Source organism: Opisthocomus hoazin, chromosome 14 (assembly GCF_030867145.1).
Source record: "Opisthocomus hoazin isolate bOpiHoa1 chromosome 14, bOpiHoa1.hap1, whole genome shotgun sequence".
Lineage (NCBI taxonomy): Eukaryota > Metazoa > Chordata > Aves > Opisthocomiformes > Opisthocomidae > Opisthocomus > Opisthocomus hoazin.
In genome coordinates, this window is record NC_134427.1 from 1,775,661 (window position 1) to 1,915,310 (window position 139,650).

The 139,650-nt window shown below is 50.6% G+C and overlaps 5 protein-coding genes across 7 annotated transcripts; 1 reads left to right on the plus strand and 4 right to left on the minus strand.

The window, feature by feature from the left end:
• Positions 1-332: 332 nt before the first annotated feature.
• Positions 333-3,560, minus strand: PDZD11 (PDZ domain containing 11). Its single transcript, XM_075435483.1, has 6 exons — positions 3,441-3,560; positions 3,259-3,342; positions 3,060-3,116; positions 2,681-2,779; positions 2,051-2,111; positions 333-1,274 (listed from the first exon to the last, which is right to left on the minus strand). The coding sequence occupies exons 1-6, from the start codon at positions 3,525-3,527 to the stop codon at positions 1,240-1,242; spliced, it is 423 nt and encodes a 140-aa protein (XP_075291598.1). The 5' UTR covers positions 3,528-3,560; the 3' UTR covers positions 333-1,239.
• Positions 3,561-3,832: 272 nt separating this feature from the next.
• Positions 3,833-26,488, plus strand: KIF4A (kinesin family member 4A). Its single transcript, XM_075435797.1, has 31 exons — positions 3,833-3,914; positions 4,125-4,261; positions 4,352-4,466; positions 5,793-5,983; positions 6,280-6,372; positions 7,497-7,663; positions 7,915-8,009; positions 8,210-8,329; positions 9,534-9,709; positions 10,971-11,032; positions 11,728-11,863; positions 12,334-12,392; positions 12,584-12,689; positions 13,393-13,452; positions 13,767-13,952; positions 14,568-14,671; positions 14,961-15,105; positions 15,594-15,704; positions 16,439-16,522; positions 17,127-17,240; positions 17,478-17,633; positions 18,038-18,132; positions 18,589-18,718; positions 19,591-19,761; positions 20,165-20,272; positions 20,956-21,033; positions 21,130-21,231; positions 21,945-22,106; positions 23,288-23,407; positions 24,904-25,026; positions 25,749-26,488. Exons 2-31 carry the CDS (start codon positions 4,139-4,141, stop codon positions 25,932-25,934), a joined length of 3,678 nt encoding a protein of 1,225 aa, XP_075291912.1. The 5' UTR covers positions 3,833-3,914; positions 4,125-4,138; the 3' UTR covers positions 25,935-26,488.
• Positions 26,489-30,968: 4,480 nt separating this feature from the next.
• Positions 30,969-35,601, minus strand: TAF9B (TATA-box binding protein associated factor 9b). Its single transcript, XM_075435795.1, has 7 exons — positions 35,518-35,601; positions 35,351-35,432; positions 34,273-34,409; positions 34,064-34,198; positions 32,946-33,027; positions 32,295-32,408; positions 30,969-31,934 (listed from the first exon to the last, which is right to left on the minus strand). The coding sequence occupies exons 1-7, from the start codon at positions 35,566-35,568 to the stop codon at positions 31,768-31,770; spliced, it is 768 nt and encodes a 255-aa protein (XP_075291910.1). The 5' UTR covers positions 35,569-35,601; the 3' UTR covers positions 30,969-31,767.
• Positions 35,602-40,580: 4,979 nt separating this feature from the next.
• Positions 40,581-91,499, minus strand: LOC104327969 (fibronectin type-III domain-containing protein 3a). 2 transcript variants are annotated; one of them, XM_075435180.1, is made up of 27 exons: positions 91,422-91,499; positions 86,011-86,104; positions 72,738-72,873; positions 68,076-68,151; positions 66,798-66,874; positions 61,495-61,729; positions 59,709-59,981; positions 58,275-58,330; positions 56,954-57,108; positions 56,660-56,719; positions 54,993-55,131; positions 53,937-53,990; positions 53,139-53,260; positions 52,879-53,053; positions 52,581-52,667; positions 52,125-52,263; positions 51,495-51,563; positions 51,125-51,243; positions 50,912-51,017; positions 50,139-50,314; positions 49,379-49,492; positions 47,878-48,027; positions 47,076-47,356; positions 45,909-46,121; positions 45,041-45,207; positions 43,932-44,053; positions 40,581-43,178 (listed from the first exon to the last, which is right to left on the minus strand). In XM_075435180.1, exons 3-27 carry the CDS (start codon positions 72,831-72,833, stop codon positions 42,861-42,863), a joined length of 3,579 nt encoding a protein of 1,192 aa, XP_075291295.1. In that variant the 5' UTR covers positions 72,834-72,873; positions 86,011-86,104; positions 91,422-91,499; the 3' UTR covers positions 40,581-42,860. The 2 variants fall into 2 exon arrangements, with proteins under 2 accessions (XP_075291295.1, XP_075291294.1); XM_075435179.1 differs by having other exon boundaries at positions 72,738-72,876.
• Positions 91,500-97,028: 5,529 nt separating this feature from the next.
• CYSLTR1 (cysteinyl leukotriene receptor 1) lies at positions 97,029-117,775 on the minus strand. 2 transcript variants are annotated; one of them, XR_012765501.1, is made up of 6 exons: positions 117,735-117,775; positions 104,093-104,179; positions 101,492-101,785; positions 99,393-100,054; positions 98,594-98,732; positions 97,029-97,937 (listed from the first exon to the last, which is right to left on the minus strand). XR_012765501.1 is itself a non-coding variant. In XM_075435505.1 (2 exons), the coding sequence occupies exon 2, from the start codon at positions 113,355-113,357 to the stop codon at positions 112,320-112,322; it is 1,038 nt and encodes a 345-aa protein (XP_075291620.1). In that variant the 5' UTR covers positions 113,358-113,403; positions 117,735-117,761; the 3' UTR covers positions 110,248-112,319. The 2 variants fall into 2 exon arrangements, 1 of the variants encoding a protein (XP_075291620.1); XM_075435505.1 differs by lacking the exons at positions 97,029-97,937; positions 98,594-98,732; positions 99,393-100,054; positions 101,492-101,785; positions 104,093-104,179 and adding an exon at positions 110,248-113,403 and having other exon boundaries at positions 117,735-117,761.
• Positions 117,776-139,650: the final 21,875 nt, after the last annotated feature.

Consider the following 139,650-nt stretch of genomic DNA (forward strand, 5'->3'; position numbering starts at 1 on the left):
GTCTTTTTCCCAGTGTGTTTTATCTTGCCCCAGCCTGGCTGAGCTCCGTGCCCGGCGGCTGAGCTGCGAGCAGCCTGGCTGGCGGTGCTGGGGGCTGCTGCTCTCCACCTTCCCACACCGGCACCCGCAGCATCCTCCACTGCCGCCCTTCCTCCCGCCGGCGCTGACACGCTGCGCCGGGGTAACCACGGGCCGACGTCCATCGCGGCCGGTGGAAAACCACCCCTAGATGGGAGCGGGGCTGCGGTGCCAGCTGTGCCCCCGGCTGAGGCGGGTGGCCAGCGTCCCTCCGCGGAGGCTTCCCGACGGGGAGCAAGACCAATTCTGGTTGCCGTGCTCGTTTTATTACTTCAGTCGCTACAGATAAGCAGAAAATACCCCACAGAAGGCCAGAGGGAGGGCCCGATGCCATTCACAGTGCGGCACCACCACGGCTCCGCACCCGGGTTTGCCGAGAACCGGCGTGTTCTCACCACCCTCCGTCCCCCTTCTCCGGGAACAGGGAAGGGGAGAAGCTTCCCCCGAAGCGGTGGGGGGTTCTGAGGGGACGGGGCTGCGCCGAGGGAAGGAAGCGGGGTCCAGCGGGTCCCGCGCCCGAGGGAAGCCGGCCAAGCGCCCGTGGCCGTGCAGTTTCCGAGCATGGCGGGGGTCGTTGGGCAGCCCAGAGGTACAAACGTGCCTCGGCGGACCAGCGCGGCGAGCGACGCGCCGAGTTGAAGCGGATTTTACTCCTCTTCCTCGAGTCCCGAGCACAGCCAGCAGCGCGGAGCGGAGGCAGGGCAGCGGGGAAGGAAAGGGTTTCATCTCGCCGGAGAAGCGAAGAGGTTGGTCCCTTTGAGGACGAAGGCCGTGCTCTGCTCAAGCACGCTGAGACCCCCCAACAACCACTGCTGAGCCCCCCCAACAACCACCAGCGAAGCCATCCTTTGAACCGAGCCCTGCCAGAAGAGAAGCCCGGATCTCGCCGGAGAAGCCGCCCTCCGCTCCCCACTCCCGCACCAGCACCACCAGCTCGCTTCAGCACCCAGTTCAAGGAGCACAGACCACAGCCCCGTCCTTCTTCCAGCTAAACAAGACCCCGCTGGCGTCCCTCCACGCGGGAAGCCGAGCTGGCGCCTGTGCTGCCGACGGGACGGTCGTACCTCCGGTGGAGGCTCAACTCGACGCGTCGGTGAGGAAAAGCGGGGGGGAGTTTTTCTGCGGGACGGCGGCTCGGGAGACCCGGCAGACGGCCGCCTGCTAGTGAACAGTTCTCTCCTTCTGCCTCTGGTAATCTGGAAGGGAAAGAGAAGGCGAGGCTGAAAGGGCAGGACCGGCGAGGGGGAAGGAGCCGAAACGTTGAAGGGAAACACGTATTCTGCTTGCACCTCCTAAGCAGGGGCAGCGTCGCTACCCTCCTGGGCAGCACCTGGCTTCCAACACAGCACGCTCGCACCCCGGCCCCGTCATTTCAAGTCATCTCAGGGCACTTAGAACAAGAGCCTGCTTAAAGCCGTCTCTTCCCCCGCTCCGTAGTTTCCTTCTTTCTTCACCTGAGGGTCAGTTTCCATTTTACGAGGAGCTCTGGCATGACTTGACTCGCCCTCTGTGTTTTTCCCCCCTTGTATCGACGCACTTTGCGGGTGCGGAAACCGAGAGCTGATACGGTCTTTTCCCTCCGTCACAATTTAAGCATCCTTCGGGAGAGATCAAAGGCACAAGCGGTGCCTGCCATGGGCACAGTGACAGAGCCAATTCCTGCCTCACTCCAGGACAAGCAGCTACAGCTCTCAGGTCATCACTCCCACCCAACCACCACCCCACCTGCGTCGCCAAGCTCTGCCCCACGCGTTTTTCCACGTGGGCAGCTGAAGCCAGCCTCTACTGTTGGGACTCGGTAGCTGCCCTGCTCCCCAAACCAAAGCCCAATGTTCTTCCTGCTCCAGCTCAGCGCCGTCCGTGACCCCAGACCCATCGCCGCTAAAGCCCCGGTGGAATCGGCAGGGACGCGCGGCTGCCCGAGGAGAAACGCTGCTGCTCGGTGACCGGACCCGGAGCTGGGGGCACTTACTGTAGGGGAAGTACCGCACGCGCATGGTGATTTCACGGGCTGTCTTCAGGATCTCCACGGCCTGAAAGGAAAAAAAAGAGTGGTTCAGTGACCGGCCTGGGCTGGGGGATAGGGAAGAGGAGTGCGTTGGTTACGCGCCTCCGGAGAAGGGCAGCGAGGCTGGGGAGGGGTCTGGAGAACAAATCTGATGAGGAGCGGCTGGGGGAGCTGGGGCTGTTCAGTCTGGAGAAGAGGAGGCTGAGGGGGGACCTTCTCGCTCTCTACAGCTCCCTGAAAGGAGGGTGTAGTGAGGCGGGGGTTGGTCTCTTCTCCCAGATAATCAGCCATAGGACGAGAGGCAATGGCCTCAAGCTGCATCAGGGGAGGTTTAGATTGGATATTGGGAAAAATTTCTTTACTGAAAGAGCGGTCAGACACTGGACCAGGCTGCCCAGGGCGGTGGGGAAGTCCCCAACCCTGGAGGGGTTCAAAAAGTGTGTGGATGTGGCACTTGGGGACACGGTTCGGCAGGCGTGGTGGGGACGGGTTGATGGTTGGACTGGATGATCTCAGAGGTCTCTTCCAACCTCAATGACTCTGTGATTCTAAGGAGATGGGTGTGCGCACGGATCTCCCCGGCCCGGGGCTCACCTTGCTGTGCTCGATGTCCTGGAAATCCACCTCGTTCACCGACAGCACCTGGTCCCCTTCCTGCAGCCCGGCTCTGTGCGCGTCCGAGTCAGGGATCACCTGCGGAGGGGTGACAGCGGCCGTCACCCCCGGTGCCACGGCTCCCTCCCCGCGGTGCCCACCCGGCGCGGGGCCGTGTTGGACCACCAACACTTCCAGGCGCTGGCGGGAGCTCCAGAAACGGCGCGGGAGCGTCCGATCGCCGCCGGGCGAGCGGCAAACCCCGGTCTGGCGACGCGCGTTGAGGCGTCGGACGGCGTCCCCGCGCAGCGGGCGGGCTCCGCAGCGCCCGGGGAGCGGGACGGGACCCCGGGGAGGACGGACAGAAGGACGGACGCACCTTGGAGATGAAGATCCCCAGCTGCGAGGCTTTTCCTCCGCGGATGTTGAAGCCCAGCTGCGAGAGAAGCCAGCGGTGGAGTCTCAGCCTTCGGCCTCACCGTGAGGGACCCCCCCCGCTTCCCGCACCCCCCCCTCCATCCCCGCAAGGCCTCGGCGGGGGGGGGTGGGGTGAACAGGGCAGCGATGCGGGGTCTCACCTGCGCTCCGGGCGGCTTCTTCAGGACGACGGTGCGGGGCAGGAACTGGGTGAGCTCGTTGTTGTAGTCGGGGTGATAAACCCTCTGCAAGGCAACGCAACGCGGCCCTCAGCCCGCGGGACGCCGCAGCCCCCCGCATCGCCCCCCCCCCCCTCCCGCCCCCGCTCAGAACCCCCCCTCACCTCGTGCGGCGGCACCCAGGCGGGAGGGCTCTCGTAGGGCGGCAGGAAAACCACCGGGAAGTCGTCGTAGGGCAGCCGGCCCTCCATGCTGCCGCCCCGCACCGCCCCGCGCCCCGCCCCGCAACGGGCGGCCGCGCCCCGCCCCCGCCTCGCCCACAGCGGGCAGCTGCGCCCTTTGGCCCCGCCCCCTGCGCGCCCCGCCCCTCTCCCCGCCCCGGACCGCCCCCCGCCGCGCCCAGCAGCGGGCAGCTGTGCCCTTTGGCCCCGCCCCCTGCGCGCCCCGCCCCTCTCCCCGCCCCGGACCGCCTCGCCCCGCCCCCTTCGCGCACTGCAACGCACCGCCTCGCCCCGCCCCTCTCCCCGCCCCGCGCGCCCTGAATCCCAGCCCCGCCATTGGCGGTCGCGCCGCGCGGCCTCGGTTTGAACGTTGGCGGTTGAGGCGCCGCCATTGTTAACGGGCGGCGGCGGGGCCGGGTGGGTCCCGGCGGGCGGGTCTGGTCCCCTCGGGGTGGGGATGGGGATGGGGATGGGATGGGGGTCGGCCCCGGCGCGGCCCCTATCGGCACGGGCTGGCGGCGGGGCCGGGTGGCCGGTAGCGGGGGCCGGGCCCCTGCCGGGCCTAGGCCGCGGCGCTGGGCCGCGCTCCCGGCGGCGAGGCCTGACCCGGCTCGGCTCCCCCCACAGGGCCGCGGCTGAGGATGGGGAGGGAAGACGAGAAGGGGATCCCGGTGCGGGTGGCGTTGCGCTGCCGCCCCTTGGTGCCGAAGGAGACCGGCGAAGGCTGCCAGACGTGCCTGTCCTTCGTCCCCGGGGAGCCGCAGGTACGGCAGCCGGCCCTCAGCCCCCCCCCCCACCGGGGTTCGCTGCGGCCTGCTCAGCCCCGGGTGTTCCCCCCCGCCCCGTCTCCGCAGGTGGTCGTGGGGAACGACAAGGCCTTCACGTACGACTACGTGTTCGACCCTTCCGTGGAGCAGGAGGAGGTCTTCAACACGGCCGTCGCCCCGCTCATCCGGGGCATCTTCAAAGGTCGGTGGTCGCGGGGTGGGGGGGCGAGATCCGTTGCGAAGGCCGGCGGGGTCCGGCGGGCTCGGCGGCGATGTTAATTCTCCATTCGAACCCGCTGCTGCGTGGGGCTTCTCAGAAAATTAAACCCCGCGCTGTGTGGTCGCTGGCTGCAGCCGCTGGTGAGAATCACAGAGCCGTTAAGGTTGGAGAAGGCCCCTGAGAGCATCCAGTCCAACCCTCACCCCAACCCCACCACGCCTGCCAAACCGTGTCCCCAGTGCCACATCCACACGCTTTTTGAACCCCTCCAGGGGTGGGGACTCCCCCACTGCCCTGGGCAGCCTGGTCCAACACCCGACCGCTCTTTCAGTGAAGGTAGATAAGGGGAGGCTGAGGGAGCTGGGCTTGTTCAGCCTGGAGAGGAGAAGGCTGAGAGGGGACCTTAGAAATGCCCATAAATATCTGCAGGGTGGGGGTCAGGAGGACGGGGCCAGACTCTTTCCAGTGGTGCCCAGCGACAGGACAAGGGGCAATGGGCACAAACTGAAGCAGAGGAAGCTCCAGCTGAACCCGAGGAAGAACTTCTTCCCTCTGAGGGTGCCGGAGCCCTGGCCCAGGCTGCCCAGGGAGGCTGTGGAGTCTCCTTCTCTGGAGATATTCAAGCCCTGGCTGGACGCGGTGCTGTGCAGCCTGCTCTGGGTGACCCTGCTTGGGCAGGGGGTTGGACTAGATGACCCACAGAGGTCCCTGCCAACCTTGACCATTCTGTGATTCTGTGAAGAATTTTTTCCCAATATCCAATCTAAACCTCCCCTGACGCAGCTTGAGGCCATCGCCTCTCGTCCTGTCGCTGGTTACTTGGGAGCAGAGACCAGCCCCCGCCTCACTACCCGTTTGCAGCCCATCGCACTCCCCAGGGCTGACAGAATGGTTTCTCTGTGTGTCCTTTGGCTCACCGTGGTTCCCGAAGCTGTTTGTGTAAGGCAAGAGAATTTTATCAAGGGTGATGTGATGGGTTGATCAGCATCCCACACCAGAAGCTGTTAGCAGCACTGGGGGGACGGAGGGCTTAGACTTTGTGTTTCTGCAAATAGCTCTAGTAAAGCAACAGCACAGGCTTAGAAAAGAGCTGGGATAATGTTTCTATCTGTGTTTTGGGGGGGCTTTTCATTGACTTTTCCCCCTTGATGTTGCTGACTGTGACCTGTGCGTGAAGCCCGTGTGAACGGGCAGCGCGGGGCGGTGCCCTCCTGGAAGGATGCTCTCTCCAGGATGCAGCTTTTGCTCGCCAGAGTCGCTGCGGGTCCCGGCGTGACGGTCTGACGCGGACCCGCTTTGCTCCCCCAGGGTACAACGCCACCGTCCTGGCCTACGGGCAGACCGGGTCTGGGAAAACTTACTCTATGGGAGGCACCTACACGGCCAGCCAGGAGCACGAGCCCAGCGTGGGGGTCATCCCTCGGGTGATCAGGCTGCTGTTTAAGGAGAAGGAGCAGAGGCAGGATTGGGAGTTCGTCCTCAAAGTTTCCTACCTCGAGGTAAAAGTTGGTTTGATTTTTCAAACTATTCTAAAGTTACAAATTACAGATAAAGTGAGGTTTCCATGAAGCTGCTTCTTTCAAGTAATACCTATTTATTAAATCAAGCTGTAAGATGACATAAGATCCCATCAGGAACTGGACTCTCTGAGTCCCAAGTGTCTTTCTCTAAAGGTGAGACGGATAGCGTGTCACGCTAAGTTAGCTGTGACTTCAGCCTCACTGTACACCCTTCCTTACGCGAATTGTTCTCCTGCGAGGCTGCCGGCTCTGAGCTGCCCTTCTGACGCTTTCAGATCTACAACGAGGATATTCTGGACCTGCTGTGCCCGTCACGAGAACGGTCTTCTCAAATCAGTATACGGGAGGATCCGAAAGAAGGCATCAAGGTCTGTTGCCCTGGTAGCCAGAGGTACAGAAGAGGGTGACGTGGCTAGGGACAAGCGTTCCGGTGAAACTGCTGCCTGACTCCTTGAGCGCTGCTTTATTTAAACTGGGCTATTGATGATCCTTAAGTTTACTCAAAGGGTGACACCAGCAGGGTTAGACGTTCGTGACAAAGCCACTTGCAAGTCCTGTTCTGACTTTTTTGGAAGGCTGGTGTAGGTGAATATCTGAGAACGTTGCGCTTCGGGTCCCCTCGCCAAATTTCAAACTCTGTTGCAGGGGTACTCCTCAGTTTGGCCAACGTGGTGGGCAACAAAGGGATCCCGAAGGGAAGCTGTTCAAGTGCTCAAGTTATTTTTCTTATGGGTGTGCACTACGAAAGGAAAACCTCGTGCTACTGCTCGCTCTGTGTACTTGCTCTGTAGCTCAGTGTCCATCCATCGGTAGTTCTTCGTCCATACGGGTTCAGTCTGCAGGGGTGGGTGGGTGCTCGGTTGTCGTGTGCACAGCTTAGGTGTGCCTGACCCCTGTAGCTTCTTCCGTTGATGGTTTTGTTGTGTGTAACCGTGTGCTGCTCGCTGCCCTCTCTGAAGTACCGGGGTGCGACTCATCCGCGTGTTAGCAGCGGCACTGCGCTCCGGGGAGACAGAGCCTTCGGGAAAGCACGCGCTTGCCAAGGAGCACGACCGGTCCCTACTACTCAGTCCCCTCTGTCCTTTGTGTCCCTGTTACCTGCCTCCCCACCGCTCTATTTGCCCGAGTCCCCGCTCCCACCAGCCGGTTTTCCCTTTCCTCTGCCTGAGACTGGCGCAACCCTCAGCTCCCAGCTTGCCTGGCGGTATCCGTGGATTTCTCCACCGAGCGCTGAGGAGCCCCGTCTGTCCTGTAGCCCCCTCTGATGAAAGAGAGGTGATCTGCCTTGACATTACCGACATGAACTTCAGAACAAATGTTTTCTGGGGGAATCCATCCCAACCCTCTCTCTTGAAGTGAGGCCGATTCTTGTGGATGTGTACTTACACAGAGACTTCACTTTGCTGTTGCCTGACACGGAGGGTAATTTTTCTGATGTAAGTCAGGGTGAAGAAGGAGGAGAGGATAAATAATGCTTTCTTCCTGGATACAGATTGTGGGGTTGACAGAAAGAAGTGTCACCTGTGCCCTGGATACTGTATCCTGCCTGGAGCAAGGGAACAATTCCAGAACGGTGGCCTCTACGGCGATGAATTCCCAGTCCTCGCGGTCCCATGCCATCTTCACCATTTGCATCGATCAGAAGAAGAAAAATGACAAGTAAGTGTGAGCACACAGCCGCTCCTAGCAGCTGTTAGGAGCCAGACTTCCTCAAGATTTCATAGTCTTGTTATTCTCTCTTAGTCTTGGATGAACTCTGCTGAGCTGCTCCTGAGGCAGTTCCTGTATTTGGCTGTCCCTGATATGAAGGGTGGTTTTCAGCCAGTAGCTCAGCTATAGTAACCACTGAACTGCTCCTGCCCTAACTATGTGTTTACTCGAGAGAGTAAAATAGTCTGTTTCTGCCATAGGAACAGCAGTTTTCACTCCAAGCTGCACCTGGTTGATCTTGCTGGCTCTGAGAGGCAAAAGAAGACCAAGGCTGAGGGAGACCGACTGAAAGAAGGTCTGTAGGAGAAGGACAGGTGGAACTTGGGTTTCTGACCACTTCCCCGTTAACAAATTAAGTCCTTGCCAGGAAAAGCAAAGCAGTTCTTTAACCTTTGCAATGTGCTTTTTTAACCTTAAATTTTGAGAAGAGGACGGGAAATGACCCGCTGCTAGCTGTGGAGGTAGCTCTGCTCACTCTCATCTGTTTGTATGCAGGCATCAACATAAACAGAGGCCTCCTCTGCCTGGGGAACGTAATTAGTGCGCTCGGTGATGAAAATAAAAAGGGCGGGTTTGTCCCCTACAGAGACTCAAAGTTAACGAGGCTGCTGCAAGGTAAGAGACGGGTGATGATAAAGCCTCAATCTACAGATGCATTTTAAATAACAAAGCAGCAAAAAACCTGCTGCTGTGCAACTACGGTTCAAAGCAGGAGCTGCTGCTGACAAAGAGATTGCTTTTACTGGCTTAGTTCCTCCTCTCACCGAAGCTAGGCCTTTTCTGTGCTCTTTATTTTTTAGGTCACTGGTGGCCTCATTACGAGTCCTGCTCTTTAGCAGTTCCTATGCAACGGGAGGAAGCTGGACAAATCCAGTGCATGGGGGGGGGGGAGGAGGAAGATGAGAAGTGAAGTCTGGCAGCAGAGGTCTGTTATTATACCCTGACTATAGCTGCTTCCTGGAGCATATCACAACCAGAGTAAAGCTCAGTCTGCGCCTTCACTGTGTGCATCATGTGTGCTTTGTTTCCTTAGTCTGAATATCTCGTCTTCCTGGTACTCATAGTCCAGTAGTTGTGATGGTATTGTAATACATTTTATCCAAATTAGCTTTTAATATGGGCATAGCTACAGTAATGCAATTTACTGGGAGGATTTTTGATAGTCAAGTAATTTGGTAGAAGTTAGGCTCTTCAATGTTTTCCACATCTGAAAATAGCTAATAAAAAGGAACTGGATTATGCAGAGCTGGATGTGGGGGCCTTTTTTTTTTCCCCGATCAAAAGTTTTATGTAGCCAATATGTGTTGGTGTAAAACCAAAGGCTAAAATGCCGTGCAGCTGGATGATCTGAACAGATGTGTTCTTAGCCAACAATTCTTTAAATTGGAAGATGATGTGAATTCTGATGTCTGGGATATCCATGGAGATCTGGAGTATTATTGTGCTGGAAAAGGGAGGGGAAAACCTGAAAGGGCTGTGCCAGAAATAGCAGATGGAAATCACAATAATTACAGACGTTGCTCAACAGGACAACAAGATTACTGGGGATTCTGATGTGAAGTCGTCAAAGCTTAGAGCCGAGACATTATTATGGGACTTTGGCTTTTAAAAAAAGCTCTTTAGTGCGTACTGACTGGGGCAGAGGAGAAGGCAGACGACAGTGGCACACAACTGCAGCTAGCTAGTCTCTACTTTCTGTATCTACAGCTGGATATCTTCTATGGAGATGCACTTGTGGTCTTAGATATCTTAGCAGGGATATCTTACTAGTCATCCTTGCCCTCTCTGAGCGTTGGTTATGCCTTGTTTTCCTTCTCAGATTCTCTGGGTGGTAACAGCCACACTCTCATGATTGCCTGCGTAAGCCCAGCGGATTCCAACCTGGAAGAAACTCTAAATACTTTGCGTTATGCTGACAGAGCAAGAAAAATAAAAAACAAGCCAATTGTCAACGTTGACCCCCAGGCGGCTGAGTTGCACCAGCTGAAGCAGCAGGTACTGGGTGCTCCCTTCGTGTGAGAGGAGTAGATCTAGCCCTTTGGAACTACGCTCAGTAAACGGCAAGGAAAGACATGGCATGCCTGGCTACACAAAATATGTAAAAGCTATTTAGTGTGTGTTTCTCTTGAGATGGCTGTGTGAGTGTAGTAAAGGGAGCACAGGTAATATTTCTTGTAATTCTACAGCAACTGTTGAATGCCATAGAAAAATGGTAGCAGTAGTGTGATTTACACTTCCCTGCCACTGAATAGATCGTCGCCTGCCCGTTAGGCTACAGGCAAAATAGAAATACAGTGCTGGTTGCCTTGCTGAGATCACCTGCCTGTGTCCAGTGCCGTGGGAGGAGCGCTGGACATAGCAGAGTGCTCCTGTGTGCTCAGCTTCAGAGGGAAATAAGCTGCATAAACTGGAACTGGTTAAACCCAAAGCTCGCAGTGCCCATGGCTTGTCTACCGATGACAGTTAGCCAGGCTTGCTGTGCTTACTCGGCACGACGCACGCGATACGGTCTTTCGTGCTACCTCACCAAAGAAAAACTCGGTAATCTGGTTCTTACAGAATCACAGAATAGTAGGGGTTGGAAGGGACCTCTTTGGGTCATCTAGTCCAACCCTCCTGCCGAAGCAGGGTCACCCAGAGCAGGCTGCACAGGACCTTGTCCAGGCGGGGCTGGAATATCTCCAGAGAAGGAGACTCCACAGCCTCCCTGGGCAGCCTGTTCCAGGGCTCCGTCACCCTCAGAGGGAAGAAGTTCTTCCTCATGTTCAGACGGAACTTCCTGTGCCTCAGTTTGTGCCCATTGCCCCTTGGTTCTGCAATGGAACAAGTGAGTGGTTTTGCTTATTGCGTAGGAGCGTTCACCAGAGCCTAGTGATAGTTTATTAACTAAATTCAAATCACCTATTCGAGTAGCTTAGGAAGGCAAGTGATCTGAGGCTGTCTCATGTGAAAGGTAGCAAGAGAGCATTGGTTCAGCGGAGCAGGAGACCTGCCCTGTCACCCTGCACAGAGTGGTACGTCGGCTGTCTGAGGGTGGCTTAACGTGCTCTGATCCGAGCATTCCCGATGAGGAGAAGGCAGCTTTTTTAGGAGTAAACTAGCTGAAATACTGTAGCAATGTGATTCCTTTCCACAGGCAATGGTAAAAGGACAGTTGTGGAGCAGGTGACTTAATACTAAGGATCCTAAGTGTTCCTTCAACCATCTAGTTACTGTGTGGGAGAGATTTATGAGTAGTAATTGTTTGTCTTTCTAGGTTCAGCAGCTACAGGTGCTACTGCTGCAGGCCCACGGAGGGGCCCTCCCCGTGTCTATCAAGTAAGATTTATAGATTAATGCTCGATGTATCTGATGGCCATCGCACACCAGCAAAGGCTCTAGATCTGCTTTGCTCCAGACAATGCTGTTGAGTGAGGGTGGAGCAAACTGGTTGCTTTCTAATAGCATTTGGATAATTTTTTTTTCTCCTTTTGTTCTTTTTGTCATGCTTATTGAAATTCCACGCCTGTGTGGGTCATTTAGTTTTGTAGCACACCCCTTAAGACTGCAAAAATGAATTGTAGGTATGAGAGGAACTAGGCCACGTCCCCATACTGAGTATTTGTTTCTCAGACCCATCCATCCCTCTCTTCCCCGCCCCTTCACCTCTAACCGCAGGGCACCTCCATCTCCATTGCTCTTAAACACAGAGAGTGCAGGGAAGGGTTGGATTGTGTAGGTGTTGTCTTCCGAGGATGTTCCAAAACCTGAGGACACACAGCTCAGACTTGCCATTGGTTAAACAACATTACTGTTTCAAAAGAGTGTTATCTTCTCTTAGAAATGTCTAACTTTTGGTATGCTGTGTTACTTAAATTTGTTAATTCAGATTAGTCTTCCTCCAGTTATTTCTGTTCATCTGCTACAACCTATATTTATTGTAAGCTATTTAGGAAACTTGGAGGTAATTTCAGTGCCGTTACAAACCTCTAGTGAGGTCGTGTTCACAAGCAAACTGGTCCTTGGTGTTTCAGTAGTATGGCACCTTCGGAGAATCTTCAGTCCCTGATGGAGAAGAACCAGTTGCTGACAGAGGAGAATCAAAAGCTGAGCCGAGGGCTGAGTGAGGCTGCTGGTCAGACAGCACAGATGTTGGAGAGGATCATCCTGGTAAGGTTCAGTTACCCAGGAAGAGCTTTAAGCTGTGTGACTTCCCCCTTCTGGCTCCAGGTTAATCAAGAGCAGCTCCTGTACTGTCAGCAAGTTAGGAATCTCGCTCTTTAATGTTCCTTTCACTTTTATTTCAAATCTCTAGCGATCAGTCAGAACCAAAAGTCTTCCAGAGACCTGAATCTTTCAGCTTTTCTGTTGCTTTAGTGTTTTAAATACCAGCACTTGCCCACACGCGCTCTCTTCCCTCTTCCCCACTTCACTGTGCTTTGTTTTTATTCACTGCAATTTATATTCCTGCAAAAAAGAGTGTGAAGTCAAAGGAACTAGTGGCAACGGTCATGCAAGATCTTTCAACACATTGATTTGCCACGGACTGATAACACATCTTTTGCTACAAATAAATTAGCTGTTTTCTGGCTGCTTATCTTGCTTTTCCTACAATTCACTGTAATTCTGACTTCTCTTAGACAGAACAAGAAAATGAGAAGATGAATGCCAAACTAGAACAACTTCAGCAACATGCTGTGTAAGTCTGTTTCCACGCCCTACTCGTGCTGAGGAAATGTCTTTCAGCATTAAACGTTTTTGGGATAAATTGGGTACAGCCAGTTCGTGTTTGTTCATCCGGACATCGTATGTAGGTTCAGTGGGGAAAGTTGTTCCCTGTTGGCAGGTGTACCACAAACGTGCCATATAATGCTCATGTCTGCATTGCAGGTGCAAGCTTGATCTGCAGAAGCTGGTAGAGACTGTGGAAGATGAGGAACTGAAGGAGAACGTAGAGGTGATTCGCAATCTGCAGCAAGTGTTGGTTCAGTTGCAGGTAAGGCTGAATCCAGGGAGAGAAGAGTGTATGCCAGGCGAGTTTACTAATGGGACCCGGGGTTCTTCTGCCCATCTGCAAAGCAGTGGGTTCCACTCTGCAGAAACCCTGCTTAAGGAGCCCGGGAATTACAAGTACTAAATGACTCTTGATATCCGCTTCAAAACCAGTTGTCCTGCTGTGCTTTTAGTGCTGCAGAAAGGCCACTTGTGCTTGAGGGTCTGCACGTGGTGGGGGAAAGGAAGAGTCTCCATAGAAGAATCTGACAGGGGGAGACTGGAATGGATTTACAAACCAAAAGTTGGAGAGTTGTAAATTTGGTAGTTTCAATGAGTGACCCAAACTGCAGGGACCTGAAACTGTTAAATAGGAGTTGCCACATCTTTGTCTAAGTGAGGAACTTCTGTTCTCCCTTGCTAGGCATTCCCCCTGTTCCCAGCCTCCTTACTCCTGTGAGGAGCTGGCTGCCGAGGCTGGAGCCCGGGGAAGACTGGAAAGCATGCCTTGTCCAGCTAGTCTAGGAGGAGTGTGCTCACTTTGCTAAAGGAGGAGGAGGACAATCGCATCCTCTTCCCAGAGACAGCTCTCTGCACAAGGAGAATAATGTCATGCTTTGTCATCGTAGGCCAACAGGCTGTTAATAGCTTCAATTTACTTCATCTTTCACTTTTTACCAAAATTGTCATCTCTTTCTCCTACATAGAGTGAAAATGCTGCCACAATGGAAGCTGCTGGGGAGATGGCAAACTCTGAACAGGATGCCGTAAGTGAGGGGAGTCCGACAGTGCCACCTTATCAGGCGCATGGTGTTGTCCCCTTGTCACTTTTATCTGTGTCCTTATGCTAGCTTTCTAATTCAAAAGTTTGGGAAATAGTGTGTCACTCTGGTACATGCTGACTCGCTACGCCCTTACTTGCTCTATGTGTTCAAGATCAATAACCTGTTCTCCTTTCTGAATATCTCATTTTTTGTGAGGGGAAAAAAAAAAAAGAACTTGAGGTGTTCTGCAAAAACCATGATCACATAGTTAAAGACTTTTGCCTGGCCTCTCTGGCTCACTGCTGTCTCTCCTCCAGGAAGCAGAAATGGGCCAGGACACCAAGAGATCCTCGGAGGACTTCACCACTCAACACGCCCTCCGTCAAGCTCAGATGTCCAAAGAGCTGCTTGAATTGAACAAAGCCCTGGCTCTGAAAGAGGCACTTGCCAAAAAAATGACACAGAATGATAGTCAGCTGGAGCCCATTCAGTCCCAATACCAGGTAAACTCTTCCAAAATAGTCCTTGTAAAGCTACATTCAGTTTCTTTTTCCCAATTAATGCAGCCAGTGCCTGCTGAGGTGGGAAGGGAGGAGATCTGTCCTCTCATGAGCATGTTCTTATTGGGTCTATCTGTTTCCTTAAGCTGGGTCACTGCTCCCTTGGGCATAGTGGGGCGTTAACTACAGGTGTCCACAGAGGAGGCAAGGGGACGACTATGCCCAGCTATCTAAAAATACCTCTGCCACCAGAAGATGCTCTTTTCCCTGAAATACTGTTAGCCACTAGCTGTTCTGTGTGAAATGGGCTCCTCTGCCTTTTACTCGGAGGCTTGCTTGGCCCCACCAAGCCAAGATGCAAGGAAGCCGTGCTGGGATGTCCCATCTCTGAAATTGTTCAGTCATCACTTTTACTCTGTTACAGTGGTTCTGTGGGCCAACTAAGCTTTCTTTTTGTGGTGGGCTAGCCCTTCTGACACTCATACTGCTTTTAGACAAGGTGGTTCACAGCCTGTTGGAAAGCAACGTGGTTTCTCGAGGCCTCCTGCCTTAAAGCTTTGTCTCGGGGTGTAGTTTCAAGGCTTTTATTTGGAGGCTTACTACTCTTGTCCTTTCTAGACTAATATCAAGGATCTGGAATTGGAGGTCAGCAATCTGCAAAAAGAAAAGGAGGAGCTGATCCTTGCTCTGCACATGGCAAAGAAGGATGTCAACCAAGCCAAGTAAGAGTGACTGTGCAAGCAGTGCGGCTTATAGCACTGAAAATTGTGTTAATGTGCCTGTAAAAATTCGTTGTCTTGCACTTAATTCTAGTTTTTGTAAAAGCTCTTACTTGGATGCAAATGGCTCCCTTTAACATGCCATGGGAGTTGTCAGAATTGCAGAGAAGCCTGACAGATGCTAATACACTGTTGCCTCATTTTCTCATAAGGTGTCTCTAAAGTTGGAGAATGCTTGTTGGAGAAGGACAGTCATTAGGGGGGTTGTTTTTAAAGTCTGATTTCTTTACAGGCTGAGTGAACGGCGCCGGAAGAGACTTCAGGAGTTGGAAGGGCAAATTAGTGAGCTGAAGAAAAAGCTGAACGAGCAATCGAAGCTCTTAAAGCTGAAGGAATCTACAGAACGCACAGTCTCCAAGCTGAACCAGGAGATCAGGGTAATCAGCCCCAGCGTGCAGTTCTCGGGCTTGCTCCGGTGTAGATGGAGCAGGTTCCAGACACATGGCACTCACTTTCTGTTTTGTTAGACTGAGAACGCCAGTTTTTGGCAAGACTGCTTTGATTACGTGACCACAGTTGCTGGCTTAATACAATGGGCAGATGACTACTGAGACTTGGAGGAATAAAAGAAGTCCAAAGTGTCTTCTAGCTAGTCTCATAGCTTATTGCCTCAGTTGAAGCCCTTCACTTTGATTTCTGTCCGTATACCGTGCGTGTGCTAGTCTTCCCTTTAGGCCTTCAGAGATGAATCCCTGGGTTTTAGCAGTTTGAGAGCGTCCTCAGGCAGGTACTCTGAGCGGGCAGCACACTGCAAGATTTCCCTTTCTGCTGCTCCCCACCCTGTCAGACACACTAGAGGAATGTAGGGTGAAACTACCCAGAACGCGAGTACTGGGCAATTCTTCCAGCCGTTTCTGTTTTTCAGGAAATGAAAACCCAGAGGGTACAGCTGATGCGCCAAATAAAAGATGATGCTGAGAAATTCAGGCAGTGGAAGCACCAGAAGGACAAGGAAGTGATCCAGCTGAAAGAACGGGTGAGCAACGATAAGCCCCCAGACTGTACCTCCCACCAAAGAGGGAAACAAATCATTAAAATGTTTGCTGCAGGCTTTGTTTAACGAGCAAGCACCTGAAAAACATCTGGGGAATGCTTTGAAGATAGTGTTAGTTCATATGGTGGCCACCTTTCAGCAGTTGTTGGAAATGGACACGCTTGCTTATGCCTGGAGATCTTAAAGCTGTTGTTGTGACTCGGCTCTAAAGCAGAAGGCAAAAATATTAAATATTTTTAAGTATTTGAAGTTGTAGGGTTTGACTACAGAATGGGAGGCATTTACACTTTGAAAGGAGTATTGAATCTGCGGGTAAACAGAATTGTTAATGAGATCCAGCTGCTTGTAGCACTGGAGTGTAATGGACAGCAAACACCTGTACCTCCGGAGTTCTGCTCTCCCAGGAATTCTGACTGCCAGAAGTTTGCTCCTCGGCGCTCTGGGATGCGAAGTCTGAAACTTGGCTTGCAGTCTCTTACAGCCTTCAGGCTTCTAAACAATTTTAATGGAAAGCGTGGAGTCGCTTTAAGCCTAACAGCCACTTGTTCTCGGAGGTGTCACAGGGCTGAAGCTTGTGATGCTCGGTGAAATCCTTATCATGGAGCACTTGTATGGCAGAACAGCAGATGTAGCTGTTCAAAGAAGTGTGAAACTGGCTGTAGGTGTTAATGACGTGACTGTTTTTTTCCATCTGTGTCAACATCACCTCCCTGCAGGATCGCAAGAGACAGTATGAGCTACTGAAGCTAGAGAGAGATTTCCAGAAGCAGGCCAACGTGCTTCGGCGCAAAACAGAAGAGGTAAGGAGCTGGTATCTGCTACAAACTCCTGCCCAGTTCCTGAAGGCCTGTGAAGTGTGGTTAGAGGTTGTAACAGGATACACAGAAACTTCTTAAAAGCAGTTTGGAAGTCTGGAAATAGGTGCTGTTATTATCTCTGTAGAAAAATACCATGCTTCTGGCTTGGAGCTGTTGAGGGATTTTAATTCAGTCTGCTCCTTAAAGATATGTTACCCTTTGAGCGTCGGGCTGCTATGGCAAACTTATTACAGAGACCCAAGCTTCAAAGTGTAAAATGAGCTTGAGTGGACATGCTAGACTGCAATTCCAAATTCTTTCAGGATGGCTGTATAAAAGAAATACATTTTGAAACCACCATTTTGGATGCTTTCTTCTACCTTTAGGCCTAGAACCAGATTCTGTTTAAACTGGGAATCTCTGCAAATGAGGTAGAGTCAAGGACTCTAGTCTCTGCTTCGTTCTAAACTTGTTCTGGTTTTATGAACCTTACGCTCTCTTCTCATTGTCTCAGTGTCTGGTTTGCATTGTGAATGCCTCAGGTTTTCAGCCGTTGCAGATGAAGTGAAGTAACCACTGTTCAGCTCCCGTGTGAAATATTTTACAGGCAGCAGCCGCTAACAAGCGCCTGAAGGATGCTCTGCAGAAACAGCGGGAGGCGGCGGATAAACGGAAAGAAAGTCAAAATCGGGGAATGGAAGGAGTTGCTGCACGAGTCAGGGTGGGTGACTGTCACGCATTACAGCAAACAGTGGGCAAACCTAGCTTTGACTGAGGAGGTGCTGCTGGGGCTGAAGGCTGGAGAGCAGAGGGGAGGAACGTGGAGGCACATGTTGAGGGAGGCCAAGTGATTGTTCAGTTTATCTATGAAAGTATTTTAGAGAAGGATTGGGTCCTGAAGCTGAGACTACAGTGAACCACTATACTGTTTTGGGGGGCTGGTTTTATTTTCCTCCAGAGCTGGCTTGCAAATGAAGTAGAGGTTCTCGTTAGTACGGAAGAGGCTCGACGGCACCTTGCGGACCTTCTGGAGGACAGAAAGATCTTGGCACAGGAGCTCTTTCAGCTTAAAGAAAAGAGAGAGGCTGGGGAAAACCTACCTCCAAAGCTCCGGGTAAGAGAGGAAATGCCACTTGCCCTGTCCCACACCCCACCTACTTCAACAAGTCCTGTAACTTGCTCTCACTCGCTCCTATTTGACCTTTTCCCTCAGAAGGTAGGGATGGAGATGGTTCCCTTTCTGGAAGAAAGGGTTAATGTTGTTACTGGCCTCTGGCATGTCAGGGAACAGTGCTGCTGAAGTTACCTGTTGGTGCAGTGCATCTGATGGACGTGAGCGCGTCACACCCCTTATCTTGATGCTTTGGGGAGGGAGCAATGGAATTTAAGCTGTGGAGAGATACTGGGAGGCTTTTATAATAGCATGGCTCCTCTTTGCTGAAATGTCTGTAAATGAAAGCCCAGTCTTGGGCATTCTTCACCTGTTGCTCACTTCTGTCTGTTACTGCAATTCTTTAGCGACGTACCTACTCCCTCGCGGACCTGCAGGCGTCGGAGGTGGACCTTTCCATATCAAAGCAGATAGAGAGCCTGGAAACTGAGATGGAGCTCAGGTGAGGCAGCACGACAAAGCTGATTTGCACAGCCTTGCCTCCAGTTGTTTTTTTTTCCTCATCTCTTATCTACAACACTTCTGTGAAACAGAAGAGGAAGTAAAAGAACTTATACACCGGCACTAAAAATTGTGAAAGGACACCATGTGGTTTTCCTGGTTTGAGTTTTTCCAGAGCGTGGGGATCTGAGGACACTACTCAGTCGCTAAGTTTGCTTTGTTCATAGCTGTTTGTGAGCATCTCCATATGAGGGGAAATACTGGACTTTTAATTGGAAGTGTGGAGGGGAGGAGAAACTCCATGGTACAGCACTGCAGACTCCAGCTGCCATGCTAAGCCCTCAAAACTTTAACTTGAGCTATTTTGTCTAATATTCTGGTAACAGGAAGTTTAGCCCAGACACTAGCCCAGGTTTTCTCCGGTGTTGTAACCTCAAATACCTGCGTTCTTCCAAAGGAGTGCCCAGATAGCGGATCTGCAGCAGAAGCTCTTGGATGCAGACAACAGCGATCGGGTGAAGCAGCGCTGGGACACTATTGCAACAATCCTAGAGGCTAAATGTGCTCTGAAGTATCTCCTCGGAGAGGTAAGTTCTGAACTTTCCTATTTTATCAGTAAAAAGAAAGGCTTTAAGTGCTTAGCCATGGATGAAAGGATGCAACTAACAGGCTGGTAGCAGAGATGAAGTCGAGTGAAGACCCGTTGTGCTGGATGAGGTTTATTTCCCTCTCAACGTCTGATTGAAGTATTCTCCTGTACTGTAGATTACTTTGTCGAGTGAAATGTGAAAAGAACAGGGAAGAGGGAAATGGATGTAGGTCTGGAGATACCAGCTAAAGCTGTGCTTATGGAAGGCTTGCGTGGGAATAGTGAAAGGGAAGAGACAAGTTTCAGAAGTGGAAGAGGAGAGGAAGTACCTAAAAATACTTACTGCACAAGTAGGCAATCTGCAGGGAAGCAAGGGGACCACTCTGAGGTCAGAGTGGAAGCAGTGGAATGGGTGTTGGGATGGGAGAACCTTGAACAAGCCTGGGGGTAGGAGAGAGTAGACATTGGACTAGTGTGGAGTGAAGGAAAGAGCAACCAAATGGCAGAATCGTGTATCAGTCCCTGGTGCTTGGGAATTAAAGGAAAAGGATGAAGGAGCTAATATGAGAGAGCATTCATTTTTGGGGTCCCCCCCCGTACTCAGATTTTAAGTGCTGCAGGAAAGGAGATTAATCTAGAACTGTTAACGAAACTTCCTACTATCTGTTTGCCCTTCCATACTGGCTGTCAGATGTCTACCTCCGCGGGTCTCGCTTGGCCTCCTCGCTGCTGGTGGCCAGTCCAGTTCTTCAGGCGGTTGGAAGCCAGGCAGAAGCGCTTTGCCTTCAGACCAGGGCACGTCTGCCCCAACAGACCTGAGGAAACGTGGAGCTCCCTGACCCGAGCAATCATCTTGCTCTTGTCTTGCAGCTGGTCTCCTCAAAAGTGCAGGAAAGCAAGTTGGAGAGCAGCCTGCAGCAGAGCAAAGCCAACTGTTCTGACGTGCAAAAGATGCTAAGTGAAGCGCAAAACCAAGTAACGGAGATGGAGGCTGAGTTCCAGAATCAGCTTGTGGTGCAGGAACAACACCACCAGGAGAAGGTACAGCAGAAGTGACAGAAGTCTCCCGAGCTCCTGTGTCTTGGGACTCTGATTCCCAGATCTGCTTGGGCATAAAGGCAGAGTGTTGTGCTGAGACCAATCTGTTGCTGCATATCTGATCAGGATTTGTTTGAGTGGTGCAGGATAGCAAGAAAAAAAAGCCCAAGAAATCTCCCTATTAATTTTCTGTCCTATGCGAGTTGTTTTATTCAACAACTTTCTGCAGTGCTTCAGGTGAGGACGTTACACCTGAGCACAAGACAACTTTTAAAGTAGATCAGGGCAGAATCAGGCTGGAAGTGGTGGAAAGAATCTTCCTGAAGTTGCCGAGGCCTTTGATGCCTGGGCTGCCAGGTGTCTCTTCCGGAATTCACGCCTGTTTGCTGTGTTAACTTGCTTTTAGGTTCTGTACCTGCTCAGCCAGTTTCAGCAGAAAGAAGCAGCAGAGAAGAAATTGGAAGATTCGCTAAGTGAGCAAGAGAAACAGCTGCAAGAGCGACTCAAGTTCCAGGTAGAGCGTCGGGATGTGGCTTGGCGGGGCTGCCTGTTGCTCGGAAGAGCAGCTTCGGAGCGCGGAAGGTGCAGAAGGGTTGAGAGCGTTTCCGTCTGTAGTGAAGATGGCTCGATTCGGCTGGTTACAGGGGGTAGTAGCTATGCAGGTTTGAAGAAGCCTGTGGGGCTTTTTCTCTTGTGTATCTTCTTCCATTAAAGAGAAGTGAATGGAGCAGCGAGGCCTGCCACAATCCGGCCAGCTCACACAAACTCCTCCCGTGCAGAGCACAGCTCCACTGTGCGACGGAAGAACTTTGGCCTGGTCTATGAAAGCCTTACAAAAGCTGCACCTTGGCTTGTCCCTGAGAGAATGGAGCAGGCTGCTGTGGAAGGGCACGTTCAGTGATGTGTTAAAGCAAAATCAGTCCTAGGTGCAGCTGATTTGGAGACAATCCTTAGAGGGAGGTTTAGATGTTAAATGGTCGCTCTGAGAGGATCGAATTCTCTGCTGTATCGGCAGTGTTATGCATAAAACAAACTGGCACTAATGATTTTTCCTGATTAGTCAGAGCTGATCTCCTGTTGGAGAACACAAAGAAGCCCTCTGATCTTGCAAGAAAGATCCAAACAAAGATCTGTCCTGGAGAACTCTTTGTGCTACCCCCACATAAGCCTACAGATTTCATCTTGTCTTGCAAACAGGAGGAAGAGCTGGAGAAAATGAGGGAGATCTGTGAGAAGAACCAAGAACTTCTCCAGGAAAACGACGTGCTTAAACAGGTAGAGATCTGTACAGACGTCGCTCGTCAGAGCTGCTTGGCAGTTGGGTTAGTGGATTTTTGCAAAGCTCACTTTTTTTTTTGTCCCTCTCAACAGAAACTGCTGCTCCTCCAAGTTGCCAGTGGACAGAAGCTCCGTCACATTCAGCAAATGCCATCTGAGTCCCCAGATTCTTCTTTCGATTATATTCCACCCAAAGTAAAGATTCTGTGTGCCAGTTCTCATGCTGTATTGTACCTGGGTTCTTCTCAGAAGTTCATGTTGGCTATTGATAATCTTGGTTTCTTTCTCCCGAGTTGCTTTTTACGCAGCAGCTTGTTCTGCTTCTTGAAATAGCCCTGTCCCCTCCTTCAGACAGTCCTTAAGATTTCTGCTTTCAGAAAATACTTCTGAAACTAGCCTGCACTACTTCTTAGGTCTAAAAAAACCCCAAACCCACAAAACACCCCACAAACACCCCAACCCAAACCTGTTTCCTCAGTGTCTCATTGTGCCTGACTCTGTATCCTCCTTAGCAATCCAGGTGTTTTCTCCATGGCATTTCCAGTCTCTGAATCGTGGAGCAAGAAATCTGGCATAGAAAATTGAATCATTGCCTTGTAAAAGAGCAGAATCTTAGTGCTGGGAGGAATAAATGATCTAAAACTACTTTGCCAAGGCAGTGACACAAATCTATTAATTTTCCAATGATTTATCAACTACGTATTTTTATGTACTATAGCAGTTTAAATTGACCAATTGAATCTTTAATCCCCGAAAACTTGCTCTTTTGCCTCCTCCCTAACCCTGCGTCCTTCTTGGCTGTCTGAGGGGCACAGCACTATGGGGGTGGGACTCTGAAGCGCCTTCCTGAAATGTAAGCCCGCTGTTCTCTCTTCTGGGGCCTCAACCTTTGTCATTTCTGTCTGTAGCCAAAGACTCGCCGGCAGACGACAGCAAAACCCCGTGCACTGACCCCAGAAATGGACGTGGAAGAGCTGTTCTCTGACTCGGGGGAGTCTGGAGCGGAGATGGAGGACGCGGACTGGGTGCCGGTGAAAGCGGTCAAAGGAGCAAAGAAAAGCGTGGTGGGGGTAAGACCCAGTTACCTTTCACTTCTTGTTGCCTCCAGGGGAGTCGCTTGCCTGGATCCCGAAGGATCCAGTACGCGTACAGCGAAACGGTGAGATTGCAGTGGCTCTGCTGTTGTTCTGATCAGCCTTAATACGCTCGCACTGCTGGCACTGGTCCTTCTGCCAGGAGGAGTGGAAGTTGCCTGTAGTCAGCAACAGATTCCTAAGGAGTTTTTCACTGGACAGATCATCTTCTACCACGAGATGCGTGTTCTGTCCCGCTGCCGGTGGCTGAACTGGCCTACGTGTTTCAGACAGCGGCAAAATAGTGAGCCCAGCAACTCCTTTATCCCTTCATGGAGCCAGTTTTGGGGGCAGAAAGGGATGGCCTGTCACCTGTCCCGATGCGCTGTCGCGCTGCGGCTCCCGGGCCTGCCGGAAGCCTCAGCTCCCGTCGGCCGTTCAAGTCTGCTGGGCTGGGAGCCGCTGGTGGAAGAGATGATCTGGACGTGCTGAACACGAGTCACTGTGAACCAGTGGCCTCTCTGGGCTGGAGCTGCTGTGAAGCTCAACCTCCCTTGAGACCTGTTCTTCCTCCCCTTCCACAAAGGCAGAAATTTTTACTTATTTCACTGAGTGATTGTGAAGATGGCAGCAGTTACCACAGAAAAGCTTAGGAGTTTCAAGGTCTAGCTGTAGTTCCTCTCGCTGGAGCTTGCCACCCTGATAAATTCTGAACTGCAGGACTGTCGATGTTTGGGTTTTGGGGGACTTCTCTTGGGCCGTGTGGTGGGAAGGAGGGACTGTGCTTGACACTCGGCTCTTCTGAGTTCATAGCCCAGTGGAGCTCCCGTGCCAGTCACTGCTCGGTGTGGAGCAGCTGGTCCGTGCAGGCTGCTGTGCGTACCCAGACTAGGGAAGAGGTTCTCTGCTCTGATACGGGGTGAAGTAGCTAAATTGGGTGGCCTCCGTCGCGATGGAGGGCCCTAGCTGCGGTGACTCGGGCTTGCCTGCTGGTGTACAACCGTTGGCGTGTCTGTCTGATGCCGAAACGGGCATCCTGTTGGGTAACCCGGACAGCGAAAGGCTCGTGGCAGCCTGGGGCTGGTCCTGTCCTGGAGGTTGCTTCAGGTGTTGGCAGTCTGGGTGCAGTCTGCAGACCGCCGCAGCTCTCCCTGCACGGACCTCTTCTCTTCGCTTAGTGCTCCTGCAAGGGCCGCTGCGGGAACCGGCAGTGTGGCTGCAGGAGGCAGAAGGCGAGCTGCACCGAAGGCTGCAGCTGCGACTCGGCGAAATGCAGGAACAGGGACCCCGGCCTCCCGGTGAGTAGCGTGGCACGGCCTGCGCCCCGCGTCCGGGCGACCCGGTGCGCGTCAGCAGAGCCGGCTGGGTGGACACGCGGCTACGTTTATCAGGCTAAAGCATATGAGGAAGAACTTCTTCCCTCTGAGGGTGATGGAGCCCTGGAACAGGCTGCCCAGGGAGGCTGTGGAGTCTCCTTCTCTGGAGATACTCAAGACCCGCCTGGACAAGGTCCTGTGCAGCCTGGTGTAGGTGACCCTGCTTCGGCAGGGGGGTTGGACTAGATGACCCACAGAGGTGCCTTCCAACCCCTACTATTCTGTGATTCTGTGATATGGCCCCTGCTGAACCGTCTGTAAATCTCACCGTAGTTCAGTGTTTGTCCGTGGCAACCGGGTCCGAAGCTTCCCGCTGCGGTGCCAGGCTCTGGCACCAAAGTTAGAAACGCTCAGGGTGGCTCAAGTGGCGTGGGCTTCCCTGCCGCCCACTGGCAGCCCTGAGTCTGGAGACGAGCAGTTGAACTCTCCTTTTGCACTGGTAAATAAAAAATTGTGTCTTTAGATTCAGATGGCACAGAAACTTATCCCTTCCATTCGTTAAAAAAATCACAGAATCACAGAGTAGTAGGGGTTGGAAGGGACCTCTGTGGGTCATCTAGTCCAACCCCCCTGCCCAAGCAGGGTCACCCAGAGCAGGCTGCACAGCACGGCGGCCAGGTGGGGCTGGAATATCTCCAGAGAAGGAGACTCCACAGCCTCCCTGGGCAGCCTGGGCCAGGGCTCCGTCACCCTCAGAGGGAAGAAGTTCTTCCTCGGGTTCGGCTGGAGCTTCCTCTGCTCCAGTTTGTGCCCGTTGCCCCTTGTCCTGTCGCTGGGCACCACTGGAAAGAGTCTGGCCCCGTCCTCCTGACCCCCACCCTGCAGATATTTATGGGCATTTCTAAGGTCCCCTCTCAGCCTTCTCTTCTCCAGGCTGAACAAGCCCAGCTCCCTCAGCCTCTCCTCATAGGAGAGATGCTCCAGTCCTCTCCTCCCAGCCCTGCGCTGGACTCTCCCCAGTAGCTCCTCATCTTTCTTGAACTGGGGAGCCCAGAACTGGACACAGTACTCCAGATGAGGCCTCACCAGGGCAGTGTAGAGGGCAAGGAGAACCTCCCTCGTCCTGCTGGCCACACTCTTCTTGATGCACCCCAGGACTAACAATGAGTTAGTTTGGGGAGGGGGTTGTAGCACCAGGATGGTTCATGGGCGACTGGTGTTCACTGGGGCCCTTGCTGGGGGAGCCTGCCTTGCTCTGGGATTTCGGAGATGGGAAGCAGAGATTTCCCCCAGTAATTCTGGAATTAGCGACTGTTTTCATGGACCCAGTTGCCGGGCAGAGGCATCTGGCATCCGGGACTGCGAATCGCGGTGCGGCTGGAGAGGAGGGGGCTGGGGGCCCGCAGGACTCCCGCAGCTGCTGGTGGGAAGGGGGGGACGGGTGCTGTAAGTTGTGTCAAAGTGGTAGTGCCCCTCAGGACGCCACGCTGCCTGGGGACCAGACGAGGGACTCCGAAGGTTCCTTCAAGCTCGAAGACCCCACTGAAGTGACCGCGGGAGAGACCTTCTTCCAGCCGGTGTGCATCACGCCCAGCACCAAGGTACTGCCGCGCGCGGTGGGGACGAGCGGTGGTTCTGTGTGCGCACCTGGTTTGTGGCTAGGGACAGGCCCTGGAGAAGGGAGAGAGCCTCTAGGTGGTAAACTGCTGCTAGAGTCACAGAATTGTGACTGGAAGGGACCTCTGTGGGTCACCCAGCCCAGCCCCCTGCCCAAGCAGGGTCACCCACAGCAGGCTGCACAGCACCGCGTCCAGGTGGGGCTGGAATATCTCCAGAGAAGGAGACTCCACAGCCTCCCTGGGCAGCCTGGGCCAGGGCTCCGTCACCCTCAGAGTGAGAAGTCTGAGCAGACCACAGCTGTCAAACCAGCTCGAGTTTAAGTTTTGGACCTGCTGAACTCCTAAGCTTTCATGCTAAGGCTTTGCCACGCAGGCTTTGCCGCGCTTCCCCGCTGCCCCTTCCAGCCGTGAGACTCGTAGGACAGAGCCATCTGCGTCCACGCGTACTGTCCTGCAGGCACTGCTTACGCTGCCGGCGCTGAACGGATTCCCTTCCCTGTGCACCCTCTGCACGCTGTTCCAAACGCTGCCTCGTCCTCCTCAGCCCATGAATTTGTCCTTGAGAGTTTTGACTTAAGAAATGAAGCAACTCCTGAGGTCGGCCTGCCAGCTTCTGCGGTGCTGCCCCGGGCTCCAGCACGAGCTGGCTGGCTTCCTCAGGGCAGGGACCAGCTCCACAATTGTCCTCCTTGCTTTCCTGCTAGGTCCTGAAAGAGATCACAGGCCAAGATGTGTTCGGAAAGAAGCCCGACACCGCTGCTTCCCTGCTGGTGAGAGACGAGGAGTCCCAGGAGAACCAGATACCATTTGTGAAGAGAAAGAAGAGGATGCTGAGTAACAACACCAGCTTCTTCTCGGGGTGCACCCCGATCAAAGAGGAGCTCAACTGAGCGGCCTGGACGGTGCCCCATGCCCGGGCTGCGCTGGGTTGCTTCAGACCATGTTGCTGGGGACTTTTTTAAAAAGCACTGGGCTCTCTTGCCTGGTGCCTGACGGCTTCTGGCAGCAGCAGGGGCGTCAAACACGAGTTCTTGCTAGATTGTGTCCAACTCCTTGTAAATACTTGTGTGTGGGGGTCTGGGGCAGTGGTAGGAGGCCCTTTCCTCTGGAATTTCTCTAGTGCCTGGAGGTGACTTATCCGGGTTCCTCATTCCGGCTGCCTTCCCCCTCCTGAGCTGTGAACATGCTGGGTACAGTTTAATCCATGATCTTGAAGGAACTTTGCCTTTGCACTGGAAATCTGGGCGCTACCTCTTCCAGTACAGCCCAGGAGCTGCTCCCGGCTGCCCCGTGAGAGCCGCTGGTGCCCGGTCCCGAGGAGGCACTGGCTGTAGTCTTAAATCTGTCTGCCGATACGAAGTGGTCGGTGTTTCTGTGCTGTCCTTGTTCGACAAAGTTAGAAACTTGCTTTCCCTATGTGAATATTGTAGTAATTTTAACTTGGTTTTGTAGCTTTAAATAAAGTAACTGTTGAAAAGCCTTGACTTTTAATTTTATGATCCCTGCAGTCCTGGGCTGGATCTTTCTCTGTCAAAAAGCAGGCAGAGCTGCGAGGGTGCTGCTGCTTCCCTTCCCCCTCCTTGCCATGGTGTCTTTGCCACTTTTTGGGTCACAGCACGAAGAAAAAGTGACATACGCTGTTTTTTTCTCCTCCCCTGGCAATAGTGGTAACCCAGACCTGTGCCTTGCCTTGCAGCTGGGTGCTGCGTGAGCACTGCGCCTTCCCCGAGCTCCGCGCCCTCGCTGTTGATCTGCTTACCCGCGTTCAGGGTTGCAGGGCTCCTGGTGCATGGTGAGCTGGGCGGGCTCTGCTGCACAGATTCGGTCCTGCCTTTGATGACTGTCAGAGGAAAACAGAGTGGTTTCCCCTGGGACGGGCAGGAGCCAGCGCTGTCCTGTTCCCGTTGCTCTCTTCCAAGCTGGTTCTGGTTCTGAGGAGCACTCGGAGCAGGGCTCTCTGCACCCCTCTGTGGTCCCTTAGCACAGAGCTGCTCCGGGGCTGCTCTTCCACCTCCGGTCGTCTCTGCTTTCCAAGCATATAGAAGTCCCTGATGGCTGTAAAATATTTATTTTAAAGCAATTCAAATAAGCACTGTGAGACCTTCACCCAGCGAGAGGGCATCTGCCTCGCCCTGCGAACCTTCCCGTCCCCGTGATCCATCAGGATCGTTTTGTACAGAGAGAACGAAGACGCAGCACGAAGGTGACAAATCTTTGCGCAGCGAAGCGCGAGGTGACCACCAACCAACCAAGCCCCGTGGTTTCAGCCAGAGCATCCTACTCGTGGGCAGGGTGGTGAAGCAGCCGGGCTGGGGAAGCCGACAGCCTCCCGGGCAGGTGCCAGAAAGGAGGAGAAAAGCTGCGAATCTGGGAAAATGGGGGGGGGGGGGGTTTTTGAAGCTTTGCCTCAGCCTCAGCATCTCGTAGCGCCCAGCCCCTCCAGTTTGGGCACTGGGTTTAGCGAGGGGGGGAGCCAAGGGGACCCCCCGGACACAGTAAATGTGATTTGTGTCACTGTGTCACTGCTTATACAGAAAAATGTGTGGCTGCGACTCGGGTGAGAACAGTGATTTATACAGCTGTAAAAACAGGCGGCTGGGCATTGGGTGTGGGTTTGTGTCTACAGGTTATAGGTACAATAAAGGTACAGTATGGATTATGTTTTAGCTCTCTGTGTCCTATAATTTATGTATAGAGAATATATAAATACAGCAGCCTAGACTCACTGAAGTTAGAAAAGACCCTGCACAGCATCGAGTCCAATCATTGTGGGTTTGGTGTTGTATTTTTTATATATACATATACACACACACACACACACACAAAAATGAGCAAATAAAAAAAAGAATATGTGTGTTTTATATACAAGCTATAGGCTATACAACCTTTACATAAGACAGTTATGTGTGCTCTAGTGGATGGCACAGGGTTTATGTTACAGTCTATATGGCATAGCGAATTTTTTTTTTTTATTATTATTGCACTTCCCACTACCCTCAGCACCTCCCTGTAAGGATGTCTGAGAATGTCTATGCATAAATATATATTTTTGTATATAAAAGAATTGGTTTCTGTGTGTTAGCTAGACTCTCTGTATATACACACACACACATATATATATGTCATAGAATCATAGAATGGTTTGGGTTGGAAGGGACCTTAAAGCTCACCTGGTTCCAGCCCCCTGCCATGAGCAGGGACATCTTCCACCAGCCCAGGGTGCTCAGAGCTCCATCCAACCTGGCCTTGAGCACTGCCAGGGAGGGGGCAGCCACAGCTTCTCTGGGCAGCCTGGGCCAGGGCCTCACCACCCTCATGGGGAAGAATTTCTTCCTAATATCTAAGTTAAATCTGCCCTCTTTTAGTTCAGAGCCGTCCCCCCCCTTGTCCTATCACTACACACCCTTGTGAAAGCCCCTCTCCATCCTTCCTGTCGGCCCCTCCAGGCACTGGCAGCTGCTCTAAGGTCACCCCGCAGCCTTCTCTTCTCCAGGCTGAACAGCCCCAGCTCCCTCAGCCTGTCCTCGTAGCAGAGGTGCTCCAGCCCTCAGATCATCTTCGTGGCCTCCTCTGGCCCCGCTCCAACACATCCACGTCCTTCTTACGTTGGGGGCTCCAGAGTTGGACGCAGGACTCCGGGTGGGGTCTGATGAGAGCGGAGCACAGGGGCAGCACCCCCTCCCTCGCCCTGCTGACCCCGCTGCTCCTGACGCAGCCCATAGCCCATCTCTTCCCACCCATGCTCAGCTGTGGCCTGGCCTCCATGACGGGCCGTGCCGTAGCTCATACATAAAACGGTTCCTGGAGGTGTCTGTGCGGCGTGGCCCAGCGCTGGAGCTGCAGCTACGAGACGACGGCCACGCAGCGCGAGGCGGTGCAGAACCGTTTTGCTGTCTTTACGCCTCTGTCACCGCGCGACACCGCAGGCGAGCGGGCGTCTGGCGGGGGAGGGGGACGCCCTGCAGGGTAACACGTAATACAGTGTAAGTGTCCGGTAGGATTCATACAGTGTTCTAATGTGTAAGTATATGTAATACACATCAAGGCATAATAACATCATTATTTATTATAGAATAGCAAATATAAATATGACAGACTACATGCTACGTAATACAGATGGCATAGAAAAATACAGATTATATTTTTTTATATTTTTATATATATTTTATATATATTTACATATATATTTATATATCTATATATAAATTTATATATTTATATAGGTATATATTTATATATTTTATATATTTATATTAAATATAAATATTTATATCTTTTTATATATAAAATATTTTTATATATAACGTATGTTTTTACATATTTGTATATATATTTGTATATATATTTTTATATATGTATTTGGGGGTTGGACTAGATGACCCACAGAGTTCCCTTCCAACACCGACCATTCTGTGATTTTTATATATATGTTTTTATATATTCATGTATAAAAATATATATTTCATATATATATATTTTATATATATTATCAGTATTTTACATGTCCATATACATGCCAGTCGTGTGTGTGCAATTATAAATACATGTAAGTATATAAAAATAGATGACTGCGAGTATGTGACCGTGTGTGTAAGCTAAAACTCAACGCATATCCATGGCTGCACACAGATGTATATTAAATATTTTATAAATACTTGTGTGAGAGAGGATATCACAGTTTTATTTATACATATATATTTGAATCTATAGGTGCAAGAATAGTGTCTGCGAGGGTTTTATTGATTTAATAATTAATAAAAACCGTATTGCATCTGCTACATACGTTGTATGCTGCATACGTTACACATCGATACAACAAGGGTGTCTGAGCCTCCGTAGAGTTTAAACACCTACACGTAGCTACACAGAGCACGTCTGTGTATGGCACTGCGCGTGCCATCCGTGTGCACACACACACATCTGTTCCCGGTAACGGCTGGCGGTGCCCATGCACACGTGTGTGCCACACGCGGTCTGTACACCCACACGGTGTGCACTGTGTGTGTATGCGTGTGAAAAAGAGGAGCGGGGAGGGTCTGAGTGTGTACAACACCATCACATACATATGTGTGTGCATGTGTGTGTATAAACACAGATCTCTATAAAAAGTTTATTAAAAAAGCTCTGTGTATATAACACACAGACACACACACGTGTCTCGTGTGCATGCCTATGTATACACATACATATGTGTGCATACATCAATCTATCTCTGTACACACACCTCGAAACCCAGCACAGGCGGGGTCCCTGGGAGCACCCCCTGCCCCTCAGCCCCAGAGCTGAGCCCCCTGCCCCGGCTCCCTGCCCCTCGCCCCCCGTGCTGCTGAGCCGCCCGTCTCCCCTCTTCTCCCCGCCGCGCTGATCCGGCGTTTCTTCGGCCAAGCAACAGCAGCGAACGGAACCCAGCGCGGCGGCTGCCCGGGGAGCAGCGCAGCCTCGGGGCCTCGGCGCGGGGCTGCGAGGGGACCTTAGAAATGCCTACAAACATCTGAAGGGTGGGGGTCAGGAGGATGGGGCCAAGCTCTTTCCAGTGGTGCCCAGTGACAGGACAAGGGGCAACGGGCACAAACTGGAGCAGAGGAAGCTCCAGCTGAACCTGAGGAAGAACTTCTTCCCTCTGAGGGTGATGGAGCCCTGGAACAGGCTGCCCAGGGAGGCTGTGGAGTCTCCTTCTCTGGAGATATTCAAGACCCGCCTGGACAAGGTCCTGTGCAGCCTGCTGTAGGTGACCCTGCTTCGGCAGGGGGGTTGGACTGGGTGACCCACAGAGGGCCCTGCCAACCCCTACTACTCTGTGATTCTGTGATTCTGTGAAGCGAGGGGCCAGCACCTCACGCCATGGGGACACGCATCTCGGTGTCACCATAACGCGTCTCTCGGCTGAAGTCTGGCCAAGAGGCACCAGGAACGGCTCCACAAGCTCAGGGCAGAGACCCTGCTAGAAAGACGCAGCACTTTATTGTTTCACGTACAAAAAGGCAGCGTTCGGCCCCTCGGCGGAGCGGACTGGGGCTCCCGGCGCAGCACAGAGCCCACTGCGGGCCCCCCGAGGCGCCGAGTCGGACGCTGCAGCCACGCTCGGGTGGTCTGTGCTGCGCCAGCTCCCCCCGCACGCTTCACGGAGCACGCACACATGCTTAAAGAAATGAGGGCTGAGAGGTGAAAAAAGAAGAAAAAAGAAGAAAATCTCGGCTGGGGTTTCACCTCCGCTCCGGCTGTGGAGCGCTGGGTACTGGTGGGGGAGCGCTGGAGGCCAGCCCTGGCGCTCTCCAGCAGCCCCCTCCCCCGCCACGGTGCCCCCGGGAACCACACACGGAGAAGGGCAAAGCGACCAACACGAGCCACAAACAGCAAATGTATTTTTTGGGGGAAAAAAACCAAAAAGAGGTCGCTATCGCCCAGCTCCGTCCCGCCTCGGCCGGGACTCGGGGTCCGACGAGCACCGAGGCCACGCCGCCCACGCGGGGCAGCACGGCGAGCGCCCGGCGCCCGAGACGTGGCCACGGGCACAGGCTGATCTCCGGGAGCGGTGCCCAGCGCTCGGCCCCGCTGCTGGGGTTCAGGGGGTGTTGGGAACAGCTTGGCCACGCTCTCCTCTCTCCGCAGGCCACGGGCTCTCTCTCGTCCCCGCACCCGGCCACACATTTACACGGAGCTCGCGGCGAAACCGGACTCGACACCGGTCGGCGAGGAAGGGAGCGAGGGGACGGGGAGGTCGCGTCACAAGTTGTCGTAGTCGTCGTCGTCTTCGTGCTTCCTCTTCAGGGGGTTGGAGTCGTTGGAGGCGTTCTGCGACGACACCATGTTTGTGGTGATCAGGATGTTCTTCGGCCCGATTAACGAAGGATTAATGAGCACGTTCTGAACCGTGGGAGTAGTCGGTGTGCCTGCGGGAAGGAAGGACGCCAGCGGATGAAGAGCCTCAAGGAACGGCAGCTGATGTGCCCACAACAGCACTCCGGGGCTGACGCGCCTGGCGCGCTCCCCAGGGAAGCGGTGAGGGCAGGGAAAGGCTGCGGGGCGAGCTCGGGGCGGCAGCGAGGGCGCAGGGGAAAGCCACCCGACACGCTCCGCGCTCCCGGCACCGCCGGGACCGGAACGGAAACGCGGCGGGGGAGCAGGGGGAGGGCGGCCCGGCTTCCGTACGCAGCCACGAACACGCGGCAGCGCCGAAAACCAGTGGAGGTGCCGGGATTCCCCGCGTGGTGACCACAGACTCTGTCCCGCGCCGCGGGGCTGCGTGTTACCCGACTTGACGGCCGCCTGCGAAGACGGGATCTGGACGGTGAACCTCTGGCCGGTCAGCGACACCGGGGTGCCGACCTTGGCGGAGATCGACACCGCCTGCGCCGACGGCGTACCTGAAATTCAAACCAGCTCAGTCAGAGGGTGAATTTATAAAAAATACACTTGCACTCGTAAATTTGCTTTCAAAGTGGATGGCACCAGGCTCCAAGGAGCGGGCAGACCCGGAGCGCAGCGGCACCGGACAGGCAGGCACCACGTTTCCAGGCCCAGCTGCTCGAGACGTGCACACCCGCGGGCGGCAGACACACGCTAAGGTGTGACAGCACGCGCCCCGCCGTAAATCTTGCCACCCTTTTAGACACGGATGTTCTTTAGCGCTGCTTGTAGTTCAGTGAAGGGCTTATGATGAGGAGAAAAACCTCAAACTTCAGTTTCTGGAATGGTCTCTTCAGGTACAGAAGTTGTCACAAAAACAGGAATAAAAGTACGGAATGGGAGCAACGTATCGGAGATCGCAGTTCTCTTTCTGAAATGAATCTCGTTTTTCCGGCGCTGGCACCCAGCCGTCGCCCACCTCGGCGGCTGACGCACGCTTTACATCACCCCTCCTCCTTTCCCCCTTCGTAACACCGACACGAGCCGCTTCCTACCCAAGGTGGGAGTGCTGGGCCTGCTGCCGACAGCGCCGACGCTCAGGCGAGGGACAGTGATCCTCCCCGCGGAGGCAGGGACCTGCCGGGAGAGCACAGCCCCGCCTCAGCCTCCCGGCACAGACTCCCGGGCGCGGACGTCGGAGGAAGCAACGCTCCTTCCGGCGAGGGCTGCACAACCCGCGGCTCAGCCCCGCGCCAGCGCCGGGAACCCGGCCCTCAGCTCAGCTTTCAACGTTCTTTGTTTAAAACAGGGGAAATAAAGGTGAAATCCTGCACGCCGAGACGCCTGGGATTCCCCAGCAAGCAAAGTGAAGCACAGACAACGAAGGTGTCAGCACAAAACACCCTTCAATATCTCTACTAAAGCCTCACTTCTATTTTTCACGACCTGATCCACAGCTCGACAACTTTGCTTTAATGCTAAAAAATTCACAGACGCATTTTTTCACACCCTTTGCATTTGAAACCAGCTGGCGTACGAGCACTCGGAAAGTCCTACAGGTGCACAGCACCGACCCCGTTTCAAACGTGGTTTTGATGTGCACGGGTCAGCATTTGCCCCTCACTACGAGCAGGACCTGGAGGGGCTGGAGCGTGTCCGGAGAAGGGCAACGGGGCTGGGGAGGGGTCTGGAGAACAAGTCTAACGGGGAGCGGCTGAGGGAGCTGGGGCTGTTCAGGCTGGAGAAGAGGAGGCTGAGGGGGGACCTTCTCGCTCTACAACTACCTGAAATGAGGGGGCAGTGAGGGGTGGTTGGTCTCTGCTCCCAAGTAATTAGTGATAGGACGAGAGGCGATGGCCTCAAGCTGCGTCAGGGGAGGCTCAGATTGGATACTGGGAAAAATTTCTTTACTGAAAGAGCGGTCAGACATTGGAACAGGCTGCCCAGGGAGGTGGTGGAGTCCCCATCCCTGGAGGGGTTCAAAAACCATGTGGATGTGGCACTTGGCGACACGATTTGGCAGGCGTGGTGGGGTTGGGGTGAGGGTTGCACTTGATCTCAGAGCCTTTTTCCAACCTTAATGACTCTGTGACTCCTCAGAGGTGGGAAAAACCCCTTAATTCTCAGATTATTCCCGACAACGCCCGCGAGCGCTGGGAGGCTCCCTCCCTACCTTCTTCTGCAGGGACTTCAGCCGGTAGTTGGGAGCTGTCAGGCAGTATCTGTCCGGCGGGAGCCGGGGCCCGGAGTACGGCTTTATCAACGGCAGCGGCGTCTGGTTCTTCTGCCTGGCGATATCCAACAAGAACTGGAGAGACGGGGTGACGCGCCCGCCCGCCGCCCCCCGAAGCCCCCCGTCCCCGCCCGCGCGGCTCCGCTCACGTCTCTGGGCGGCGGGGAGGTGAACGACTGGTCCGTCCGGCACTGGATCGCCAACCGCACGTCGTCCGCGTCCACCGTGGACTTCTTGGCGTGGCTCGAGTAGATCTTCGCGTCTTCCAGGATGGTGGTCACGTACCCTTGGGAAAACGGACACCCCCTCACCGAGGCTGGGTAACGGGGGGGGGGGAATCTCTCCCCTCACCATCCCACTCGCGTCCCCCATAGTTTATTTACAAAATAAAGGGGGAAGCCGTCAGGAAAGCCGGCTAAGGCAGCACTCCCCTGCCCCATGACGCCAGCACCGTGTCCCCCAGGGTTTATTTATAAAAAAAGGGGGAAACCCTCAGTAAAGCTGGCTAAGGCAGCACCCCCCTGCCCCAAGACGCCAGCGCCGCGTCCCCCGGGGTTTATTTATTAAAAAAGGGGGAAACCCTCAGTAAAGCCGGCTAAGGTGGCACACCCCTGCCCCACGACGCCAGCTCGGCATCCCCAGGGGTATATTTATAAAATAAAGGGGGGAAACCCTCAGGAAAGCTGGCTAAGGCAGCACCCCTCTACCCTTCTCTGCTGCCCGACGACGCCAGCGCTGCGTCCCCCAGGGTTTATTTATAAAATAAAGGGGGGAAAACCCTCAGGAAAGCCGGCTAATGGCGGCACCCCTCTGCCCCACGACACCAGCTCGGTGTCCCCAGAGGTATATTTATAAAGTAAAGGGGGAAATCCTCAGGAAAGCCAGCTAAGGCAGCACCCCCCTGCCCCTCTCCACAGCCCAGTGATGCCAGCGCTGCGTCCCCTGGCGTTTCTTTATAAAAAAAGGGGGAAGCCCTCAGGAAAGCTGGCTAAGGTGGCACCCCCCTGCCCCTCTCCGCTGCTCGATGACGCCAGCTCGGCTTCCCCCAGGTTTTATTTATAAAATAAAGGGGAAAACCCCCAGGAAATCCGGCTAAGGCAGCACCCCCTGCCCCTCTCCGCTGCCCGACGACGCCAGCGCCGCGTCCCCCGGGGCTTATTTATAAAATAAAGGGGGAAACCCTCAGGAAAGCCGGCTAAGGCGGCCCCCCCCGGCCCGGCCGCTCACTGTAGGCGAACTCCAGCATCTGGTTGATGACGCGCGGCTCGTACTCCGTGATGCCCATGTCCTTCAGGATCTGCGCCATCACCTGCGGGGCCGGGGGAGGGGGAGGCACCGCTGAGCCCCGCCGCGCCCCGGGCAGCCCCCCCCGGCCCCGCCGTGCCCCGCCGTACCTGCGCGTCTTTGGGCGCGCTCTTGGGAGACGCCATCTTGGCCGGCTCCATCGCTTCCCGTCGCCGCGGGAGGGGCCGCTTCCGGTCGCGTGACCCGGGAGCGCCGAGCGCGGCTACGGCGGCCGGGGAGGGCGCGGGGGTGGGGTTGCCATGGCGACGCGGCCTGGCCCGGCCTGGCGAGGCCCGGGGAGGCCGCCGGTCCCGGCCGCGGCCCGTTCAGCGCTGGCGGTGCCGTCTCTGCCTTCTCTGCCCGAGCGTGGGGGGCCTGGAGGCCTCCGGCAGCAGGCGGTGGCCCGCCGGGATGGAAAGCGGGGGGGGGGGGCAGGCCTCAGGGCGGGTGAGGCCTGCGCCCCCTCCCCAGCTCACAGCCGTGCTGCTGAGGGAGGGCTTGTATCCTCTTTTTTCTCTTTTTTTTTTTTTTTTAAACTGCATTTCTATCGTGCAGAAAATCTTTTTAATAAAGGTATTTGTGGAGGCAAAGCAATACCCGGGCTGGGGGGGTGAGGGAGGGGTCCCCTGCCCGCCGTGCAGACTGGCTGCTTGCCCGGTGAGGAGGCCGAAGGCTGTGCTGCTCCGCCAACGACCTCGGTGGCCGCTGCTCAAACGGCCGGCGTTCCCTGGGTTAAAGGAACACGAGAGCACTGGCAGCGGGGATTCTTGAAGCTTGTTTTCTGTGCACGCATTCCGTGCGAGTCTCGTCAGAAGTTTCGCTTTCTGAGAAGAAACAGAACCAAAAGAACCAAAAATTGTTTTCTTGGGATTTAGTGGCAGAGGGGGATTAGCAGCCTGCCGGAAGAGTTGCAGCAGTGGTGTCGTTAGCCGTGATGTCCAAACGAAGCAAGGGCTGGAGGAAGAGGCGGTGTCCGCACTGGAGCAGCTGGTACAACAGGGAGAAGCCAACCCCCTCCGAGAGCAAGGAGAAAGCAGCAGCTTCAACCTGTGACTGCGCTGACCCGCGCCTGCGCGACGCCCCAGCAGCAGCGAGACCCCCTCTCTGCTTCCCGGCCATACCGAGGGTGAGGTGTCACACTGGGAAGCCGCACACTCCGCCTGCCCAGCTGCAAACGCAGCCTTCAGACCCGTCTTGGCCCCGATGCCACAGCTTTGCCGGGGATGGGGGTGCTGGACTGGCATGGCGGGGGGCAGAGGCAGCCCCACGGCACTGGAGGAGCTGGAAAACCCGCGCCCAGCACGCACCGGCGCTGGAGGAGCTGGAAAACCCGTGCCCAGCACGCACCGGGGCTCGAGGAGCTGGAAAACCCGTGCCCAGCATGCACCGGGGCTGGAGGAGCTGGAAAACCCGTGCCCAGCACGCACCGGGGCTGGAGGAGCTGGAAGACCCGTGCCCAGCACGCACCAGGGCTGGAGAAGCTGGAAAACCCATGCCCAGCACGCACCGGGGCTGGAGGAGCTGGAAAACCCGCATCCAGCACACACCAGGGCTGGAGGAGCTGGAAGACCCGCATCCAGCACACACCAGGGCTGGAGGAGCTGGAAGACCCGCATCCAGCACACACCAGGGCTGGAGGAGCTGGAAGATCCGTGCCTAGCACGCACCGGGGCTGGAGGAGCTGGAAGATCCGTGCCCAGCACGCACCGGGGCTGGAGGAGCTGGAAAACCCGCGCCCAGCACACACCGGCGCTGGAGGAGCTGGAAGACCCACGCCCAGCACGCACCGGCGCTGGAGGAGCTGGAAGACCCGCGCGCAGCACGCACCGGGGCTGGAGGAGCTGGAAAACCCGCATCCAGCACACACCAGGGCTGGAGGAGCTGGAAGACCCGCGCCCAGCACGCTCTGGGGCTGGAGGAGCTGGAAAACCCGCATCCAGCACACACTGGCGCTGGAGGAGCTGGAAGACCCGTGCCCAGCACGCACCGGGGCTGGAGGAGCTGGAAGACCCGCGCCCAGCACGCACCGGGGCTGGAGGAGCTGGAAGACCCGCGCCCAGCACACACTGGGGCTGGAGGAGCCGGCAGCCGGAATGCCTCCGCTGCAGCTCCTCGGCTGGGAGCGCAGCAGCGTTGTGGTCCAAGTCATTTGACTTTCATGAGTCAGAGTTTATTACACAAAAACATCCTGCTAGGAGGGAAGGGAGGATGAATTCCAGACACTGACCTTAGACAACAAACAAAACCCAGGGTTTTTTCTCCCCTGGTTTTAGGGAAGGGGGGGGAGCTCTTCCACCTCGGGCTGGCGTTCAGGCTCAAACTTGGCATCGTTGGGCCGTCTGCCGTTTATTCCCAATGCAGTAAAAAACGCTTCGCACCGCTGATCTGGGTTTACCCCCAAGAGCAGGCAAAGACCCCTCCGTCCCCACCCCCCCTCTCCTGTCCGTGCTGTGATCGCCTTCCCCAGCGCTGGCAGCTCCGGGCTGAGCAGCACGACCCATCACAGCGGCTGCTCGAGGCCTTTCTGTGAGCCGGTTCCCACAGGGGAGATGTTTGTCCCCGAGGCCACAGACGCCTTCCGAGCGGGCCTGCCTGGCCATGAAGGCTTCCTCCCCACCGTGGACACCCAGAGCCGTCACCCTTCGGCTTTGCTCCCGCACTGGGGTTTTTTTCAGCGTTGGAAAACAGGAAACCGGGTCGTGGCCCGGCCAGGCCGAGCGCTGGCTCCTCCGTCTGCCGCCACCGGGGCCGTTCGTCCGAGGCAGCGTGTCGCAGCCGGGAGCGAGCTGCTCGAGGAGACGGGGACGGCAGCCGCACGCCACGCTGCCTGTGCCTGAGTGCATCGGCTGGGGCTTAGCTCTGCATCATTAAACCAACAAGTTAAGACTGGGGAATTTCTTCTCAGGTGGGTTTTGTTGAGGTGTTTACGGCCTTGGCATGCAGGCTGCTTTGCCTTTTTATTTTTTTTTTTGAGGTGCTCAGGTGCCAAAATCTCTTGAAGAAAACCCCAGAGCCAGCGCTTCTGCCTCTTGGATAGGGCAGCAGAGATCTCCCCAGCGTTACAACCGGGGCTCTGTCAGCACAGCACAGTGACTCTGCTCAGCCCTGACCTTTCGAGGCCAAATCCCACACGATTTGGCTCTACGAAACGCTGGCTTTTGAATTGTCCTTCAGAGCAGAAAAACCACAGAGAGCAGCACTGCGAGGAGAAGGGGGGAGGTTCATTTCGTAGCGGGTGCCCCGCTTGCTTCTGCCAGTGCCCCGCTTCCCGGGTTGGGGAGGCATTTCGGAGGACGCAGCCCGCTGCGGAGCTGAGCGGGGCACGGTGCCGAGTGCCCCACTCTCTGCCTCCGGCTGAGTGCGTTTAACCCCCAGCTTCCCGGTGCCCGCCTTCACGTTTTCCCTCACGCCGGCCCCTTTTCCCCTCGCCTCCCCCGCCCTGGCGCTCTCCAGCTCGTCATCTCTGCTCCGTTTCAGAAGTGGGAAGTAAATCAGGGCTGAGTGCCAGCCTGTCTCCTTTGCAAGAGTGATGTTCCAATAAAGGCTCTCCCATCCTAATAACGGCATTAAAGCACGGGCAGTAGAAATTTCTCACTCAGCGGCGTATGCTGGGGAGCCCTTAATTTAAGTACAGGCTTCTTTGCCCCAGGCTGGTTCGATTCCTTTATCCCCACTGGTCAACATGGGTGTAAGGGAGCCCTATTTTAATTGCAAACAATTAATTTTGCGTGCATCCTTAAGTCCTCGTTGGTTGCAGTTACCAGTAACCACAGCACGAAGCAGCTGGGCAAGGCAGGAGGTCTCATCTTTGCTAGTTTAAAACTTTGCAAGCTCTTGGTCCTTAAATGGTTTAAAGAGGCAGAATGAACTCCGCTGGAGGCGACTGAAGTGTGCTCTCTCCCTCTCCAGCCGCCGCAGTCTCGGCCTTCGTGCTGTGCTGGCTCCCGTTCCACGTCGGCCGAATCCTCTTCACCCAGAGCGAGATCCTCCCGTCTGACCTCACGCAGCACTTCAGCCTCGTCCCCCTGCTTCTCTCCTACCTCGGGGCTTCCATAAACCCCATGCCGTCGTGTCACACAAATACAGGAAAGCGATGGGCCAAATCCTGCACCACAAGCGAACGCGGCGCTGCAGGGGCCTGAGCGGGAGTGGAAAGGTTTCTTCCGAAGGTATGGAATTTGGTTCTTTGATGGCAGCTGTTCAGCACTGACACTGTCCTCGCGACCCAAGCGTTTTGCCAGCAGTGTTGTGGGTTAAAACCCAGGCGGGATGGTGCACACGGAGACTGGAACAAGTTTTAAGGCTGTCTTTTTGGCTACTGTACATTTCCTGAGATAGGTTTGGAGCCTTTTAGGAAGGCTGGAGTCAATCTGTGCTGTCCCTGCAGGCAGGGGCAGGCAGGGCTCTTCAGGGAGCGTGCCAGCCATGGTGCCAGGCTTCATTGTCCACGCAGCTCCTGTGAAGGATTTGTCTCTGGTTTTGAGGACCAGACGTTCTGTTCATCACAGACCCGCGAAACATAATTCCAGTTACTTTCTTCCCACAGAAGCCACGAGAGACAAAGCGGAGGCTAAAGCCAGGCCAGCTGCTTGCTCTCAGCAAGGAGTGTAAGAAATACAATCTGTAAGGTACTTCAAAGGCAAGGGCCAAGAAATTACTCATTTCATGGGGCCACAAAAGCATTGTGGGCTTCCTAAAGACCGATTCATTGCTCACCCCTCAGGTCTCTGGCGTCGCGTCCCTCATTTTCAGTCTCTTATCTTGTTCTTTATTCAAATTATGCCCAGACTTCCACAGAGTCAGAGCCCATCTCTGCGGGAAGAAACAGCCCTTGCCTTCCGAGCTCCTCCAGAGGGGCCAGGGGCAAGTGAGATGGGGGCGATGGCTGCGGGGGGAAGCAAGGGAGATGGCCAGGTGCCTCCTGCTCTTATCAAGGCTCCAGGAAAGGGCACTGCTCGGTGCCCAGGCTGACACGGCTCCTGGGAGAGACAGGGACAGCGCTGCACTGAGGTTCCTCAAATAAAACATCTTTCTGGAAGAAAAGTCAAGACAGCTGTTAATGATGTGCTATAACAACGCTAAACATGTTTCTTCAGCTCCAACTCACACAAATGACTGCTCCCCAGCAAGGTTAAAATCCACAATAAAAACCACACAACAACCTGTAGTCAAATTTGAATACATTTGTATTATTTATTGGCTGTATTAAATATATTATCTATTTGATAGTTACAATTTAGTAATACAATGCATGGCAGCTTTAACATAAGTTTGAGATACCTCAAAATTACAATACGAGAGAACTGAAGATACCTACTACATTAATGCCACGAGGGTACATGGTTCTGGAACGGGTGACAGCCGATGGACAATCTGTATTGCGGTAGGCTTTCACGGACAGCTTCGGGAAACGCAAATATTTTGTGGCAACTGCCAAAGAACTTTCACTTTTTAGGAGTCATCATGATTTGTTAGTATTTACTCTGCCATCCTAATTTATCTTTTAAAATTATCAGAAATATTATTGCCAAATAAACCTCTACAAACTTCGTTCTAAGAGTTAAAGAAATAACCCTTTGGCAATAGAGATTTGCTGAAGGCGGTCTTATTTGCTAAGAGTAGACTATGGAAAGAAATACAGACAGATTGTAAACTCTTCTGCAAACTAAAGCCTAGTATCTGTATAAAACTCTTTCCGACACCGGAGGGAGAGATTTCTATGATATAATAAATGATTAACTTAAAGTTCTGCTACAAGTAGAACAATACATTCAGACATACATTTTCCAGGACTTTTAATCAAAATAAATAGAGTACAAAATGAAGAGTACGTTTTGAAAAGATTAATTTCAGATTGCACCATAAACCTACTTTTAAGAGTATTAAGCGATACCATGTCATAATTTAGGTTTTCCACATCTGAAATACAACACAATGCCTCAAACTACAACGCAACATTATTCATCAACTGCCATAGGAGAAAGACCCTTAATAAAGTGATTCATTACTGGAAATACTTCGCCTGTAGCACTATCACATCCAACATTCCACGTACAAGTGCATCGCTCTGGTGTCTATAAAGCGGAGCCGTAGTCTTGGCAAAATGCGCTAAATCTACCTTTCTATGGCATGTTCCAAACGCCGTGAGGAAGACCCGCTCCGAAACGCGTTCGGCGTCCGCGAGTTCCAGCGTTCACAACATCTGAGACAACGCAGCCAGCCCGCAGGCTCATCGTCGGCTCTCCGCACGCAGACCGAACCTGAACTGTCATCTGTAGTGCACGCTGGCCACAGAAAATCCCCCCCAGCCAAACAGGACGAGTTTCCAAAAGCTCAGAGCAGGCTGAACATTCCCATCTAGAAAACCATGGAATGTGAGGCTGCTACCACTGGGATAGCAAGTCGTTTAAAACACCGTATAAACGTTATCTAAAAAGAGTTCTTTCACAAACAATTTGATAATTGGGATTAAGTTAGAAGGGCATCCAAAAGCAGTCTGAACTTTTTATTTTTAGGTTAATAATAGTACAAAAACATTTGCTCAGTTTGAGCCAAATAGTGTAACATTTATCATAAATGCACTCTTTCTCCTTAAAGACAATACCTGTGCTTTCCTGACACCGCCGCAAAGATTTAATCAGCGGCACAGGAAATTACTCTTCTCTCAGGCACTGAGAGTGAAATGTGGATTGGGCCGACAGCTGCGCACCGACAGCAGAAAGCATTTCATTCAGAAATGTACGATACCGAAGGGGCCTCTCCTGCAACGCGACGGGCGACCGCCTCCGCGGCGCGCGCACTGCGGCCTGCCCACGGCTGCTCTGGCGCTCGGATTAAAATTCTAAAACCGCTGGCACCCTCTGCTTTCAACACTTGAAATGATTACCGAGTCCGAAACGTTAAAATAACTGTAAAGTAGTAATATCACTAAGTCAATATTCTGCTCTCCTCCTACAGTATATGAAACGTGGTATGCTCTAGTAATGCCTCGCGATGCAGTACTGCTCTAAGCGTAAGCGTCTGTGCGGCTGCACGTCGCGTATGCCAGACTACAACGATACCCGACGAAACGCTGCGGGTCGGCTACCGCTGCTCAGCTGTACTTGAAAAGGACTTGTTCCCTCCAGGCCTCCTCTCTCGCGCCGGCCAAAGGGCCCCGCTTTGAATGCGGAGAGAGGAAGGGCGCGCGCGCACCAGCGTGCGCGGTAAGGCAGTTTGCTCGCTGTTTCGTTAACAGCTGACCCTGATTACAGAGGACCCAGGATTACCCTTTCTACAAGAAATCTGTGTTCAGTATTTGGAAAGGATCTGCCAACCCAGCCGCACTGTCAGCCAGCAGCAGAAGTGGAAACGCACGTAACTATACATTTCCAGCTAGGATTTTAACCAGAACTAACCATAAATACCCGAAATAGCTTCCGTACAAAAAGCTGAGTACTGACCAGGCTCCCGTCTACTTGATTACAAAGTACTGAATCACAACAGCAAATAAAATCGCAACCACCGCGAATCCGCAGAGAAGAACGATGGCGATGAAGCGCTCCTCCCGCAACGTCTTCTTCGTCTCCGCCAACTCCGTGGTCGGATCGGCGCACTGCGGAACCAGCTCCTGTTTCTGCGATGAGAACACCGTACTGGGACTGTAAGGTCCATACAGTTCTTGCGATCCAGCAGAGTCTTGGGACTGACGGCCAGCGCAGACTCTGATCCGATATTCACAGTTTGTCTGCAAGCTTGTGAGACGGAAGGAAGTCTCGGGTCCCTTGTACACCTAGTCAGAAGGAGAGAGAGCACCACTTTACGGGGGATTCGCCTCACAAACAGCACGCCACACTTTCCGTTCTGCAAGCCAGCTTAATAAAATCTCAGCTTTTGTTTCTGAAGAATTTATGGGTTGTTTTCTTGTGAATAATCCAGAGCTTCCTGCTACGCCCCACACGGACAGACCTGGATTGTGAAGCTCAGAAAAAAAAATTTAAACCAAAAAATCATTCTGCGCAACTGTTGTTTCACGTGGCTCCCCCACAAATGTGGGGCAAGAGCTGTCTGTAGCTGACACAGCAATGCCACAGACCGTGAGATTTAAGAATCAAAAGAGCAGAGGGCAATGCTGGGAGAACAGGATAAACCAGTGTTAACCCGCTTCCAGATCAGTAACCACCTCCCCGTGACCCGCCAGCCCGCCTTCGCGGTCATTTGCTTTTACAGGACAAGCAAAGGGTCAACAGGGAAATGAAACTTCACCATCTTTAACCCGAGGCACCTTCGATGCCACGAAGAGGCCGCACGGCAGGAGGCCGTACTGGAAGCTGTCCTCGCCCATCACAAACTCAACGTCGGACCGAGCCATGAAACGAAGCACCTCGGGAGTCAGGGCTGTAAATCGAGTCCCTGGCCGAAATGAAAAGCATCCCTGCCCCTAGCACCACCAAACAGAACCTGAACCTTCAAGTACAGACGCCTTTTTCTGCAGTATTTTTTCCAAGTAAAACCCCTCAGATTCATTACGTTAAATAAAAGGTACCTGGTCAAACTCTCTCCCAGCAGCGAGCTGAAGGATGTAAACAATGGCATCTCCCTTCATCGGCTGTAAAGGTTCCCATGTGATTTCGTAAGTGTTTTCTGCCAGCTGGTTTGCTTTGGGTGCTAGGAAAAAGAGATTTGTTGGCATTTCAGAAGGAGAGAACAATGGTCGCTATAAATGTTTTTTCAATCAGAAGGGCCAAAATCACCAATTATTGCAGTGACTCATTTTCACAGCTAATGTAGCAAATGGGCACCGGTTTCAGTGACAACAAGGAAGCTTTCTCGCTCTGGCTTAACACACCCTTTGCTTATGTACATTTTCCAGTTAAACTGTTTCACTTCTAGCACAAGTGACTGGGCAGCATAAACCTAAAAGCCTGAGGTTTTTCCAACGCATTTGCTAAGGACGCAGAGGTAACTGTCCTTAGCGGTAGCAGCCGTTCCACTCATTTTAAGCAGTTAAGATTTGTCTCATTCTACTTTCTTTGTCTTTGCTGTATTTCATGACGTAACCTCAAGAAATGATCCCTGTAATATTTGCAGGTTACACTTGTCTTTTCAAGCTGCCAAGATGAGCTTCTGACGTCTAATGCTTGTACAGATCAGCAAGCACTTTCAAATCGCCAGAGAAAACAGCATTTATGTCCAGCTATCTCCAGAGCTGAACTATGTGTTGTCAACATGGTTGAGTCAACCAATTTCCCTGCAGGTAACAAGCATTCTGATCTTCAGAATGACCTTCTCCAACGGCAATCTTTAATATTCATATTGGGAAGTGCAGATCAGAGGAATTGTTTGTGTTCTCATTTGCCTACGTGCTGTTGTAACTTGTATCACCTGAGAGATAACCCTGAAAAAATACTTTCCAGTTGGAAACGGATAAAGGAAATCCTCACTGTCAGGGGTGGGAAGAGCTATGGTGTAGGAGATGACCACGCGCTGGTCCTACACCAGTAGAGCCCTTCTTACACCAAGACAACGCCTACCACGGCTGCTCCCTGTCCCACAAAGGCCCTGGAAAGACGCTGTGCTGGGAAGGGTCAGGCTGTAGCATTTCACCCAGTACACAAACGGCCTGCAGAAGTTCCTAGTGCGGCGTAAGCTCACCTTTAAGAGATGCGGGTGGAGACTTGGTTGTAGTGAAAGCGTAAACTTCAGAAAACTCTCCCTCTCCAGCATCATTATATGCCTGGATTTTAAAATAGTATGTAGTGGATTCACTGAGCCGCTGTACCTTGTACGTATGACAAGGACCGTTATAAACGGTAACAAACCTGGAAGAAATCCACAGCGTACAAATGAGAATTATTCAGTGATCACAAATCTGTATGTCCACATCGTAAGCGGAACGCTTTCGTACCTCAGGCAGGTACAAACACGTGACAGTGTGTCTGGGTGCCCCCGCTTCCTACGCGCACGACGGACGTTAGGCAGCCTCAGCTCTGCTGTTGTCACCAACAGCTCCTGATGTGCATTCGACCAGCACACACCCCCTTCACACTGGTGCAAGTCCCGATTTACGTCCGTGAAGCGTCCATTCAGCCTGTCTCGGCACTCGGCCACAGCCATACGCAGGCTGCCACTGACCAACCCCTTGATCTGAATCAAGAGAATAACCCCAGTAGGTACCAGCTAAGTTGCAGTTTCAAGTTAAGCTGTCAATCCCATGTTTCGTACATGCAAACTGGACTTCATTTGAGAATTTCCAAAAAATAAAAAACCTGGCAACATAAGAGGATGGTAAGATATTGCTATTTAAATAGTATTTACAGTTTACCAGTAAATATTAGTGTGACAGCTATTAACAGCATTTCTGGTTGAAAGATGGGATGAAAAAATGCAAACTTGGGGGCAAGCTTCAGGATGCCCAAATGACTCACTAGTGCAAACAGAAGTGAGAATACTTAAAATTTGTCTTAAAAACTTGACACAAAGTTGTCAAGCGACGATATCCTTAATGCTCCGACTATCTCACCTGCCAAACCTGTCCTCCATCTGCAAGTTGAACTGTGTAGGGTTGGTAATTAAAGCTCTGCTGGGACCTTCACCCCATTTCAGTTTAAGGCTCTGGTAGCTGAAGACGACGCACTCGAGATGAGGAGGGTCAGGAGGTAGCGGTTTCGTTTTGGCTTTAATGGAATGACTGAAAGGACCAACTCCAAAGCTGTTTATGGCCTGTATTCTAATTCTGGGATTGTGAGAAAAGCAGCCACGTGGTTAGTTTACTGAGGTCCTGAAAAAATGCTAGGCAATGAAGCAAGAGTTACACCTCGTACAGAATATAACCGCAAACAATAAAGCGGTGAAAACGCAGTTAAAAATTAACTACAAAAATAATCTGCTTCAAAACACGTCACCATAATTACACTGCTTTCAACATAATGAAGCCTCCGTGTTTCTCAGTATTGTTCAGGTTTATTCTGCTCCGTGCACAAGCGCGCAGGTCCTCCTCGTTAACCTGACCATTTCCCTCCCCCCGGCACGGAAGATCCATCCACTGAACCAAGCTTTAGCCGGGCCTATCCTGCTCTTTTCTGTACAGGTGGCCTCCTTCGGTGGGATACCCAGCACCCATTATACGCACCGCTTCAGAATAAAAAATTCTAAACCCAGAAAAATGGGAATAAAGCCTTGGCTTTCACATAGGATGTTAATCTTAACACAGCCATCTTAACTCTGGCCGCTAAAACATCAGGGTTTAATAGGGTGGTGAGGCCCTGGCCTAGGCTGCCCAGAGAAGCTGCCCCTCCCTGGCAGTACTCAAGGCCAGGTTGGATGGAGCTCTGAGCACGCTGGGCTGGTGGAAGATGTCCCTGCTCATGGCGGGGGCGTTGGAACCAGACGATCTTTAAGGTCGCTTCCAAGCCTTTCCATTCTATGATTCTATGAATTCTGCATATGACAATTTTATGTTGTTTTTTCAGAGCCGCAGAGTGCATTAGGCAAATAGTCTGCAAGCTGATTGCTCTGAAATTTTAAAACACTGTCCTCAAAGCTATTGACTGGAAAGCCTACAAATACGGTTTCAGAATAAAACGAGCTTGCTGTAGGTGACCCTGCTTCGGCAGGAGGGTTGGACTAGATGACCCACAGAGGTCCCTTCCAACCCCTACTATTCTGTGATTCTGTGATTCATTATTACCTGTACAGAGTGTCGGGCAGCAGATTCTCAAGAACATGGCTTGTATTTCTTCCAACAGTTACAAGCTGCTTCTCGCCATATTCTATGTTATATCCAGTGATCTCTGACCCGTGACAACACGGTTCTTCCCACTGAACTGCAAGGCACGTTGATAAAGGAAGAGAAACTTCCATTTGATCTTCTTCAAGTAAATGCAGCAGGGCCACTGCGGCAGGCGCCGACGCAGGCGTTGTCACCACAGCAGTCTCGCCAAACAGCCCGGCTCCAGCGACGTTCACAGCCTGGAAGAGAGATCACGGAGCGTGGGCTGGATGCACGGCTTTCTGACCAGGCGGGCGCAGCCATCACGCTTCCTCTGGCATGTTAATAAAAGCCATTTGGAAGAGAATGGAAAATCTCCCAAATAAAATGTAAATATGGCAGAATGCCTGGTATTCAATGCAACGCTAGATCTGCATTTCAATTGTAGAAGCGTGTAGTTAGGAGGGACTGGGGGAGAAGGGAAAGCACCTTTACCAATGACCTTCTATACTGCGCCTGTAGGTGACAGTACGTAACTTTATGCGTCTCTAGCTGAAGTTTTTCTTCAAACCGTACCTACTTGTTCATTTCCCCAGTAACACGTAACAATTATCTCCTCATAACATCTCCTTCTCTGGAGATATTCCAGACCCTCCTGGACAAGGTCCTCTACAGCCTACTGTAGGCGACCCTGCTTCGGCAGGAGGGTTGGACTAGATGACCCACAGAGGTCCCTTCCAACCCCAACCATGCTGGGATTCTGTGAAAAGGCTTTTCATACCTGGACTCTGCAATAATACGTGGCTGCAGGTGTGAGGCCTCTTACTTCATAGCTCTGGCACGGGCCCGTGTAGATGATGTGCATCGACCCTTCCGCCTGGCCCCACTCCAGCCTGTATTCACTGATTTCTGCACCGTTGCACGCGGGACTCTGCGGGTTTAAGTGAGAAATTGCCCTTCAGCTATCGCACACACACACGTTCACCGTACGAGCGCGATCTCTCGTTACGCCGGACAGGCATTGGAACAGAAGCACCACAGCCAAGGGCATGATTTTAAGTTGAGCTTGTTAAAAGGTTTCCATCTAAACACTGTCTGTAACTCCACCACCGTTCAGACCGGGATTTGGAGTGACTCCCCATCTCTTACCACTTGGATGAACTAAATGTATTACATATGACACCAAACTGGGAGGGGTGGTAGATACACCAGCAGGCTGTGCTGCCATTCAGCGTGACCTGGATAGGCTGGAAAGCTGGGCAGAGAGGAATCTGATGAGGTTCAACAAAGCCAAATGCAGGGTCCTGCACCTGGGGAGGAACAACCTCATGCACCAGTACAGGCTTGGGGTGGACCTGCTGGAGAGCAGCTCTGCGGAGAGGGACTGGGACTGCTGGGGGATGACTGGTTAACCATAAGCCAGCAGCGTGCCCTGGGTGCCCAGAAGGCCAATGGGATTCTGGGGTGCATCAGGAGGAGTGTGGGCAGCAGGGCGAGGGAGGTTCCCCTTCCCCTCTGCTCTGCCCTAGTGAGGCCTCATCTGGAGTACTGTGTCCAGTGCTGGGCTCCCCAGTTCAAGAAAGATGAAGAGCTACTGGAGAGAGTCCAGCGGAGGGCTACGAGGATGAGGAGGGGACTGGAGCATCTGCACTAGGAGGAGAGGTTGAGGGAACTGGGCTTGTTCAGCCTGAAGAAGAGAAGGCTGAGAGGGGACCTTAGAAATGCTTACAAATATCTGCAGGGTGGGGATCAGGAGGATGGGGCCAAGCTCTTTCCAGTGGTGCCCAGTGACAGGACAAGGGGCAATGGGCACAAACTGAGGCACAGGAAGTTCCGTCTGAACATGAGGAAGAACTTCTTCCCTCTGAGGGTGACGGAGCCCTGGAACAGGCTGCCCAGGGAGGTTGTGGAGTCTCCTTCTCTGGAGATATTCAAGACCCGCCCGGACAAGGTCCTGTGCAGCCTGCTCTGGGTGACCCTGCTTGGGCAGGAGGGTTGGACTAGATGACCCACAGAGGGCTCTTCCAACCCCTACTATTCTGTGATTCTGTGATACCAGTTACCGTACCGCGAGGAGGATTAAATGTCACCCAGTTTATTCAGTTAAGATGGAAATTCATAGCTGACAGAATTTACAAAACCAGTGTAGACCTCTATAAAGCACTCAAACATTCCACCTCGACATTTGGTGTTTCTTCCATTTCTGTGTATCATACACGTGTCGCTACAATTCTAAAAGCCAAATATTAATTCGTGCGTTACTGAAAATCATGAAAACCTACCTCCCACGAAACCACAACGCAAGTTGCACTTTTACAAGTTATCAGGGGTTTGCCACACTGATCGGGGGGCCCCGGAGCCGTAGAGATCTCTGCTTTCTCAGAGTGAGGGCCGAACTGCAAGAGAACACAACTGCATGAGTGCAGAAACAGCGGCAGAGCGAGAACTGACGCGCAAGCGTACGAGCCGAAGAAAACAAATTATTTTTAACTTGACAGAGAAATAAACAGAAGCAGGCAGTGCTTAGTTTCACAGCACCATTTAAAATTCCTTGCAGGTAGTTTGCTCTCGAAACTGGCCCCGTGCCTGCAGGATCTCTGTAATCCTCCCACTAACCCCCAGCACTACGGTTTTGTAACTCCTCCTTCCCCTGCAGCCAGGATCTGGCTTCCAGCAGCAGCTGGGTACCGTTCCAGACAGACTTTTATGCAACCAACACTTACCCCAGCCTTTCCCAAAGCTGGCGTTATTTGAACACACCCCTCTACACGACACCATTCCCGCACCACCCACCTGCGGAGTCTGCGCTAGCTGTAAAACAGAACGCAGTCTCCTAAGGCACAAACATTAAGTGGTTACTCACAGCCAGAAATATAGGGTTCACACTGCAGTCAAAGAAATGAATAATAAGAAATTTTGCTCCTTCAACAGAACAGAACACAGAAGCTACAGAATATCATCAGGCTTGTAAGACAATAGCGTATTGCTATCTCTTATGTAAATAAAAAAAGAGAGATTTGCTCTCGCCAGCGCCGTGGTTACCCCGACTTTATTCGCAGCTCGTATCCAGAAGCAGTACGTTCTCCCTGGAAGCAGGCTGTTCACTGCACATTCAGCTGCTGGGCCCTGATACACTTGTCTGCGTTCCTCTTCTTCAGAGTCTGCCATCTCTACAATATATTCTGTAACGTCAGAACCTCCATCTACGGATGGTGGGCCTATGAAATAAAAAGAGATTTTTTTTTTTTCCCCTGATTCATTTCACAGAACACTTTTTCCTTTAAACAGTTTCTAATTAGCCTTCTCAAGCTAAAAGTTGCATCAGATGAATTCTAAAAGTCAGAGCGCAGGCTTTTATCATACATCTCAACACAAACACTTTATGAAGCTTGCTTTTCCCCCCCAAACACCAGTTAAAGACAGCTTTCATAATTTTTTTCAGCTATTTTCCATATATCTCCTTCAAAAAAGTGTATCTTCATGACTTTTTGATTATCAACTTCACCGAGATAAAAATGAGACAAGGAGGACCGACGTTCGAATTGCCAAACGCGTGTCAGTAACGAGGCAGTCGGCAAGCCTGCTCGCCAGAAGACATTTACATCTGCCCCAGGTCTCACCACGCGGCTGCACACGCGTGCATCACCAAATCAGCGGTGGGGAGCAAGCTTTGGTCTGCTTAACAAACAAAACTAAGAACACGGACTACATCTATATATGTTAATTTCTTTTCCTTGAAGAGTTCTACAGATTTTTCATTTTGTTACGACATTTTAAATCAGAAACATATTTTGCTCAGAAATACTGGAGCTTACCCCACTGTAAAGCGATTTCCTTGGGCTTAGCTTTGCCTGCCAGGCACGGAGCAGGACATGGGCCAGGAGGAACAGCCGCAGTCGTAACAGTCGTAACGTCAGAAGCCTAGCAGTAATACACGTTATATTTTAGAGTGGAAACACAAAACAACATTTCACTATAACATAAACAGAAATGGTTTTCAGAATCAAATTCACTCCCACGTTTCTCACCTGGCTTTCACCACCTTTACTGACACAATAAACTCTCATTCTGTACGAAGTGCCAGGCCTGAGGTGATCGCACACGTGTTCTCTCTGGAAACCGCTGTATACGGTGTCCCACTTACTTCCTGAGGAAAGAAAGAAAATAATTTATACTACAATGCTTCTGCAAAATTCAGCCTTGACAACTCTCTCACACAATTATTACCTGAGAGCTAATCAAGCCCCAGAATCTGACTGGAAAGACAATTATGCAAAGAACACGCACGGCACAACGCAGACACGTGAAAACAGGACAGTAACTGCTGGAGCGACGAGGAGTGAATCCGCGCACCGAACCAGCACACGAGCCCATCAGTACTTCGAGGCGGTTGCTTACCAACTGACGTGTCCCAGATTTCCAAAAAGTATTTAGAAATGTCTGCTCCTCCATTATCTTTGGGTGGTTCTGAAAGAAACCAAGATCTTAAAATAAGCTACAGAAGATTTAAAAGCAATGCATTATGTTGTTATCAGCTTTTCCAGCGAACAGACGCACTCATGGTAGAATACACCCAAGCGGAAAACTCAATTCAAACAGAAACAAAAAACAGCGCGCCTACATATTCACAATACATTTTCCAGAACAATAGTGGGTTTTTTCTAGTATTAATCATCATTATGCCAAGAAGAAGAGTAACTATGAAAATACTGCCAATTTCAGGTATCACCTCTTATTTTTTTAAAAGTGCAAGAAAGTTGTTTAAGCATGACCGTAGGTCTGGAGGCTGTTACAAGAGCATTGACCGCGTCACTAAAATGAAGAAAGAAAAACATTACTTTTGTGCTGCAACCCCAGAACAAACCAAGGTGCGATTTTTTGGTAGCGCTAAGTATTTCTCCTTGCAACAACGACAGCTGCAGAGGCAAATCACCAGCCCGAGCTGGCCTCTGGTTTTTAATCTGCGTTCCTGAGTGACCTCGCGTACGTAAGTGGCACTCCAGCACAGCGCTACCGAACGTCACCTACCCCACGTAACCTTCACACTGTGCGAGTGGATCTTGCCCTTTACGGTCGGTTTACTTGGTGGCCCGGGTTTGTCAGGACTGGTGCTGTGTTCCACCACCTCGCTAGGACTACTTTTTCCTTCACTGTTGTAGGCAAAGAGCTGTTGCGGGAATGAATCGAATATATAATAAATGCTTGATTTAATGACAAGTAATATGCTGCTGATTTCTAAAGTTCTTCCACGCAAAAACAACCACCAAAACCAACAGAAAATGCCACAATTTTAAAGAAAAACAACATTAGCTAGTGCAAAAAATCTGATTTGTATTATGACTCCGCCAAAACTATTACAACAACTGCAGGTACTGCAGGTAATCTGCTGCTGTCTCCACAGAAAGTGTCTTAGCTGTACGAAGACGCTCGAACTCCAGCAAAGCACACGGTCATAGTTAAACTGGAACCGAACACAGTACAAACCCTGAACTTATAGGCCGTACTCCTCCTAAGGTTTCTTAAAGTGCACGAGAGTTCGTCTCCGTTGTACTGCGGCTGGAAGCCGTAACCCTGTGAAGGATGGAAAAGAAGAACAAACGCAGTCACTATTTTCCACAATAAAACGGATCAGACTGATCACATTTTTTTTTTTCAGCTTGAATTTCATCTCCATTTCACGAATACACGAATTTTATTTGAAAGTAAAACGCGGAGTTGTTTTATTAATTTGAGCACTACTGCACACCAGACTTGGGCACACAGAGCAAAGCCCAGCACTCACCGAACCTTCTTCTTCCACGTCCAAGCTGTAAGTGAGAGCCTCGTCCGAAGAGACGCCGCTGGGCGGGCTCCACTTCACCGACAGCCAGCTCACTCCCGCGTCAACGAGCACCGGGGGCGGCGGGGCCGGGGGCACAATGCCGGCTGTGTAGTACGTCACGGGCTCGCTGAACCCACTGGGAAAGTATTTTTTTCAAAACGTTAGCAACAGCAGCTGTAGCTAATGAGAAAATAAATGCTAGGACACACTGCGCTCATTACCTCATTCCAATGTCATTTTTAGCAGCTAATCTGAGCGAGTATTTTGTAGAAGGAGAGAGTTTGGTAAGTTTATACTGCTTCAGGTGCCCGTAGTAGCATTCTTTGAAGGGTCCGTTCTTCCCCTTTGGAAAGCAAGAACAAGCTGAGTCACTTTTTGCATGAGGGCTGTATTCTCCCTGCTAAGGTCAACTTCATCACTCTACATTTCCCTAAATTTTATTTCACTAATTTAATAATAATTAAACAAAAAATAATCAGTAAGCCTACAGAATGTAAAAAGCCAACGGTGTCACAGCCATGCTGAGTATAACTGACAGTAATCCGGAGCCTTCTTGATAACGAAACTACATTTTGACTGAGATACCTGTTAACTTTTTGGCACTGTAGATTTGACAAAATGGCAATAAATGACTGCACACTTTGGAATTATTTTATCACTTCAGAATACATTTCAGTAGGAAGTTCCAAAGCTGAGCGGTATGTGTGACAGCTACCGGAGACACAAGCCGAACGCTCAGCCATTTGGACAGAGCATGGGAGTTAACGACGCTCTGCATGACGAGAGCCAAACGAGGGAGGTTCACACCATCCCCTCCGCGGATCCGAAAGGGCTGGCGCCTTGAATCGCTGCGAGCCTAGCCGTTTGAGTCAAGCTTTTTAATTGGCTTGGCCCTTTCAAACTGTCTGGACGGTTGCACTGAAAATAGCTGAGGTACCTAGGCAAAAAGTATTTTTAAGTATAATTGGTCTACAGATGTCATTATGACGGGGTTTTTTTTGCACTAGAAAAGGTCTTACCTCATCCCATTCTAAAAGAAAATTAGTTATTTTGGAACCATTGTCATTTGAGGACTGAAAATAAAGAGACAATGAAAAGAGTTAAAATCAAATAGTTGTACTTTTCTGAATAGTTTTGCACATTAAAAAACATTTTAACAATGGAATATAATATACTCCAACTGCCTTTTAAAACAAAATATTGAGTGTAGAACTAAAAGGAATCTGCAGTAGGTACAGGGAACAGCCCTCTTCTTCCACAAACACACTTGTTTTCACTCCGTGCAGTGAGCCAGAAAGGGTAAAAACTAGCAGGTATGTTAACTTGTTTAATTCCTCGTTCTTGATGGCTCTCCAGGCTGCTGTACTACTTCTGTTCATTCTCATAGTTTAGAAAATGAACTTATGAATAGCTTTATTTCATGAATAATGTAAATGATATTCTTACAGCTTTTTTCCCTTGTGTCCTTGCACTGTGTGTTCACCAACTGTCCGAGTAACACAAGCACTCAGACGAGCAGCATTTGTGCTTGCTATGACACATGAACTGGGAGCTTCCTTCACTTTCCAAGTACAGACTATACAAGTAATTTAACTAATTAATTTAAACTGGTTTCCAGGTATAAGCATAGTCATAAGAAAAACACAGAAAGGCAAGGAAACACAGTTACCAACAAGTCTTCACAGATACCGTATATATAGTCAAAAGTCAGATTAAAAAACTGAAATCTACAAACTAGCCAAAGAAACTTACTTTGAACGGGTCAGAATAACTCTAAGAACTCTGAATTATAATGTTAAGTCAGATCTATTTATCACCTAAGAACCCCAAGCAAAATACTTCACTGCTCTTAGCCTTTCCCGGGCTGCCAGTTCCGACCTTTCCTACTGACTACTCACACGCGGAGCGACCTCCTACCAACCCCAGCACACTAAAGCCCTTCGCAAGAACCTCAGTAAACGCTGAATGAAAGAGGAAGCCACAATCGTGACGTCGGTTACCAGTCTCACCTGAGCAGCTTAAGAGCCACCACCCACAGCACGCAGGGAATTCCCGGCGTCCAGCGGCCCGCTTACCTTCCACTGCACGCTCAGGCTGTTCTTGGTTCTGCTGACCAGCTTGGGCGCAGCCGGGCAGTCTGGCTCACAACTTTCCGTAGTGAAACTCACTAATTCCGAAATGGACTCTTTTATGGAACTGCTGGTTGCTGAAACTCTGAACAGAGGACAATTAATGATGAATTTAATATTACTGTAATAAGAAAAATATAATAATATCTAATTAATGATGCAATTAATATTGCCCTAGCACCTGACAATTTAAGGAAAGCATTGTCAGCTTTAGAAATGCGTTTAGTCACAAACAACAGCAACAAGACCGGCCTGCTCGTTACAGGAAATAAGCGCCCAGCTGCCCTTCTTCCAGACCACTGATTCTAAAGAAAACCATTTCATGCCTTTTCATTCAGGAAGAAACAGCAGAAAGCGAGTTTATGATGTCGCTCCAGGTTCCAGAAACTGATGCCCACGTGATGAGAAACACCGGTGTCCGTTCGACGCGTGGGGAGACAGCAGCGTGACGGAGCGCACGCGCTGATCCTGGAGACTCCACTTGGCATCCTTCACCGACTTCACAGTTACTGTCTATCACAGCGGAGGCATTTTAGTGATGAAGTACAGGTGGGAGGGATGAGGAAAACTGCAGCAAGTGGTTACCAAATGGTAACAGAACACCTGACTTGAAACTAACTTTTTGCTGAAAAGACCTGGAGGCTCCTAATGGACAGCACTTGTGCAAGAGCACGGATACGAACAGGAGCTAAGGCAGCTGCGCAGGCAGCAAAGCCACATTTAGCAGGGTAACTGCGCACAGTGGGCAGAATCTCTAGAAGAGTCATGCTCGTTTCTGTTTGTTTTTGAAGAGCAACGACTTGACTAATTGTTCAGAAACACTGTCTGTCTCATCAAAGGAATTTTGGTGAAATCCAGCTGGCCTGTATGGAAAGCAACAGCACGAACCTAACGCACGCTACGCTACCCGGGGCAAGCGGCGAGCGTTCAACACCCTCGGAGCTCTCTTGCAGGTTAAGAAGAGAAGTTTGCTTCAGTGAAGTATTAAAACCTGTCTCCTCCTGTGCCCGAGCACTGAGGCTCTCTGCTGCTGCTGGATCACAGCGTACCCCTGGCTTGTTTAACCAGCTTGTCATTTTCCTGCCCAGTTAAACACCTTCTCCAGTAACACCTATTTACTCAGCGTGGCGATTCCCCAATGGCACGTCCTGTTCCCTCGTAGCACAGCATCGCACTGCGCCCCATTTCAACCAGCTTCCACTTCCCTGCTCGCGCTGCTACAGAAGCTTGCAGTTCAGAGAAGCAACTGGACAAATCAAGTCAGACTTGCAAATCCATGGTAAAGTCTAAATGATTTTATTTGCCCCTGCCTTCAATCTCTTTCACTGAGTCCAGTCTTGGTGTTCTAAAAAAATACCAGAGGATCTCAAAGTTTGTATTGCAGATAAACAAGACAAGACAGAGAAGATAGCAGGGAAGAAAATGAGACAGCATTATTATGAAATTAGAAGATGGGAGGAGTTTAGATAGCAATAGTAATGTCCATAGCTGTGATATTTTATGCAGAATATTCCTCAAGTTGTTTGTGACCACACCTTTTTCATGAAGCCACAATAATTTTGTAATTAGCGTTATCAATAACAGCCTTAAGCACTTCCTTCCCAGCAACATACCTGGCATGGTAATCCGTTGCTGGTCTGAGATCAGGAAGTGTGATTGTTAATTCCTCCCCACTGTGAAAAGGGAAAAAAGAAATAATTCGTTACAGCTCTTCCTTATGCTTTAAAGGATAAAAGCTTATTGAAAAGCAAAACCATGTAGCGCACATTTAGCGATATTACTTAAAATTTATTTCATGTGAAGTAGGTAGGTCTGCAAGTCAACAAACAGCTCCTGACAGAGAGATTGCTGATTGGTTAATGGTTTTAAACATCGGTATTGTGCTTAAATGAAGAAACTAAACTTACACATAGACAGATTTAAATTTTCCATTTTTACCACTGTTGGATATTGCTACTTCAAATGTAAATGCTGCTGGACTATGACTATGGCTCTCTCCATTCTGTGAACTAACTGGGAGATTCCAGGACAGAACGGCTGATCTTGCTTGTATATCAGAAACCTATTAAAAGCATAAATAATGCAAGTAAGTTTGCTTTCTGTAAGAAAAGGTATATTAGTCAATAACATGGTGTCGCTAGTTTGCCTTATGAAGCTCCTCACTGGAGGAATTCTTTACCTTTGCAGTGGAAATACTGAGTCATCATCTGAATTTCAATTATTTCCTCTTTTCATTTCTAAAGTATCATATTAAAGGATTTCCCTTCGAGCCCTAAACAACCTGGGAGACACACTACATCGCCCGAGTGCACGAAGAGAAAGTTCCCGTTTCCCCTGCACTGTTTGCATCACTCGTTTGGAGCAAATTTTGCGATTTGGAGTCGTGACCGCTGACACCAGCTCTGTGTGAGGCAGAGTCAGACGGCCCAACGTTCTAACGCTGTTCCAGCTGCCTCGAGGGATCTCAGTATTTCACCACTCACGGCTAAAATTTTCAGTCTGAGTTTTCTGCTGCTTGATTCCCGCACTCCAAATCCTCTCTGACAAAGCCAACACAGCCTGCTGTTCGCATGAAGGGCGGATGTCAGCAGCAGCAATGAAAAACGCTGCCGTAAGGAAGGACAGCTAGAAAGCTGGAGCGAGAGAATACAACCCATGCTTGCCGTGTAGGTAATGCAAAGAAGAGTTCATTAAGCAGGCTCAAGATCTAAAATATTAGCGCGGTTTTAGCCTTCAGACATTTAAATTAACATCACCAGACTCCAACTTCCTATATAAGTCTATAAATACTCAAAGATTTGCTCCAATTTCTCAACATAATATAAAAAGATGATCTGCTTTTGTAAACTCTACTCCCCAAATTCCTAAATCCTCTAATGCTGAGCGAAGGACGCTTCCAAGAGCGGACAGGCTGCCGTTGGTCGGTAGCAGGCCCTTGGTGAGCAATAAAGCCCTCACACACACCAGGCAGCGGCAGCGTGGACACCCTCTCGGCTCACAGACTGGGAAACTGAGGCACACAGACCGGTTCAGAAAGTGGAGAAATAGTGGGTTTCTATAGCATGGTTGCCCTTTCCCAGCTATAAACTCTGACAACTAAAATACATTTTCTCTATTATAAAATTAAACCATTAAGAAAAAAAAGAAAAAAAAAAGAAACAACAAGCCACGTTATTTTATAGGAAGTACAGGCACAGAAAATAATAGTATTTTACGGATAATACTTACGACTGGTTTGCCAATGCTCAAGTGAATATCACATTTCTTGGAGTCTGTGTCAGATTCTGAAATTTCAAACACAAACCAGATTACTGAAAACCCCGAGAGTAAACCAGTCTGTCACAAAAATGCCACCACAAGATGGAGTTCACCTCATGAAGAGTTTAACAATAGCACTTCTTGTGCAAAGTTCATTTCCCCTGTTTGTTTTGGCTGCGTGAAGGGTAGAAACATGAACTATCCAAAACCAACAGTGTTACAAAAACCCTTCTAGTACATCCTGCACAAAGGGTATATTTTCCTAACGTGAGCATAAATGGCTTTTCTCTGACAACACCAAAACATTCCTCCAAAAATGAAAGGTGTTCAAACAATGACAATAGGATCTTATCTCTCTACTGTATGCGCCTTCCTTGAGTTTCTATTGCAAAACACTTGGTCTAGGCACAATGTGGAAGAAGCCTGATCAAAACTGCACACCAAAAATACCTCCAGGTACCCGAAGGGTCACATCTGCAAACTGAATCCTATCTTTAAAATTGTCCACACCAAACAATTGTGGATATTATTCTGCCCGCAAATAAAAACCTTTTTTTTTTTTTATTTCCCCCTCCTCCAATAAAGTTGCATTAAGAGAAATCTTTTACTGAAGCATATTTTTTTATCCTTGAAACAAGTTGGATAAAAGCTTCCTCCTCTCCTCACTTCCCGGGATACAAAGCCAGATTTCTCTTATTTCTCTGACCGAAGAGTTCAACACAACGGTGACGCAGATGAGGACCAGACCTTGCAGCCCGACACGGCCGCTCGATTTAAGACACGCACAAAACACTGGGAGTTGCACAAATCATTTCAGGCATCATGAGAAGAAACCGCCTGCCTTTCTGCGACGCTGGTTCAAACCAACAGGGAAGACAAAGCTACGGTACAGAAGGCTTTCCAGGGCATGCAAGGAAACAGCCGTGAGCTATTACAAAGCTCAAACGTTCCGTTGAGCAAAATGATGCGCTGAATGCCATTCCAACCGATCAGACAGCAACCTGCAGGGACCTTCCTGCTCCTCCAGGTCTGAAATAACTCCTAGTTATCTGAACAGTGCCACAAAGAGGGACACCGCAAGTCTTTTATGTGAGTACCCACAGGTCATCCTCACTCAGAATACTGATCAGTCCTGGGTCAGAGAAGGCAGAGAAGTAAACAGCAGATTTAAAATTAAATCTTCCTGAAGACCTTATTTGATAAATCTCAAATGAACAAATTTGACGTTACTACGATACCTAGAAGGGGAAAAAAAACTCCTAAACATAATGAAAAGCATTTCAGGCTTTCTTTAATCCTGAATAGCCAAAGAAATTTCCAAATTCAGTTTTTTCAGGAACTATCTTGCTATCTTCTGTTACAAATGAATCTAGAATTTTTTTTTACCCTTTCAATGCAACCTACCTCCCATCTCTGCATCTGGGCTGCCCTTTGTTTTTCCTATCTGCTTCTGCTTTAGTGGTCCTCCTGCCCCTTGCTGTCCCTTCCCATTTCCATTCTGAATTGTTGCAGCGGAAGAATTAACAACTTTATGTGGTGAAGAGGGAGGACTGTTAAGTTTATTGTTAGTGTGACCACTAGCTTGTCTGTCTTTTAGTCTTTTCTTCAGGTGTTCTTGCATTTTGAGACTCCTTTCGTCTCGCTGAATGAAGTTTGTCCTTCCATGCGAACGAGGTTCTACAAAGCAAGGAGAACGCATGTCATTATTCAGCACAATTTATTTGACACCTCTGGAAGTTGGAAGAGCAACTAGAGTCAAACCAGAACTTGAAAACCCGCGGAACTTCACTGTGCTCGCTGTCAGTCTGCAGACGCGCGGAGCTGCGTGGCTCACACCACGCCGGCTTGGTGCCTCTGTGCAGCCCCCAGGAGGCTGGGGGCTGCTACTCAGGGGGGTCTCTGGGCAGCGGAGCAGCAGACAAGGAACAGGCAGGTACCGCGCCGCTGACGGGCAGAGCTTCACTGGAACCTCACCTGCTAAAGCCTTTACGGATCGGGCTCACATCGGCGTACGAGCGTTACGACCAGTTAGTAGGGACCAAGGCGCCTGGAGGTTTAATTCTTGTTTTGAAATGTTGTCAATGTTAGTGAAATGCTACAGCAAGGCATACAAAATATCTGCAAGCCAATTTCCATTTTTCTTATTTAACCCATATCCAAATGGTTGATTCTTCCTTTTTTTCCTTTTCCTTAAACATTATTTTTCATCACTTGCTGAGTGTAGCGTTTGGGCTTTTTTTTCTTTTTTTTTTTTTTTTTTCCCAGTGTAATTCTTCAGGCCTTTCTCTTGTCAGCTGCTCAAGATCACGCCTTAAAGTCGCCTTTCTTCCCTGATGCAGCCGTACAGTCACATTTTCAAAAAAGCATAAGCAAATTTCGGACCCAAACTTACTTTTTACACCATAGCTTGGGTGCTACTGAATATTTACCTTAGACATGAGCCGATACAGCTTAATTACCAGTTTAAGCTTGAGAGAGAGAGAGAGATGGTGACTGGTCTTACGCAGTCTAATTTCTTTCTGTGCTAAATGCTTGTTTACACAGTAAGGCTTACAGCCTGGTTTAATTCAGCAGCGATCCCAGTCCTCCACTGAAGTACGGCTTCATCCAATTTTTAAATGCAGAGTGGACTTGCACTTCACCCTCCAACAGGGATTAATATGGGTTTTTGGTCTATGTATGTTATTTTTACTTTCTTGCCAGTTGTGTTTGGACTCTGTCTAGCCAAAAAAATACATTCATGGATCAAATGAAATGCATTTTCAAGAAAACTTCACGTCAAGGCTGTGACAAAACACAGCGGTTTTGGAGAGCACAGTTACTAGACAAAGGCAGAAGCAATGATTGTGGCACTTACAGTAACAAAAGTAAGCATCCATGAAAAACACACACAGTAGTAGAACACTTATAAGTTACTGCTTTGCATTAAATTCTCAAAAACAGAACAGCGGAAGATTTAAACTGTATACGCTCATCCTTTGCACACGCAGAGTGCCTGCAGACCAGGCTCCACGATGCACGGGTGTATTTTAAGATGCCCCCTAAACCCAGGTATGGCTCAGGGCGTCTCCTAACTAGCACCACCACCACGGAACGTGACACAGAGCTCCCGACAGACGTCGGCTGCCTCAGGGCGGATGCACCCAGCGAGCAGGCCCCCTCGGGTACGTCACCATCATCGCGCCCTCACCTTGCTCTTGAAAGACGTGTGGCGGTGGATGCTGGTGAATGAACTGCGGTGGCAGCTCTCCCGTCCCAGGCACCGGCGGGTACACTGGGTGAGGCGGGTGGGGAAGCAAAGCGTGGTGATGATGCATGTAATGTGGCACGTGGGGAGGAGGAGGAGGAGGAGGATGCATGGAAGGATGGAATTCAGCCGAGTGTGGCAACACCACCACTTTACGAACTCCGTTTTCTTCCACCACCTGTCATGCAACATAAGAAACGAAACATCAGTACGAAACCGATCTTGTAAATATTGTACATTTAATAAAGCATCTCTGTGCTTGAGGTTATACCCACAGTCTGACAGTCAGGGATGTACACACCACACTGAACCCCAGGGGAAGCCCAGCGCGTGTCACTGGAAGCAACCGGAGTTTGAGGCAGCCGGTTTTAAGAGGCTGAGCCTCACACACCAAAGTGCTAAGCAACCTATAATTTATGAATAACACATATCTTCTTTTAAACAAGTAACGTGAGTTGACCAGGGTGCAATTCCCCGTCTACCTGCAATTACAGTGTTAGACCCCATCACAGAATCACAGAATGGTCGGGGTTGGAAGGGACCTCTGTGGGTCACCCAGCCCAACCCCCTGCCCAAGCAGGGTCACCCAGAGCAGGCTGCACAGGACCTTGTCCAGGCGGGGCTGGAATATCTCCAGAGAAGGAGACTCCACAGCCTCCCTGGGCAGCCTGGGCCAGGGCTCCGTCACCCTCAGAGGGAAGAAGTTCTTCCTCGGGTTCAGATGGAACTTCCTCTGCTTCAGTTTGTGCCCATTGCCCCTTGTCCTGTCGCTGGGCACCACTGGAAAGAGTCTGGCCCCGTCCTCCTGACCCCCACCCTGCAGATATTTAGAGGCATTTCTAAGGTCCCCTCTCAGCCTTCTCTTCTCCAGGCTGAACAAGCCCAGCTCCCTCAGCCTCTCCTCGTAGGAGAGATGCCCCAGTCCCTTCATCATCCTCGTAGCCCTCCGCTGGACTCTCTCCAGTAGCTCCTCATCTTTCTTGAGCTGGGGAGCCCAGCACTGGACACAGCACTGCAGATGGGGCCTCCCCAGGGCATAGTAGAGGGGGAGGAGAACCTCCCTCGCCCTGCTGCCCACACTCCTCTAAATGCATCCCAGGATCCCACTGGCCTTCTTGGCACCCAGGGCACGCTGCTGGCTCATGGTCACCCTGTCGTCCACCGTCCTGACCAACCGCGCTGCCGTTCGCAGCAGCCGCTGCCGCCCGGTTCGTGGCACACGGCTGCGTACACACTCGCAGCCTATGGCAAGCCCAAAGCGTTACAAGTCGGCTCTGCCGTCTCCTGCTGCGATCCAACCCGAATGTCACGGTATTTCATGTTGGCCACAGGCTAAGAGAACTCGGACAAGGAACCTGTCTGTGCTCGGAGCTCTGGGAGAAAAAGATGCTGAGACAGTGCGTGCGTATGTACGTGCACGCACACTTTAAGCTTGTGTCCTACACTGGCGATGCACAGGCTCCTTCTGGAGTCTAATTCTGCCAACGTGGAATACATTAATATCTCAATGTATTGCTTCTCCTACAGTGAATTTAAAAAACATGAAGGTTTTATACAATAACACTTCTCTAAATCTGAAAACTGAGAAGAGGCTTTGGACAGGACACAGGTTGTAGAAGACAAGGTCAAGAAATAACACCAGAGCAGGATCCACAAGAAGACACATTAAACAACGATGACACTGAAGCAGAACCATGTCCAGTTCAGCCTCATCTTTACGACACCTGGAGCAGGCAACCCGAGGCCGAGGTTCCCCGGGTCGGGCGCGCGGTACAGACAGGGGACACGGGCACTGCCGCGCTGCCGCTCTGCGGTTACAGTCGGCTTCGCTTATCTGAGGGATGAAGTTTCCAGCACCTGGAGTTCTGCTGGGGCCAAAGGCTTCCGAGCTGGCCACCGGAGAAATCACCCGGTCACACTCCAGCTTGTTGCTTCTGCCACAATACAGACGTCCACTGGCATAAAATTCAGGGTGTATCTAACGTGAAGAATGACTCAGAAGCAAACTAGATTGTATTAAATTCTATTTCAAGGCAGACAACAAATCAATGGTTCTCTCCCCCACACAAAAAAAAAAACAAGAAGGTATGAGTAATGTAATTGGGAGAGAAAAAAAGCTGATGATAGAAAAAATGTTCAATATTAAAGGCAAACTGACACTTCAAAATTAACCAAGTCTCAGCAGGAAAACCAGGTATTTTTCTTAGACTGGTTTAAAATTAGTCTGCAGCTTTACGCTTCCTTCCTTCTACATCAGTCATCTCCTCCGAGCTGCATTTCAAAACGCAGATCATAAAGGCTGTTAGGCAGGGCCCTGCAGTGCTTTAGTGTACACAGAGCTGGATCACGTCGGCAGCAGAAAGTACCACCGGCGGGTGCAGGCGAGGGGCGCGTTCCAGCTGCGGGCTGGCACACCAAGCTGAGATGCAAAAAAATGCCTTTTTTTAATGCAATCTGTACAGTAAATTATACAAAACAAACTGCTCTTAGAAGATTTCAACTTATTTACACAGCCCTCTGTTTCTAAAAGTGTACACAACCGGTATCTTCAGGCATTTAAAGAAAGCACTTGCACAAAGCCAGGCCATATCTTTTATCCCGTTATTTCCTCCAAGATCCCCTCTCCAAGCGTGTTTAGTTTCGCTGTAAGAAATCACTGCAGCGTTTCCTAGTTGGCCAAGAAGGCATTACGGATGTTGAAATATTGCTTATGCCAAAAGTACATTTTGAAAAGCTCCCCAGCAAAAGACAGAGCGAACTAACAAGAAATTCTTCTTCTGCAGGGAAAGAGACTGCGTCCACTCACAAACTGCCACGACCAAGTTCAGCTGTGAGACCTCGGGGCCAGCTGCGTTATTAGCGATTCTGCACAGGCTTTAAATAGAAGAAAAAACTTGCAAGGAGAAGTTGCTTCAGACTGAGCTTACAGGGAATACACTTTGTTCTAGAAACAACGTGGGGGGCTTTTTGGTTCATCAACGGAACTAAATACACCACTTGAATCACCCTACGTTGCGTAATATAACACATGCTGTAAGATCCACAAGTCAAAACCCATGGCAAATTCTGACAGCTCTGTTAACTCTATTTTATGTACACATTAAGCAAGAACACATGGCAGAGTTTCGGGTGGAAGGGATACATTAACATAGTAAGACTTTGACATGATTTTACAGTCTGAAGTTGCTGCATCCCCACTATCCGCTGCTGAATCGCCCATTCCACTCGGGGAGACACCAGCAGAACTTGTCTCGGGGCTCTGCCAGACCGTTTTGGGCACCGCAAGTCCAAGTCTCACCTGCTGACAAGAACTGCGTACATAACTCAAGCTCTGATTTAAAGTTGGTTTCAAACTTGTCTATCCTGGTCATAATGACCGAGGGAAAACGAAACAAACCAACCCCCCCCAGCTTCCTGCGACAGCAAACACAGAGCAAATGTATTTTTCAGCTTGTACACCTCAGCGTTTGCCAGTGCTTTGCATACTGTTTGCCCTGAGCACTGGATTTCATACTGATGCCTAAATTATCTGGGTGATCTTTCCTCAGGCTCTGCATGAAAGTACCTCCTGACAACAGCAGGAGCACAAACTACAGAGGCAGCTGTATGCAAAAAGACAGCCGCCTGGGGAACTCAAGAACACACAGCTACAAGGTTTTCAAACCCACTCAGGAAACTCCTTATTTCGAACATCACTAGAAAACGACAAACCTCGTCTGTGCTGCTTAAACTTTGTCTTGTATTACTTCCTTTTAAAAATACACTAATTTAAAAGTAGATCAAACTGGTAATTTCAGCCATCTCTGGTAACAGCTCAGCTGCCACGCGCAGGTCCGATCTGCTCTGATGTAACACCGCCGAGGAGTGGAAAATCAGCGAGAATGGAAAAGCAAAGCTGGGAGAGAAGCCCAGAGTCCTGCTCGTCTCACAGGCTCAAGCACCAGCATTAACACTCCTCTTCGCTCTCCTGCTGAAACAGGAGAGTGTTTTGCTGGCTGTTAACGAGATCAGAGCTGGTAAACTTTGATAAACAGAGTTATGTTAGAATAGAAAAATTCCAATTATGAGAAAAGATTAAAGAGAAATATCTTATGTAGTCCAGGAAAAAATTAAAAAAAAGACCTAAGGGATGAAAGAGAGAATGCTGCTGGTACATGCCCTGTATAACCTCCATGTAAGAAACACGAGTCTCATATCCAGAGCACGCGTGAGACACGTTCCAGCGGGCTGCTGCCCCCACTCTGCTCCCACCAGCCTGTCCCCAGCAGAGCTAAGCACCGACTGTAGCCACCAGTCCTCTGACACGTGCCAGGCTGCACTCAACTGCCACCGCTTGCACGACCCAGGCGCCTACTCTCACCTTGAAAACAGAACTGAAGAAAAATCAAGATGTGGATCCTGTTAATGGAGCTCAGACAGCCAATTCAGAGCCATCTACTATCTTACTAAAAGTAATCTTTTACTGCCTAGTAGCATTATAAAAGAAAACCTGAAGACTACATCAAAGGGAGGTGATTCTGCCCCTTTACTCTGCTCTCGTGAGACCCCACCCGGAGTCCTGCATCCAGCTCTGGGGACCCAACATAAGAAGGACGTGGATGTGTTGGAGCGGAGCCAGAGGAGGCCACGAAGATGATCTGAGGGCTGGAGCACCTCTGCTACGAGGACAGGCTGAGGGAGTTGGGGCTGTTCAGCCTGGAGAAGAGAAGGCTCCAGGGTGACCTTAGAGCAGCTGCCAGTGCCTGAAGGGGCCGACAGGAAGGATGGAGAGGGGCTTTGCACAAGGGTGTGTAGGGATAGGACAAGGGGGAACGGCTCTGAACTAAAAGAGGGCAGATTGAGATGAGATATTAGGAAGAATTTCTTCCCCATGAGGGTGGTGAGGCCCTGGCCCAGGCTGCCCAGAGAAGCTGTGGCTGCCCCCTCCCTGGCAGTGCTCAAGGCCAGGTTGGATGGAGCTCTGAGCACCCTGGGCTGGTGGAAGATGCCCCTGCTCATGGCAGGGGGTTGGAGCCAGGTGAGCTTTAAGGTCGCTTCCAACCCTTTCCATTCTATGATTCTATGACTGTAAATTTTACCAAGCAAACAGAAGGTGATAGAGCCTACAAGAAAGTCAAAGAGTTGACAAGTTCAATGGAAAAAAATACAAGAAATGCTTTTACCAGCTGTTCCAGGTAAAATAATCCATCGCCTCACTGTTAAAATGCCACAAACATACTGAAATATAAGAGTAAATTAAAGTTTACCTGAGATACGTAACCGGGAGGCACAAATATAGGTGGCATAGACCCATTGGGGGACATCATGGGAACGTGGGCTGGACCTGTGGAGGAACAAGGCAGCGCTTTTCACCACAGCAGGCTGTCACTGACGCCGGGCACCTTTCGCAAACGCTTCGGTGCCCGAAAAGCCAGCAGCTGCATCCAACTCTGTATTTATGGAGCTACTTTCAGACAAGGATATTTAGAAGCAAGGCTTAAACTATCCAATTAAACAATCAGGACTGCGAGTTTAAAAAATGAGGAAGTGACTGTACAAAGTTTTCATCACGAAAAATAATACAATTTATGTCACTGATGGATAACTGATTTTCACATTCAAAATACACATTCAGTATGATTTAACAGCTTTCAGGAAGCATCCAGAATTGTAGGTAATATTGCTGAATGCAAGTATGGCTGTACCTTTGTTCTACAAAATGCACAGATTAGATTTATCTCAAACACTACACTTATACAGCCAGCAGTGTTTCTTTAATTGCACAAGAATTAGCACAGATAAATCTCAGTTCTTCTTTTGTAACAGAGTTAAGTCCGTAGCAAAGCATTGGCACTATAGTAATAATGACAGCTGGACCACCAACTTTTTTTTAAAACAAACAAACCCAATATATTATTTTTTTCACGTTGAGCTGACAGAAAGTATTCCTGTCCAGGATCTGATGACTGCAGAACGGACACATTTTATATAATATAATTTGAAATTGTGAAAAGTATTACAAAAACAGAAATAGTGATAAATTCAACTTGACTTACAGGCGGGATTTTGACCCAACTCAGCCGTGCAGTTCGGTCACCTACCCGGAGGGTGACGTGCAGTCTGCAGGCGCACAGGGAGGGCAGCGCTGCCCCCCCCCTGCCAGCTGCCTGCTATCGCCACCGCCTTACAGCAAAGCGAGGTCACACGGCGCCCACTGAAGTTGTTTAGCTAATGTGGACTAAATCCCACATCAACTCATGAGTTAAGATTCCGAGAAGGCAGTTACTCAAGGGTCACCACAAAAACAGCCGAGATGCCAGGCCTTTTTCAATTAGCAGCAAAGTCTGCAGAGATGCAGGGAATCTTGGCAATTATTCCCCGGTGCTGTCTCATTTGTGCTTTAAGTAAAAACTGAAAAATTTGATTTATTACCTTGTAGAACACAGGAAAACACACATGGCATTACAGAAACAACTGCTGGCAGTAATTCTGTGATATGTGCAGCATCAAAATATTTGGATTCAGTACTTCAGTCTTTCCTTTACCTTGGATACACTGAATGTGTCCATCTTCAGTTGTGATTGTGAATGTTTCACCTGGGTTCACCTGCACCAGAATAACCTGTAGAAAACAAAACACAAAAGAGGTTTGGGGGGATTTTTTTTTTTTTACTTTTAGAAATTCTGCATTTTGCAGTGAGATTCTACTGTATGGTGTAGACACGGGCCTAATTCTTCAGTAAAAGGGGGGGGTCTGGCTGTGTAAGAACCATGCTGTTACACAGTCCAAACTCCCCCCTAGCACATGAAGAAGGAAGGTCAATGTAAAAACTGAAATAAAATGTATTTGTAAAACTAGCTCTGCAACTCAAAAAGCGTAATTTTCATTCATTCAAATTTTATAAAATACTTTTACACTGCTCGTGGAATGACAACTGTATCAGGTAGATGGGTGCTGAAGCCATCACCTAGTCATCTAACTCACGGTACGACTTAATGACCTTAACGAATACGCCTGTCTGTTTTGTGCTGTGACACCTGCGGTGATGGAGCTCCATAAACTCCCCAGGCACCCGCACCACAGCTTCACTGGCCTCATCACCACAGCTTTTATCATCTAATTTCAACGTTCCCTGCTTCGGCCTGAACCCTTACTCCACGTCTTTGCCACCAAGGAAATAACGAATAAAGCACCAATAAAAGAAAACACTGTTCTCTGTGATTTAGATGCCATACCCTGTATATAAATCCTTTGGGGATTTTTATCTGCATTTTTTTGGAAACAGTGCCACGTTGATGACTTCCACTTGCAGTCTTTATCCATCCCTCGGCAGACCTTCTTCTAAAGGACCACTGCTAAACCAGTCATTCCTTACCATAAGCTGACTGCTTTGCCCAAACATACTACTTTGTACTTGCTGCTAATTTTCTACGTTACCTCTCTAGTAATCTAAATCATTTCAGGCTTCCAAGCTGCTTGCAATTCCTCCCATTTCACGTGAGCTGCAGATTTACTAAGCACACCTCAATTCTATTATATTGGTCATTAATAAAAAGATCACTGAAAAGAGTGAGACTTAAAAAAAATAAATTCTTGTAGTCCCTCATTCACCCTTTGCAGTGTGACCAACACCACTGACTACTCCTTTCCAAAGAGTCTGCCAAGCAGCTTACGCTGGCGTTAACCAACACACATTTCTCCAGCTAACGCATAAGAGAATAAGCTCAAACGCACCCGGGTTCCCTGAAGTCACAGCTTACGTCTCCCACTTTTCTCTCCCTCTACCAGCGTGCACAAAGAGACAGAGGCTTACACAGACCTGTTACACTTACACTGCTGTGAAGCAAGACTCAAAGGAGCAGCTTCTGCATACTGCCATATTGATCTCAGCTTTTATTTCAACTGGGGATGCAGAAGCATATCTGAACACTGACCTTGCACCACTGAGTTCACAGTACAGGAGAATTTTACTTTAGGTAGAGGAGTTGCTTCTGGACATCAGTAAAACACCACGAAGCCCTGAAAAGGCCATCTAGCCAGTCAGCAGTATTTATTAAGGTTCCATGAGAAGGACAGACAGACAATCCTTTTAAAAATGGTATAATTAAAATGCTGAAACCTCAGCAGATCTGTCATTTCAGTATATAAGTAAATTTACAGCTTAAACTCTACTGAATTTCTAGGAGTAAAGAGAGAGAAGCGATGTTAACTGTCTAAAGAAAACGGACAGTAATGGGCCGGGGATCGGCCAGAGCACAAAGAACCAGGACAGAGGAGGTCTGCTGCGAACGGCGGCTGCTGGGGACGGACGCTGGCAGGGGCCAGGACTCCACAGGCAGGTATTAAACCTCACAGCACATCTCCTCTTCGAGGGCAGGAGAGGGATCCTTTTAGAAATTCAGAGCCTCTGAACACGCCACATCCTCGCAACAGGTCTCCATTAACCGAAGTTCTCACAAAGAGTTCAGGAACCTATGAAGTGAGCTCGGGAGAAGGATCACGAGCCAGTGGTGGAATCGCAGGGCTGCAGAGCCGTTCAGAGACTGGAATTTCAGGAATGCACGGGGCAATGTCTTACAGGAATGACTCACTGTAATTAATGAAGCAAATGCAGTTCCAGCTACCTTCCACAAGCAAAATTTCCAGGAAGCTCGAGTGCTAATCTAAGCCAAGTTTGAGGACAGACCAGTGAGAGGAGTCACCCTAACGTCAGCACCTTCGGGTGTCCCACGTAACCCTTTCAGAACTGGTGGGAGCAAGCTATTCCAAGCCACTGGTCAGCGTTTTGCCTTTATCCTCACACACGTTCCATTGTTTTTTCAGAACAAGAAACCCTTCCAGAAAACTTCCACCTTCTACTTTATGTGAAATGAAACCAATGAACTGGATGCTGCATCTGACTGTTCGAAGTGACTGGCCAAACAGCACAAGTTTTATTCCTGAAAACAAAAACACTCTGCAATACTCTATCACTAGCCTATCCTCGACGGCACCAGCAGCAAAATAATTTAAAAAGCCATCTGCATTAATTAAGCTTCTAAGTTAATACCCTGTTTAAAAGCAAACTTTCCAATGCGAGACTGTGGCTCAGAAGCTTCTCCTCTCTTGGGAAAAGTGCCACAAACAAGAGCAGCAAGAGGATTTGTTCGGCAGCTGAAGGATGGCACCACGACACAGATACACTAGAACGAGGAATGCTGGCACATCAACACAAAATCACGTTCCCGGTCCCACAAAGATTTTCACTGGACAGACTTGTTCGTTACTTCCAATATAATTCACTTACAAGTCTTGGGGACTACCAGTCTCCAAAGTCTACTCTTCAAATGCCGTTCTCCCACGCATCGCCCAGATCCAACTCCTCTTTCTTTTTTAACCTCACCTGATTGCAAACAGTCTCTGCTACGTTCCAAAAATTTCAATGACTCTCACCTCCTTTTGGGCCATTCAAAACACACGAGCGTTCTATACACTGATCCATACCAAGACATGGTATGCAAATACAGCTATGCAGATTGTCACCAATTACATCTGCTTGATTGCTTTTCTCTGTGTAACATGAAACACTGCTTACTGAACAACCTCACAGCTGGTCAGTGTCTAAAATGTCACGCTGCTAAAGCCAGAACTTGAGAACTACCTTCGACACTCTATAGCTTCACCTATTTCAAAACACAGTCACTGGACTTATGTTTCCAAGGTTTGAGGGGGAAAAAAGCAGAGTAGACTTTTTTTGTTAAATAAAGGCTATTTTTACAAGCAAGCATACTACAATCCTTCCCCATTTCTAACAACTACAAAGTAAAGGATATTTCAGTTAAAACTTCCCAGCATTGATGGTCTATCAGACCCTCAACAATTCGTGATTATTTTGTTGTACCCTGTTTATCCACTGTACACTCAGACATGCCAAGGTCTTCACTGTTACCCTTCATAATCACTTCATACGACAGTTCTCCTCCGGAAACTTTTACACAACTTTTCCTTCTGGATTAACCCTTTACTTCCTATTTTAATTACTGTCAGCTATTTGAAGTTATATGCTGATCAGGTTCAAGCAATGGGCAGTTTTGTCCCTTGCTTCAATAAAATGATTATTTAACGCCAGGCACATAAAGCCCTCAAATTTATGTTTTGTTATCACGGAATCCTCGAACAGCCCAGGTTGGAAGGGACCTTGGGACATCATCTGATTCCAGCTTTCCCGGGAAAGCCTACAGGAGATTATCTAGCACCCTGTCCCATTGCAGCCAGCCAAAAACCAGTCACTTGGCTATTTGAAACAAACCAACCCACCTTTTCTCTCCGACCAGGATCTGTCACGTTTGTAGCTGCTAGGGCAAGGGGAAGATGCTTCTTCAATTCACATCCAGTGTTAAACCCTCAGGATGCTTACAATATTTCTGAGTGCACTGAAAGTCTACCTCCAAATGATGGGAAGACACCTCAGCATTTACAGTACACGGCACTCGGCTTCCACTGCCAAACAGTAAATTCACTTCAAGTTTACTGACAACTCATACAAGAAGTTTGTGCTTCAAAGTGTTTTGCTTTCACTTTTGTCTGTATTTCTAATCATATTAGGTCCTTCTGAAGCGTTGTGTCCAATAAAATTCTGAAGTTTCAACTAAATATACTCAGGTTTCACCACTGCACTGTAATTACTAATGAAGATACTTAATATCAGGAAGCCAAGGTCTTTCCTCTCATGTCCCTGCAACAGACTTCTTGGTTTAGAGCACTGCAACCACTTGCTAATATTGATTATTTCACCTGAGCTTTAAGCAGAGCTTTCAAAACCTTAGTGCTTTATTAAAACCACATATTGTACTTTTCCTTTTCTTCTTTCATTTTTTAGTTTAATTTTAAAGCACTTACATGCGTATAACAAACACCCCTTTTAATTCACAATATTTTCACATTTCTACTACGTTAACATTGAGTGATTTTCTCCCTCTCTGTACTTGCTTTTCCATTTTACTGATGGCATCAGCGCTGAGAACCACATGCTTTCCTAACTTTGCAAATCGGTATCATGGTTGCTTTATTTCAAGCCTCCTCCTCTTTCAGCCGTCGTACAAGTTGTACGACAAACAGCTTTTCCTGTCTGTTCTATTTTCCACAGCATGTCTGAATGTCAGCCTCCCTACTACCACCGCTGGCACGGTTCTACACGACGTGTACAGAAGTGCAACGGATTTACTTGCCTGTTGTATGCTGTCCCCATTAACCATATGAGGTAGAAGTGGCACTTCATTCAGGATAGGCGTAGCTTCTAACGGAGGCGGCTGGTCGGCCATCATGTCTGAAAACCTCTCATGGACAACTGCTCACACGAACCACCTGCTGCAACAAAAAGCAAGCGTCAGTATTAGGTGTCTCTCTCCTCTCCCCCAGAGAATTCTCTACTCCATTTGCCAAACTTGGTACCAATGGTTCAGAAGAAAAATACGGCAGTGCCTTCAGGACACTTTTTTTTTCTTCTCCACAAAACAATCACTTGCACCATGCTATTAATTGAATCCTTTAATGACAGCAAGTCGAGAATGTTTGAAAACCCAGTAGGAAAATATCATCAGACTTCAACACTCCACAACTCTCCCCAAAGATTTTCAAATAAATTGACTTTAATTGGAGACAAAAGTTACTGCAAACCACCCACTTCCAGCTTCATTGCACGCTTCAAACCTTGTGTAAATCGATGGTCTCAAAAGTATGGAGGGGATCACACCTCAGTACATACCTGAGGCCTTCCCAATGGAGTACACCCAAGGAGTCCGATGTACTACCCTACTTTTCAGCTTTTAAGCAATATATTTCCTTCTTCCAAAAATACGCTCTTTAAATACGTATCATGCATCTTCAACCTGACACGCCACAGATGATGACATCAGTACGGGATGCAATCAGACAGCAGCATAAATTACCCTTACGCAGCACTTTATTCTTAAATTTGTACTAAAATTTCTAAATTGTTTGTACTCCAGAATGTGAGTTTTAGGTCAAATTAGTCCCACCCTACTTGCACATTTCAGTCCCTGTGGTGACCAAATAATCCCCCACACCGAGCAATTTCTCCCGTGCGGCCACACATCATCAATCCACGAGTCAGACACGGTGACAACAAAGCTTGAGGCAACACAAGAGAGCAGAGCACTTTGCACAAAAGTCTTTAACCGAGTGCCACGGAGAATCGCATATGGAAAAGTGCTGCGTAGGTTTGGGCTTCTACTGTGAAATCTGTAATTACAGTAAGTCAAAATACAATCCAAACGTCAGTGAATTTTCAGGGTGTATTTAATTCAGCACCCATAAAAAGCACAAGATAACAGGATACAGGAAATGCTGACATTTCCTTCTCCCGTCCCATCACCTCCTATGAACTCAGACAGAAGACAAAACGCAGTTAGGACAGACCAACTCATTAGACTAAAAACAAAAAGGAAAAAATAAAACCAAAACCCATCTCCCACTCCCAAATCTGTGCATGGACCAAGTCAATCTACAGACAACTGCCAAATCCTTGTTGGGGTCTCTACACGCGGAATGGAAATGACGGCGGGCGGGGGAAGGACTTTTCTTCTGGCGTTACCTCATTTTGTTCAGCAAGGTTCTGGAATACAAGCGGAGATTGCACGGATTTCCCCTCTATTCCCATTACAAGGTAAAGAGGTTGGTAGCATCCCCTGGTAAAAACCACGTTCTTTCTTGTCTGCAAAAGCACGTCATCAAAGCAACCGACAGAATCGCACAGCCACGAAACGCAGCATACCAAAATACCCACGACTGCCGAAGAAACCAGCTCGCCCTGCATGCGAATGGCCTCCCGGCTCTGCTCCAGCCACAATTTTGAGAGGCCAAATAGGACTGCACAGGGGCAAGGGCTAGACACGACCTCCACAGTCTAAACTTGGATTAGGTTTGTCCTAAATATACTTAACTACCTAAGCATATTATTTATTTCCTGAAGAAAATAATCTTCCATCCTATCTGTCAGATTTTGCATTACCTCTGCCAAGGAAACAAACTCGCCTGATTGCACACAGCTCTTCCACTTCAAAACCCTGACTGGCAGCGTTACCGTGCAGGTACGTTAAAACTAAGGCAGAAGTTTCTTCCACTACACCTCTCCCATTTTTAGAGGTTTGACCTAAGTCTTAAGAGCCATAATAGGAATTCAGCATACATAGGCAGACTGACAATACTTTATTTAAAATATGTGTATAATCTCAATTTCTTTCAGGTAAGAACCTCAAAGATGTCAGAAATTCGCACTCAACATAAAGGGGAAAACCCTTTACCAAAAAGCAACTGCATCTGCAATCAAATGTTGATCTAACCAAAACAAGCAGCTGTAGAAAAACGAGTTCTGAAACAAGTCCCAATAGCACCTGCAGTTTTAAATAAACGTTCAAAGTTTCTGTCCTAGTCTCCTGTGCTGGCTGAGGATAATTCTCAGAGGCTTTGTCCACGTTAGTGATCAGCTCAGGGTGTTTCGCACAGACGGTAGAGTGAAGCCCTGACATCCACATGGTTTTTAGAATCCTGAATCTGTTGCCTGGTGGGTAGTACTTACATTTACACCTACACACACACACACATTCTACTCACTGAGTGCTGTAACTCCACATTTTTCAGAGGAAGAACTTCACACCTGAAGCACTAGGACACAAATGTTTTTACACAGTTCATGACAATCTCCAAAAACAGCAAATACAATTTCACGTCTTGGGAGGAATCTCCATACGGTCAGAGAAAATAGAAGTACTCGCATAAACGAAACCCTTTTAATAACTCTTGGGCAGTTTCGCCTGGCTGAGAACGCCAGCCCCGTACCGTACAGCTGGGCTCCGACGGCTGCAAGCGGCACAGCACCAACGACAGAGGAACGTCCCGCTGCGTACTGACGGGCTTGGCAAAACCCAAGATTTCTGGCTTTTAGAGCACAGCTTCCTTCCTTGAAAATACCGATGAGAGAGCAGCAGAAGACACTGATGCTCTCAAAGGTACCAGCTCTGCTGGTAAGTGAGCATGGGACTCAGCACCCCCCCCTCCCCCCAGTAACAGGTAGACCTTTTCAAGGGAAATCAAGCACTCCCACCGAACAGGGTGCCAATGGGTTTGCCTCCCCAAAGTCTCCATTTCACCCAAGGAAGCAGGTGGTATGTGGATAAATGAAAAGAGAATTCCTGAAAAGTTCTTACATACTCAGCACAATTTCCTGAAAAACAAAACAAAGAAATAGAGATCTGTCTTGAAAAGCCATTACCCACACCCTCCGATGGCTCGCCCAGCAGCAAGGACTCCAGCCCCGCCGGCCTGCCGCTCAGCCCCACGGCTCTCCCCACCGAGGGCTGCGGCACGCCAAGCAGACAGCGCCTTCTGAAGACCAGGTGGAGGGCAGCGAGGAGATCCGAGGAACCTGAACCCACCTCCATCCCCAGTCCTGCGGTCCAAGTCCCACCGAGGCTCACAGCTGTCCTCAAACGCCGCCACTGACGCCAGGCATTCTCAGAACCCTCGGTTTTACCCCAAACCAAGTTAGCTTGGATGGACAAACCCAGCTGGGGAGCTGTACGTGGCCCAAAAAGGAACTACCCACCCAGAGGCAGAACTGCCTCCAAAAGCTTCTCGGGTCCCCTAAAGTAAGAGTTTGGTTGACCCGATGCTGGGTAACAGAGGCTCAGACTGCTGTTGCCAGGGTCTGATCTTCGCAGCTAGATGTTTCACGTTTATCATCACTGCTAACCATCCAAGTGGTCAGGTCAAAAAAGAAGAAGAAAGCGTTTGCGCTATTCAATGACATTAAAGATGAGCTAACAGACAAAATTGTAAACTGTAGACTAAAAATAAACAAGAAAAATCCCACCCGCAAGCGTTAAAGACTAAATTTTGTAGTTTTCAGAGTTGCAAAGGAACATGCTGAGAATTAGTGACTCATTATATATGAATCAATATAAGAATTTGTAAAGGTATCTTGTAGAGCTTTGTCACCATGCAGTGGAGATTTCTGAGTCAGTATGGAATGAAATAGATTAATTTTTAGAACGGTTACATTTGTCAAGGGTACTTCTGGTCCAATTCATTTTTTTACAGTGGTTTCTATTAGACATCAACTAAAGGTCAATCCCAAAGCTTGTCTGAGCTGAAGGATGAATCCAGCTATATCATGTAGCATGATAGCCATTAAAAAAAAGAATTGGCACTTGTCTCACAAACAAACCTTCAGAAGCACTGTTTTAGCAAAGCTGGAAGAAGTAATAGTGGATATCGCATTTCCAAATTAACAGAAAGCTACACCAGAAATAGCTTGAGCTACTGCTTTCAAAGACTAGTTGTTCGGGACACACGCATCTAAAAAACGGAAATATTTTGTCATTTATTTTACAACATAAAAAATTTAAAATGTTTTAAACCAAATAAAACCGGTTCACGTTTTAAAAATGTACCCCGAGAAGTGTCCTGAGTAATTCAAGACTGTGTTAATGTAACGTGGTTAATCATGTTAAGATTATGTTAATCACGCTAACCATATTAAAAAAAAAGGCAATATTTTCCACTGACGGTCTCGCACTACAAAGGCTTCTAAGAAAAACACAAAGCCTTCATGACTAGCCTTCCAGCAAACAATTACCGCATACAGCGGCTGTGCCTGACCTCACTTCCTGACATAGTAAAAACGCGGAGACTCTGGAAGAGCGGAACATTGGCCTTCCCTTTTCTCCAGCCCAAATTCTTCTCAAGCAGAGCCGCAGTCGCCCTGGCGCCCGGCCAGCTCCCGAGGATCCGTGCTGAGCGCAGTGTTCATTGATTCAGGCCTGCTCCCGTCTGAAGGCAGCGCCTCGGCCGAGGAAGCTGGGCTCTGACTTCCCAACCCGGCCGCCACGCTCCCCGCACGGAGCTGGGAGAGCGCCGGTCGCTAACAGACATCTGTACGATACGACAGCATCGCACCCTCAGCCTGGAAAACATCGTGGATTCTCAGGAGACACGCTGAAATTAAAATCTAAAGTAGTCTAAAAGAGGTTCAGTCCAAAGGGAAGTAAATACGCAGTTCTGGTGCCTGGGGGCAGCTCCTACTACATGCTTACTACAGCCACTCACAACAGGGCTCACTGCCCGACCAAGCCTCCTCTCGCCAGCGCGGGAAGAGGCAGCTCGGTCACGTCCACCCGGGCGACACGACAGCCACAACTCCACAATCACAGCAGTAACGTCTCGAGGAAAAAGTTACGACTGGAGTAGCTTCCCGGCAGAAACACACCGCTTCTGCGCTATCAGTAACTTGGGAGCAGTCGCCAGTAAACACCAGCACCACCACCACGGCAGTCCTACCGACGCGGTTTCTCTTCAGGCAGTAGCAATGAGTTTGCAGCGATTTATGCGCAGGGCATGTAAAAACAAAGAAAAGTTTGCGTGTTCATTAAATGTGTTTTATAATACCATACAACACAAGAAAAATTTCATCTATGAAAAATTACTTTTTCAAGGGAATTATATCTTTTAATCATATGAATAGAATTATCTATAGATTATCTATCGTGCAAACGTGTAGCAGCATTATGTATTGAACAAGTGTCAGAAATCCTGTTACCTCATAATGAATATTTCCTCCTCTATTAAAAATCTCTGTCCAGAAAGACACCACACACAAACTAAATGGGGGGCGGGGGGAAACACTGGAGATAGAAACGGATCAGCTTCATTCCACCGCCCAGAGCAGAACCTGAACAGATTTTATAAAAGGGGGGGGAAGTTTCTAATCCCACACAGCAGCTGTCACAAAAACTGTATTTTCATTACAGTAAGTGCTGGATTTAATATGAGAAAGTTCCTCCCCAAGGAGGTTATCACTTAAATGGAGACTCTGTTGTTGTTGTTTTTTTAACACAGTATCACACAGAGCTAGAGAGAACAACGTGTCCAGGACCAGAGAGGAAGTCAAGAGGGAGAAATCTATCTTGGCCTTCCTGATTTCTAGGTTCGGTGCCTTACGCAACCCTCCAGCCTGCCTGTAAGCTTGCGTTTATTGCAGGAAGTAAACCACTACAATATTGCTGTTTACTGAAAGCAGTATTGTATAAAAACCTAAAGCCTGAATGATACCTTTTTATATTAACAGAATTACTAATTAGTATTTTTTTATATATGTATCTACTACACTTTTATATAATATATCAATTTTCTGTAAGCAGGGAAAAAAGCCCAGTCTCATTGCAAGCAACATACTTTGTGTCTTTCACATTTGGCAAAAAGTAACGTCTAGAACTGGATCTGTGTACGCACACAATTCTGAACCTCGTGTGCTTTGGTAAAGAAAACGCTGAGACACTGCCATGCCTCAAGCTCCAGCAGATCTCTTGCAAACCGAGACTTGTGAGTGTTTTAAACACGCTCTGCGGTGCGAGTTCCGTTCTGCATCGGCCATCTCCAACGGCTGTCAAACAGCACAGCAGCAGACCCCAACAGAAGTCGCCCCCAACCTCAGGCTAAGGAACGGCCTCGTCGAAAAGATCAGATCATCTTTATGAGTTCTAAAAAATCCTCGCCCCTCCAGATTTGAAATTTATGCCCCACACAATTTTGAGGTAAGAAACATTTCGGAAAAAAGATACAAGCTACCCTCTTCCACCCAAGTTTTTCAAATAAACAGTATTAACAAGGCGTTTAAGATATCATCCCAATCCTAAAATAGCTCTCCTCTGCCACAGGACCACACAGGAGACGTTCTAGGTGGATTGGTTTACTTTCAGCAAGATTAAGGGAATGAGAGACTTCACAGAATCAGGCTTAACAGAAGCTCAGTTACAACTTCAGCTCTGAAGAGACCACCACCGCTCCATAACAGTCATCTGTTCAAAACTAAATATATGTTTTGCTTAAAACGTTGGAAATCATTTCGAATGACACCCGAGTGAATTGGTCGGCACCATCTCGCCCGAAGCTTGGCGTCCGGCCAGAAGGGCGCCGCGACTTTGGTACTGAAAACGCTCTTCATGACCCACCCAACAAACATCCTCAGTCCAACGGCTTTCAATACTCACAGCTGTGAAAAGCCCGGCGGTGTTTTGATCTAGGTATTGCTAGGACCTTGCAATTTTGACCTAGGTGAGGTCTGCGACTCAAGTGAAACAAAAAACACCCAACAAAATGCCCACCCCAGCTCCGCAGACGCACAGCACAAGGTTTCCACGCTCTGTGCCAGGTGTTTTCTTCTAGAAACTCTTCTAAAATCTTCTCTTTTGATCTCTAAAAAAGCAACAATTCCAAAAGCTTTCTCTGCGTCTTCCAGAAAGTTTAACTGTTACTTAAAGAGCTTGCTCCAAAGTAGTGCTAATAGTTTCCACGGTAAAACACAAAAGTGACCGCAAGCCTTTATCACGGATAGTCCTTTGCCCCTCCCAAAGACCACCCGGGGATCAAACACATCAGGCCAGTCGCCGGCAGGACCTTCAGCAGCTTCCCAAAGGCTGTAGAAAGCTGGCTGGCTCCTGGGGCCACCACCAAGAACGACCTTGGAGTGGGACGCCAATGTGTGAATGCTCTGCAGGAGACCGGGGGAAAGCAGCAACCAGCAAACTGGAGAAGGACACCTTTTTTGTCAAGACGATTAAATGATTAATGCCCATCTCTCAGGGTGCTGTGACACTTGACTGCCCACAGAAATTCTCCCTGCAGGAAAAGCAGGATTGAGATGGAAAGCCCTCTGAGAGGGGACCTTAGAAATGCCCATAAATATCTGCAGGGTGGGGGTCAGGAGGGCGGGGCCAGACTCTTTCCAGTGGTGCCCAGGGACAGGACAAGGGGCAATGGGCACAAACTGAGGCACAGGAAGTTCCGTCTGAACCCGAGGAAGAACTTCTTCCCTCTGAGGGTGACAGAGCCCTGGCCCAGGCTGCCCAGGGAGGCTGTGGAGTCTCCTTCTCTGGAGATATTCCAGCCCCGCCTGGACGCGGTGCTGTGCCCCCTGCTCTGGGTGACCCTGCTTGGGCAGGGGGTTGGGCTGGGTGACCCACAGAGGGCCCTGCCAACCCCGACCATGCTGTGATTCTGTACTATGGCCACCAAAGAGCCCTAAGACCACAGAGAAACAGCAGATACAACATACTACGCCACACGGGAACTCGGGCATAAGTCATAATACCGACTTCCACCGTCCCTTACCAGTCTGGATCGGGTTCCTGCTGCGACTGTGCCAGGAAAGCAATAAAAAACCTGCTCCCCTCCACCCTCAAATAACAACTACACCGGCAACCGCCCACAGCACTTAAGAATCATTTTCTAGCCTGAAACTACATCCCTGAAGATCTGAGAGCCCCACTCCACGGGGAAAACAGCAGGCAGCTGCACAGTCTGAGGGGCAGTGCTCACCCCGGAGGGCTATGCGCCTTTTCCCCGTGACTGCACAGCTTCTTGCTGTCCTTCGCAAGAGAAGTTCCACTGTGACGAGCTGTGAGCTGGGAGGAAAGTACCTGGCGATGCCCAGAGTACGTTAGATTTGAGCTGTTATTTAACACTACGCTCATTAGTCAGATCAGGGCCACGGCTGTCCTCTTAATTATTCATTTATGAGGCCTGTAAAGTTTGCGTTAACAGTTTCTATAATGCAAACATTACATTACTTTTAGATAAATATTTTCCTTTGCTTTAGTTATTTTATGTCTATACTCTTATTGCCAGGAGAGCAGAGTCATATCCTAAGCACTTCTGTGCTGTGTCTCGAGTCACCAGCCCCACAGAACGAAACCCAGCAGCTCCTAAAGGTCCTGTTCCTCCTTCTAGAAGTGTTCACGAGAACTGAACACCTCAAAGGACTGAGCCCTTGAAGTGTTTCATTCATGTTTCGACTCTAAAAAAGTAATGGGATTAAGATATTTTCCAGCTGTATTGATGTTGTTAAAAAAATTAATTAAATGCAAAACTGACTGCTTCTTTCCACCCCCTAGGAAGACATGTCCTAGCATAAGCTGAGTTGCTCATTTTAATGTCCTAAACCTACACAAAGTACAAAATTTCCAAGCTTTATGAAAAAGCTTTTAATAAATGCAACGTAACAACATATTTAAAACATGATTTTCTAAGTGTGAAACTTTGCCCCTGAATGTCAAAACATTGTTCTGGTTGTTCAGGCCCTGAAGAAAACCAGTTTATCTACACATTAACAATAAACTACTGACCTTCTGTACCCTAACGTCTATCTAAATCACTTGGAAGTTATGGAAGCAACACAGACCATGGTTCACTGAAAAGTAATTTGAAAAAAGCTTCTGACCCGATTCACAAGCAGCAGAGCACACTGTTGCAACAAAGAAAAAGGATAAAAAATGGGAAAGGAAAACCCTATGGAGACCCAAAGCAGTGACAGCGTCCTCCCAGGGCTCCTGGCACAGCTATAATGCCAACCGTGGTAAAGAACAGCTGGAAAGCTGAGGGGACATTGCTCAGCTCCAGAAAGACAACCCTACACTCTGAAGAGGAGAAGCCCTTCTACGTACCCGAACACAGATCTGGGAGATAATACAGTAAGGGCCACAGAGAAACCTTCACTGGTCAGCAGCAAGGTAGCTGGAGTTTACACCTTTACGTAACTGCAGATCTGAGCAGGTGAAGCGAAGTGTTTAAAACCGTGCCAAGATTTACAAGATGGGAACTGCAAGTTTCTGCAGGGAGCTGCATGTGCTCCGACACTCTGAAATTCAGGTCAAACATCTGGATAACTCAGTATAATTCTTCCCTACGGGACAAATTTAGTCTTGAGGTGGAACATCAAACTGAATCCCTTTTACGCAACAAGTTCTGCCCCTTTATTTACCAACTTTCTTCAATCTGAGGGGAAAAAGTTCCGTTTCAAGGAATGGAAACAACCCAGAGAAAAGGCTCTGGTACGCGCAGACAAGTCCACCGCAACAGACACGTGTATTTCATAGCACCTTGTGCACCTGAGCTTCCTCCCCATAGCGAGGAATACCTAGTCCACAGCAAGGAATAACCGTCTAAGCATTTTTAAAAGCTTTTTCTGTAATTTTCAAGCAAGAGCTGGCTGAGAAGCAGCCAGCAAAGCGGCAAGTTTAGGTGCACCCTGAGCTTGGCTGGTCTACTTTGTCCTACGTGATGTATTTCCAGAGCCCAAGCACACCACACTGTGTGTTCCAACACAGACAAGGACGTCAGTTTGCCAGGCCAACGAAACCTCCTGGGATTACGCCCGGGAAGCACCAAAACTCGGACCGTTTCAGTGCCAGAACTGGGTAATGCCTGTCCTAAAGTAGCCTGGAGAGCGTTATAGAACGGCACACACAAGCACAGAGTTGGTGCAGCTGCTGTGATACAAACAAGATCCAAACTGAAAGGTATTTTCCAAACGCTTGTATTCCATACCCTGAACAACAATTTGTTTTTTATTTTAAATTTGACTCTAAGAGAGCGCAATCATCCAGATTATTAACAACGACAGTAACAACGCCATTTCCAAGAAAGGCTCCCTACCACAAGACTGGTCAGAGCAGTCAGCTGTCGTCTAGCCCAACAAACCAGAAGTGAAGCAGGACTGCACACGATTAATACCAGCAGGAGTTTGCTTCCAGGTTTCTGCAGGCACTGAGGAGAGCAAAGGCTGGTTTTCTGCTAGCTCTGATTCAACCTGCTTCTGCGAATCCGACGTGCACTTGATGTATCCTGCCAACGTACTGATACAAACAAGCTTTTTAACTTAAGAACTCTCCTACACAACTGGAAAAAAAAAGAATAGAAATACAGCAAAAGCCAAGGACTTCTTCAACTTGCAAGAGATTATGCAAACTTCTAGCAAGGAAGAACTATTTTGATACACAAACTGCAGACGTTTTCCTTGCACAACATGAGCAGCAGTTCAGGCTGTAACGGTTTAGCTGCACAGCGGATCAAATTAGTCCAGTTAAAACAGGTTATACTTCAACCAAGGCCTAAAGCACACCAATAAATTACTTAAATTACCACATCTGAGCAGTCTCACGGTAACAGACCGTGTAAATTTCTTTTAGTTCATGGAAAATGCAAGGGAAAATGCAAGTATGAGATCACACACACGAGGTTTAAGCAAACACACTTCACCCGGCGTCTGCGACAGGCCAGGAACGGGCACATAACCACTATCACAGCTCAGCTGACGCACGGTAACACACTAAAATAACTTGCTTCTGTGTCTGAGCTTTCAATATTTATTGGTAAATCAGTTAACCTGCTACAAGTTTGGGGATGTAATCACACCTTTACATAAGAGCATAAGTGCAAATCATCAGAGTTCTGAAGAATCTAATGATGACAGTTTGTATGTATGTTTTTACACAGTCTAAGAAGTCTAGGCATGAAAAAGCAAAATGACAGTTTACACTACACCAGAACGCTGTTTACATAACATATTCCAAACCCAAATAATTCTTCTAAATAATTATCACCTCTGACACTTTGAAATGGACAAAAATGTATGTATTGGTAAGCAGACCAAAGCTTCTGATGGAAACAGTCCTTCTGCTCAATACTAACGTGTACTGTCTTGCAAGTACTTGAAGAGTACTCAAGGTGCTTAGAGCCATGCAAATATTAAAGGCTGCCTTCATTCCTTCCAGGAACCGTGCTACGACGAACCCCACTGAAGCTACACGCTCATGGTACAGATCACTTCACTGGTCTGGAACGCTTTACTACTTCACACAGCAGACCTGAAAGCAACTGATCCCCATTAAAGAGGAATCAATGTTGAAGCTATTTAATAAAGGGCACTAAGCAGCAGATAAAAACACTTCATCCAAATTTACAACCTGCATTTAACATGGCTAAACGATTTTCCTCCCAAAATACCTATTCGACTCCAGGAGACCAGGACATGCGTACCAATATTTTTTTCTTTATATCTTGTAAGAAATACATCTGCTGACTGATCTTTTGGACACAGGACACGTTCAGCTTTTCTCCCCAAAGACCTGTTTTGCACTTAAGTATTTTCACACCACGTTCTATTCTACATTGATTAGCTACCATCCAGTTCGTTACTTGATTTCTTCTGTTGCATTAGAAATCTGTGAATCAAACATGAAAGGACTTGGGAAAATGGGGCAAAGTCCTCTCCACAAAGCTGAAACTAGCATATCACGCTTGAATTTTGGTGCATAGTCATAACACGAAAATTAATTCTTAATTAGACGGGACCTAACCTCAGCAAAAACATAGCCCATCACAGAAAAGCTAAAATCTGCTTGGATGCCTTTCGATTCAATGCGTTAGCTGGGCTGCAGTTTCACCCTCTCACACCGCTGACGTGCGCTTGCTTTCCTCAAGGCAGCAGTCACGTCAGGCTGAAGAACACACTGTTGTGAGCTACACGCACCCAGCATCACCCACAGGGATCAAACACTTGGCAAAGGACAGGGTTAACTGGTGACCAGGTAATAGTTGTGTAGTATCGATGGATAGCCATTTTGAGCAACATTAACAACTGCTCTCTTGGAAAGACGAGGCCTCCACCAACGCAACGGGTGGTGCTACACCTAAATCTGCTTTTTGAAAAAAGCTTGACAATGGTCTTCAGGGCATGCTCACGCCAGCTCTTCGAAAAATGAAAACTACTGCTTCGTGTCTGTACATCAAAAAGGTGATTTCTGATTCACAAATACTTTATACTGCATCTGCTTATTTTCCTCCCATGTAAAACATACTGTTCTAGGTGACAGCTTCTAAAATTCATCTTTACTTTTGGCTACTTGTATTTTTATGACTGCAATTGCCATGGTTTCATAAGGGTCTTACAGTATTGTATATCAGAAGATAATTCACAGGAATCTTCATTTAAAAAAAAAAAAGAAAGCTGGAGAATTCCTGCTCTCCCAAGTGCCACACTGTGGCAATTTTCTGACCGATGCCTCTCTGCCTGTCAAGCAGGTCAGTTCCATGACCTGATCAATTCCACCCCTGAGGAGAAGAATCCCATGAGCTCCAACTGAAAACAATGTATCTGAGTCAGGCCACCTAGTCGGTCACTTATCAGTATGCTACCACTCACTTGAGCTGTTTTCTACACAGGAAATGCATTTCGCTAAAAACAGAATTTACTTTCTTTATCCAAGGCCAATTATGCAAGTCTCTCCAAGACAAAACTTCCAGCTAGGCGGGTGGGGGGAGACAGAGAGAGAGAGAGAGAAAGAGAGAGAGAGAGAGAGAGAGAGAGAGAGAGAGAGAGAGAGAGAGAGTAATGTGAAAATAAAGGCGAGGTCGCTATCCTTTTCTTACCTCAAGAACTCGTATCAGTTCTTTCCCTAATTCATTTTTTCCATTTGATAAGAAGTTATTTAAAAACTTCTTCCAGGAAAAAAAAAAAAAAAAAGGAGTCCTAAGTTTAGAAGTCTGTCAAGCACTTTTATATTATTTCACCTTAAAGTGTTACTTAGAGACTTAACAGGAAAAAATGCTTCATAAAATCTGGGAGAATAATAAGTTACGTCTAATTACCGTTGACGCTCTCCTGGCTTGAGTTCGCTCCTGTTGATAAATGTTACACGGTCAGTGCCCGCTGTAGTGTGAGCAACCTTCCTCAGTCTTCTTTCTGCAGACAAGAAGGAAGTAATAGTAATCTTCTTTCGAGCGACTCGGCAAGCATAAGGTCTTAAAAAAGGGTGCAGAAAACAACCTACGTTCAATAAAACAGCAAGAGACATCAGCGAACGGCCAATGATTAATTGCACTAGAATGGGCAAACGCAACTCGAGGAAGTTCAAACTGGAAGTCACTGGGAAAGGCCCAGCAGAGCTCGCACAGCCTCTTGCGTTCATTCCGTACGTACAGAAAGCGAACCGGACAACTGAGGAAACCCCGCACGCACGTCTACGCCGTACCGGCCGGAGACGCCACTGCTCACGCCGTGACCTCATCAGCGAGAGGCAGCTTGAAGGCAACGAAGATGGTCCCCGTGTGAAGCTCACTGTGTGGCAATTCAGTGTATTTACCTGGCTATCCATAAAATGCTCTATTCCTCCATACGACAATAACCATGAAGGAAAATCCACTTCCAGAAATGATGCAAATGTATCCAAATTTAAATTACCGTGAACATACTTCTCCTCTGACAGGGGACACAAAAGCCCACCATAAATGGTACAATCTGGAGCATACAGTCCCAGCTAACTGTTACAGGGCAGCACAGCTGCATTGCAGGAACTGTCCCACCAAAGATGCTCTGCCAGAAGGTAACGAGCAGCTTCAGTAGCCACTAAAACCATTCAAGATGCTGCATTTATTAACATAAAAATAACAATCTTTCTCAAGCTACTGGATCCAGTACCAAACTCCAGTTCCTAAACCACGTGCACATTGAGCATCATGAATTGCAGCGCTCTGGCTCTCCAAACTTTGCAAGTCTTTACAAATAGTTAATTCCCAGTTGGGATTTTCTGAAGGCTCGGGCACGTACGTGCTGCAGCAGAAAGCACTGTCCGCGCAGCTCGCCGAGGCCGTTCAGAGCCCGAGCCGGCCAACCTCGCGCCGAGCCAGCCGGCAGAAGCGCCCGGCGTCCCCCAGCGAGCACAGCAGATCCTCTGTTACGTTCCCCAGAAAGGTGATACTGTCTTGAGGCCGCAGATGTTTCTGAAGTCACAGCCTAATAAATGTCCCTGCTGAACTACTTTTAATGAGACACGGGCAAAAAAAATTGCAGGCATCAGGCCCCAACGCTGGAAAAGTGAATCTTGAGCAAACAGAGGCCTTTTCCACATCAATCAAGATATGGGGAACAATAGCAGATTTACACCGAGATTGAAACGGGCCAAGGGCTCTGAGCCAGTGGTCTGTCTTTGCTGGTCAATACACAGAAAGGATTGTGTTAGCACCACTGAAAGAATAAATTATCGCTGCTTTTACAATAAGCTCTTCAAGAATGCAATAAAGAGTTCAGTGTGTGCTCCTCACTCAGGAATCCAAAACTTTTCAGTTAAGGTCTGGCTTGCAGCAAAGATAACAGCTGAAAACTAACCATCTTGACCTTGGTAAGCCTCACGACAACTTGCTACAAACAGGCAAAAAAAATGAAAAGGTTGCTTCTCAGATATTCCCCAGCCTTGAAACCAGAGCAATGAGCAACCACAATTTCAAACACCGATAGTTCAGACCCGATCGTTTTGAGATACAGCAAAATTAGAAGTGAGAAATGTAATTCTTCTCCTAAAGCCTCTTGACTGTTGCAGTATTACTAATCCTGAGGTTTTCTCATCTGCCTTCAGCGATAAACTTAAAATTCTTTTCCGATTAAATGAAATGATGACAGGAAATTAAGAAAATATGTAACTAGGGGAGGCATTCTTACAATCTCTCATACCGGCTCATGACTTTGATGCAGAATATTGTAAGAATGCCTTCCCGGTTGTGTATTTTCTTAAAAGCTACAAGCTTACTACTACAGCTTGACAAGAAGTCTTCCAAGGTGGGGAAACAGCAGGTCCTCAAATAAAAGTGCCAGCTCCAGTCTTCCAAGCTTAAAACAAGTATTTTAATTTGCTTGAAATTCACCCAAAGGGATTCCCCCAAACCTTTTTCAATAAGGGGTGTACAAATGGGTCTACAAATACATAGACGGTACCGCTCCAAGGCAGCGCGTTCCCGGGGGGGTTCGCCAAGGCCACGCACTCTCCCTCGTGAGCAGAACGCTGGAATTCTTACTGTTCGCACAGTACACATGAAATCTTGTTTTTAAGGACTCACCAAACCTTTCCCAAAAATAAACATGAAAGATGAAAGATTGCTGGCATGGGTGTGACAACCCACACAGTCAACACGATGCAAATGCTGGCCTCCGAAAAAACCCAAACAAAAGACCGTTAAAAGCGTTATAGAGAACATTTATAGCCAACTTTGTTGCAAATTTGGTTTCAGTACAACATCAAAGAAAGATGCAGTTTGTCATGTAGGGCTGTGGCAGGAAACACATTTTATCTTCGTTCTCTCTAAAGGTGAATACACTCGGAGTTGTTGTTTTAAACTCTTCTAACAAACATCCAATTCCTCAAAACCACTGGCAAGCAGAACACTGTAGTAAAATTAACTACCAAATTTTACGAACAAAAATAAGCTGCCCCAGTGTAACGGGAATGAAAACAGCCTGCACCACGCATCTCTGCAGATACCAAGCCCAAGAAGCTGAAATTATTCCATTTTGTTGTCAAAGTCCTGCTTAACTGCAGTTAAGGCTGAGTTTTTCAAAAACTTGCTGCAGCAATGCTGAGCCTACAGCCGCGTGCCCAACTTGTAATAGCTTGCTCCCGGAGACATTCGAGACAGTCAATACAAGCCCTGTTTATTCACAGACTGCCGTATTAAGAATCTCAACCTAAGATCCAGGATAGCAGAGAACACAAAGTAGACTGCTTTCAACTCAGCTTTACAGAATATTAGATTTATTTGACCCGAGCTAAGAACAAATTATTCCCAGACAACAACAGCATTCCAAAACTTTCAGAGATTTGGAACACGGTAAGGTAAAAAGACCTAAAAGAGGACAGCGTAATAGCTGGCTGGTGTTCAACGTGCATGATTGCACACACAGAGCCTTGAGAAAGTCAACATCTTTCCTATTTTACCACCTTACCCTTTTTCACACAAAAATTACATAAAACAAGGAAAGGAATGCAAGTGTGGGAAGCAACTTGGGTTTTGCTTCTTACAAAGATACTGAATAAAGCACAAAGTACTTTCTTTCACGCTGGATATTAACTCCAAGGTCAATTTATTGGCTTAAAATACAGAGAGGATGCTTCCCTGGTTAAAATGCTAATCCGAGTCTCAGGAAATCTAGATTCAATTCCCTGCCTCACCACATACTTCCTGCGTGACCTTGGGCCATAAATATTTCGGTGCCTCAGTCTTTCCATCTGCGACCGAGATAGCATTTCCCCGTTGAACCAAGCGTCGTAAAGATAACGACATCAGAAGAACATCAGGAGGCACCGACTGTAGCCATACGCGTACCGGGCTACTGAAGAACCGACCTGCAGCAGTAGCGTGTGTCAATATTCACAGCCATCCGGTAAAGCAGGGAAGGACTGCCAATGCTAAAAACCTAGCTACCCCAGGGCAGAAAAGACATGGAATGTACGAAGAATGGATAGAAATTGAAACCTCAATTATGAAAATAAATTAGCTTTACAGAGAGTTTCCGTCACTGCAACAAGAAGTCCAAATAGCAAGTTTTAAAGAGAAACAAAACTGAGACACCAGCTGAGAGCGAGCTGCTAGGGGAAGCAAACACACCTGCCAGCAACATGTTGTTACCCTGTTTTCCGAGATTATTGTGACGGGCTATGCATGAAGCGCCTCAAGCAAGAGGTGCAGGGGGCTGCCGAGGCTGGGGGCCATGAATCCCTGGACCCTCTCCCAGGAAAGCGAGCGGAGGGGGCTGCTGAGGCTGGGGGCCAGAACCCCTGGACCCTCTTCCCCAGGAGAGTGAGAGGAGGGGGCTGCCGAGGTTGGGAGCCATGAACCCCTGGACCCTCTCCCAGGCAAGTGAGAGGAGGGGGTTGCCGAGGCTGGGAGCCATGAATCCCTGGACCCTCTTCCCGGCAGGGCGAGCGGAGGGGGCTGCTGAAGCTGGGGGCCATGAATCCCTTGACACTCTCCCAGGAGAGCAAGTGGAGGGGGCTGCCAAGGCTGGGGGCCATGAATCCCTTGCCCCTCTCCCCGGGACAGCGAGAGGAGGGGGCTGCTGAGGCTGGGGGCCAGAACCCCTGGACCCTCTCCCCAGGAGGGCGAACAGAGGGGGCTACTGAGGTTGGAAGCCATGAACCCCTGGACCCTCTCCCCAGGCGAGCAAGTGGAGGGGGGCTGCCGAGGTTAGGGACCAGAACCCCTGGACTCCCTCCCAGGAAAGCGAGCAGAGGGGGCTGCCAAGGCTGGGGGCCACGAACCCCTGGACCCTCTCCCCGGGAGAGTGAGAGGAGGGGGCTGCCGAGGCTGGGGGCCACAAACCCCCGGACCCTCTCCCGGGACAGCACCCGCCCGCCGAAGGCAACAACCTTTCGTCTGAGGCCGCAGGCAGGGTCGCGCTGAGCAGCAGTCACTGCGGGGTCCTCGCCTTCGGTGCTGCCCCAAGGCAGAGGGGCACGAAGCAGAAGGGGGGAGGTAAAAGCCGGGCTGACAGGGCTGACCTCCCCCTGCCCCGACCCCAGGAGGAGCTGGGGGAGGCGTCCGGCGCTGAAGCCGCTGCTCAGCCAAGGGGAACAACTCGAAGGCTACGTGGCATTTGCAGGCAGCAGCTCCGGCTGCCGAGGAGGGAAAGGGGGGGGGTGGGGGGGGGGAGCGAGAGGGAAGCTGGGGGGGGGGGCAAAGACTTCAGATCTCAACCCCCCTCAAAGAGACAGAAGGAAAAGGGGAGGAAGAGGGGAGAAAGAGAGAGAGAGAAGAAGAATTTGTGCGCTGGGGAGAGGAGCGGGAAGGGGAAGAGGAAGGCCGGGGAGCTCGCTGGCACTGACCCCATCGGGGAGGCAAGGCGGGGGGCTCGCCGAAACACAGCCGAGATCCCCCCCCCTCCGCCCCGAGAGCGGGACCACCGCGACCCCAGCCCCCCCGGGAGCTGCCCCGTTAGAACCGGGCCCCCCCCCGCGGCCCAGACCCCCCCAGAGCAGCGCAGCCCCCACCCCCATACCCCGGGGGTCCCGCCGCTCCCCCCCCCCCCGCCTCCCCGCCCGGCCGCCGCCCCGCTCCCCATCCCGCCGCCTTCCCCTCAGCCCCGCCTCGGCGGGTCCAGCCGGCCGCCAGCCCCTCGGGCGGGGAGAGCCGCGCTCCCCCGGGGCCCCGCCGCCCGCTCTCGTCCCGAGGGGAAGCGGGGGGTCAGGGAGAGCCCACCGGAGCCGCCCGTCCCCCTCCCCGGCAGCACTGACCGTGCTCGGCGCCGCAGCCCCCGCCTCAGCCCCGGCGCTGCCGACCGCCAACCGCCCGCTCCGCCATGATGGAATGCGGGCACTGCGCCTGCGCCGCCCGGCCGGGGGCGGGCGGGCGCGCCAACCACAGCCCCGCGGCCGATCTTCGTCTTCAGGCACCGGGCTCCCGCGAAAAGAGGCGCGGGGGGGCGGCGGCCCGCAGGTGGCTGGCGGGGCCCGGCTGGGCGGGAGTCCGGGCCCGCGGGTGCTTGGCGGGGGCGGGGAGGCAGGGCCTCACGGCGTGGGTGGGCACCGAGCGGCGACAAAGGTGCTACCGTGGCCGGGGCGGGTGGCCGGCACCCACCACCCCCGGCTGAGGCCTAGGCCGCGTCCCCCGGGGTGCCCCGCGGCCTGCAGGCCCCGTCGGGCCTGGACCGCCCCCCCCCACCGCCAGGAAGGCCGCGGCCTCTGGCCCCCGCCGTGCCAAAACCGGGACAAATGTGGTAATTTACACATTTTGTATGTCTCATCTCCCCCCTCGCGGCTCGGGGGGTCGGTGGGCCGCAGCACACGCAAAGAGAAGAGGCCCGAACTCCGACACTGTGTAACGAGCTAAAAATCGTGTGAAGGCCGCCGAGGGTACGACGCGAGGGCCGCGACGCCAACGGTTTAACTGGGCAAAGCGAAGAGGAAGGCGAGGGTTCGTCACCGGCGTCTCCAAACGAGGAGCCGGGTACCCTGCCGTGCCCCCGCCGTCCGCTCCCGCCCGTCCCCGCAGCACCCCGAGCCCTCGGGAGCACCGAGCTGCGCTCCGGGAAGGACCAAGGGCTGGAAAACCCCATCAAGGGCCAAAGAGCCCCTCAGCCACATCCATTTTCTCTGGCAATTAACGCAGCAACACATTTCGCACTCGTCGGCTGGTTTCCACGGGACGGTCCGCACCGATCCGTTCCCGTTAACGTGTTTTTGAGGCACATCTTTCTAAAGCGGCGATTTAAGGGGTAGTTTTGCGTGCAGCACGGGGGTCGGCTTCCGTACAGACGCAAAATAAATGTGACAGCTGTGTCCTTACGTGAGCGCCGCGTGGACCGTGGATCACAGCAGTTTGGAATGGAAAGGTCAAACTGGACGCTTATGTGCGAGCTGTATAATATACACATAAATCAACTAACCCTTTAAAACAAATGGCCATGCGTTTACCCCTGGATTGATCTTAGACATATTTTTAACGAATACAGGAAATTTTACAGTGAATAGAAGAAATTGTTGCTTCATGTCAGAGGATGTCTCTGGAGACTAGTGGAAGTGGTTGATTTGCCGTGCTGAGCGGCCCGCGCTAAACAGGACTAAAATAAATGCCCATCCATCTTCTAAAATAAGCAAGCAGTGTCAAGGAAGGCCAGAAGCAGTGGTGGCTGCTGAATTTCTAGGCGACTAATGACTTACCTTGTTAAATAAATGCCACAAAAACACTCGGTGTAGCTTTACAATTAATTTTACTCGTATTGGCCCATAAGATGACGAGTGTATTCTCTGCAAATTGATAGCAGAGTGGAAGAAAAGATAAAAATCATCCTCAGATGGCGTCTGTGCATTCAGCGCTTGCTTGAAGTGTTATCCCTTTCTTTTTTTGTTGTATTTGATCATCTAGCTATTACAAGACTTCAGTAATGGTTTTGAATTTTACATTTGTTTTGGGGAGAAGACAAGCAAATGCTATCACGATGCTTTAGCATCACTGAAAACGTACATTTGGCACAGAATAATGCTGCTGGAGCATTAGGAGATGGCTTTTGCAAGGAGCCCATTACCTTTCTATTCGCTGCTCTCTGTTGTCACCCCATTTACGTAAGCTTGTGAGCGCAGACGAGAGCTTCTTTGTCTGAACAGCTCACTATAATGCCCTTTGTGATCTAAAAAGCAAAATTTGGTAGTTGGATCGGTGGCCTCTTCCAGGTGGAGAAGGCGGGGGAAACCTTTCCCTCTTAGAGAGATAATTGGCACAAATCTGTCATGGTTTCTGCACTGAAATTTCCTCTGCTTTCTGTCTCTTCCCCGAGTTTTACTGCACACATGTAACCACTGGCCCGACTCTGGGACAGAAAAGCAGCAGCTCTGCTTTTGCCCTGTGCAATAGTGTGGATCAGCACGTCACCTGTTTTATTATGGTTGAAAAGAAATTAATAATTCCTCACACCAATAAATAGATAGAAATCTTCAGAAAAAGATTCAGAGGAAAAATAAGCTGCTTCTCTGTTTCGAGTCACATCTTTCTTTCGTCACTAATGCTTAGCTCTTTATTCCACTCACAATTCTGAAATGAAATTCTTAAATTCCTGCTCAGATTTAAGGCTGGTGAACACTCCAGAAGAGGTAGCAGGCAAGTCCAGCGCGGGACCCGGTGCATACAGACCTGCTTTCTGCGTTATTGTGCTCTAGGAACAAAAGGCTGGTTAATCATTTCACCTTTGAGAGAATTCCAGGAATCTTCAGCACTCCGTCTCAGGAATCTTATAGCTCCACAGGCTCTAACTAATCTGCAGCGAAGCGTATGCAGTGCCCCGGGGATTTAATTTCTGAAGTGAAAGATTTGTACTTAATTTTTGGGAGAGCTGCTGAAAGAGACCCATCAGGATGCGATTTGGAAATTTGAAATACTCTGCGTTAAACAAGTGTAGCTGCTGAAGGCAGCAATTCAAGGACTGTTTTGACTTTGCAGGCTCAGTATTTATTCATTGCCAGCTAAACCTGAAAAGTTATGACTAGTGGTGGTGTGTGATAGGCGAAGGTCTGGTTCCCTCTCAGGAGCACACTGTGTCTGATAGCCAGAGCAAAGGAGGTCTCTGGGGGCGAATGCTGAGCACTCTTTGCACCCAAGGCTATTGGACCTCCCAGCTTTGGTTATCACGAGAATTCCTCTGTAGTTAATAATGCAGTATTTAGCACTCAGAAAAATCCTTTTCCTTTCCCTCTGACCTTTCATTAAATCATTTTTTCCCCCCTTTAATTTTCCTTTCTAAACATACCACATATCCTAGCAAGGCATTCAGTGGTAATTCCAGCAAACATGATGTCTGATGGAAAAGCTTACAGAGTCGTAGCTAGTTGCTAGTCAGACTTAGGATGAAAGATCTAAAAACTGCCCGCATTCCACAAGCTCCAGGGCTCCTTTAAAACTGAAAATGCTTCAAGTACGAGAACTGTTCCCACACCATGGAAAAGTGACCGAATGTTTGCTGCCTGCATCCTACGTTCAGATTGCTATGGGATGACAGTAAGGGGAAATTTTTTTCTCAGCTGAAACTGGAAACTCGACCGCCGGTCGGTGAGGCTGAAGGCACATGGGCGGGCTGTTCCAGATGGCAGAGCTGCACCGGAGGAAGATTTGGCAGGAGCAGGACAGTGACCAGACTGCCTGGAAAGAAGGCCCTGGTTAGACGGGTCAGAAATTACAGAGCAGCACGGAACAAGTCTGAGGGGAGCTTTAACTGTATGTTGAAATTCCTGGAGAGCCATGAGGACTGTGCAGTGACAGCGGTGATGCCAGGTTTCCCACACAGTGCTCGTCTCAAGTCGCTGGGCTGGAAACAGTTGGATTTTGAGGAGATAATTGCCCAGGCTGTCCTTTCAGTCTAGAGAGGAAGAGGGTAGAGAGGCACAGACTCCAGTGACACCGGGTCGGGGGGTGGATCCGGGCCTGGGGAGAAGGAATTAAAAATAGCAGAATATAAGAGCAGAGAACATTTGGAGAAAGGAAAAGGAAAGAGAAAAGAAACAGCCAAAATGGGAAGTGGAAATGAGTCAGGAGGGAGGGAAGAGAGCACAAATGGGAAGAAATCTGGGCTTATAAAGGAAGGGCAGCCTCTGGAATGGAAAAGGAGCGCTAAGGAGAGACCGTCCTCACAAAACAATGGCCAGAAGCAGTGCCAAAAACATGCTCGTTCTTCCATTAGAAAGTTTTGAATTGTGATTTCTATTTTTTTCTTTGCTAATTCCACTGGTCCAGGTGAGTTAATAAAAAAAAAAAAAAGGGGGGGGGAAGAAGTAAAATATTAAAGAAATGGGAAAGAAAATCCTTTGATGAGAGAGGGCAGAAAAGAGAGATAAGAGGAATATTACAACCTATTCCAATCTGAACAGGGGAGGCTGCTGAAAGGCTTGGATAACAAAACATTGCTGCTTACAGTTGGACACAGCAAACACCTGGATGCACACCCCCCCCTCCAAACCAACAACCCACTTATCATGATGATTAGCAGCTGCTCTGGATTTCTAGTTCCAGCCCATAATAAAAACATTTTTTATTTTCCCCGTGCTTGCGTGGCAGTAATAATGATGATTATGGTTATTTTAACTAGTGCCTAGCACAGCCTCCCATCTCTTGAATTCATTAGGCCCTGCGGACGAGGTCTTGGAACACATTCGCTTCATTTTCTCTTATTATATACAAAAAAACCTGTTGTGTACACTTGAGGAGGGACCGAGGCAAGGCAACCTGGCAAACAAACTTTTATCAAACAGCACTTTGTTAGAAGCGCATGTGCTCAGATCCTCAAAAGTAAACAGTGTATACCGGAGCAGACTTTCCGCCAGTGTGTACTGGCATTGCTCCATCCAGCCCAGGGGAACCAGGAGTGTTTTCTCCAGCTGAGGATCCGGTCCTCCGCCAGCAAACCAGCGCCCTGTGCTGCGTCTCTTGAAAGGAGAACAACGGGGAAAAACCCGCCGGGCGTCGGGAGCGGGGGTTTCCCCGCAGGCAGACGGGACCGTGCCTGCTCTGCTGCACGCACAGGTGCCCTCGTCCCCGTTCTGAGAATTCGCTGTTCGGCTGCCACTGAACCCCAGCAGCAAGTCGTCACCAGCAGGAAGGGTTTAACGTTAACCAACACAACCTACGCAAACAGGCGACAACCATCAGAGGCACGGAATTGCCCCCGTGCTCTGCACACTGTGTGGTTTTGTCCACTATGGCATCAAAAAAGAACGCTGTTTTAAGTGAAGAAGTTAAACCAAGTTTGGAGATTATTTTTTTGAGTCCAGGAACACTCCCAGTACTTTCTGCCCTCTCAGTGGGCACAGTGGTTTACAGTTCAACTGGAGCAGTGGTAATCTCAGAATCACAGAGTGTTAGGGGTTGGGAGGGACCTCTGTGGGTCACCCAGTCCAACCCCCTGCCCAAGCAGGGTCACCCAGAGCAGGCTGCACAGCACCGCGTCCAGGCAGGGCTGGAATATCTCCAGAGAAGGAGACTCCACAGCCTCCCTGGGCAGCCTGGGCCAGGGCTCCGTCACCCTCAGAGGGAAGAAGTTCTTCCTCCTGTTCAGCTGGAGCTTCCCAGGCTTCAGTTTGTGCCCGTTGCCCCTTGTCCTGTCGCTGGGCACCGCTGGAAAGAGTCTGGCCCCGTCCTCCTGACCCCCACCCTGCAGATATTTATGGGCATTTCTAAGGTCCCCTCTCAGCCTTCTCTTCTCCAGGCTGAACAAGCTCAGAGAGGAAAAAAAAAAGCGAGGTGTCTTGAAGAATGAAGACAGACTCTTGTCATCAGTACGGACAGGCCAGAACGGATCGGCAGAGAAGTTTGGCAGGTGATGGGGATGCAGACGGACGCCGCGTTCTGCTGCCTGCCCTTCTTCCTCCAAGCGGGAGCCGGGACCCCCCTGTGGTACCTCTCCCCAGGAACCCACCGCTCCAGACCAGGAACTCCCCGCGCAGAAGTTCTCAGGTAACGTCCCGCATAGAACCATAGAATAGAACCATAGAATGGTTTGGGTTGGAAGGGACCTTTAAAGGTCATCTAGTCCAACCCCCCAACCCTTCTGTCAAGTTAGCTTTACGGGATACATTTTGCATAAACCCATTCTGACTGGCACATTGTCCTTCTAATATTTTATTGGGAATTATATCAGATTGACAAAATTAAGTACCTAGGTCATCTCACAGAACTTTTAAAGTTGTGATAATACCCCGGCTTTTCACTTCCAGATCTTCCTCACTATTTCAAGACTTCTTGAAAAACAAAGCTTTGATTTTTTATCCAACTGCTTAAAAACTCCTGAGTGCAAATTATCTTGAATTTAATACCCTTATTAAACGAGCTGAAAATTATTTTTCTCCTACTTATCCCCAATAAAACAGGTCTAAAAATATTTATCGATTAGTTCACTTTTTCTCCTTCAATACACATCAGTCTATAGAAGTCAGACTCCCAGGTCTATCATGCCAATGAAATAAGTCACTGACTCTCGCCGCTGGATCCACAATGCTGTTGGCACAAAGTAACGATAAAGGTGAAAAACAAAAGCCCTCTCCAACCCACAGCAAACATCCCTCGCGTTTATGGCTGTTGTAAGCGGCAAGGGATGAAGTTCAGTGCCTGGGTAATTTGTACTTTGCACAGAACATCTGTTTTACGATTCTTTCTCCCGCTTACTCCATGGCGCAGTCTGTGTGCAAACACCGCGTGTCCCGACCGAGAGCTGCGCCCGCACCTTCCTTCGCCTTCAGGGCTGACCGAGTTCATTGGAAACACAGCAGGGTCTGTTAGGAAAAGCGAATTAAACCCTGGGTCATTGCTGCAGCCCTGCTACCAACATCTCGGGGTGAAGGGAGAAGCTAAGCTCGCCCTCGCCGCCCACGTCGGGAGCAGGGACAGCCGGAGCTCCCGCCTTGCTCGCTGCCAGGAGATGCCCGTAAATAGGGACAGAGGATGCCAGGGAGCCCTGAAAGGCAGCGGGACTCCTCTGGAGCTTGACAGGGGCTGCCCGTCAGCCGTGGCAAGCTAATTGCACTCCGGCTGCTTTTGAAACGAGGGGGAAAAGCGGCTGGAAGGGCCCCTTCAGAGCTGGAAGGGTCCCGGCAGGTTGATGGTGCCTGTTAGCTTGCAAGAGTCGGGAGCGTTCGGCTGCCTGGCCTTCTTCATCCGACCCACTGCCTGCTTATATTTAGCAGCAGCTCTGACTCCTTGCTGAACTCGGCCCCTGTAATTAATGCATCAACATCTGCTCTTTGCTGAGCCACCAGGTTCTGGGGGAAAGCACTGTTTCTCCAAGGACTTGTAGCTGCAGAGCCTTGGAGAAGCACAGGAGATGCTGGGCCTTCTGGCCAAGGGGAGCATGGTACCCTCCAGCTCTCCTTCACCACCTCGCTGGCTGCCATGGCCCTGAGCATGGCCTGAGCACCAGTGCTTTCCTCACCTGGAAGCCTGGAGCGGGGTGGTCGTTGCTCGCTTCTCTTGGTCCAGCCTGGAGCTGCTGCTCTGCTGTGGGAGGAGATGGCTGTGGGACGCTTGCTCAGCCTCTCCCACACACCTTCACCGCTGTCCGCAGGGTCTTTCTGCTCAGTTCATAGATCATAGAATCATTAAGGTTGGAAAAGACCTCTAAGTCCAACCCTCACCCCAATCCCACCACGCCTGCTAAACCGTGTCCCCAAGTGCCACATCCACACGCTTTTTGAACCCCTCCAGGGATGGGGACTCCCCCACTGCCCTGGGCAGCCTGGTCCAACGCCTGACCGCTCTTTCAGTAAAGAATTTTTTCCTCATATCCAATCTGAACCTCCCCTGACGCAGCTTGAGGCCATCACCTCTTCTCCTATCACTGATTACTTGGGAGAAGAGACCAACCCCCCCTCACTACACCCTCCTGTCAGGGAGTTGTAGAGAGTGAGAAGGTCTCCCTTCAGCCTCCTCTTCTCCAGACTGAACAGCCCCAGCTCCCTCAGCCGCTCCTCCCAAGACTTGTTCTCCAGACCCCTCCCCAGCCTCCTCAAATCAGCCAGCAAGGGCCCAGATCGGAATCAAATATCCCCATTTGGTCTAATTCCAAACACCCTCTGTGTTTACCCATAAGTTTATGACTCTTCCCCCAAGCCAATCAGCAAACAACCAAACCAACCCCAAACAGGCTGCAGAACCCCGTGCCGCAACAACGTGCTTGGGACCGGCTGGCCCCAGCAGAAGCCGGGGGAAGCGCGCGCAGCGTGGCACCGTACCTTCTGCTCCGGAGCGACAGCGTACGGCCGAAGGAGCTTGTGGTCTGCACGTGAACAGCTTCTCCTCGCAGGATGGAGCCCGTCCCGGCCTCGCTCCGTGGTGTTGCGGCATCCCCAGAGCAGACGGGAGATGCATTGGGGCTTTGCAGGGGTGGAGGCTCAGGCTCTGAGGAGCTGGAGCGGGGTCATCGCTCCCGGGGTAAATAGGGCAGCAGTTCTTCAGCTGACGTGGGAGCAGCGCCCGTGGAGCTACGTCAGGTCCGCTCGCTTGGCCTGACACGAATGCAGTCGTAGTTCTAAGCAATCCGAGCAGCTGGATCCTCAGAAACGCTCAAAACAGCCGTACTTTAAACATTTTAGAGCTGGAGGATACTTGTCCTCGCTCTAGCAAGAAGAGGAGAAAGCCCAAATGAGCTCACCACTCGCTCTTATAAACTAGACTGAAAATGTTCAAAAAAACCATCATCAACATTCTTTACTGTCGCTTTGCATGAAGATAAAATTCGCAAAACGCTGCAGCAGCCAGGCCATGGGTTTTTATCCCAGAGAGAGGGGATTTGCCAGGAGCAGGCTGGCTCCCTGGCAGAGCCGAACGAGCCCCTGCCCGGAGCTCAGCTGCGATGGGTCTTTGGAGGGCGAGAGCCGGGCGCCGGAGCCAGCTTCTGAAGCACAGAGAGGAGGGGAAGGACAAAAAGGAAAGCAAGCAAAGCAGAATAAATCGGAGCTGTAACAAAACTGTAGTCTGTATTGAAATTTCCACATTTGGAATTGATTTTTCCCGTCAGACAAAAGGCTGAGACTTTAGTTGTTGAAATACTGCTCTCTTTTTTAACGTGTTCTGAATGTCGTGTCTGGACGAGCTGCAGGTGAACCACCAGCAGTAAAGGCCTGATGCAACCCCGAAGTATTTTTATGTTGAGTGTAATGGGATGCTTTTCCCTTTGCTGGCGCGGCTGGGCACGTGGTGCAGGTCCCCACCTTCCGCCAGCTGACGCGGGGACCCTCGTTTGGCTGCTGCCCGTTTTCTACCCCCCCCCAGCTCCAGGGAGTGAAGAACCAGCTCCCCGGCGGCACCGCGTTAGCACCGAAGCTTCGGTGAGCGACGTGCGCAGCGAGGCTCGTTCGCATCGCCGGAGCTGGGCGTGCTGGGAGCGCCCAGAGCTGCAGCACCTTGGCGCAGGACGGCTCGGCTGCCATCAGCGCGCTCCCTGCTCTGGTGTAACACGGGCTCTCCGTCGCTTCGCTCTGTTTCTCCATTGTCTTTCTTCAGAGCACGATTTCTTTCCTATCTGGCATTTTCTTCGCTGTCCCCAAACAACCTCTTTTACTTGCTCTCTCCTACAATAACCCCATTCCTCATTATTGTTTCCATTCCCTTTTTTCCTTCTTTTTTTTTTTTTGCTTCATGGAGGCCTGGGGGCTGCTGCTCTGCAGTGGGGGTTCCTCTTCACAGAACCACAGAATCACAGAATGGTCGGGGTTGGAAGGGCCCTCTGTGGGTCACCCAGCCCAACCCCCTGCCCAAGCAGGGTCACCCACAGCAGGCTGCACAGCACCGCGTCCAGGCGGGGCTGGAATATCTCCAGAGAAGGGGACTCCACAGCCTCCCTGGGCAGCCTGGGCCAGGGCTCCGTCACCCTCAGAGGGAAGAAGTTCTTCCTCATGTTCAGATGGAGCTTCCTCTGCTCCAGTTTGTGCCCGTTGCCCCTTGTCCTGTCGCTGGGCACCACTGGAAAGAGTCTGGCCCCGTCCTCCTGACCCCCACCCTGGAGATATTTATGGGCATTTCTAAGGTCCCCTCTCAGCCTTCTCTTCTCCAGGCTGAACAAGCCCAGCTCCCTCAGCCTCTCCTCAGAGGAGAGATGCTCCAGTCCCCTCCTCATCCTCGCAGCCCTCCGCTGGACTCTCTCCAGTAGCTCCTCATCTCTCTTGAACTGGGGAGCCCAGCACTGGACACAGCACTGCAGATGGGGCCTCCCCAGGGCAGAGCAGAGGGGAAGGAGAACCTCCCTCGCCCTGCTGCCCACACTCCTCTGAATGCACCCCAGGATCCCATTGGCCTTCTTGGCACCCAGGGCACGCTGCTGGCTTATGGTCACCTTGTCATCCCCCAGCACTCCCAGGTCCCTCTCTGCAGAGCTGCTCTCCAGCAGGTCCGCCCCAAACCTGTACTCTTCCCACCGCAGCGCTCGGCAGAGGTGTCGGAGCTGGAGCACCGTCTGCTCCGTGCCGGACCGCTGTCAGGAGAGCCCCGCCGTACTCCCCGACGAGCATTTTACATCCGCTTTGCGGGAGCATACGTAATCTGTCAAAGTGCAGAGCCACGATGAGTCAGGTCTTTGATGCAAATAAGAAGCAGCCACATGGCACGAGGCGTTTGGGAGCACTGCAGGCTAAAAAGAAAAAAAAACAAAACAGAAAAAGGATGCAGCTGTGAAGAATACAAATATTGGCTCCTCGAGGAAACCTCCATATTGTATCCATTACTGCAATCTACTTATTTGGTCAGGGCTAACTCTCTCCATTTCGAGGTTGTCATGGATCTGGTTTCCCATCCTCGGAGAGCGGACGGGAAGGTCTACGGGGCAATATTCCGCGTGAGGTAGCTGCACAAGGAGTCTTCCTCCGCTGTCTGGCTGACGGAGCTGGTGGCTGTGAGAGACAACCTGCTATGAAAATGAACAAGGACCCTCTCGTGTGGGAGAAAGCAGGGAAGAAAAAATAAAAATTGGCCCCTTCCCACCTTCCCCATCTTCTCCCGCTATGAAAAATCAATCAGCAGCTATTGTGAGTGCCGTGCACCGGAGACTGCGGGAAGCCGGGGGGTTTCACCCGGCCCTTCCCAAAGCTCCTCCGCAGGAACGCGCCGCGCGTGCTTTGCCGAGTTCCCTGCGGACGCCGTGCTCCGGAGAAGGGGCTGGCGGCTCCGGAGCTGCGAGCGAGGCCCCGAGCGGCTGCCAGCTGAGCTCACCCGTGGGGACCCGGCGCTCCAGCAGCGAATTTTCCCATCGCCTGCGAGAAAGGCAGAAGAAAGCAGCGTACAGAGCGGTTACGCTGCTGCGAGCGTGCCCTGAAGCTGCCTGCATGCCCAGAGCCCAGCTGGGCGATGCTTCTGGTGACCATCACGGTCTGGCTGGTGGTGAGCTCAGGGCGAACATCTCAGCTGGCAGAAGCTGGCTGAGCGCGGTCCGGCGCTCCAGCACTGCCTCACTTCTTCATTTACACCCTGGGAATAGCAGCCAGTCCCTGCGTAACGGGGACGTTACGAGCCCGGGTTCGTTAGAGGTGACTCCTGTGCTGTGAGAAGCGCGGCAGTGACGGAGGGCAGCGTTCTGTTAGAGCTGCAAGAGAGGGGTGAGGAGCTGCTCTCCGCCAGGGACTGACCCGAGACCCCCGAGCCAATCGCTCCTCTGCTATAGGAGGTCATAGCAAGTTGCTGTAGAGCAAGTCAGGCAAACCCCGCAGGTGGGCATCGCCCTGGCCACCGCGCAGCTGCCGAGGTCCCACGTCACGGCTGGTGCTGACTGCAGATTCTGCTAAACCCAGCAAACAGAAAAGTTTCGCTCTGTGTCCTGCTTATGACTCATTCCATGTAATTCCATGTAAGTGAAGTGCGTGAAGGAGGAGCGCTGGGAGCAGATTCACAGAATCACAGAATCTGAGCATGGCAGGGGTTGGCAGGGACCTCTGTGGGTCACCCAGCCCAACCCCCTGCCCAAGCAGGGTCACCCACAGCAGGCTGCACAGCACCGCGTCCAGGCGGGGCTGGAATATCTCCAGAGAAGGAGACTCCACAGCCTCCCTGGGCAGCCTGGGCCAGTGCTCCGTCACCCTCAGAGGGAAGAAGTTCTTCCTCATGTTCAGCTGGAGCTTCCTCTGCTTCAGTTTGTGCCCGTTGCCCCTTGTGCTGTCGCTGGGCACCACTGGAAAGAGTCTGGCCCCGTCCTCCTGACCCCCACCCTGGAGATATTTATGGGCATTTCTAAGGTCCCCTCTCAGCCTTCTCTTCTCCAGGCTGAACAAGCCCAGCTCCCTCAGCCTCTCCTTGTAGGAGAGATGCTCCAGTCCCCTCCTCATCCTCATAGCCCTGCGCTGGACTCTCTCCAGTAGGTCCTCGTCTTTCTTGAACTGGGGAGCCCAGAACTGGACACAGCACTGCAGATGGGGCCTCCCCAGGGTGGAGCAGAGGGGAAGGAGAACCTCCCTCGACCTGCTGGCCACACTCCTCTTAATGCACCCCAGAATCCTGTTGGCCTTCTGGGCACCCAGGGCACGCTGCTGGCTCATGGTCACCCTGTCGTCCCCCAGCACTCCCAGTCCCTCTCTGCAGAGCTGCTCTCCAGCAGGTTCGCCCCAGCCTGTACTGGTGCCTGGGGTTGTTCCTCCCCAGGTGCAGGACCCTGCCCTTGCCCTTGTTGAACCTCATCAGGTTCCTCTCTGCCCAACTCTCCAGCCTGCCCAGGTCTTGCTGGATGGCAGCACAGCCTGCCGGTGTGTCCACCACTCCTCCCAGCTTTGTGTCATCAGCAGACTTGCTGAGGGTACGCTCTAACTCTTCATCCAGGCCATTCCCCGTAGCACAGCCTGAACTACCGCAGTGCTAGCAACAAAAAGTTTGCACTGGCCCTGTTTGCTCTTATTCACCCCACAGTGTTTCAAACGGAGCTGAGGGAAAGCCTCCAAAAATGAGATGTTTGTACCTGGGAATGATCTGCTGTGGGCAGCTGCCCCAGGAGGGCCACCTGTACGCCTCCATGCCTGTCCTCACGTCGATTCCAGCCGCTTCTCTGGAAACAAGAACACAGAGCACGCATTTGGGGGAACCGCAGGACCCTTGTTTCATAGAAATAAAAGTGAGGCGCTTGTCACTTCCCCTCTTCGCAGTGGCTTCAGCCTCTCCCCCAGACCGTGCTGGCTGGGCACGGGCAGGGGTTCGACGTGCACAAGGCCGGGCTTTGGCCACGGCGTCGCTCCCCGAGGTTTGCTAATCCCCCGTCTCGTTAAAGGCTGCGTGGCCGAGGCTTTGAAACCCTCCTTCCGACGGACAAAATGCTGTCGGTGCCGCTCTAGGGGAAGCTGCTGGGCAAACGGACCCTGAGCTCTGACGTCTTTGGGAGAGGGGGAAAGAAAATGTCTTGCCGACGTTGGGGGGTCTTGTTCGCGTACGGCGTAGCCCGTAGCACCACTGCCCTTCGATAAGCAGGTCTGTATGTATAGATACATATATAGCAAAAAAAATCATAAAAGCCTTGAGTGTTTAAACATAAATCCCTTCCCCTGAAAGGAGCCCGAGCCGTGCTTACGCAAGCTGGGACAGCGAAGGCGACGCTGTTCTGCGGTGTTTCTGCGCTGAACCGAAAGCGAAGCCCCTGAAGTGCAGCGTGAGAAGCAGCACACAAATCCCCCCGCTCGCTGTTTGCTCAAGCAGCCCCAAGCCCCCTCCCCGTCCCGCAGCCCCGGGAGAGCGCGGCGTGGGTGGCTGGCACCGACACCGTCCGGGTGGTTCGGGTACAGGGCTGCTGATCTGTAAAGGTCTCCCTTTTCCAGGGAGCCCGCGGCTTGAAGAATATTTTTTGGTATAAGCTAAATATAGATATATAAATATGTAAGTATAAATATAAATATAAATATAAAATATATTAACTATATATAAAATAATATAAAATTATATATAAAATAGAAATTTTGGGATTGAGGATTCAGCTGTTTGGCCTCTCTGATCCCAATCCTTGATTAATTCTCAACTTTAACTTTTCATTATCACTATTTTGGGGTTTTTTGGGGGGGATGGGGTGCAGGAGGGGTTGAACAGCTTCCTTGGGTTTGCTGCCCCAACAGCAGCTGGGTTAGACGAAGCAGGCGAGATACCCGCATCAAAACCAAGGGGTTCCTTGCAGATGGCGTCACCACAGCTATGACACTTTGCTCCTTTCTGCCTGCCTCGATGCAGGAGGACTATCACAGAGGAAGCTTGTCCAGTTTTGATGGCCAATACCCTATATTTCTACTTTATTTTCCATTGCAACTGTCGATAAACTCTCACAACTCCCTTCTAACCACGAAGAGTCACTTTACCAACACAACGTGCCCTCCATGAGCGCGAAGAATAACCGGTATCTCACAGAATCACAGAATCCCAGCATGGCAGGGGTTGGAGGGGACCTCTGGGGGTCACCCAGCCCAACCCCCTGCCCAAGCAGGGTCACCCAGAGCAGGCTGCACAGCACCGCGTCCAGGCGGGTCTGGAATATCTCCAGAGAAGGAGACTCCACAGCCTCCCTGGGCAGCCTGGGCCAGGGCTCCGTCACCCTCAGAGGGAAGAAGTTCTTCCTCGGGTTCAGCTGGAGCTTCCTCTGCTTCAGTTTGTGCCCGTTGCCCCTTGTCCTGTCGCTGGGCACCGCTGAAAAGAGCTTGGCCCCGTCCTCCTGACCCCCACCCTGCAGATATTTATAAGCATTTATTAGGTCCCCTCTCGTGCTACAGCAACTCCTCATTGGAGCACAGTTATTTCAGACGAACATCCAGTAGAAATAAACAGGAGAAAATCCCAACGTGTGCCCCTGCAGCAGGGCCAGCGGCCGTGGTGGGGGCTGCGAGCTCAGGCAGCCCTCGCTGGAAGCCGGGGAGCCTGGCGAGCTCAGCGCCTTCGCATTTACGTCAACCCTGTGCAATACGGAATGTTTGCAAGGAGCTGGGGTTATTTCATCAGAGGAACTTCCCACCGCGGGAGGGAGTTACTCTACTTTGAAACTGAGTTTGGGTGGGTGCCGAATTTGGCTGAATCGTTGCCGATATCCTGCCCAGCGCCGACCTGCGACGGTGTCCTCTGCCGTGGACCAGCCGGCAACGCAGAGCCCGCGCGGACGCACCGCGGGCGTTCGCTGACCCTCATGACTGCCCCAGGTTGTAACGATCGCTTTTAGCTTTAATTACAGTGAAAGCCAACTCTGCGGTCAGCCGGGCATTAGCGGCGCAGCTTGGATTTGACCAGGCTCCTGGGTGATGGCAGAAGTGGAAGAATTTCTTCTCTCTGAGGGTAACAGAGCCCTGGCCCAGGCTGCCCAGGGAGGCTGTGGAGTCTCCTTCTCTGGAGATATTCCAGCCCCACCTGGCCGCGGTGCTGTGCAGCCTGCTCTGGGTGACCCTGCTTGGGCAGGGGGTTGGGCTGGGTGACCCACAGAGGGCCCTTCCCACCCCTACCATTCTGTGATGCTGTGATTCTGTGAAGTGCCCAGGGCCTCTGGACGTGCAGCCCTGTCTCCCGGGGCTTTGGCAACCGTTTCTCCGTGCCTCGGTTTTATCAGTCCATACCCCTGGAGCCTGTTTTTCCTACCACGGGATGTGATTAACCCTGACGGGAGTCGTCACACTGCATCCCGAAGCAGAAAACCCACCGGGATTCAGCCCAGCGCCTCTGCCCGCCTCGAGTCCCGCGCCGCGCCGGAGCGGGCAGACCCCGCGCGTGGTTCTTCTCCGGGGCAGATCTTCCGGACCACCTCGTCGCGGGGCTGGGCTGCGCACGCAGAGCCTCGCCGGGCTCCTTTGCCCGGGTGGGGAGCAGGGTGCTGGGGAGCTCTCCTGCGCAGGGTGAGGACGCTGCTCGGGGTTTGTAGGGGAGCTGCAGCGATGCCCTTCCCGCCTGAGTGCCCAGAAAGGGGCGAGGAGGAACACAAACCAGCCCTGAAGTCCTGCGAACCTCTGGCATAGTAAGAGGGGGTGATGAAGGACACGGAGGCGTGTGGGAGGAGACGCTGCTGACAGGAGGCAGAGGCTCAAGGCCAGTTATGGGGAACTTCTCATTCCATTTTCCTTGAAAAAATAGCGGTGAAAGGGCACCGTAGCATTTTTCAGCCCTCGCTCACGTAAGCAGTGTGTGCTCGTCACTCCAGCAGCTTCCTGCCGTGAGTAACGTGGAAGGAGGAGAGGGCAGCGAGCAGGGACTGTCTCGGTTCAGATGGTTGCTCAGAAAGGAAAGAAAGCCTCGCCTGGCTCCCGGGATAGATGCAATTCTTCAGCAGAGTCAGGCCACACGCTCGCCTTTTGCAATCACCGCTCGCAAAAGCGAGCGGCTCTCGACTCAGCCCTCTGCGGCGCGGGCTTGCTAGACAGAATTCCTGCAGGAGCCTCCTGCCTGGTGCTGAGGGCGGTTCCCGGAATGGTTCCACGGGGCAACGCTCTGCCCGTTGCCCTTGATCCCGCAAGGCGTTCCCTGGGGGGTTCACTCGCTGCTGGACTCGCGCAGAGCATCGCGGAGGTGCCCTCCTCACAGATAAAGGGATTTCAGTGGGCTCAGCTGAAACCAAACTCTGTTCAGGCTTCAGCATCCCTAGCAGAGAGATGTAGCAGTGCTCCTGGAAGCGAGGTTTTTATTAATGACCAAAAGAGGGTGGTTTTTCTACCTCTTCTCCTTTATCATCACCCCCCCGGTGAACATCCATCCAGATATATTTATTCAACTAACTGCTCTGACGGCAGCCTGGCTTCCTCTGAAGTGTTAAGAAGCCCCATCCACAGAGGTCCCTTCCAACCCCGACCATTCTGTGATTCACACTCTAAGACGACAGTACTTATCTCACCCACTGGGGAAGGGGCTGGGTGCCCTCCTTTTTTTTTTTAAAGATACTACAGTATCTCCATTATATCCTTGTATGTGTGGTTTGTACACCGAAACGATGACAGAGGACTAAGGAAGGGGGGTCTCCCCCCAGCCTCAGCCCTCGCCTGGGCTCCCGCCTGCAGGCTGCACGCAGGTACCCACGGCAGCGGGGATGCGCAGCCCCTCCGTAGTGCAGCCAGCCCTCGGCAAGGGCAAGGGCTGGCGCAGGGAGCGGGCACGGCCAGACAAGCATCACTTGTCTTCTGGTGAGGTATCACGCCCTGAATGCTGCTCCACGGCGTGAAACCCAGCAGGGAGAAGAGCAGGATAAAGCAGTTTACTTTTACAGTAAATTTACTATTAATCAGTTCACACTTTACCCTACAGAATACACTTACCACACCGTCTGACCCCCACGTGTAATTTAAGAAGGTCGCAATGCACACACGCTAGCCCTAAGTGGACTCCTTAGTGGCTTGACTCACACTGGCCAAAATCAGAGGAGAGCGGAAGTTTCCACTCTCGGCTTGCTTTTTGGGGAAAAAAAGTCTATTTCTCGCTGCGGCGGTTGCGGAGCGAAGCCCGAAGATGTCACCTGCTTGCACCCTGCAGGCACAGGCACCAAACAGCAACGAGAAAGACCCAAACCGGCGTTAAGCGATGGCGTGGAAGGCTTGGCTCGAGGTTTTCGAGCTCGTAGGACTGGCAGCGCGCCCACAGCGAGTCACAGAGAGCACAGGGCAGCTGGCTGCGAGCGTTGAGGATGCCCCAGTTACTTTCCCACCTCCAAGCAGACCGAAACGACACAGCACCACAAGCACGACCACCGCTGCCTAATTTACCCGCGGAATTATTACCGCGTGCCAACCCGGGCAGCGCCCAAGCGAGCGGTCACGACGAGGTGATGCCAAGGGGTTGGAGTCACCATCACCTTCCAGCCAAAGCCTTGCAGGGCTGAGCTGTGCACCAGGACAGCCAAAAAACAGAGAAACGGCGTTTTTTAGGCAAGGCGGAGGGTGCTGTTGGAGCTGGGGCAGGAGGAGGGAGCCTGATGGGTGCTGCTGGTTCCGTGGCCATGCTCCTTCCCAGCCCCAGCATCCCTCCAGGAGAACAGGATAAAACAAGAGAGGGCGAAAACCCCAAAGATCACGCAGTAAAACATGGGCAGGGGTGGGAGAGAGGGAACCGAGCGTCACCAGGACAGCGTTAGAGGTGGGGAGCTGAGACTGGGCTACCAAAAAGAGGAGACCTCGTTAGGCGACAGGCAGCTGCTCCAGGAATAACTCAGCACTAGGGGACACTATCATACCATAAATTGCAGCTTAGAAATTGCAGCAAGAAAAACACCTCACTTTCCTTTTTCAGACTTTTCTGACACAGCCGGTGTGCCAGGACAGCCCCTCGTCCCCTCTCCCCAGCCCCTGCAGTGCTGACTGCCCATACAGACGCCGCGGTTCCTACCTCGCCCCGGGACGGTACAGGGTCCCATTTCTTGGCACCGGTTGCTCTGTGGGTCCCTATTCCCCAGCAAACCCAGCGTTCGCTGCCAGGGTGGCCCTTCTCTGCGTGCCACAGGGCAAAGCCACGAGCAGGGGACAACGGCCCTCGGCTGTCCCCAGGAGCTGGGCTTCTGCCGAGCCGACAGCAAAGCTCCCTCCTCACCCATACGGGCTGGGGTTTCAGAGCTAACCAACACGCTGCAGATCCCACGCCTGTTTTGGGAAAAGCCAAGTAGAAAACGTCCTTCTTGGCAGACCTGTCCATGCAGGAACCCCTGTGAGATACGCGACCACACAAGACACCCGGGCACGTTGTCCTCACCAAAAGCATCGCTTCCCTCCAAGCGTCTTGCAAGTATTTTCCGCCTGTAAATACAGATTTATCAAGGTCCCAGGTGCTGTTTGTTGGGGTGCTCCACCACCACGAGACCCACTGAGACCCCAGCTGCCATCAGCAGTGGTTTGGCTCCAGCAGGCATTGCCCCAAGCCCAGGGAAGTCGGGCTACAGCAAAGGCCAGTTTGGCTGGACCAAACTCCAGCTCCATAGGCTGGGCCAGCAAGTTGCCCCAGCATCCCAGCCCGCTCCAGCTGCCGCCCTCAGCAACCTCGGTGCACTTTGACTACATTTTTATTACATCATTATAAATTATTATCACGCAAATATTACGCTCTAGTGCTGTGTAGATAAAACTGTAAAATGTAAAAAGTATCTGTATGCAGAGACTTTAAAATAAGACAAAAAACCAGTAATTGTTAAAATTTAACTTGCAACGTTTTCATTTAATTTTCAGCGATTTTTTAAAAAAATATTCTTTCCTATTGCACAAAAACCACTGCCATTTCTCTTACCATAACCATTCTCTCAACAACAACAGTAAAAAACCCTCTGGTACAACAAAAACCACTTTACAACACATATATATATATATAGCTTTACTGTACAGTATTTTAAAATTTGGGGAGGTGCATATGGTTTCTACACATTCTGAAACTCAGTTTTCCACGACGATTTCTATCTACAGTTGCACAGCGCCTTTAATGCTCTGAGGCACAGCTATAATTCTCGATGCTAACCCCTGGAAGCAGGGTCAGCCAGCTCTCCTCCTGCACCCGCCTTCGACGCGGGCTACAGCCGCCCCTTCGACTGGGTGCTCTGCCCTCCCGGGGCGCGAGCGGGACCGGTAAGGCTCCGCCGCAGGAACAGCTGCCAGCCCTCTGCCACTTCCCAGACCCTTAAAATTTTCTAAAAGGGTTTCAGATCTTGCTGCAAATTCAGGTCTGTGAATCGTTCTGCAGGCGAGTTTGCCTTTTGAATGCCTTTTGCTGAGCCAGGGATACGCAGACTGTGGTGGGCACCGCGAACACGCGTTCTTCTGCGGATCTGGAACGAGTTTCTCGAGCAGCCCCTGCCCTCACGCCAAACTCCTTCTGCTCACTCTTCTACAGGACTAAAACTGTTTTTTCTGTTTAAGATGACATAAAGTAACTTCAGAAATACCACATCAAAACACACTCGCTATTCATTTATCAACCACTTTTTTCAACGAAGAGCCTTAATGCTAGAAAAATTTCTATTTCTGTCCTGGTGTATCACGCATCTCGGGCTGGGCGCTGCTCCAGCCAAAGGCAGGCAGCGCTGCTTTTCCACGGGTTCACTGAACAAGTTCTGGAGTGTTTCCTTCCGTCCAACGTTTTGAAGTGTTTCTTTACATGAGAAACACAGCCCAGTCTGGTTTTTCATCATGCCCTACTCCAGATAAGATCCGCTCACGTCTCATCCGGGCTGATCAGACTCTTGATCTCCAGGTCTCCCTAGAGACCTTGCCAAGGGCCTCTGGCTGCCCCATTTCTGCAAGGCGTGAGCAGGGCGAGCACTCTTGAACAGGATCAGATACCATATGCAGCTGTTTCTTAAAAATTACTTCTGCATTTTTTTTTTTTTAAACTTTTTTTTTTATTTTTTTTAAAACTTGGTCAATCGTTCAGCAAGGCAGGCTTATCCTGCACCAGACTCTGAGCACCCAGAGCTCTACTTTTAGGTAAAGCCTCCTAAAGAACCGGAGCAATAACCCAGATCCTGCAGCCGCCACTTACAGGACCAGTCCCACCGAAGGGAGTTTCAAATGCACACTAGGGCACTGCAATTGTAAAACTGCTCCCACAGCCAGGATTCCCCTAGAAGTTCAGAAAATGCTGGCAGATCTGCTGCCCGCCAGAGCGTGTCCGAAGACCCGCTCGTTTGGGGTGGGAGTGGGGCTCAAGCCCAGGTCTGCAGACCCAGGCACCCACCCTGCAAGCCTCACAGGCGTAACGAGGTGGGAAACAAATGCGAAGCAGAAGCAGCTGGGAGCAGGTCAGGAATTGTCCTGGCCTCTGCTGTGTAAATAATTTAGCAACTGCTTGAAGATTCGGTGAAAACTCTGCCCTCTTCATCTGTCAGTAGCTCCCCGAGTGCCACCCACAGCAAGCGCTGTGTTGACACTTCCCGCCGACTCGGAGAATTAACCTCCTTGTAGAGTTGTGAAACGAAGCAAAGGCCCAAATCCAGGCTTTGAAGAGTTTGTTTATATGAATTTATCATCAGACCAACAGTTTTCTGGCGCTGGCTCCTCCATGCTAAGCGGCTGTGCATGTCCCAGCAGTGCTCCTGGGGAAGGGGCTGGCCATCCCCAGCAACGGCCGTACCGCTGAGTAGCACAAACCAGGCACTGTCTGCTGCTGGTATCACACATCTCATTGCAACAAAGGCTTACATGCCTTCATCATGTCCTCTGGAAGAGTTCCGAGATCTCCGTTGCCCACCTGAGATCTTAAGGGAAGGTCCAGCCCCCTTATGAAGGGGACACAACCGCCTTTTCGTTCTCCCTGTGGCTTTCTCCAAAGGGTTCCTCATCTTTCTCTTTTATGGAGAACTTTTTCCTGAAGGCTTGCGTTAAGCTGGAGGAAGAAGCCTTCCTAAACGTGGTGAGTCTCTTCCGAAAGTTGCCCCCCGAGAAGAAATAGAGAAGTGGGTCAAAGCAGCAGTTGGCAGCTGCCAAGGGGAGCGTTACCACGACCGATTTCTGTAGGTATATGGCGTCCTCGCAGCTGGCGTTCTTCAGCCGCAGCACGTGGAGGTGGACCGTACGCAAAATGTGGTAGGGGGTGAAGCTCACCAGAAAGGTGGCCGTCACGATGATGATCATCCAGACCGCCTTCTTGCGGTTAGCCTGGTTCTTCTTCAAGGAATTTTTCAGTAAGGTCCTTATGATCATGGTGTAGCAGATAGTTATGACAATAAAGGGAAAAATGAAACCCACAAATAGGGCAATAAAATCCAGGACGATGACTAGATTTGTCTTCAGATTGTCTTCTGGGGGTTCGAAGCACTTGGTCTTGTTGCCATGTTGGTACGTCCCGTTTAGCAGAAAGGGAGTGCTTGTCACTGTGACAAAAATCCAGATGCCAACACAGACAAATTTAGCCTTCTTCTCCGTTACCATATTGATGTTCTGGACTGGAAAAACGATGGCTATGCAACGGAAGAAGCTCATTGCAGTCATGAAGAAAATGCTGCAGTACAGGTTGACGTACAGCGCGTACGAACTGACCCTGCATAGGAAGTCACTGAAGAACCAGTTCCCTTTGTGGACGTAGTAGATGACGCGCAGGGGCAAGGTGCACACGCAGAGGAAGTCGGAGACGGCGAGGTTCAGCATGTACACCTGGAAGGCCGTCTTCTGCCGGTAGGTTTTTATGAGGACGTACAGCACGACACCGTTGCCCACAAAGCCCATGATGCTGATCATGGAGTAGAGCGTGGAGTAGACGCGGTTTCGGAAGTCGTCGATGGAGTGATGGCACGACAGGTTATCGAACAGCGCCGTCATGTTGCCTGGCTGAGGCACCGATTCTGCCTGGCGATGGATGTCAGGCCTGAGGATGAAAGGCTCAGGTGAGTTATGTAAAGCAGCACACGCAAATAAGACTCCATTATTAAAAAGGAGGGAAAAGCCATCATCTCTCTCTCACAGGAGAGAACAGCGAGGAAGGGATGTGGATCTCCGCAGATCCGTGTTATGTCCACTACAGCCACCTTCCTGAACCTGGTACCGACCACTGGTGATGCGAAGATGAGAGACACTTCTGTAAGTCCTCAGTACTGGCTGCATCCTTCTTCCACCGAATTACCCAAAAGCTCCAACTCCTTGCAAACTACTCATTAAAACTACAGAGAGGAATAATGCAGGTGGCAAGAGCACTTTAAATAATAATCTAGTTTGAAATATGAAGACCGGATCTGGTCCCTAATGACTGTTCAGTCCTGCCACTCTGCGTCACCCGGCAGATGCTGCCTCCCTGCGCTCCACCTCCACGCCTGCCTCCATAGGGACACGTCACTGCAGGAGAGAGTCCGCAAGAAGGTTTTGGAAACAGTAAAGGAAAACTGTTTAAAAAAAAAAACAAACAAAAAACCCAAAAAAAATCCTTTGCACTGAAGGTGGAAGACTGTTCCACTGCTCGGGGCATGACCGGACATCTGTCAGCTCCCCACATGCTGCATCGCTCTCCGCTGTGCATCGGTAGCACCACTTTTTAAACTCACTATGCTAATAAATGTGCAATTACCAGCTTTGGAAAAAAGATAACGCCTATTGTGTCTGACGAACGCGAAAGGTCGCTGTAGCAGAGAGGATGCTGCAGGGCTCCGGTTTCCCAGGCATTGCCCGGGCAGACGTACGGCTCCAGCACCCGGCAGACGGAGCGGGAAGCTGCAGGGATGCTCATGCCATGGAGAGCAAACCTCTTGGTCTGGAGACACCTCTGCTGTCGTGGTAATGCCCTAGCAAAGGGTTTCTTCTCGGGTTTGCTGTTGCACATTGCTTTGATTCACGACAGCAGGTCTGGGGCTCGGCAGAGCGGTCAGACCCCACAGCCAGGGGGGGGTTTTGGATCCACTCATCCAGTCTTTCGTGAAATTCTATCGTTTCCTTTCGGTACTCATTTGAGTGCAGTGAGGCATGGCACTCTTAATTTGGGTTGTCCTAAAGTAAAGCAAGAGGAAAATACACACCTACATTTTTTTCTCATTCACTTCCAGTTTCTAGGGGTTCAGACACAGAATCTCACTTGCAGTCGGAGACCACGTAAAGCTCCGGTGATCGGAACCGCAGGATGCGCGCAGTCTGAAACAGCAGGGCTGGCACAAAAGCAGTGATGAAAGCAGCAGCTGGGACAAGAGCAACCGAGAACCCACACTGTGTACGAGCTCAAAACCAGTGTTAAATGGTACGTATTTTCATCCATGAAAACAGCCTGGCAGCATTAGAGTAGAAAGACTCTGGGAATTCAGGACCACACCGGGATGCTCAGGGCTTCCAGGCTTCAGCTATTGGGAGTTTCTGCTCTTCAAACAATCCTTTCATTCCCACAAATTACATCAAAGCTCCACAGGTATCAGCGAGGCGGCACAGAGAGGAAAGGAGGCAAAACCTCAGACAAGAGAGGATGTTTTATTTTCCCCCTTGAGCCATCTGTGGACTCGCAGGACCGTGTGACTGCACAGAGGTCTTTGGCCAGAAGAGGCAGACGAGACCCAACACGGCTCTACCCAAAGCCGCACATCAGTCCATCGAACACTGCTTCCAGTTCACCTCAGCTTGTGTAAACGAAGCCTGCCTAGCCATGCTCCTTGCAAATACCCCGCTAATCAGAGAGGCAGTGAGTTAGCAGCCGTGTCCTCTCCCCGCCCCACGCGTGCTGCTGCTCGGCAGCCCGGTTCTGGTGGTGGCAGAACCCAGACCTCAGCCCCAGCTTGGATGAGCCTGGGCTCCTCATGACGGGATGCCCCGAGCAGGTCCGAACACCAGAGACTGATGCCAGGAGCCTCTCGCGGTCCCAGCCTCCCCTTGGCTGCGAGGGCCAGCTCGGAGCTGCTGCCCCGGTGCAGAGGAGACCGAGCCTGGGGTCCCCTCTGAGATGCTGCGAGACCCAGCCTTCAGCTCTCGCCGCTGGCATCCTCGCTTGCCTGAGGTCCTCACTTCAGGTTCAAGTTAGGAAAAGAGCATCACTCCAATAATGTTGTAAAATCTCCAAGACAGGGCTAAAATTAAGCGTGCAGTAACGTCAGTCTGATTTTAACCTATTGCTTGGGAGTGGCAGGCAGTGCAATGCTCTGAGAAAAGCCACGTGATCCCCATTCCTTGGTGTTGTCTCTTCAGAGAAGCCGACACAGGCGAGGAAGCTCTCACTACCGTTACTCCTCTTGCTGGGTTAGTGCCTAGCAAGCAGACCTGCCAAGCCAAGCCCCACCACGCTACGCACCGTACAAACACGTTGAGATTGGAATCATAGAAAGTTTTGGGTCGGAAGGGACCCCTAGAGGTCATCTAGTCCAACCCCCAATTAGCGGCTCAATTAGCTCATGAAAACTCATGCAGATAAAACCTTCGGATCTACCCAGGCATCGTATATCAGTTCTTTATCAGACATTCAGAAAAAATCAATAAAACGCCCAACCGAGACGTTTGAGATGAAGAGGGTGCACTGATCTCTTTCGCACATCGAGGCTTTTTTCACCTGCCTGCGCATCTGGGCAGTTGTGATCAGCACGAAGAAGGAGCAGAAAATGGGACGAGCTAGGCTGTGTGGCGAGGCCAGTAGAGAAGCAAAGGTGCTATGGGCTGCGAGGATGATGAGGGGACTGGAGCGTCTCTCCTACGAGGAGAGGCTGAGGGAGCTGGGCTTGTTCAGCCTGGAGAAGAGAAGGCTGAGAGGGGACCTTAGAAATGCCCCTAAATATCTGCAGGGTGGGGGTCAGGAGGACGGGGCCAGACTCTTTGCAGTGGTGCCCAGCGACAGGACAAGGGGCAACGGGCACAAACTGAAGCAGAGGAAGCTCCAGCTGAACATGAGGAAGAACTTCTTCCCTCTGAGGGTGACGGAGCCCTGGCCCAGGCTGCCCAGGGAGGCTGTGGAGTCTCCTTCTCTGGAGATATTCAAGCCCCGCCTGGACGCGGTGCTGTGCAGCCTGCTCTGGGTGACCCTGCTTGGGCAGGGGGTTGAGCTGGGGGTCCCTAGGGGTCCCTTCCAACCCCCCACCATGCTGGGGTTCTATGGTGTTTTGCCTAAAAGCAGTAGCGCGATGTAACACTCGGAGAAGGGAAGGGACCGCAGAGGCAGGAACGCACACGGAGCACTGGGGCAGAGCCCGTCCCGCTATCCTGCCCGAGACACAGCCAAGGGATGCTGGTAAACGCCTCAGCCCATCCTTTGCTCATCAGATAAACTTCTTTATTCTATCTCTATGCCTATTTGTGGTATTGAGCTGGATTCTAAATTTATTATCTCCTCCAGGGACTGAATTTCAGCCTTTCAGCTGCTGTTCTTACAGACTTCAGCAGACAGCAAACAACGACGCAAGGTATTGGTCTAAAAGACAGCCGAGACCTGGTATCTACTGTATTTCTAAATATAATTTTAAATGTCTTTTGCAGCCAAAGGAAAGCTGATGATTACCATGTTGAAGCAGACCGCTGAAGTAGCAGATCGCTCCACAGATCGAAATGTACCTGTGAAAACCAAAAAACCCCACAAAACACCGTTTCCTGGGGCTTCAGGCCAGGTTTGCACCAGGAACCGAAGACAAATGCCCCTTCTGCCACGTTTTCTGCCTACGCTCGCGGTTCCCCGAGCCATTTCTGCGCCAGCGGATCCCGCTCACCGGGACGGGACCCACGCGAGCAGGACCCACACAAGAGGGAGCAGCGACGGGTGACAAAGAAAAGCGTCCCGAACCAGGCACGACCCTCGGTCACCGTTACTCGCCAGGTCTCCTGCAGCACAGCTGGATCTACAGCTGGTTGGAAGCAGGTTGGAAGCAGATTTACTCAACCACCCACGAAGATGCTGCCGTTCGCTTCGGGCTGGGGCACCGAGCACCCCCAGAGCACCCCGAGCTCCCACGCCGGCTCGGTTGAAGGCTTGAGGAAAGGGGGGTACGAACGGCCCCGAAACACCGAGAGCTTCTGGAGGGGAACCCAGAAAGGGGAACGGCACGAACCATCGCAGCGAGCGGCAGCCGCTAATTAACCACGCGGCTCGTTAGCACCGAGCGGCACGACCGAGCCCCGCGGGCACAGCGGAGGCGCAGCTCCCCCCCCCCCCCCAACACCCCGAGCCCCGGGGGGTTCCCCACGCCCCACCGGCAGCAACGGGGACCCCCGTCCAGACCCGCCCCCCCCCGCCGACCCCCGGCGCGGACTCACCGGGGCTGCGGAGCTCGGAGCCGGGGTCGCTGGGGGGGGAACGGACGCGGAGCTCGGACCGGGGGGGTCGCGGAGCTCGGACCGGGGGGGTCGCGGTTGGGGGGAGGGTCGCAGAGCTGAGCCCAAGCCGCCCCTCCGCCGCCCTTAAGCCGGGTCGCGCCCCGCCCCGGGGAGGGGCCCGGCCTGGCCTCGCCCCCCCCTCTGTCCCCCCCCCCCCTTCCCATCGGGAGGGGCGATGGGGATGCCGCAGGGTGCCCGTGCCGAGGTGGCCCTGCGGGGACAGCCCCGCCGTGAAGACCCTCTGTGTGTCCCCCGCACCCTCGGGACCCCCCCGGCGCCGGTGTCCCCCCGCACAGCCCCTTCCCGGGGAGCGGTGACCCGGGGGGGTCCTGCGGCAGGGACACCCTCAAGGCCACCGCGTCCCGGGCCACCGCTTGGCCCAATTCTGGCCGCTTTGCCCGCCCCGGTGCCGTTTCGGGGGTGGCTTTGGGGCTGCCACAGAGCGGTGGGCTCGCTGGCGGGGCGAGGACAGGTGCGGTGGCCGCATGGGCCCCCCGATGCCGTCACAAGCGGGGTCACCTCAGTCCTCCCAGTGCAATCCCAGGTGGGACCACCTTGGTCCCCCCCAATGCGATCCCAAGTGGGACCACCTTGGTCTGTCCAGATGTGATCCAAAGCAGGACCACCTTGGTCCCCCCGATGGGATCCAAAGTAGGACCACCTTGGTCCCCCCAGTGTGATCCCAAGTGCGACCACCTTGGTCCCCCTCAATGTGATCCCAAGTGGGACCATCTTGGTCTGCCCAGATGTGATTCAAAGCAGGATCACCTTGGTCCCCCCAAAGTGATCCAAAGTGGGACCACCTTGGTTCCCCCCAGTGCGATCTGAAGTGGGACCATTTTGGTCCACCCCAACGCAATCCAAAGCAAGACCATCTCAGTCTCCCCCGATGCGGGACCACCTTGGTCCACTCTGATGCAATCTGAAGCAGAACCACCTCGGTCCCCCCCAGTGCAATCCAAAATGGGACCACCTCAGTCTCCCCGATGCGATCCTAAGCAGGACCACCTTGGTCCCCCAATGCGATCCCGAGCAGGATCACCTTAGTCCCCCCGATGCAATCCAAAGCAGGACCACCTTGGTCTGCCCAGATGAGATCTAAAGCAGGACCATCTTTGTTCCCCCTGATGCAATTTGAAGTGGGACCACCTTGGTCCCCCCGTTGCAATACGAAGTACGACCACCTTAGTCCCCCCAATGCGATGTGAAGCAGGACCACCTTGGTCTGCCCAGATGTGATCCAAAGTGGGACCACCTTCCCACCTTCGTTCCCCCCGATGCAATCCGAAGTGGGACTACCTTGGTCCCCCTGATGTGATCCAAAGCGGGACCATCTTGGTCTGCCCAGATGTGATCCGAAGTGAGACCACCTTGGCCCCCCCGATGCGATCCAAAGCAGGACCACCTTGGTGCCCCCTGCTGCAATCCGAAGCGGGACCACCTCAGTCCCCGCCAGTGCAATCCAAAGCGAGACCACCTTGGTCCCCCCAATGCAATCCGAAGCGGTGAAGCACATGACTGGGAAACAGTGGTAGCTGGAAAACGTCATGGGGGGCGGGGGGGGTAAATGGGGCAACCTCAGCTACACACCAGCAGCGGGACAGGAAGGTGCCCCAGTAAAATCTCGGTTGTGCTTGGGTAGTTACTGAGAAAAAAGGTGTGAAAGAACCCACAACGTGTAGACGTGGCACTTCAGGACATGGTTTGGCAGGCATGGTGGTGTTGGGGTGACAGTTGGACCTGGTGATCTTAGAGGTCTTTTCCAACCTTAATGCTTCTGTGATTTGATGGGAATTGCACTGGTGGAGGCAGCTCTTTTCACCTCATGGCAAGCCAGCTACTGAAAAATCCCCACCCACATGCTGACGAGCCTCCAAGCACTTCGCTGCCCACCTATTTAAAAAATGGTGGTGGATGCAGAGATGCTGTGGTGGCCAGGGAATAGCTCTGACGCTCATCTGGGACTCGGCGAGGTGATTTTCTTCCATGGGATCCCCACTGACCTCTGGTAGTAACTCTGATAGGAAGTTTGTGGTGGGTTGACCCTGGATGGAGCGGGGAGGGGGCACTGTCAATGAACTCATCATTGCTTTCGAGGGATGGACCACAGACAAATCAACAGCACGCTGGAGCCTGCTCTCGTGGGAGGAAGGTGGGTGATGGCCTCTTTGGAGACAGCGGTACGCAGGTTCTGCCCGGGCTGCGCGGTTTGGGTTTTCATTTGAGTGCCGTTGCACTCAGTCACGCTCTTCTTCTCCTTTCTTCTCCGCTTGCCATTGTGTAGGGGATGCAAAGACTTGGAGATGGGCTGAATACAACAGCAAAGCCCTTGTCCACCTGACGCTGGAATTCCAGACCCATTCCAGACCCACCTGAACGCTTTGCAGCACCAAACGTTGCAGCCGTGCCTGCTTCCTCCAGCTGCGATGCCAGGACTGCTTGTCTTTCTTTTTTTCCTTGCATCTCCTCCACTCTGATGTGTCCCAGAAGGTTCTTCTGCTGTTGAACCCAGCAATCTGCACGTTCGTTGTGGGTCCTTGGCACCTGCGTGCACTCAGAAGGTGCGGACAAAGCCATGGTGCAGTGGAGGTGGCCGTTCCTCTTTTGCACCACCCTCTAAGAACAGTGAAGGTGTGTGAGATGTGGGTACACCTCACCCATCTGCCTCTCCAAGAGCCTTCCCAGCCCTCCTCACCTCCCCCGTGCACAGAAAAGCCTGCCCATTGCCCAGGAGCCACGCGGCAGCGTATCAGGAACAGATCATGGGATAATTCAGGCTGGAGGAAACCTCAGGAGATCTCCAGTCCAACCCCTGGCTCACACCAGTGTCAGGCCATGTTGCTCAGGGCTTTATCTCACCTGGTCTGGAGGACTTCCACGGACGGAGGTCCAAAAGCCTCTGAGACTGGGCGACCCGTTGCACCGCCTGCCATCTCCCACGCTGCGAAGCCCGCTCTGTAGCTTGCTGTAGTCGTGGTGCAGTTTGGTATGACTCCAGTCTGCCATTCCTTCTGCTTTTTTTGCTGCCTTTTTTTGCTATTCCTTCTGCTTTTGGCTACTCAGTTTTGTTATTCCTTCTTCTTCTCCTTTTTTTTTTTTTTTTTGCTGTTCCTTCTTCTTTTATTTTCTGCTCTTTACTCTCAAGAACAGGAACGTTCCCAGCTGCAAGGTCAGGCTGAGGTTGGTGTCGGATCGAGGAGGCTCCGGCTGCTCCAGACGTGCTGGCAGAAGGGCCAGAGTTTTGGTGCGGGATGGGTTTCCTCACAAGACTCCTACGAGGAGGTCAAACTCTGATACAAGGAGGCCAGAAAGACACGTGGTGTTTAATAGGGGTGGTAGGCAAAAAGAAAACTACCGGAGGTGAGACAGCGGGCAAAGAGGCGCAAGGGAGTGACAGAGTCTGAAAGGGGAGGGAAACCCCTAAAACGTGGATGGTGGGGGTGGGTATGGGGTGAAGGCTGGAGATAAAGAGGAAAGAGGAGAGTTGGAGGGCGTTTTGGGGGAGGGATGGAGGTCGGCAAAGGAAGGAGGGCTGCACTTCAGGGTTTGGGACTGGGCGAGGGTAGCTGTGACCTGTCACCTCACTGTGAATGAGGCGTAAAGTGATTTCTTAGCTCTCCTCCAAAGTTGCTACCAGTCCGGGCTAATTCAGTGACAAATTGAATTCTAGCTAAGTAGGGAAGTGGCTGCGTTTTGGAAGGGGTCCTTTAGCGACGTGAAGAAGACACACACGTGTGTGCTGAGCGGAGGAACCAGCGGCCGGCCCGCAGACGCTTCGCTCGGGGAGCCTGAGCGCGACGCGGCAGACGTTCGCAGCCACCTGGACGCTGCCCGTCGCGCTTCCCCTCGGTCAGCAGATCTCCGCGCGAGCGGTGACTGCGTCGGAGGCATCAGCAATTTCAGTGCTTCACCGGAACAGCTCGCCTAGATAAGGTACCTTTTGCCTCTGGGAGAGATTTTCGCTGATATAAAGGTGATTATTAAACAACGCCACAAATTTCAACGGCTCTGTAGACATCTGAAGGCTGAGGATTTGTTCTCTCAGTGCTGAATAAGAACAGTTTGGTGCTTAGGCTGTAAATCAGCCTGGTTCCCTTTTCACAAGAGAAGGGGATAAGGTGCAGTTTAGGGGTACAGGCACTGGAGATCTGTCTGGGACCATCCAAACCTGGAAAACGCCCGATCATGCTTTAGGGTGAAGGTAAATTGCCGCTTGGCACCGACTGATCCTCCGCTGCCTTCTCCTCCTGGACCCCAAACGCCCGCAGCTCCGGTCAGACGCCAGGCGTTGACTTCATTAAATGCCAGAAATGTCCTACCAACCCACCACGCTGGACCGCTGCTTTCTTTACTGCTGGCGTTTCGGGCAATTACCCGAAATAATTTGCAGCCTGAACGAAAGAGCTCGTCAGCTTCGGCAACTGCTTTCACACGGGCTATTTAAGAAGAAATCAGAAAGACGGCATTTCCCGGTAAAGCAAACATCTTTTTAACGTGCTGCTGTTTCTTTCCTCTCCTGGGACTTCCTAAAATAGGTTGTTTCTCTCTGAATCTTGCGTGAAGAGGGTGGTGAGCTCAGCTTCAGTTCAGGCTTGCCGAAAGCCGTTTCGAACAGCCGCGTGACGCCGGGGGAGCACGCCCAGTGGCCATGCTATCCGCCAGACGCGCCGGGAAGCGCATAGCTGTGGTCCCTGCGCTCGGCCGAGGGAGGAATCACCTACCCAGGCACGTCCTTTCCTTGGCGTGGATGAAAGCAAGCACAGGAGGAAAGCAGGAGGGAAGAAAGGAGGAGTGGGGCACGGAAAGCTTTTGGTGCGGGTTAACGAAGGCAGCGTGCTGGTGTGGTGGCCCTGGATCTAGCAGGAGTGGGGGATAGGAAGCAGAGGAAGCTCCAGCTGAACACGAGGAAGAACTTCTTCCCTCTGAGGGTGACGGAGCCCTGGCCCAGGCTGCCCAGGGAGGCTGTGGAGTCTCCTTCTCTGGAGATATTCCAGATCCACCTGGACAAGGTCCTGTGCAGCCTGCTCTGGGTGACCCTGCTTGGGCAGGAGGATCCCCAGAGGTCCCTTCCAACCCCTACCATTCTGTGATTCTGTGGGATGCTCCCGTCGCAAAGGGATGGGAAAGCTGCAGGGAAATGGAAGGTTTGGAGATGCCGCCCAGTGCAAGTGGAGACCAAGAGTCTTTTTTATGCCACGATTTCCGTGCCCTGCTGCCTGATGGCCCGTAGTCATTCTGAAACAAGCAGCTTTTGCTTCGTGCCCGCACGGGAGCTGCTCAGCCAGGGCCGCCCCCTCGGTTTCCGAGCAGCAGCGAGCCCGGCGCCAGCCCCAGGTTGGCTGAGTCAGTGTGTTTGGGTGGCAGAAAACCACACCGAGAAACGCCGGTGTCGGCGGCCGAGCCAGGCGGGGATGCCTCCCTCCTCCTCCGGCCAGCTCGCAGAGGCGATGCCTGATTTGGAAAAGTAGCTCCTGCTTCTTACCAGGGATGCGCAATCCCTTTTCTGCTCTGCTCTGGCTAGAACAGCTCCTGCGAGGGTCCCCACCCAGCGGGACCATCCCTGACTGTCACCTAGACCCAACGGGATCTGTCCCCATCTATTCCCCAGACCCCGCACGGAGACTTTCTGTTACAGTTCCAGCACTGGCCCTGTCTTCTGCTTGGTTTTTAGGGACTGCTGTTCACATGTGTGGCCCATCCTGGAAGCTGTGAGAAGCTGCTCCATCCCAGCCGTATGAGACCAACGAAGGCTCCCGTTCTCCTGGTTTCTGTGGGAGAAGAACGGAGCTGGGGAACTTTCTGTGAAGAAAGCCTGAGCCCTTGTCACACTTTCAGATCGTGAAGCTGTTGGTCGTATCCTACTGCAGATACAGCCTTTTTAATGAGCTGCTGTGGAAACGAGGACCGAGAGAAGGTGCAAAGCTGGGTGAGATGGTAGAACAGCTTCAGCACCGTCTCTAGTTAACATTTTTTGGAAGAAAGCACTTGCTCTCCTGAGATGAATGAAATAAATTACTACCAGAAGTGACTGCAGGGATGGGATTCAGACAATCCCATTGTTGTTAGCCTAAATATTTGGAAAATTATGTTATTCTTTCACAGAATGACAGAATGTTAGGTGTTGGAAGGGACCTCTGGGGATCCCCCAGCCCAACCCCCTGCCCAAGAAGGGTCACCCAGAGCAGGCTGCACAGCACTGCGTCCAGGCGGGTCTGGAATATCTCCAGAGAAGGAGACTCCACAGCCTCCCTGGGCAGCCTGGGCCAGGGCTCCGTCACCCTCAGAGGGAAGAAGTTCTTCCTCGGGTTCAGCTGGAACTTCCCAGGCTTCAGTTTGTGCCTGTTGCCCCTTGTCCTGTCGCTGGGCACCACTGGAAAGAGTCTGGCCCCGTCTTTCTCAGGCATGAATCTCCCTTCTTAAAAGGAGGCAGTGACGGGCATGGCTGACGAATCAATGACTAATCAATGTTTCTGTTTCATCGAAGAAGACAGGGTTCATGTGGTTTCCACTAAAATGCAAACCAAAAGGTGAGAGTTTGTACTGCCTTTTCTGAGAAGCGGAGCGGAGCGTGTGGTCCCCGCCGCAGAGCTACGAGTTCAGGTGTGGGTACGGGTCTGGGGCTGCCCGTGCTGACGCAGGCCCCCCCGGGGTGCTGCACCCACGGCGCTTCCCGGTGTTCCTGCAGTGCTGACTGACCCACCTTGCCTTCACACCTGGCGTGGAGGAGTGTTTGAGGCAGAGTGGTGGCTGCGGTGTCTTCTGCCAGGAGGGATTTCTGGAAGTGGGGCTTTTAGGGAGCCTTTTACCTGCTGCGATCATTTGGTCTTGTGCCAAATGAAAGGATGGGCTTCTCGGGCCAAAACCTGGGACAAGGACCCAGAGACAGCCTTCTGCTGTGGTTCGGCTGGTGAAGGACCTCGGCGAGCCATGAGAACTGGCCCACGTGCCATCAGCTGATCATACTCCGTACAAGAACACTACGTATATGTTTGTAAAAGAGAAGGTTTGAATTTTTACCTTTCCATAGGCATTACGGAATTGGCTTTGCCAGATGCTGAACACCTCCAGGTCTTGCTGTGTTTGATCCAGGCAGGGATTCTCGGTGCCTTGCAGGTGAGCGTCCTAAGCCCCTTGCAGGGTTAACCACCTTAGAAAGGAGAGAATTTAAAGAAATCATGGAGACTTTTGGGCAGCTGATTTGAAAAGCCGGGTTTCCTTGGGTTTTTTTATGGTTCCAACGTGTCAACCTGTAATCGATAGAATAGCCGCGCTGCCAGGAGATGCTGTCCTGATAGAGCCAACTGCTGCTTCCTCTTCCTGTTGCGTACTTGTCACAAATGAGTCCCTCAGCAGATGGGCGAGATACAGCGTTCTTTAAGCTGTGCCCCCGTTATTTCACAAGTCACACTGCAGAAATACCAGCCAAGCAATGAGAAACGCTCGGTGTCGCATTGTGGATGAGATGTTTTCAGGCAAAAGCAGAGGAATGTTTCCCTGTTACTGGAGGCTTCGTTTATCAGGAGCTGGGAAATTGTATTAATGCTCCTGGTTTTGTCAGAACTGATGTGAAATCTGTATTACATGCAAATCTGTTCAAAGTATTCTATCGTCCTAATATTTTTTTCCAGAATGGGACAGAACTAAGTTGCATTGATTGGCCCTGAGACTGGAACTGGTGTGAGGGTCTGTGCAGGTCAGCAGTGACTTCAGGCTGCACAAGCTGGGTTGCAGGGAGCCTGTCCAGGTAATCTGAACTAGCATTTGCTTTCAAATAGACGAAAGGTTGTGCTTCGATTTTTCTAGTTTTGTTTCAGATAGTGACACTAGATTCATTGCTGCTTACCATTTTGTTTTGTAAAAAAATGTTCCAACGTACAAATTTTTAAAAATAAAACCAGTCTATCAGAGATTTTTTTGTTACGGTGTTTTCCCACTTGCAATAGTAAACAAGCATTTTAATCCTCTGATGTCTATTTTTTGATAGCAAAATTCTCTGATGACATAAATTACCAGGGTTCTTTTTCTCTGGAAGATGAGAAAAAAAAACCCCTTTTCCCTGGAAATTCAGCAGTGTACAAGAAAACATTTCTCATGGGGAAATTTTGCTTTGACCTTCTTTTGGAAAGTAATCCAAAAAGCCAGAAACAGTATATGCAAGCTGGCTTTCTCTTTTTGGAAAGGGAATGGAATAAACATCACGAAAATATGTGAATTTCTGACATCAAAGTTATTTCAGGGCTTGTATCACTTGGAAATGTTTTAATATCTAAACTGAAAGGCAAATTCTTGTGCGTTGCTGAATCTTAACATTGATATTAGAGACGCTTTACAATTAAATAAACCCGTATTTATCTAGTGCCTCCATGGATACGCGTTGCTGCTAAGTATCTGAGGACGGCCAGATAATTATCTATAACACGACATAAGTCAAGTAAATTACCACAGAACGTCGGAGATCGTGTTAATCTTCTCGTATTCAACTGCAGTCCCTGCCAACTGGTTTCCATCTCAGCTGGCCTCCAGCAGAGACTTCTGCTGGGAAATACCCACCAGGACAGAGCCCCAGGCTTGTGACGGAACAGTTCCACGTTAGCTGTGCCGATACACCCACGCGGAGCTCAGACCCAGATTTTCCCCATTGCTGGGTCGCCTCGTGCTGGGGACAGTTCAGGTGATGGACCTGAACGCGGCGTTCAAACCCCCGCCATCCACATGCGCCGTGGTGAAAGGACGTGGGACCAGAGCCGTGGGGTCCAGCCGTCCACGAGCACGCGTGCCCGTCCACAGCCTGGCGTCAACAGGAGCTCGAGGGAAGCATCACCGCGCTTCGGGAGGGTCAGCGCGCATCTGCTCTTCTGGCTTTCAGAAACCTTGCAGGCCCTCCGGACCCGCGATGTTTCGGCTCGCCAGGACGCAGCGGCTGCGGTGCTTCTGGGATAAAGGCAGGGCTCGGGGTGAGGAGCCGGCATCCTCTTGCTGCAGCGTGCATTGCTGCGTGGTGTGTCGGTCTACAGAATGGCTTCTGCCACCGAGATCTGTCCTGTGGCTACGTGAACTGGCCGTGTGTCCGGTGTCAGTGCTCTCTACTGTTTAATTTGACACTTTCCTTTTTAATTTGCAATTGCTACAGTGCTTTATGTGGCAGACTTTTAAATGAAGACAGTAGTTGCTGTCCTGTATCCATAGCTTCTCTACTCTGATCTCAGCTTGTGACAGATCTGGAACAGAGAACATCGTCACAGTTCTGTCCAAAGAGCATCTTTCTTGTTAGTTCTTCTTAGGACAACAGCCTAACAGCCCTTGATTTCTGGACTTTTTTTAGGTCGTAGGAATAAGCTGTGTCAAGAGGACGATACTGCTACTGACTGGTTCATGCAAGGAAGCCCCGTGTCCGTGTCTAAGCGGAGATCGCTGGTGGACATCCTCGGAGCTCAGCAGTCCTGGGCTTCTAACAGTCATGAAGGAGTGAATGCAACAGGCAGGCACTGGTATCAGGTGGACCCTGCATGAAGCGGGAAAGAAATAACATGTCAAAAGGATATAATTAAAAAAAAAAAGCAAACCCAACAGAGCAAAAGCCTCATCAAGCTCTCCAGGAAAGGAGGAAGCAGGCTGCAAGCCGTGGCGGTGGTTAAACACGCAGCTCCATGCCTGTGCAGCAGGGTTTGCCCACCAAGGAAAGTATCAGGGGAGCTAATGCCAACCCAAACAGAAAACGACCCAAACCATCAATTTGGAATGAAAATAAACTGTAGCATGCAATGGCCACATAGCAACAGACAAACATTTTGCCTGATCTAACAGCTAGTGCGAGGGTAGGATATGCAACTGCTCGAGGAGAATTTAAGTCAACAAAAATTGAGGCATTCAGCATGAGAATGATGAACAGAGATCATCAGATATGCAAAGTAATTTGGTTAGAATCACCAGAGGAAACAGTATTAAAAATTTCCTGTTATCTGAGCACTCAAGCACTCATCTTCTTGGTTGGGGTTTTTTTTCTTGTTGATTCAAAAAGAAAAATGTCAAGAGAAACCCCCTGACAAATGATGACATACTTCAGCAGGCTCTGTGTTCAAATCTGAGATTCAGATAAGGCGACTTTATAGACCAGGAACCTGTGAAAAGATGCTCGGACAGCTACCAGCATCCACCCACAACACTTCTGTATTTCTGCTAGGACAGATCGCGGAAGATATCACCAGGAAGTTTTACGCAACAGTGGAAGCTTGGGGTTTGATAGTTACATCCTCTTATTCCCTGAATGTCACTGGTGGAACTGCCTGAAAATAACACAGATTCTCATCCGAGAGATGAGTTGTGTGGCATATACCACCACGCTGAGCTGCTTCGGCTCTCACCCAGTTGTTATCCACCCCTTCAAAACCCACCACCCTTCTGTCCTGTGCTTTCCGCGGGGATTTAAGGAGGGGTGGTCTCAGCCCCCAGTGATGCGCCTGGTCCAGGCCATCCGTCAGCTTCTGATCAGCCCCGAGAGCACCTTCCCCGATCTGCGAATCAAGCCCTGCAATTATATAACCCGCTGCTCTCCGTGGCTGCTCTTATCTGATGTGCTGAGATGTAATTTTTTTTAAAGAAAAAAACCTCACTGGACAAGGACGTGACTGTTTTTCTGCCATGATTCGACTGCTCTGTGCTCTGCCACTGTCTGCAGGAGGAAAAGTTGATTTTGGCTTTTCCTGAGTGTAGGGCATAATTTTCCAGATTTAGGAATCTCTCTAAAATAGGAGAAAAATGGACTGAAGAGGATTGCAGGTTTTTTTCCCTGTTGCAGGTTTTTTTCCCTGATGCCCCCTCCTTGCTGAGCTCCGTTTGTAACTGCCAGTCCTGGTTAAAGGACTTGTTCTCCCCTGGAGTTAAACCCAGGGGATTTTACAGTGGGTGTCGCGTGAGCATCTGCCAGCGGGGACCTGCAAGAGTTGTCACACAGGGGTATTCACCATAGATGAGCTCAAAAGCAGCGTGCATTCCGGTGTCCGTCCCAGCCGTGCCTCCCTCGCTGCTCCGGCAGCGCTGCCTGCTCACCCACGGCACTCCCAGGAGAGAGCATTGCTGCGCGGTCCCCACCGTGCCAACGGTGATGGGGTGTGAGAATTGCAGAAATTGGGGAAAAATGTTGTGAAATGATGTCTTCTACCTCCAGAGCTCATGTAGAGCACAAAGCAGAGGGGACCGCATTAGTCCTGACTGTTGGGTGTCTGGTCCCGAGACAGACAACTGCAGCCTCCAAAGCCACCCAGCAGGAACCTTCTATGCGCATTAATTTCACAGAATCACAGAATCACAGAATCACAGAATAGTAGGGGTTGGAAGGGACCTCTGTGGGTCATCTAGTCCAACCCCCCCGCCGAAGCAGGGTCACCTACAGCAGGCTGCACAGGACCTTGTCCAGGCGGGTCTTGAATATCTCCAGAGAAGGAGACTCCACAACCTCCCTGGGCAGCCTGTTCCAGTGCTCCGTCACCCTCAGAGGGAAGAAGTTCCTCCTCATGTTCAGACGGAAATGTTCCTACGCAGGCAGGCAACGGGAGATAACTTTCAGTTGACTGCAACGGACAATATCTTGCTGTCCCCATGATGGCATAAGGAGTGTCCTTCTTCCAACTGAGCGTAAGATCTGTTTAATACGCGCGCTCAAATTGTCCTCTACAGACTGTGCACATAAAATGCCATGAATATGCTTTAGAATAGAATCATAAAATCATTAAGGTTGGAAAAGACCTCTGAGATCATCCAGTCCAACCCTCATCACCCCAACCCCACTGTGCCTGCTAACCCATATCCCCAAGTGCCACAACCACACGCTTTTTGAACCCCTCCAGGGATGGGGACCCCACCACCTCCCTGGGCAGCCTGGTCCAATGCCTGACTGCTCTTTCAGTAAAGAAATTTTTCCTAACATCCAATCTGAACCTCCCCAATGCCACTTGGTGCCATTTCCTCTTGTCCTCTGGAAGGGACCTACAACAATCATCTAGTCCAACTGAAACTGCCGGGACTTTTCCTCAGCTTACTTAGGAGATTGCCAGTATTTCTGGAGCAAAGAATCTCAGCCCAGCCCCTCTTAGACACCAAGTGCTGAATCTTTTTGCCTGTGAAGTGAAATAGCTGCAAACCACACGTGACGGTGCCGGTGCAAACCAAGCATTATTTTTCATTCAGCAGTGTTTGTAGTACCTGGATGTTTCCACTAAGCACCACATTCATGCTATTCTAGTCCCATTGTTAAAAATGCTAATTACAGGCTGTTCTGGTTTTACAACAAATCATTCCGTGTCAAACCAGTGGTGCAACAGTTCAAAAACTTTGAGGTTTTTTTCCTCGTTGTTAATTATGTTATGCAATCCTAAATATTTTGAAATATACTTTAAGGTTCTCCCATTTGGTATTCTTTTCCTATGGTAGAAGGAATTAATAATGCATTTAAGCCAATTTAAACTAATTACCTGTTTTTTCATGTTCTCATTCGAAAAAAATAATTCTCAGGCAGGTAACAGATGGAGGACAAAGGACAGGCAAGAAACAAGTCATATATATATATATATATATATAGAATCATAGGTTGGAAAAGACCTCTAAGATCATCGAGTCCAACCATCCACGCAGCACCACCATTCCTGCAAAATCATATCCTGAAGTACCACATCTACACCTTTTCGAGTCTTTGTGATTAGAAAGTAAAAAGTGCAATGGAAGCTGCTGAAGTAACATCCAAGGACACCAGTAAAGTTAAGGGGCTACTGGAGATGATTTTTAATGGTAGACCAAAAAAAGGAACTCTACAGTCAGAGCACGAAATATTGCCCTTCGCGTGCTTTACTGTATTTCATGCCATGAAGCACACGCAGGAAACAAATCATCTTTATTACCATGCCTGTCAAAGTCGAATTTCGTGGGAAGAAACGCTCTCGATTCCTCCTGGCATGGGTGCAGGACTGGAGAGGGCACCAGAGTGTCTCCACACCTGCTCTGAGATGGGGACCAAACCCCTGGTCCCGTTCACCCACAGCCTGCCGCGTACCGAAGGCAGCGGAGGACACAGTTTTACCGGGGTGGCTTTGTTTCCTGGCAGTATGTCAGATCTCTCACAGCTGTAGATTTAGTTTTCCTCTGGTTTACAATGCAAAAAAATTTTGGCAAGCGCAGACTGTGAATATTGCAAAGCAATAAAAACGGGTCTCAGAAAAGTTGCTCGGTTGGTTCTTGGGAAAAACATTAACCTTTCAAGTCTGAGCAAAACTATGGGACTTGCTTTTCTCCTAAATTTATTCCCACTTCCCACAGCACAGAAATAAGGAGCAACCCTGGGAAAAGAGGTTTCTCCCTTAAAATCTGAGCATGCAAACTTTACCTACCAGCTTCAGCTAAGCATGAACACACATTCTACAAATTCTCTTGAGTTTATAGAATTCCTGGAAACCAGAAGCTGCTTGGGACCCCTCTCTATCAGGACGTTATTCCAATGTTTATTCTCAAATGACATTTTTATTTTAATTTAGTACTATTATTTCCAGTTCTAATCTGAAGCATCATTTCCAATAATTATTCTCTCTTCCCGGTGTCAGTAACCTCTGACTGTTGCCTGCTCCCTCTTCCCCTCCCTCTCCTGGGCACTCTAGGCCACATCGCATCTCTGGCTGTTCGCTTCAGTGAAGTGCATTAGACCCCTTTGGTTTGATGTCAAATGTCCTCAGCTATTTAATTGCTTTTCAGAGTTTAGTCCACCATCTTTTCTCTTTCAGACAGTGCCTCAGGCTCTTTCTACTTTCCTGCTCCTTGCTGGTGTCTCTCCCACCTGCTGATAAGCGTTGCCCGACAAGCTTGCAGTGAAGGACCGTTGCCTTCCCGTGTACCAGCGTGCTCTTCTGTGCCAGTTCAGATCACGGAGGCCACCTCCTGCCCGTGTCAGCCCGATTTACAGCCCACAACCATCCATTTCTGTGCCTGCTGCTCTTGCCTACCAATGCGACCACAGCACCTGATCAGCTCCCAGTCCAAGACACGCTCATCTGTGAGATCTCCCTGGTTAGAGAAGAAAACCACCAGTAAGAAATGACCAACTAGCTCTGGAGATGCAGCCCAAAAGTAATCCAGCATGATTCCTGTTTCTTTTCCTATTTTACAGCCATATGAGTTAACACAACAACCAAATTAGAACAACTTTGAATTAAAAGAAATGACAAGGGAAGGGTGTATGATGGGGCGAGCTGTACTATGGAGCGTGAAACAGTAACTACACCGATTGTCCTTTTCGAAAATAATAGTTCTTAAATCTCTATAGTATCAACATTTCTGAGCTCCATCTGGGCATAATAGGGGTCTTTCTTGCCAAAAGTATTAACTTTCATGTTCTTTTATGATACCAAGCTACATAAAGTAGCTTACCATGAATTTCTAGCACTTAATAAACTAATTTGTGCAGCCATACTGAGGAACCATGAAACATCCTTCTGTATAATTTGGGAAACAGGGCAAAAACCCAACAGATGGAATGAAGGACAGTATGGAAATGGAAGGAAAGGAACACACCTACAAATACCCTACAACTGAGTTTAAGCCTTAGTCATACAAGACGACACTCTCATGGCCTTTCTGTCCTGACAACTGTTCTGCAGCCCTCTCCTCTCAATGTGCTGGGAAGAGGGAAGAAACTTGCAGAAAGTTCTTAAATCTGTAAAGAAACCAGGGAGGTACATGCGCTAAGTGATGTTTGGGGAGAATGTGTAGCAGAAGCATCTCCAGTTGTGGTTGCCCCAGCCACTTGCTGATGGGAATGGTCTCCATTTCCCAGGAAGGGCTGGGTGATGCAAACTTGCTCAGCCATCAGCTGTTCTTCAGGAGAAGATGGGTTGCTGATCACAAGAGGAGATGGGCTGTGTGCAGGTCACCCTCTCATGGTTGAGAAAGGTTGAGAAATGAAAGAGGAGCTGCTAAGAATGTTAGTGTGAAAGCTTTTTTCCTAAAAAAATAATAAATAACACACAAGATCATCTCCCTTGTGATCACTGATAATTAAAATGCAGCGGTGCCACGTGTGGTGGCAGAGGCTGGGAAGAACCCACAGCCCAGGCTGTAGTCCTTGGTCAGCTGCTGTCCCCGGGAAAAAACACATGTACGAATTGGAAATTAAAACAGCTTTACTAATAACAGTAATAATAAATATTAACAATAGGAGAAACAGGGCAAAATATACAAAACCGGTACGGAGTTTCCTGGAGTTGGGTGCCACAGGTGCTGGTGTCCGGGAAGTCCTGGACTAGACTCAGCACTAGATGGGAACCGGACTCAGGAATGCATGGATTGGAATCTGAATCAGGATCGCAGCCAGGACAAGGAGCAGGGTCCTCTTCAGAAGCCGGCCATGGACAAAGACCCTCATGATCCCCCCAGTTTAAAACCGAGTATGACATGCATGGCATGGAATACCGCGTCGGTCAACATGGGGTCACGTCTTCTGTCCATCCCTCCCTGCAGGTAAGACCCTTTATGACTCCTCACCAGCAGGACCTAAAAGGTCTACTGGTGGCCTTGGCTGCTATAGCAATAGCTATAAGCACGGGCCTTTTCTGCATTCCATTCCTACCGTTAGCTCAGTACAACTCTAGACATCAGGTGTTATCAGCTCTGGACTGGACGCTCTCTGTAAATTAGGCAGCCAACTGCACAAAAAAGCATTTACTTAGAAAAATGTAGCTGTAAGGAAAATTCACTAAGAGAGAATCGGGTCTGTTTTAAGCAAAACAAGGACAGCCAATTCTAGGGCAAGGCATGCCGCTGGGCTCAGGGCGACGGTACCAGCCACAAACATGCCATAACATGATTCATTAATGTTTATCTTGAATTCAATACAGCAGCAATTAAAATCATAGCTTTATAATCACATGGACTCTGTGTTTTGGCAGCAGCATTTAAAATCCAAAGGCAGTCTGTGTGTTTCCATCTGTCTGAAGATTGCTCAGAAGACAGAAATACTGCTGGAAGAGAAAATTTCTCCTATGATGGATGACAAATAACATATGCTATCCAGCAGATATCAGTGAAGCTTCTGGAAAACTGAGACGTGCTCATTGTGGAATTAATGCCTTTTTGGTCTCTTCCAGTAAATTTCCAAGTGCTGGGAAGCAGAGAGCTAAGGCAGTGCTGTAGTCAGCACCCAGTAAACACTGGGGTTTGTTACCCATTGCCAAGCAACGCCTTAAACCCCTCTTTGTGTTGCTTCTGATCCACCATCCTCCAGGTTAAGTGGATGCAGGTCACCGGGCAGTCAGTGACCAGAGGCACCACTGGTGGAAACAGATCTGTCCCCAGCTTTCTGTGAGATCCCTGAAGTTGTTATTTGGAGGTTTTTTTTTCAAATTTACAATACTCGGAGCACACTTGGATACCAAGCACACGAACACATCTTATCTGATCGCTCTGTGGCTGTTTGTCCATCAAAACCACGTTGACTTTGTGAGGTCAGGCTCAGGAGAGACCTCTGACCTTGGACCGACACAAAATCCAACCAATGCCAATCTCTTCTCAGGAGAATTCAGACTTCTGTGAAAACTGTCTGCATAGATCTGAGATATAAGGCTGGTGCTTGCTCCCCGAAGATCATCCTACATCGTCAAAATTGGCCTTTTTTGGCCATCTGAGTACTTCTGAGATAAATCAGCTATGCTTCTGTTTAACTTATGGGCTGAGACTGGTGAGGAACTAATGTTAGAAGCTGTTTGTTCAGATAGTTGTGCTTAATATGGATGGCTGCTCTCTGCCTGGCAGCCTTCATAGCTGTTCTTCCAGAGCCCTTCCTGATGTGCCCCATGATGGTTTACACCTGTGCAATTCATGCAGGGTTGCTGTACACCACCAACTCTGGACCTGCTGGTCCTCCATGAAGGGCAGCAGACCCCAGCAGAGCAACCCAGTCAGAGATGATGACTTCTCTGGAAAGCAGAGCGTTTTGTGCCCACCCGACGCTAAACCCAACAACCGATTTCTGCATTGTCTGCCAGTTAATCTGCCCACATTCAAGTCCCTCCATTGCCTTCAAAAATGAGATTCCAGTTTCTCATTCCTTCCTTTAAAGTTCTGTATTAGAACAGAATTAAAAGGTATCAAGCTGACATTTCTCAGGCTCTCAGACTTCCACTGCAGGAATCCTGAGCCCTTAGTTCAGCTGAAGCCTTGGCCTGCTCCATCACTTATTTAGCTGTACTTGTATGCATCATTATTTCCATGTTGTGTTTTCTTTCTAATTTTTCCCACAATGTTTTTTTCCTAAGGCACAGCAGGACTCCATAAACAAGGATCATCGTTATTTAGCCTTTATTTTTGTTTTACAGGCATTTGAGATTTTGGAAGCAGGAGTTGTTCTAGCAAATCCATAGGGACGTGTCAGTGCAGAAATCAGCATGAGTACCTGCCACATCTCCCTGCCAAGGACCAGCTGCCTGTACTTCTACAGCTCTACAACTACGTTGACTACTGCCAGGAACAACAGATGGGTCCTAGGTCCTATCTGACACATCCCAGCGGTCTCTTCAAACACGACGAGAACACAAATCCCAATAAAACAAAAGAAAACTGGGAATTCTTCAGTCTTCCCTGTGCAGGTCGTGGCAATGGCCACTAGCATTGGCACCATCACCCATGCATGTTGGGCTGGGTTTGTGGGGAGTCAGGTAGCACAACCTCTGCAGTTTCAGATGGCAGAGAAAGCAATTTTCATCTGAAAACCACTGGTGTGGCCTTAAAAAACCCTAAACTTCTGGGAATTCCCACATTTAACAAATATGTGTACTCCTCCTACCCCCAAACTCTCTCCAGTTCTTTTATCTTATCAGCTAGAACAGACTTGTGATCTGCCGAGTGACAAGCCTGGAAATCCCAATACCAATCCTGATACTTTCTCTGATCTTAGGACCAGAATTTCTTTGAGCAGCAACCAAAATTTTCCTCTTTATTGGCCCGCATCACAGAAGCTACAGCTGTCCCAGCTTGTACAAAGCTTTCTTCCACTCTCATTGGCAGCAAGGCTCCCTCTGGTCTACTTGTCTCAAGCAAATTGCCCAAAGCTCTTTCTTTACCATAAGAAACATACATGGTATTCACAGCGAATTGAGGACTGTCATGAGAACAATCAAGTCTCTCCTGTTACCTTTCACGGGGAAAATAAAGAGGAACCTCAGGAGATGGGCTGGGCTGTTCTGGCCCTTGCTCATTCCCAACCTTGGCAAACCCATTGGCATCTGCTGCTGGTGGGGCTGGCCAAGGCCCCGTCGCCACCAGACGGGACTATCTGCAACTGCTGTGCCCTGCCAGGCTGCAATATCAGGCTAAAACAGGCCCTCCAGAAAGGATGTGGTTTCAGAATAATCCCTTGTCAACCAGAAAGAAACATTTTATATTTATCTTCTTGATAGTTCTACAGAAGAGGAGGGTTCGGTGGGCAAAGCATCAAGCGTAAGTCTTGGGGAGCTGCATGGCAGGACACACCTTGGGGCCAAAGCTCACCAAAGGGCTTTTACAGCACTGAAGCCAGCCCTATTTTAACTGCAATTTTATCCATCTCTCTTACAAACTTCTGAAATGCAAACTAGTGCAATAACCACACACAAAAAAGGAGCAGTAGAGACAGGACAAGTGAAAGAGAGGACAAGAATGAACGGAATGTCATTTTTGTTTAAGAAGTGTTTATGCTGCCAATCTTTTTCTCAAAGTTACAGCAGCGCTGTTCCAGACAACGAGAAGCCAAAGAACAGTAACAGCTCACACAAGAACCTGCAACGCTGCGTGCAAGCTGCAGCGGGAGAGAGAAAGTGAAGCAAGAGGTGACAACGCAAATGTGAAAAGGCAAAGCCTTGAGGAAATAGAAGAGCAAGGTGCCAAAACTCTCACCGCTAACTCCTTGCTCTCTTCCTCGTAGGAGCCTGTGCTTCCAGGAAAAGGAATAACTTCCACCACAGAGGCCAGAGAGCAGGTCTGCAGCCGTATCAGTGCTGTAGCAGGAGGCACTAAATAGGTGAGAGCAGGTGGATCGAGTCACTTCAAGAACAAGCATCAGGAAAAGAGAACCACTTGTGCAGAAGCCCTGCCCGGGTGGGCAGAGGGCTGCAGAGATCCTCCTCCACCAGAGCCAGGCACCAGCGCAAGCTGAGGAGCGAAGGCATGCAGGTCCACCGAGGGAAGGACACAGGTAAGGGGGTTTTCCACGGAGACCAGAGCTGAGGCTGTGCTGGAGGCTCTGCATAGCTTGGGAACAGCAGATTTTGGCCAGGACTAATTGACACGTGAACAGCTCTACCCTCTCCTGAATCCCAGCTGATCCAGTCAAACCCTCTTTCCCCCTCTTCCAAGCTGACCACCTCAGCTGTGCAATCACCACCGATCCCTCCCCTCCTGCCCTGCAAGGACAGCCCTGCCTGCATTTGGTGGCCCAGAGAACTGTATAAACCTGTGATTGCTCATGAGGAGCTGCTGTGCTGCATTTGGGGGCTGTGTGCAACGTGAAAACCCACGATATCCAGGCTCCCTTCGAGAGGACTTGGCACAAGGCAGCCCCCGCCAGCTCCCCGTCCCCAGGGCTGCCTGGACAGCCCTTTCTCCCCAGCTAGCTGCGGGATGGCTCCCTCCACGTGCCACCAGGTTCAACCTGCTCGTGCTTAGTTACGCCATCGACTGCCAAAAACGTTCAATGGGAACACAAAGAAGTCTTGGCAATGAGGGACAATGGCCAGTTTTTCAAGGTTTAAACAATCTGAGCATTAAGTAGGACTAAATGACTCCCTTAAGGCAGCTGCGTTTCCAGAATGCTGTTCCAGGGTTGCCAGTGAGGTGGTTCAGACTGCCTGAAGTTTGGCAACAGCGAGGTTAGGTTGCCCTCTGTTTTTCTTTGTAAGTTATTTTTGTCCATCTGTGTGGTTCCACTAGGAAACAGTTTATTAATGCCTGTCATCTGTCTAAATAAAATACTCCTAGTAATACGGGAATTGCATGGAGTAGCACAGAATTTGTTTCCTCCTTTCACTCTTTGAGGCAACAGTAACACTCTAAATATCTCCTAAGATTTTTTGATAAAGAAATAATAAATTTTGCTTTCTGTCTGCTATCTTCCCCCCATGCGAGCTGAAGATAACCAGTGTTAATCTTCAATACCGAAAAAGCAGATTTCTGGCAAAACACTGAAGGCGGTACCAGTAATTCCTCTGGGCTGGCACCTCATTCTGGATATGGCACCAGTGCCACGTGTCACCCGTCCCAAATTAAAACCCAAGAAAACCCCAGCAAATCTTCTGTTTCCTGGTGCTGTTGGGAAACAGGAATCTCATTCTGCTAAACTCAACCATTTGCAACGTGTCCAGACCTCAAGCACTGTTTTCAGTTCACAAGTGAATTTTCAGTTCCGGGGGTTCTTTCATTCTTCACTCAATGATAATTCACTATTCGGGTTTACAAGCCTGAACAAAACTGTTTTCTTAAAGAAAACAAACAACGCAAACCAACTCGCAGACATCAGGAAAAAGAACCCCCACCAAAACCAGAAGAGTATCTCAAGCTCAGACCAAGGTAGACTTGGAAAACAACTAATACCAAGTGGAAAATCACATCTGCAAGTATTTTCTTTTAATGTAGCCCCAGTCACTGGAAAATAATTTCCTTGCTGTGTCCTATATTTTCCCTCAGAGGAAAATAGAAATTAGACTCATATGCAAAGGAAGCATCGCAAATGTTTATGGAGGAAATGATTCCCGAAGAAAGTCCAAGGGAACGACATATGTGTATCCTCCAGGGTCTCAAGGACAGCAAAGAACATTCTTCTGAGAAATCTGTGTTGAACCCACTCCAGAACAGTAGCGGCAACCACACGTCTACGTGACCACGTCCCTGTCACTTCCCTGGATTTAGTGCCTGGTGGTAACAGCTCACCCGCTGTCGTAAAATGAGTGGTTAGGTCGCTTAAAGAGTCACCGTCCAAGGTATTTGCAAGAAGTGATTTTAATAAGAACTTATAAAATGTGATTTTAACAAAGTTTGTTGGCAAGGTTCACTCCGCTACTTATTCACTGAATGGAATACAAAATCGAAGCGGGACTGAGGTGGAATGGTTTGTACAGAGACTGAAGAAAGGTGTGAGGGGTAAGGAAGACCCTCCCGCTGAGTCGCCAGCTTCGGAATGGAGCCCCTCGCGTTCTAAACTCCTGCTCAGAGAGGAGCCGTCGGGCGCTGGATCCAGACCTGGCCTCAGACCACAGCGGTTTATGGCTAAAGGGTATGTCTGGCAGCAACTGAAGCTTTGTTCACAGTTAGAGAGCGAGCAGCAATCATAGGAAATGAGCAGTAATTAATCCCTGGTTAACTTAACGTTTACAAAGTGGTTAAAAAGAATTCACCACAGCCACAGTAATAGGATATTATGATTGGAATCGATTCACACGATACGCACAGATAAAGGTACCTGTTAAAAATTCCCCTTGAGTTCAGTGACATACTCACTGCAAACGATTCTCCTGCCCAGACAAAAGCTGAGCTCCAAGGAGTGAGGGATGCCCGTAGCTGAGCCCAGGCGACCTCGGGCTTCGGAATCCAAGGGCTCTGGGAGGCATCCCACCCAGAGGGAGATGCTGGGTGCAGCCGCTGCGGTCCAGGAGAGCTCACAGGGCCTCACTTGGTGCCGCTGTTCGTAGGGTCACGAGATGATTGACTTCAGGTATCAGTAAATTTCCATCTTGGCCACAATCCATATGAGGTAATTCTGGTATCTTCACAGCACCCATGCAATCCCAGCGCTCCCCAGACCGTACAGCTCTGCCACCTCCCAGGCAGCAGGAGCTCCCAGTGTGGTCAGGGAATG

What these genes read in the sequence shown, in the direction of transcription:
- PDZD11 (XM_075435483.1), bottom strand. Translation starts at nt 3,527, where the DNA reads ATGGAGGGCCGGCTGCCCTACGACGACTTCCCGGTGGTTTTCCTGCCG. An exon ending in CCTGGGTGCCGCCGCACGAG is followed by an intron (nt 3,343 to 3,440) that starts GTGAGGGGGGGT and finishes GTTGCCTTGCAG; the next exon opens with AGGGTTTATCACCCCGACTA. An exon ending in AGGACATCGAGCACAGCAAG is followed by an intron (nt 2,112 to 2,680) that starts GTGAGCCCCGGG and finishes TTTTCCTTTCAG; the next exon opens with GCCGTGGAGATCCTGAAGAC.
- KIF4A (XM_075435797.1), top strand. Translation starts at nt 4,139, where the DNA reads ATGGGGAGGGAAGACGAGAAGGGGATCCCGGTGCGGGTGGCGTTGCGC. An exon ending in CAGAAGAAGAAAAATGACAA is followed by an intron (nt 7,664 to 7,914) that starts GTAAGTGTGAGC and finishes TTTCTGCCATAG; the next exon opens with GAACAGCAGTTTTCACTCCA. An exon ending in TGTTGGAGAGGATCATCCTG is followed by an intron (nt 11,864 to 12,333) that starts GTAAGGTTCAGT and finishes GACTTCTCTTAG; the next exon opens with ACAGAACAAGAAAATGAGAA.
- TAF9B (XM_075435795.1), bottom strand. Translation starts at nt 35,568, where the DNA reads ATGGAGCCGGCCAAGATGGCGTCTCCCAAGAGCGCGCCCAAAGACGCG. An exon ending in GCGCGCCCAAAGACGCGCAG is followed by an intron (nt 35,433 to 35,517) that starts GTACGGCGGGGC and finishes CCGGCCCCGCAG; the next exon opens with GTGATGGCGCAGATCCTGAA. An exon ending in GCAGGCGGCCGTCAAGTCGG is followed by an intron (nt 31,935 to 32,294) that starts GTAACACGCAGC and finishes TCCTTCCCGCAG; the next exon opens with GCACACCGACTACTCCCACG.
- LOC104327969 (XM_075435180.1), bottom strand. Translation starts at nt 72,833, where the DNA reads ATGATGGCCGACCAGCCGCCTCCGTTAGAAGCTACGCCTATCCTGAAT. An exon ending in TGAGCATTGGCAAACCAGTC is followed by an intron (nt 57,109 to 58,274) that starts GTAAGTATTATC and finishes TGCTTTTAATAG; the next exon opens with GTTTCTGATATACAAGCAAG. An exon ending in ACGTGGAAGAAGAAGGTTCG is followed by an intron (nt 52,668 to 52,878) that starts GTGAGTGCTGGG and finishes CATCCTTCACAG; the next exon opens with GGTTACGGCTTCCAGCCGCA.
- CYSLTR1 (XM_075435505.1), bottom strand. Translation starts at nt 113,357, where the DNA reads ATGACGGCGCTGTTCGATAACCTGTCGTGCCATCACTCCATCGACGAC.